This window comes from Sipha flava, unplaced genomic scaffold (genome assembly GCF_003268045.1).
Source record: "Sipha flava isolate LNK unplaced genomic scaffold, YSA_version1 123_pilon_pilon, whole genome shotgun sequence".
NCBI lineage: Eukaryota > Metazoa > Arthropoda > Insecta > Hemiptera > Aphididae > Sipha > Sipha flava.
The window spans coordinates 607,831-752,009 of NW_020271749.1; the positions used below are offsets into that span (position 1 = coordinate 607,831).

At 29.3% G+C, this 144,179-nt stretch overlaps 2 protein-coding genes across 6 annotated transcripts in view; one reads left to right on the forward strand and one right to left on the reverse strand.

The window, feature by feature from the left end:
* Window positions 1-658: 658 nt before the first annotated feature.
* On the reverse strand, window positions 659-59,942 carry LOC112694096 (unconventional myosin-XV). 3 transcript variants are annotated; one of them, XM_025569468.1, is made up of 49 exons: window positions 59,597-59,942; window positions 41,722-41,823; window positions 22,821-22,931; window positions 22,660-22,748; window positions 22,518-22,581; window positions 22,260-22,369; window positions 21,870-22,139; window positions 21,223-21,524; window positions 20,687-20,841; window positions 20,402-20,596; window positions 20,137-20,271; window positions 19,755-20,042; window positions 19,510-19,667; window positions 19,219-19,443; window positions 18,787-19,114; window positions 18,561-18,717; window positions 17,697-17,830; window positions 17,448-17,621; window positions 15,001-15,161; window positions 14,474-14,888; window positions 14,045-14,110; window positions 13,283-13,408; window positions 12,963-13,201; window positions 12,765-12,869; window positions 12,381-12,511; window positions 11,416-11,786; window positions 10,960-11,098; window positions 10,347-10,543; window positions 9,478-9,555; window positions 9,311-9,403; window positions 8,998-9,243; window positions 8,451-8,790; window positions 8,101-8,281; window positions 7,748-8,012; window positions 7,485-7,622; window positions 7,220-7,348; window positions 7,018-7,121; window positions 6,742-6,913; window positions 5,827-5,857; window positions 5,661-5,740; window positions 5,500-5,567; window positions 5,100-5,370; window positions 4,821-5,025; window positions 4,401-4,744; window positions 4,165-4,320; window positions 3,874-4,078; window positions 2,777-2,895; window positions 2,498-2,684; window positions 659-890 (listed from the first exon to the last, which is right to left on the reverse strand). In XM_025569468.1, exons 2-49 carry the CDS (start codon window positions 41,785-41,787, stop codon window positions 871-873), a joined length of 8,343 nt encoding a protein of 2,780 aa, XP_025425253.1. In that variant the 5' UTR covers window positions 41,788-41,823; window positions 59,597-59,942; the 3' UTR covers window positions 659-870. The 3 variants fall into 3 exon arrangements, with proteins under 3 accessions (XP_025425253.1, XP_025425252.1, XP_025425250.1); XM_025569467.1 differs by lacking the exons at window positions 41,722-41,823; window positions 59,597-59,942 and adding an exon at window positions 30,773-33,296 and having other exon boundaries at window positions 13,283-13,405; XM_025569465.1 differs by lacking the exons at window positions 41,722-41,823; window positions 59,597-59,942 and adding an exon at window positions 30,773-33,296.
* A 39,997-nt stretch (window positions 59,943-99,939) lies between these two features.
* Window positions 99,940-144,179, forward strand: part of LOC112694103 (allatostatin-A receptor-like) — a 221,605-nt gene continuing 177,365 nt past the window's right edge. For all 3 annotated transcript variants that reach the window (XR_003149537.1, XR_003149536.1, XM_025569477.1), the window contains exons 1-2: window positions 99,940-100,395; window positions 121,459-121,998. Coding sequence is in view for 1 of the 3 variants with exons in the window: in XM_025569477.1 (XP_025425262.1) it covers window positions 100,225-100,395; window positions 121,459-121,998 (711 nt within the window). In the remaining 2 variants the exon portion in view is untranslated. The remainder of the gene's footprint in view (window positions 100,396-121,458; window positions 121,999-144,179) is intronic.

A 144,179-nucleotide genomic window follows, 5' to 3' on the forward strand; every position in this document is an offset into this window, starting at 1 on the left:
ATGCAATACTGTTAGAGTGCATCTCCTTAGTATTAATTCGAAAAATAGTTGAAAACAATAAATAAAACAAAAATAATTGTATTTGTTGAATCATTCTGGAACATGCTTGTATATTTGTATTATACATAAGAGTATAATATGTATATAATATATATTATAAAGGTGAGTATTTTGTTATTAATAATATATCTATATGATTATGATTGTTATTTATACTTCTCCACCGAGGTTTAGACGTAGAATAATACAGATTTTATTAGGAAACATCTAATTTTAGTACATTGAAATCGTTGTTTTATTTCACTGTTGTACCTGCATTATATTATTAATCATTTTCTAACCACCAAAAAGGCCAATTCGACACATTGATTATATGATAATAGCTGAAAAATATCTTCATGATTTCAGGGTTTGTGTTCTTATAAAATAAAATACACGCAACATTTTTCAAATATACTATTCAAATTTATTATAAATGGTAAAAATTAAAACAACAAAAATTATATAAAATATGTATTCATATAAATTCAATGTAATTTAATATAAACTGATTTATTTCGAAGTAAAAATAATAAATAAATAAATTTAAATTACTAAATATGGTTGTATCATAATATCATAATATATATTTAAAATTATAATCATTCTTATATAAATTCATAATTAAGTCTTAAACTTTTTTATTTGGCCTATTTACTTTAAAAAAACTCATCATAATGATTTATTTTAAGTATCAATAGTCAACAAAGAAATATCTACCTGTGTATTTGTTGAACGATTAAAATCTAGGTTAAACACAACCACACTACCTGTATGATATGTTTGAGCGCAACTTAAAAATGTTTTCCTTCCGTCAAAGTAGCTGTTTTCTCAATGAACACCAACATTATCTAAAAATAACACAAGTGGTTTAAATATTTTTGTGTACATGTACTATGATACGCTAATTCTATGCATAATCAACAGCGATTAAAATCATGTTTCGAGAAAACCTGTTATACGTGTCAATAAAAATGTCTAATTCTACGATTCTTGTGCCTGAAATATTTTTCCTCACCCAAAATTCAATTAACGTTCAATTATATTATTAACTCAAAACCTATCTTACCGAAAAGCAGACCGAGGGATTCGAAACAAAGCAATAGAGTAGTAGCAATAGTAGTACCTCTCGTGTACAAATATTTAAATTTCTTTATTAAGTACGGTATTATGATTATCCAGCGTGATGTAAGTTGGAGGTTAACGCATTTTTGTTATTGCTTTATTACGGTCTTATTTTGCATAAAAAGTTATCTAGTTAGTTTTACGATCATAATCCGACACGCGTGCTTATTATATGCAAATTTTTCAGCAGCAGAACTAATTTTATGTGTTGTGAAGTTTCAAACTATGTTCAATTGAGTAGCAAAACACAAAGACAAACATTTAAAAAATCTATTTTGAAGTCAATTTTGCTTTAAAGCAATGTTTCTTGTTGCCAAGAAGGCATGTTTTGCCATAAAACTTAAAAGTTATTTCATCAATGCTGATATTTATTAATTTAACGAACTAAAAATTAACAAAGTCTTATTATTTTATTATACCTGTATTTACAATTAAATTTAACAACAGCAATATATCATATTTGTAAATATTTTGTTTTATTTTAAGTTTAACTTGATTGCTGTTTTTAAAAAGATCAAGAACTGTTTTTATGACCGGTGCATAAAAAATAAAAATAAAATGGATATTTTAACTTTTGGTAATATATGGGACCACTGTGCATCACTGTCTCGCATATTATATCACCAAATTAGGTTAGTTAACCCCCATCATCACTTCCAAAACAAAATTAATGTTCTAAATTAATTTTTAATATACTTCTCTTTTAAATATTATAACGTTTTATTATCATGTTATAATTCATTTTTTAGAAATCTCAAAATAGTCTATTATTTTTCTGGTTTCATTATTTTAATATGAGAGGGTATAGTATAGTATTTGGTACCTAATGTTTTAATGCTTGAATGTTTGTAGTTTCCTATTAAAACATATCATTTTTTTTTTTAACTATACTATGACCAAGAATGCAATTAATACAATTTTTAGTTTAAATTTATCAACACATAAGTATCAATAAAATCCGAGGAAAATAAACATGGTAGTAACAAATTTATGGAAAAAAAATTACCATAGAAAAAAAAATTGCAGCAGTTTTTGAATTATAACCGTATAGTTTTACACGCGTGGAAAATTGTTATTTAAAGAGTACCTATGGAAAAAAAAAACTAGTGAAGTTATAAACAGCAGAGCAAATAACTGTGTAAACGTATAACTGCACGGAATAGTATACCGCAAGAATATCGAATCGTAACCTATAATATCAAAGATCGTTCAGAGACGAGCAAGACTCGGAGAGATTATAATTAAACACATTTTAGTATAGACTTTAGGTCACGTCTACTCTATAATATGTTATGAAATTAACATAAAACATTATAATATTGAAATAACTCACGGCGATGCATGGTTATATATTGTCTAACGAGCCGGGCGATTTCGTGGGCCTGGTCGGTTTGTAGTCTAGCTACCCGTTGTTGGAACAAGTTGCCGCACTTGAGCTCCAAGTAGAGAGTGGCACCTTCGCCAGCTCTCACTTTCCTAGTCGATATCACTTCACTAAATGGCACTGTCGATAAGGTTTTCTAAAATCACATAAACACGCCCAGCTTAATAATTATTGTTATCGACCTGCGGCCGTTGGACCGAAAAACTAACGACATTAAATTCCACTCACGTGGGTAACAATGTGAAGGAAATGGACGCCGGTTCTGTTCAGAGCTAATATCTGCTGATCTCCGCTACGTTTGACTGCGAAGAAGCTGGATCCGAACAGCGGCCATTTGCTTAATATTTCTGTGGCGTACAAAAAACAAAATACATAAATGACGATATTATTAGTATTGTATGGGATTTCAAATTTTTTTTATAAAAGTGTAACATGATATTCTCGTAGTTCACTATTAATATAACACAGTGTAATAATATGTAAAACACAGTTTTCGTATTCGTTGTATGGGGGCGTTGGAAATCTAATACTCTTGGGTGTACAGTTTAAGGATGTAGTACGGGCTAACTACGGCGGTTAGTTAAGAGATAATTTTACAACGAATGCGCTTTTCATTTTTGAAATTGAATACTAAGTCAAAAGTCAGGGTTTGGGAAAATATATTAGCTGCTTTGTAAAAGGTTGAGTCATAAAATAAAAAAAACTTAGGAGTAAATTCTACAAAGCATAATTTAAATATTTAACACCGTATTTACTGGCCATTGTTAGTGATGACTCATCATTAACAATATAATATAACTGATAAGATGTCATACATAATATATACCTATGTAATATCATTGATGAGATACTACGATATAATATTATATTACGGCTATAATCATAAAAACAATTTTAAACGCCTTCTTTTATTATGTACATAATTATATTTGTTAACACAGTTAACGGATTTACGTACCTTAGAAGAGCAAAGCATAAAATAAAAAATATGCGTTGTACAGAACATGGACATCAATATATTCTAGGGAATTTAGATCAGAAAAATATTGAAAAATTGTATTCAATCAATTAGTACCTGATTTCATGATTAACACTAATAAATCATGACTTAAACACAAATTTACGAATAAGTAATCAGGAAAAACCACTGTATCTCCTCATTCAATGATAAATTATTGATGATAACTCCTAAAATAATCAACACATTTTTTGTGGCTCGATAAAACGTTAACTATGATTTTTCCTTAAAACGACAAAAAGAGTTCAATGTTTGCTTAACGATTCCGATAAATAAAACCGAAAATATTCAAGATATTCATACAAACCTAAGAATTGGGCTTTAGCTTCCACGCTGTGCAGAGGTTCGATTTGAGGCCAATTATTTTGAACCATTTGCACCAATTGCTGAGGATTTACATCGTTTTGCATAAGCGCTGGTTTGGGTAGAAGGAATTTCGTTTCTTTTAATGTCGGGGGCTGAATCATGTCGGCTGCTCGGTGTAGCAGAGCAGCTAATCGGCACACTTCAAACTGTAAATAGACAAGGAGGAAAACAAAAATATCAAAATACGTTTACGTTAACAATTCAATAATAGTGCGTCTGGGGTAAGACTCACCAGCAATTCTTGGGGCAACTGTCCGAAGGGCAAGACCAACAGTAGACCTTCCAAGTAATCAGGTGCGATTTGGTTGAACAACACCTGAACGTAGAGCTGGCTGTCCAATCGCAACGGGAAGTACCACACGGACCGGCAGAATATCAAGTAGAACACCTGGAGGGAAAAAGGGATTAGTCCACTGGAGCAGTATCTGATTCGAGTCTTCGTCCTACAGTAGGAAGCGGTGAATTTACCTGTTGGTTTTTGTGCAGCTCCGTGGTCACATCCAGTATGTATTCATCAGCGGCCAGCGGCATCGTGAACGCATCACCCTCTACGATACAATACAAAGAGAACTCTTCCATTTCCAACGGGTCGTTGACATTGATCAACGAGCACATGCCAGCGATGACGTCAGCCACGACGGTGGTCGACTTGGTGTTCACCACGGTTTCGCTACCCCCGGGCAATCGGTACAGTTGTCGCTTGGAGTTACGACCGGCCGACACGGCTGTAACTTCTTCGACACTGGGTACGTTTTTACGGCCGCCGTAGCGTAACGTCTTGCGCAAGTTCTGCAGGCACACGTTCGCGGTACCTGCAAAAAGTTGTTCACAAAAGAGAGCGTTAGCTTCGCTAGTTGGCATTCATTGCGACGGCAAATCACGACATACCATGGAAAGCTCTCCTCTTGTCATACGCCGCGGTTTCCAAATACTTGAGCAGGAAAGGTCTCAGGTTCTCGGAGCAAGTAAAATACGCCGCGACGATGCTCAGCAAACGCCAACCCCGCTGGCACGTCTCCGTCTTATTGTTGGTTGTCTGTTTCATTAGCTGGCAGTACACCTCGTCCCTCAAGCTTTCGAATTTATGGCAATGCTGCAATACGAATATACAAAACGTTTGGCTAGGTAAGCTAAGGTCGAGCCGAGAGTATGAATATGTCCTGTTACCATGAGAATGGTGTAGACGCATTTGACTTCCGTGAATTCGGGCGTTGTGGGCAAATCGTTCATGTACCTCATGACGCACTCAAAGCATTCCATAGCCAGCGCGTTCAATTCCGGGTCCAGTTTCAACAGTGATTCGGATATCGGGACGTTTGTGTACTTAACCATCTCCAACTGTTCTTTCCAAGTCCAATCATCGCTCTTCTTTTTCGAGTTTTGAATGACCTTCAATGAACCGTTTATCTCACCGTTCGCGGATTTCAACATGTCAAACCTGCATCAAAACGGAAAACGGGTAAATGTTATATGTTTATACAAAGTTAATCGTTTTTTTTTTTCAAAATATAATATTTAACGAAAAGACAAAAAAATAAAATTATTAAAAACAAATAATTTTAATTACTTTTCCGAACTGTGTCTGAAATTGTACATGGCAAATTGAAGTAGCGAATGTTTACCGTCATCTGCAGCCTGTAAGTAAATAATTTAAAATATATTTTTACATAAGTATTGGTTAAAATAATTAGAATATTAAAATGTATTGAGAGTTAAATTTTTTCGTACAAAGTGGGTAGGTGGTGGTGATTCATGTTGCTTATATGGCGAAGTTGGCTTGGAATATTTCGAATTCGTTTGTTGCCACCCTAAAAAAAGAAAAAAGTAACATATACAAATAAATGCACACCTAATATTAGTTTTTACGATTAAAAAAATATAATAATTTATTTACCCTTGTATTCTGGAGCACGATTTTTTTCATCCTGAAACATTTAATACATTTGATTGAAAATTTAAAGTATATATTACGTAAAAATAATTAAAATGTTTAAATAAAGAACAACGGAGTATGTCATAATTGGAAGAAGAAGTAAAGAATACCGACAAGGAGAGGTTTTGGAAATAGAACATCATAAGTTTAAGAGAGCACCGTATTTTAAGTACCTAGGATCCATAATAACACAAGATAGTGACCTTAAGATGGAGATGGACACTAGGATTCAAATGGGAAATAGGTATTATTTTGGTTTATAAAGAATGTTCGGCTCAAAAATCTTATTGACAAAATTAAAAATACAATTTTACATGACCCTGATAAGACCAGTAGTTTTATATGGACCTGAGACGTGGACTCTGAGAAAGGTAGAGGAAACAAGACTTGCGGTGTTTGAGCGAAAAATTCTAAGAAGAATTTATGCACCATGTATCGATTCTGACACTGGGGAATGGAGGATACGTCACAATGATGAACTGAAAAACTTGTTTCAAAAACCAGATATTATAGTAGAAATTACAAGGAGAAGATTAATGTGGGCTGGACATGCTTGGAGGAAGAGAGTTCTTTTATTAAGGCGGTTATTAAAGAAAATCCGATTGGGAAAAGACCGTTAGGAAAACCGCGTTTACGATGGGAGGATCGTATTAAAAGTATGTTAAGGCAGTAGAACCAAATATACAGTGGAGAGAAGTTGCAGAGGATAGGGAAAGATGGCCGCAAATTTGTTTGCAAGGATGGTCTTGAAGGCCGTAACCCACAAAAAGAAGAGAAGAAGAAATAAAGAACATTAGAGTTAGTATTCACGTCAAATATTTTTATCCAATATATTGACGTGTATACTTATGATAGATTCAGGACTGTTTTATTTACCACTTGACGGGGAAGTCTTCCAAGTGGTGCAGCGTCTTTCCAGAAAGAGCTGATCATTGAATGTATTTGTCTGGATCTATTTGAATGGAATGGTATTGTTTCAGCCGACATTATTGTTAGCTGAACAGAGCCACCGGCCTTTCCCATAGATACGTCGGCAATGTCTTCGAACCTGAAGAGCAAAAAAAAAAAAATTTAATTCGAAAATCAATTGATTTCAAACGATAAGAATATATAATTAAAGAGAACACTAAATTGGCTAGGAATTCAACTTACGTTAGGGTTTGCATGATTTGAAATTGGTTGTCTTCTTTGCGTAGTAAATGAAGACCCGCGTGCGTAATGGCTAAATACTCGACATCTCGGTGTTGATAACCGCACTATAGTTATTAAAATGTTTTCAAATCCGATAAAGTCACCACTAAATTAAGTTTATTTGGTTTGTAGAGACAAACACAGTAAGTTAAATTATACGTACGGAAACGGGAAATATTCTTGCGAAATACAGTGGCCATTGGCGAGCCAACTCGACAATGGAACGTTTAGTAGTGGCTTTATGATGACCGGTTTGCATGTTGCTGGCTGTCACTCCAAAACGGTCCAATAACTAAAACGCGTCAAACGATAATATAGTGTGCTGGTTTGTTGTTCAGGACATTTTATATTTTGGAAAAATCTGAACAACAATATTCCAATTGCAACTGCTACCGGAATGAATTGATCAGTTTTAACAGTATATGTACCTCTAACATCTCTTCGCGTTCGTCGGCTGATATCCTCGCGTGTACCGAATGGAATTTGTTGAACATGTCACCGACTATTTGACAGAAAATCAGATGTAACACTAGGGGACTGGACATCGATTCTTTAGGGGTGAACACCTGTGACGGAGAAGAAAACAAATTAAACCAAAACAACCACGTTGATAACACTCAATTTTCCGAGTACACAAGAACACGATGTCGTCACCGTGAACTATGTTAAAATATAATAGCGGGCGACTCACTTCCTTCCGGACGTTCAATTTCCATGGTACGCGGTTGTACGTGAAATACGCGTTGGCCGGCGATTGCAGTAATTTCGTTGTTTGCCCGTCTTCGTTTTGCGACGGCGATTGTATCCTGGGCTCCGGACGAACGTTGAACTCGGGAGCTTTCTCGGTCTCGTGCGGTTCGCTGTAATTGTTCGGGGCCGAGTTCCGGAACACATTTTGGTCGTATTCGCGCGTCACGGGCTGTATGGGAGCTGGAGGACCAGTGCTATTCTTTTTCCTGGCAGAGCGAAACAAAAAATAAATGATTAACCGTTGGAACAAGCACATCCGCTACGATTTATTGCGATTCATATCCGAACACTTACATGTTTTGATTGTAAAAGCTGTTCGATCTGGACGGCGTGATCGGCGGCGGTGGCAATCGCCACCCGGAGCTTTCGATACGTTCCACCTGATTGCGTATTACGTTTGCGGGCTGCACATCGGATGCGTCTTCTTTGACCACGCTTTGCGAATCCACGCTATCCACGCTACCCCATCTTCCGGCTGAAACAACAATTATTATTACCACCGTTCAAACTACAAAGTAAAAAACGCGAGCCAACGATTTTGTTACGATCGGACAACTAGGTATGTTTCTGCCCGTCGAACGGTTTTTTCAAACTAGAAATAAAATCCTAATACACCGCGCAGTTCGACTCGCAATATTTTATACCTAGTTGTTGCTGCAACAACAGTCGTCGGTCCGTATCCAGTTTCCCGGCAGCAGGGGGTGTCGGCATATTGTTCATGGCCTGCGGTCTGGGCTTGCTGGTCGAAGATCGCAGACTGTGATTAGCCGTTACCATTTCTAATTTATGCTTCATTTCGTTACTAATCCTCAGTTTGCCAACGCTCCCGGGACTTGGTCTCGATGCGCCGACTTCCAACGATTTGTATGATGTTTTATGTACTTCCGTTTGATCTTTGGGAGACGGCTGCTTCATTGATTCGGGTTGTTGTATTTCATATTCTTCCCAATCGACTCCATTTAGTTCTCCGTCTTGACTCGAGTCCTGAGTGTACATATTACAGATAATTAATTTTTACACCGAATAAACATCAAACAATAACTTATTGTGACACGTTGAATTAAAAATAATATACCAATATTTGGTAATACGTAATGTAAACTTTCAAAACAATGTAATATATTGCAATTATTATAAACATTTATATTTCAAAATTAAACTTTATCAGTTTATTTGACCACTTCAACTCACTTGTGATTGTTTGTGCCTTTGGCTTTGTTGTTTGGACATTTTGAATTGCAAAAAACTTTGATGTGATGGAAACCCGTTCATTTCACCTGGAACGCCATTGCTAGCACCATCACTAAGCGGTGGCCACCTCCATTTTCCAATTCGTACAGTTTTTGCTCGCCCATATGGATCCATGAACGGCCTAACCTCGCTCGGGTCGCATAAATCAGGTGGCGGTGGCATGGGAGGTGGTGGTGGTACAGAGCTCTATATAATTAAGTAGTTTGTGGTAGCAAAAAACTGAATACGAATAATAAATTGATAAAATAATTACTTTTCCAACATTAGAATCCATCGATGATTTTCTGCTCTTTAATTCGCTTAAAACATTTGTGAACGTGGAATGTGGTGATCCTGAACGAAGTCCCTGTAATGCAACGCGAAGCCAAAAAAAGAGATTAATTAATGGGGTAAAGGTTATATAAATTTGTAAATAATTACTTGAGACTTATTAGTAGGTGTAGATTTATGTTTAGGAGGAGAATTGTTCCATACACCTGATGTATTTTCTGGACCAACCTAAAAATGCGATAAAATTCAAACAATTTTATCAAAAGAAGTTACATACATTTTTAAAATAACTTGAAACGTTAGTTAATCATAAAAATTATACTGTAAGAAAAATTAATTTTATTTTAGGTCGGATTGAAGTATAATCGATAGCTTTTACGATAAGCTAAATGTTTATTTTTTTTTTATCAGAAATGTATTATAGTATTAATTTTCTCAATTGTGTAGGTGTGATTAAATATTTTCATTCATTTATTCATAATAAAAATCATAAAATACAGAATTGTTCGTATGCAAATTTTCAAATAGTAATTCCATGTTCAATTTAAAGATAAAAAAACCGGAAAAACAAATGACATTGTTTTTATAAATTATTAATAACTTTTCATATTTTTATTATGAAATAATAATAATTTCTTATAAACAATAGTTGTCTGTAGATTCGATTTCATTATTCCTTTTCCTTACATTTTTAACAATAGATTTTTTAATATTTATTTGACGTTCAAATGCACAAGTTTAATTGTTTTTAGTTTTACTATAGTGTGAAATAAATTATTTTTACTATAGAAACTAAACTCCTTCGAACAATAGGACTACAAATCCATTGATTATTTTGTGTTTCGCAACCCCGATCTACAGTTTATTATCGTAAACATCACACAAGCTCACGGATATATATTTACTTTGATCCGATTACATAGAAATGGTTGAAAAATCCAACTTCAATCGATTTTCGAGGTGGTATAGAATAGTTAAATTAGGTTAAGTATATATGTGAAACGGAAACGTCGACGTACCGGTGGCAACATCTGTTGCTGCTGAAGCAACTGATGAAGTGCCTGGTTCTGTGCAAGGATTTGCTGCTGGATCTGGATGTTTTGCGCCATGGCGGACTGCAAGAACGCCTGGTGTAGGTTCGCTTGGTACGCAAGCATGCTGTCACTGGACGACCCATTGCCATTGGCGTTTGCCGTGTTCGCTGGCACACTGAGACCTACGGCGGTAAAATCGAAACCCATTAAGACAATATGCGGAAAAAAATAACACTAATAAAATTAATAATAATAACAATGGCGCAAAGCGATGACGACAATAACGGAAAGGAAAACAGTAAAATTATGATATTCAATGTGCGTTGACAGAGCGTTATGCACCGGCTCGTCGAATGTCGGTGGCAGAGCATGGCAGGAAACGGGCCGGAGAAATTAGAACACGCATCACCATGAGAACTCTCTCAGCCATTGTTTTTTTTTTTTTTTTGGTTTTGCTTCTTCTTCTTTTTTAACAACCGTTTTTAATATTATTTTCATAATCAACGCCAACGTTATTATTACAATTATTACGATTATTATAATAAATAATGATATACAAATAACAACAACAATGTGTCGTCGTCGTTATCGAACTCACTGTTCGGAGAGTTGAACATCTGCGAATTCATCGTAGGCATAAGTAATGATGGTGGCGAGAGGATGGGCATGACGGGCGGTGAGCCGATCAGTGGTGACATGCCGCCGAACGATGCGTTTCCGGACTGCCCGGAACCGTTCTGTGAACACGGTGGAAAGAAAACAAATGGTTTAAAAATTAAATTACAAATGCAACAATAAATGTAAATTTATAGTTTCGAATCCAGTGCATAGGCGCAATCCGATGAAGGGATGGCAGAAACGGGCGTATGTATTATATTGAGTATTACATTTTCCATTGATTATTTAATATATGGTGGTTATTGTTTTCCATATAATTATATAATATTTCCATATAATTATCATGTAAAATTTTTACGACTTATAGGGCTCACCAAGGAAAAAAAAACCAGAAATCGCGCCCACGATCATAAAAAATAAATAATCTACAACGTACCTGTTGCTGAGACGCGACACCTCGGCCGCCTCCCTTTATGGTCTTGGCGAACATAGCGATGTCCAATGGCTGCTCATCGTCCGTATCGACGTACTCGGTCTGCGAGGGGCTTTCATTGGACGCGCTTGCGGGATCACAGGTCTTTTCAATCGTATGACGGCCGACACCGCCTTTTATCGTCTTAGCAAAGTTCCGAGAGTCCAAGGACTCGCAGTCGTCCACGGATTTGCTTTTCGATGAGCCGCCTTTGATGGATGCAGCTAACGATCGGGCATCGGAAAGTTGATCCAGAACAGGGTTGAACAGGTCGTCAAGGAACTGGTCAACGTCTGATGCCTGCGACGGCACACGTACGCGTCTAACGTGCGATGCTAATTTGAAGAAAAAAAAAATGAAAAATCGAGACGGTCAGAGAGGTAGAACGAATATTTGTGAGCGAGAGAGAGAACAAAAAAGTAGAAGGGTAACGCGACGGCCAAGAGAAAAACTTGAAGCGTGCAGCTGTCTTTAGAAATAAACTCTTTTCGTAGCGCAGGTACGGCGATGCGTACAGAACATAGTAAGGTCAAGATACCCATGATCCGTTTGCCATTCGAAAAACTGTGGGAATTTTGCGTGTGGCTATCGCATTAGCCAAACAGTATACAAAACGCATTTAAATAACTGGATTCAGAAAGAAAACAGTTGAGTTATGGAAATAATTGTGAACTACTATGCGTACTTCAACTTATAATTTTTTTTATCAAATTACTTAGTTCTAGTTTAATTTGCTTGTTATAATTTTGTGGGTAAGCCGAAATCGACGATGAATATATATTATAAATATAATATTATTATTAATTATATATATAATAATATATATTAGTAATTATCTTTTTCAATACGCATCACATTTTTGTTATACGGACGCATAAAGGATGTGTGCACTATAATCAAAGACTTTTTTTTATTAATCAAACGTTTACCTAAGGATGGAGCTTCGCTTGTATCGGACATAGCGCAGCTTCTGGCCTCAGATTTTTCTGAATTTTTGTTATCCATTTGTGATTTAATAGAATGTGAACCGCGTTTACCTGCGTATTGCGATTTAATGAATCTGTAAAAATAAAAACATACATGCATAATTACATTATACGTTTTTTCTTGTAGGTCATGTGTATACTAATTAGTTTTAGGTTTCTTGAAATTATAGTTCTTAAATTAACGCACATTTAATTATTTAAAATGTTACTGTTGCTGCTGTTTTTACAGTTTTTTTTGACGCAATTTATTAAGTATAGAGTTGGTCGGTTATTGCGAAATAATAATACGTATCGTATTTTACAATTTGTGATTTAGTCTATATTTACCTGGGATGACCTTTGATGTAGGAACCTTTGTCATCTTCATTCCTGCCATTTATATCTGAGTAATCGAAATCGATTTGACTGTGGGACATGACGTCAGACGACGTACTGTAAAATGTTCAACAAATCAGCAGGTTATTCGCAATGAAAACGAGAATGTAATGCCGGAAGAAAAGCTAAAACATCGGTATAGAACTGTACCCGTTATAGTTTCGTGTATCGCCTCTTTGGCTGACCGATTCTAAGTTATCGTCATCCACGGACTTGGCGATATCGTCATCGTCGTCGTCATCATCATCATCATCGTCATCTCGGTTTTCGCTGTCAGTGTCTTTTTCAGTTTCTTGTATACGCTCCATCGACATGTACCGCTCGTTGAGCTTGCTATGAGACAGGCCTAACGTGTCGAGTTTTTTAGGAGCTATCGTAGCTTGTGGTACCTACAGGGTGCGGATAGTGATTCAATATTATTATTATATATGACTATGTTGACGGGCGTCAAAAAAGCGTTCTTCACTCACGGGCGTTATTAAATTGTCCAGGCTTCTAGATCGACTGGCCTTCTCGAAGTATCTATCATTCAAAGCGGATTGCCGAGACAAACCAATTTCGGCGCTGTGATCTCGAGAGACGGATCGAACTTTCTGCTAGACATCAAGAACACGAGTTAAAGAGTTATAAAAAACATAATTATACAATTGTGCAATGTATACAAACAAGTGACGATCGAGCGATAATAGTTATTTAATAAATATCATATACGCGGCGCTTATGGTGATTATCATATTATTTAAGTTGTCTTATAGCATATTATATTCAACGTAAATAATCTATGAACGGTATTGCCTTGAGAAACTGGAACAAGTGCATGCGGTTTTAAATTCGTTGTAATATATAGTAATAATAATAATAACACAAATCGTAGAAGACATTTCTTAAGATGGCCATCTGTTCATCCGTGAAATAGATGTACGCTCGAAGTGTGGAAACGCTAACGAAAAGTACGATTTCAATTAGAGCGGCAATTATTTGTTTTTTTTTTTTACATTTATTGCTTAAATGAACGTCTGGTTAATTACGCGTGAACAATATTTTCTACGCGTTTCTTAGTGATTTGATCATGGCATCGTCTACCGTACATAATAATCGAAATGTCATATACAGCGTTATAATATTATAAGAGTATGTTGAACGATTTGGAAATACTATGTAAATGTCACGAAATGAAATCTAATCGATACCTTATCGTTGTGAACGTCGACAAACAATAAATGGTGACTTACTTGTTTCATCTGCGGTGGCTGAGGTGGTGGCACGGTCGGTCTGCGGTTCACGGCCATGGGTTCGACCTGTTAACAAAGGAACGGTTAATGAAAATTGTGCATTAAGTAGCGCGATCAGTAGGCTATTAGTTCGAGATGGAAGTAACTGACGGACCTAACCCCGAAAGATAATATAATAATAATAATAAGAAATGTTTCGGTAAAAGTCAGTTTTTCGAAAGTAACTTTACAAAGTTGTACGATAAATAATACGTTTAATCTCGTTTAGGGCTTTAGAGTTTAACCAAGGAGGCGGAAGAATGTACGAAAACTTTACAAGCTTAATTCGTGATTCAATTTGAGGCGGTTTTATTTTAAAACGACGGGAAAAAACGATGTTTAGTCCCGGACGTTCTAGATACGGCGTGTTCGAGGTATTAATAAACGCACCTTCGAAACAACGGGTGACATCAGTGTCGTCGGTTGTGGCGAGTGCGGCGGTGCCGTTTTGCCGGGATACCCCGGGGGCATTTCTACTTCGGAAATGGCGTCAAACACATAGTCGAACCCGTTCCTCTGGTCGTTGTCCAGCGCTACGGTCCACCCGTTGCACTCGGCGATTCCTCGGTCAGCCAACAGGGCGGACGCAGCCGTGTGACATCGGGTCCACGACTCCACGCCAACGGTCATGGTTTCACCGTCCGGCATCGTGAACTCCAGTGCCGTGTTGAACCTCTTCCGGTTCGCCCTCCACTCCAACAAACACGGGGCCGAGGACCTGGCCGGTGGCGTGCACGTGTGCCCGGACAACAGTTTTCTCTGACACACGCTTTTGTAACCATCGTAACCGTGGTCGGAAACGTACCTGTGTAAAATACGGGCAACGGAAAAATAAAAAAAATTAAGTCTCCGACGTTGGTACGCATAAATAGCGTATGATGTAATACGACGTGTTCATTTAGTAGTTTTGCAATTACTTCAATAGATATTTGTACAGCGGTCCCGTCGGAGGAAAAGCCGAGAGACAACTCGCCATTAGCAGCCAACCTCTTTCGTTGTTCGCTTCTACGTCGTTGCGCCACGTCTGGTTCACTAGTTGGCATAGGATTTCATCCCGCAACCGTTCATTAGATAAACCCTGAGCAATTTGATATACATTAGTTTTGAAAACAAAAACCACAATCGATGCTCATCGATTTACACGTACACGTGTATGTTTAAGTACGAATATATGCTTAAATGTGTAGGACCTACACTACAGGTATACACGGTACGGTAAGCGGCGACGGCTAACGATGATAATATTTATAGCATAGTTCGTAAACACAGTAAACGGTCGGAGTAATGTACGACGCGTTTGTAGAACGAACGACGATGACGTAAACATAAATTTTCTATGTTCGGAATATATGTCTAAAACATTTTATCCGTCGATTATTATTATGTTATCGTTTCTGTTTCGAAACATTTGTTCCGTGATATGACCGAGTTCCATACAAAAATAATATAGCACGTTTTCCGAATGGAGTTTTGTGATGATCGGAATTTATTGGATATGATCCGACAACCACAGTTATAACTTATAAGTAGGGAACGGATTTATATGTAAATACATATTTTTATTAAAACGAGATATTTAAAATTTGATAAGAAATGTTCATGATTTAAATCATTCCTATTAATATGATGCTACTTTTATTTTACATATTTTTACATATTTTGGTATAATTACATATTTTTACATATTTCACTAATTTGTAAATATTTTTAAACATATTTTATTATTTCATCATTCATACGTCTTCTTCGTACAAAAATACAAAAAATTATTTCAAATTTAGATCCAGAACTTTTATCGCTATTAGAAAAGCTCAAAATATTATGCAAAATGAAACATTGAAAACAAATTTAATTTTCATCTTAGTGAATTTTAGTTTTATTGCACATACAATTACAAAATTAGAAACAAAAATATGTCCTTGAATGAAAGTATGCAAATTGTCGAATCAACGATTGCAAAATGAAAACTCGTAAACGGACCAATAGGAGAAGTAGTAAAAAAGAAAATTCATGTTTTTACAGAAAAAAATTTCAGGCCATATTGATTTTAAATCAATCAATGACATAGAATGGCAGACACCATTCTAAAAATTTGGAATTATCGCCTTCTAATATTATGCCCTTCAAATATGATTAAATCAACCGATGTAGGTTGATGTGGAACGATTATTTAGCCGTTTTAAAAATATTTTCAGATTTAATAGGCGACATTTAATATTTGATAATTTAAAATATATTGTAATAATTCAATGCAACAAATCAGTTTGATAATTTAATAATTATAATTTTTTTTTTTTTTAATTTTTTTCCTACATATTTGGATGGTTTTAGTACATATTTTATAAATTATACTTACATACATATGTACATATTTATGTATTTTTATTACATATAAATCCGTTCCCTACTTATAAGTACATAATAGGAAATAAAATTTAAGGAAAAACGAGTTCGAATTATTATGTTATGTGCAAGAAAAAAAAATTTAAATAATACCAATACTGTCAATACTTCAGTAAGTTGCCTTCTCATTATATTAATTATAAGTAATAACAGGGCCCTCACAAGAAGAGGGCTGATGGAACTACAGTACAGGAATTCGGCTATTTTTAAGGCCCGAGGACCCTTAGAAATGTATTTGTCATTTTTGAAATTTTAGTAGAAATACTTATTTTACGTTAAATAATATTGTAAAATGATATTTTATATATATATATATATATTTAATTATTTCAATAGTTCAAAATGCGGATTAACCAATGATTACCTAGAAATGAATGGATTGGCTTCGACAATCAATTTTGACGATATCATTACCGAGTTCACTGAGCTCAAAGACCGCAAAATAAAATTTTAACTTAAAAAAAATAAATATGAAATATAAATAAAAATACACTTGTTTTTTCTTTTTTAACTTAAATAATATTGTAATAAAAAATAAAATAGATTATTATTAATGTTGTAATGCTTATGAATCTTGAATTTGAATTGGTATAATGACAAAACAAATATTATTCCTAAAATTATAATATATATATATAAATAGTAAATTGTATTTTTGGAAGTCTTATAAAGGGCCCGGACAAACATTTAGTGTAGGGGCCCAAAATTGTATGCGGGGGCCCTGAGTAATAATATACATAATTTGTTATAAAACGAATAGCAAATAATAGTGTAGCTAGAAACTAATGCAATGTCCGGTCGGCTATGGCGATTACCCGGCAAATATTATATTAACATCAATAACCGGTCAATTATGTAAATACTGAATTTAATCATAACGTACACGAATAGTATATATGCCTGAATAGGTACTACGAGTCGTGTAGCTGCATGTCAGCAGATTAACCAAAACTAAACGTACTTTGTGAATGATGTAATCGGCGAGCGCCTGTTCTCTTTTGGGCGATAACGAATCGTCGTTCATAAACCTTAAGATCAATTTGAAAATCGCAATCGAATCCATGTAGTCGGCATCTTTACTCTTGTGGAGAAACGGCGTTTTAATCGGTTCTCTTTTCATTCCCCAGACATGCGACTGAAATATAAACGAACACATTATAACGAAAAATACTCGACGACGTAAACCAGCATTGCACGTGTATATTATTACTTTGAAATAAATATTTGTAAACTTTGAAAACGCATGCTGATCGATATCGTTCGGTAGATTGTATTGTTCTTGGATCTCGACAATGGGACCAACTACTTTAACTAGCTGCCTCTCGTTGTGCAACGGTTGCCATTCTGAAACCAAACAAGTTAAAATGTTCACTTATAGTACAATACAGGATGAGTTTATACATGTAAAAAAAATACTTTAATCAAAGAACTAATTTTTATTTTACGTGACTTTAAGATTTTAAGGTTGGATCTGGATTAATATGAAGTGATTAAAATGCATCTACCCTTTTTAATCAAAAACGAGGTAAGATAAAATAAAACAATTTCGTGGAGTACTGCAGAAATGGACTGGAGAACGAGTAAAAATATAAATATATATCCATGTACGTGTATAATTTTATAATTCGCGTGTACTTATACTACACGAAGATAGCACGCACTGATTGCAATGTTTTTAAAACAATTAAAATTAATTTTGAGATAAACAAACAAAACAAATGAAATATGTATTGAAATACAGACATCCGGATCTCAAACGATTATTTACGAGTATATTTCTTATTCAGTCGTCTAATTAAAATTATAAGAACGAAAAGTGTACATAGAAAAAAAATAAATATTAATTGAAATTAGCTATGCGAATTTAACTGTAACATGATTAACCATACTTAATTAAATCAAGCACTAAGAAATTAAAGTGTAAAAAAACTAATTCATTATGATGTATTTCAATGAGCCATATGGTTAAAATTCGTAGGTACATAAAAAAAAATAAAAAAAATATTGCTGATGAAATAAAAGGAAGCTAACAGAACGCGGTTAATATATACTAAGTATTATTGAGTAATGTTACCATCAATTTTATTAAATATTGTCGCTAGTTCTGCCGGAATATCTAATGCATTAAGATTCGCTGCGGGATGCGGCCTTGCGTTCCTTTCTTGTTCTTCTTTTTGAGCTTTGATTCTCGCCCGTTCCTTTGCCACGTGCGCTTTCCTTTTCATTTCCTCCTGTTCAATCGGACACACGGTTAGGTTAGTATTTACTGATACGAATTAAAACAAACGGTACGCATGTACTTTTAGTTGGTTATATCGTTTTCGCTGTTGCCTGCCTCTAAATGTGGCTTGAGCCTTGACCACGCCTCGTTTCAACGTCTCGTACCGTCTCCGTTGTATCCAGCCACGAGCCGACGCCTGCAACTTAATCGCACTCTGTCTCTTCGCGGTATACCTAGTGCGGGCCAGGAACCCTCGAACATTCCGTTGAAGCGTGATCGCCGCCGTGTTCAGAATAGCCGCTCTTTCTCGTTCCAAATGTCGTTCCAGGTTTTCTCGCAGAAACACCCGACTCGTGCCCAGCTGATATTCGTCAGCGTGTTTTTCCAAAATAGCTTGACATATTTCCCTGTACGCACATGATTCAGATAGTAATTATAATATTAATAATAACAAAAGCAGCGAACTCGGCTACGAAATCGATTCTTAACCGACCATTATGTTAATATATACCTATTGGGCGTCCCTTTCGGTGGAAGTTTTCGTTTTCGCACCAGCACTCGATATCTGTCCACAAACTCGCTAAACTTCATGCGTACCGGGTAGCCCAATTTACGGATCCTTATCGTTTCCAACATTCCCGAGTACCGGAGCTGTTCCAGAACCGTGGGCATATCGAATTTCATTGACACCTTTTCGCAATTAGGTTTAATGCAACGTACAAACCACGGGTGGCATCTATATTGTTAACGAAGACTTCGTTACAGGTGAACTTACACATCGAAGTGCAAATGCTCTACTTACCCAGAAATGGATTCCATAAGTTGCTGTAATGAATCATGAAACCTAGCCGCAACAGTAGGCGTTCTGGGTTTCATGGTAACAAATCTTCCGTTAGCCTTGTTCAAAGTTTTCGATGCTTCGTAATTGTTTCGCAGGGAGCTAAACATTTTGCTCAACATCTGCAAAACAATACGAGTGTGATATAATATAAGCAAAAGACGGACAGTCATAAAAGTAAAAATAACTGTTATTGTAATCATACTTACGGGCAAAGAACTCGAGATTAATAGTTGTACAACGTCGGGTCTCAACGTGTCTCGGTTCTTGTCTAGAAACCCGTCGACGTTGTACCACACCGGTCCGGCATAATGGCGGACTCCGAATTCCGGACCGTTCAACCTGGGCCTAGAGTACAATTCGTTCAAGGCATGGTTGTAATGGCATTTTTCTAAAAATGAAACATCGGTAGCGCGGGGAAAATTTGACTCGTCATCCAAAAGGTGTAATATGCCCACGGGTTTCTTCGACAATAGCTGAATCACTGGCAAATTATCCTGGAAATAGAATGGTCGATTAAATTACGATTTCGTACGGCCGAATTGAGAAATAATTGTGTTTGTTTTTTATTCCGGTATCGTTGTAGTTTACATTATAAGCGATGTTTTGCCATTGGATCTTTTCTTTGGCGTACTCCTGTTGTTCCAGTTTGAATATGTGTTTATTGAAGTATACTTGTAAATTCTCGTTAGCATAATTAATACACAACTGTTCAAAACTATTTTCCTGAAATCAAAACCGATAATCAAATAAATTTTTTGTCCACGCGAAATTCATAATACTATAGTGTGACCAGTATTTATTATTCTATTATTATAATATATTCACTTTTATTTTATTTTTTTACAATAATTACCTTGAAGTCTTCAAATCCGAATATGTCTAAAATCGATATGGCCGTGGTCTTCTTCGTACCCTTATATACGATATGGTTGATCCTGGCTACGAGCCACGTGAAAAGTGAACTGTATAAAGCCTTGGCAAAAGCATCTCGGGCATCCAACGCCTGATCTATATTCAATGCTGTTAGTACACGTTCATTGCGTGCTTCCTGCGAACAGTTTACAAGTCCGATATAAGTAAAATCGACATACTACAATGTAATGTCATGTATAACGGTAGAACAAAACAATTATCTTACGGTCGTTTTGGTTGTGAGGGCTTCTTTGATTCCATCTACGTCTAGCCTGAGCAAATGTCCCGTCCATCTGATTTCCGCGTCCGAGCCGATTTCAACGCCTTCTTGTCCGTGCTTTAACTGTTTACGGTGGAAATAAACATTTCCCAAGTGTAAAACTGTCACAAAAAAATCAAAAATCAAACTTTGTTCACAATTAATTTACAAATCTTGATACGTGTATAATATCATTATAATAACATGTACAAAATCTTGGTTCATGCATTATGCAATGTGTGGGCAGTGTCTTGTATGCGCGTGTTCATTTTATTTACTAATTAATCACACAGAATGGATTCAAACCGATTTTATTATAATTATCCACGTTGTATGTACGGTATACTTTTTAGAATACGGTTTAATGTAATAAATGCATATTTTATAATCGTTTCTACAAAGTAATGAAAACAATGCGAAACGCTTATGCGCTAATCAGCTATTTACTGATTCTTATGATTGACGAAAACATTAACTCAAAACAAAGGCGTTGAATATTTTACCTGAAGCTAATATTCGGAATATAGTGTCCTGTTCCTCTGACGTAAATCCCAGGACTTGCATTGCGGACATGAGCGACTGAAAATCCTCTCCGTCGTATTTACCATCGATTTCACAATTTCCACCTTGATTCAGGTAGAAATATTTGTCAGCTGATAGCAAACCATATTTGAGTTTTTCTTCTTCGGCGAGACCAGCTAATAATTCGTAGAACACGTGATAATTTCTTTCTTCTGGTGCTTGAGTTACAATACGTGATTTTTCCAATAGGTACTCCGTGACCTTGGCACCTAATATGACTCCTCTGAAACGTTCATAACCAAACGCACTTTAATATAATAATCGTGTAGATTACATGAAACGGTTGGAATTGAATTTAACTACATTTTTTAAATATTAAGTTAATCATAAGTGCAAAACTTATAAAAAACAAATCAAATACGAATTATCTTATTTAAACATATACAATAAAATGAGCTCCATTGAACAAACATCGATGGCTCCTATAATAGGTACATGATTTTTTATTTGTTGTAGAGAATTTATGTACAAAATTTGCATAAGAGTCAAAATAAAAACATTTGTTCGAGTGTAATAGTAATTCTCATTATAACACATAATTAATAGTGTATTTAAAACTATTACGTACTGTTTAAAATGGACTTCTAAAAACTTTCCGAATCGAGACGAGTTGTCATTGCGTACAGTTTTGGCATTACCAAAACTTTCTAGTAATGGCGACGCTTCTAATATTTGTTCGGTAATGAGATTGGATGGTGATTTATTAACAGCTGCCAAGTATTGCATAATAAGCTTTGTGGATTCTGTTTTGCCGGAACCTGATTCGCCAGAAATAACAACAACTTGATTTCCTCGAGGGAGCATTCCGTAAGCTGCAGAACCGACAGCGAACAAATGTCTGGAAAAAAAATATTTTCTATTAACGTCAACCAGGTTAAAAATTATTTTCATTTGTTTAATCGAATTAATAATACATTATAACTGTGTACAATAACACATAATATATCGATCAACTCACGGCGGTAATGTTCCTAAAATTTGGCCCTCGTATTTTTTTACCATGTCCAATCCGTACATGTCATACATTTTGTAAGGGTTTACCGCCACTAATATACTTCCGGTATATGTCTGTAAATAAAAGAATTCAAAAAACTTTTAGTCATTCATATATTGGGTTTGAATAATTATTGGATTCAATGGAAGTCACAGTTCGTATTTGAATAGTTATTAACAGCTGATGTGTTACGAACCGCAGCTTACGACTATGTAAACTTACGTATATGAGTTCTTTATCATAACGAATTTTCATATTCCACAACAACGAAGCCTCGTTCAAGTCCCTAAAAATAAAAAATAAATTAAAGTTTCAGGTACATAATGAATATAGATTTTTCGTCGCATTTGTAGGAAAAACTTACGTAAGCTGTATCATATCTTCAATACCGTTCTGGCCAAGATCTTGTCGTCGGTTGACGCCATTGGCACTCGTAAGCGAGAAAATTTGAGTCTATATAAAATTTAATCACGTTTATTATAGACGTACCAGGTATAGGTTAATCATTTAAGGTATAGGACTTACTTTTCCCGCGATAACGGCCTGAACAGTGAGCACTTGTGCTGGCTTGTGGTACTCCAAAACTTCGCCGGGCAAGACATGACCAACACCTGGGTCAAACCACACGAGCTCGCCCTGGAACAAATATAGAAAAATAAAATTCTCGTTGTAGATTATATACGATGTGATTCACTTGGTAATATCTGTAAACATACTTTACTTGTCATTTTTTATTTATTATAATTATAGAAAATTTACTCCGGATAAAATGGTTCAATTTATTTGGGTTATGTTTATTATAAAATACTACAAATGAGATTTTAATATTTAAAACAGTCAACTATACGCAATATTATCTAATAATAATAATGTAAGTATAATAAATTAATTGCAGAGGTTAAAAAGAAAATTGATTTTCTTTTAACGTTTATGGTTAAAATCCGGTGTTTTTTAAGCTATCAGAAAATTACATACACATACACATATGTATATATCATATATATATACAAAACATACATAAATATTTAAATACATTTTGTAAAACAATACTTAAATTAATAAAATACTTATAGAACATAAATGAAATACTTAGTTATAAATAACATAAATTAAAGGTAAAATATGATTTAAATTTAAATTAAAGATTAATGCAAATAAATTATATCTATAAATTTAGTTTTGTAATTCGATTTTCCATTATTATGTAAATATCTACTTCAATATGAAAAATAAAATGGCAACAGTAAATATCATAAGAGCAATGCAATGTTGGATGTTAACGACAGCAATAGAAAACAGAAAAAAATAAGTACGAAAAAAAAACATATATATATATATAAAGCAGTAATATAAGATTAGTTATTAAAATATAGCATCAACAATAATTTATGAGACGTACAATTATATAATATACGTATGTTCGTTGGTTGTAATCACTACTACATAGGGACATAAATCAAAAGTAAAAAATTAACATGTGAAAAAAATTGTAATAAAATGAATTTTAAGTGGTTTATTTTTTGCATTATTGTTAGAGATAATAACGTCTTAAAAAATATACAACAGGGAGTATATTTTCTAAAACATTATTCTTAAAGTAATTTACAATATCTACGATAGAAATTTTACATTTTTTCTTATAATTTTGTTGTCTATTCATGTTTGTTGAGTGCTCTAACAGCATACTATTAATTAATAGAAACGGACATTTAGGTAATATTATACTGATATATAATCAGTAAAACCATTGATTTAACAAAATATAATAATTTTTTTGATAATTAACTATCATATATAACTGTGAAGTGTCAAATAATAATAACACATATATTTTTCAAAACCAAATTCATGTTGAAACGATTGATAGAATGTTGTAGTTGCTTTTTAAAGTTTCTAATGAATCACTGATGATATATAACAGAACATTTGGTAGCATAATATAACGAATAAAAACTTTGTGATCTGGAAAAAATACAAAAATGAAACTTTAAATAATTCTAAATTAATTCGTTGTATTTTATTATTGTATATGCGGATCGAGTATATATAAAGAGTTAAATCGTTAAACATAATCTCTACTTAACCTTACATGAGTACAAATGTAACGTAAATAATAACATGGTACAAAATACGCGTCCACGTATAAGACTTTTGGAGCGTTTCATTTATCGTAAGCATCAGCTACTGTCAGTTGGATTATTTTCACATCTTATTAATAACAGTTAAGAATACTCTTAAATTTCTCTCAAAAAATGATGATGCTGAAGAATCAAAATTAGGTAAATCAATTCGTTTAGCGTATAAATCCTATTCGGAGCACACGAATTGCCTCCTAAATCTGAATAAGTTACTTTTTATCACTGAAATAGCCTCAGGGTATTACGGAGGCAATTTGAGTGCCCCTATGTTACTATACTCAAATTTCCTCCCGTAACAATCTATATAATTGATATCGATTACGATAATTCGATATTTATCGGCATTAGAAATTAGGAGTTATAGTGAATATACTGCGACAAAACTTGTTCTAAATTCTTAACTTGTGATCTGAAACAAGTAAAATGAGTGGGTGTTCGAAAGTATAATAATAATTTAGCAGCCTATATGAATACGATTATACGTATATAAAATTGAGTATAATAAAGATAAAAGTGCCGAATTTTCATTAACATTAGTTTTAACAATTTTCATTAGACAATAGTGGAGTATGATAAAGCAATATAATGTTGCTTTTATTGGTTAGTAATTTATAGATATATGATTTATATATAAAAATAGTAATTGTTGGTTATTAATTTAAAATTACAGATTGAAACCAGGTATTAATATCTGCACTATCGCGTCGGTATAAGATTAAGAAATATCTTAATTAAGCCGTGGGATATTTTTTTATTATAATTTAATAATTTAAAATAATAATATAATTAAATAATTTTTTTGATCAAAATGTCTATAATTTTGAGTGAAAAAGAAAATACTGTTTTAATGGTCGATGGTTACAATTATAGATTCCAAAAACACCTTGCTAATGAAATTAAGAAATGGACGTAAAACAAAAAAAAAAATACTACTTAAGAGCCAATTTTATCAACGAAATTTTTAGTTCGATGTTTCAAACATAATCCATACATGCATGAAAGACTCGGAAAAAAAAATAATAGACAAGTACTAAGGAACTGACAATACTCTGAAACACCATCAACACTTTTTCATGAACATATTTTACAACATAATGTTAGTACAAATGTGATTTATAAAAAGAATAACATACATCACGTTTGGAATTTATAATATCCAAAATTGCTATGAAATTTAAATGAAGTAGCATCTATTGAAGTTAAAAATATCACAAACGATAATATTATACTATATGATAGTATATTTGACACATTACACATTTGTAATTTACCTACATTCAATTTTTATAATAAATGTATGTATATAAATATATACGTATATAATTATGTTATTTAAGTTTTGTGTATATTAGACAATATATGTATGTATTAAGGTCTCTACCTATTTAGCATTATCATCAATTTATAAATGTGTAATTATATAAATTGATGGTTTATATCGATCATATTGATTCGATTAGTGAAATATTGTCAAATAGGAGGCAATTCGAGTAACCTTTTTTTTAAAGAATTACGGGAAACAATTCGAGTTTTCTCATTATAATATATAGTATAGTGATCGTGCAAATGCCTTTACAAAAGATAACCACGATGAATCTCGGGCTTGCATTAAAATAATTATGCCACTTCTAAAAACAATACTCTCACTTTATTCAAAAATTATAATACATACAAATATAGTGTCCCGTGAGGATTTAAACTAGCGAAGTAATATTAATTCCATTATACCGCCATTTTAAATTAGTAAATCCTCGCGAGACACTTTGTTTAAAGAGCCGAAAGTTGTAGATTTATACTAAGTTTTTGAGTTCATGGATGAGTATTTTTTTTCTTAACCATTAACACTAGTTATTTATCTTTTCATAACGAACATAAAGGATAGTTTAAACAATTTTAGATTCATATCATGATTATTTCTTAAAAGTTACATGTACCTAAAGTATGGAAAAGTTAATTTCATTAAACATTTAAATATTAGTTAAATTCTAAGTATAATAAATGATCTAACAACAGTTTTATAACTTTTTGTTTTTTTTTTCAAAGAAAAAATATTTGATGATGTTTTGCATTTTTTCCACAGATATTTATTTTAGATTATGCATATATATGCGTATAAATATAAAAAAATATATACAAAGTGTTATAATAGTATTAAAATGGTATAATTTTCTTAATAAGATAGAAAACCATTTGAAAGAACTAAGCATTGTTAAATATTTTTAAAAGCAAACATTTCAAATAACATATAAATTTTTACAACAATCGTATATTAATTATACTAATAAATTTAGTTTTCGTTAAATATCCTTAAGTTTTAAATTTAGAGTAGTACATTTATAATTAAATTAAAATGAGACTAATTAAATAGAAAGTAATTAGGTTATTTATTTCAGTATTTATAAAGAAACGTCTAACCGAGAAAAATGTTTAACTTATTTATCCTGACTTTCCAGAGAAATCCAAATCTTATTGTTGGAATACGAAACTCGTAAGAATTAATTTTTATTTACTTATTACTTTTTAATGACTTTAAAACGTTTGTAGTTTATTCCAATGTTGTTGGAACATAGTAATTTAAAATTAATAGCTCTTAACAAGATTTCTGATCTAAACTAAATAAAAACAATCTACCCACCTTTTTAAAATTTAAATTAGAATATAAAATCAAAACACTTGATAAGGTATGGATTAAAGTTCATTTTTAATCAGCCAAACATTGGTTAAATATTATAATCTATCAGATATAAGCATATCAAGTAGTGGAATATATATTTATTAGAAAGTAATACTTTTCATACAAGTATTGTCAACTGATTTATTTATTCGAACTGAGTGATATAATCTACTGAATTTTGAATTCTTTTGAAGGCAAGTTCCATTTCTGTGTGAATTATTACTAAAATATGATTTTTTTTTTTTTGATTGTTAGATAAATCGAGTATATGCTATTTGCTTCTAACCAGCCACATGATTTGTAGTCAATAGCTTTAATCGATTTTAGAGTATGATTTATAGCTTTAAATCAAATCATTTGGTAATTAATTAAAATATATATACACACGAATGCTACATATCTTCGCGGGAATCATTTAAATGTGGAAATAGCTTACTATAATTACATAATACCATGTGTTGAGGATTCATTGAAAACTTCATTCAATGACAAAAAATAATATCTGTGTTATACGAATCAATAGTGTTTTATGGTTTTACGTGAGTCGTCTATCTGGCATTGGTTTTTTAGTTGATACGTAACGATGGTACTAAGTAAATTATATACGTTTTACACATACATACATATGGTTATGTTATGAAGAAAGGCAATTGTTATTAACATTATTATATATGTTTAAACATATTTTTTAGATTATAAAAGTACTATTAGATTTGAATAATTTATAAACATACACAAATATATTGCGATCATTTATTAATCCACGACTGTAAATCATGATATATTATTATCTACTGAGCGAAAACAAAAATATTTTAATCGCTTATAAATATTTTTCACTAAAATATGTTAATTACGTTATTTGTTCGCTGTGCAATATTTATTGAGGTTAAGCTCTCTCCCCATTATATAAGTATATACATGATATATATTGGCTCGTAGACGCATGAATGGTTATATTAGTTATGTACAGTTCGTTTGTAGCGCTACTCTGTAAAATATTACAATCTAATATGTGCATTTGTGCTTATTGTTGCCAAATAGGACCATATATATTATTTTAAGTGCGTATAAAATATACGCTCACAGAAACGGACTGTACATTTATAATATAACTATAAAAATAGTTAAACCATCTTTTATTTTTTTTAATGTTAGTAAACATAAAATAATAAAAAAAATTATTGATACATGTGTGTATGAATTAATTCCGAAAATAAAACTTAATATCATTAAATATAAATATGTTATAGTACAATATAATGATTGATTGATAAAATGTAAATAGTAAAGTAATAATATTATATAGCTCAATACGCCAGAAAATATTCAATATTTAAGGTGATTTATGTTATTGTTGTAAATTTGCCCGTGTGTAACCCGAATCTATAACATCAAAATAGCAAAAGAAAAAAAATAAGAAATAAATAAGGAGAAAATAATAAAGGCGATGCATTGCATGTAATAAAATAACGTAATAAAATATTTAAAATGAGAATAATTATAGGAGCATTTATAGGTTTTTGCGAAAAACACTATCGTTAACCAAAAGGAAAATATATAAATATTAAAAGTCCAGAAAGAAAAATTTATTGGTCAGTTAAATTAAAATCACGGGTTGAAGAGAATTGATTAATCAGCAGGTAATTCGAGAATGGGATATAAATGGATTTAGTACTCGGTACGCACGCGAAATAGAAACAAATTATTGAAACGACCGAACCAAATCGACCTTAAAGAGATAACGCAGGAGGTAAAAAATAAAATTCCGTTTTTAAAATAATAGTTAACTACTACTATTCAATTCAGACGTGTTTCCAACCATCGTATAACGTAGGTTTTATCGTCATTACGCATTATGTATTTTACTATATAGATCGCCGATAGGTACGTCTATTGTCATTAGGTATAAAGCAATATTATGTACTATATTCTTTTTCGACCGAATTTAGTTTAGTTTTGATAAGAGGGGGGGGGGTGCGGTGACAACGCGGCTACGGTACATAAAGGTTAAGGATAATTTTTTTCGCATGGGATTAATATAAAATCGATTAAAAACGGCAACATGAAAAAAAAACTTTTAGTTAAACGATCGTTTTAACAGTAAGGTAAAAAAACCGATCTTCCGCGCAAATTATTATTCACGAGTTTCTCGTGGGAAAAACAAAATAACCACGACGTCGAGCACATAACCCTAAAACCTATATAATGAATCTGCTTTAAGATGCGGACAAATCGTAAACAGGAAAAGAAAAAAACACTTAAGCTAGTCTTCCGATCATACAAGTACTGTTTCAAAACAGAGTCCATGGCGTGTGTCAATGCGAGCATGAATCACGGGACACGGACGGTTCAATGAGTTCACCGAAATTTGTAATATTATTGTTTTTTCAATCGTTTTCCGCGCGTTGTTATCATCGTACGTGCACGATACACGACCGTTTAATTATTAAAGAATCAAAAATATCAAGTGGAAGTGAAGGTGATCATAATATCGTAGCTGACTCACGTGCACCCGAGACATCTGGTTAGATATATGGTTTACAATTTTTGGTTCGTAATTACAAAACTTATACGGCTTATATCTGTCATCACGACGGAACATACGCCGGAAAACGTGAAAAGTTGAATTGATCGAGGTGAAACAACTGCAGGGTCGACGATGCGTCACGAAAGAATAAATCGACGAATACGATAGGAATACGATTGAAGTAAAACGAATACAAATAAAAAGTATTCTGCGATTAAAATGTTTGTGGTAAAAAAAAAAAAAAAAATCAATTTTCCAACAAACCAAGTTCGAAGACTCCCCTCAACTTTATCCGTACCACACAATAATAACATATCTATACATAATTTTGCACGTTGCGGCCGAAGAGAAAGGACGAGGAAAACAAAAACGTTTTCATTTACGCAACACATTCCATCCAATCACCAAAGTCATACATATTTTATATCATACAGCGATGATTATATGCTAATATACATTCGTGTTATGCATAAACCGTTTCATTTTGCCATGTGCAATAATAATACCGTAATTATTACTGTAATCGTTGCACACGTGCCGTATTGTTTACGAGCAAATAGTATAATATTATTCACATTATTTTGCATGATTATAATACGTGTATACGTCAAATTCATCACAACGCTACGTTAAAGCGATCGACGTACGATATGTTTCATATGATATCGTCCCAGATTTCAGCTTCGTGTCAAATTTCCGCCAGACCTCTCGTGTTTTTACAATTCTATATAATAAGATTTATATTCTTTGTTATACGTAGATTTTTTATTCAGATATTATTTTATTATCAATTGATGTCAAGTTCACGTCGACCACTATAAAATAGTAACCAGTAGAAATAATTGTATACTTAACACGTTTCGAGCAACATACGTGTTTTGTTATTCCATCTTGGCCGTTCGGTATTACGTGAACACAGTGGGGAAGGGATGATCCCCCCGAGCCCGGCATTTATGGGAGGGCCTGGAAATTAGGGACTACAAATTATTTAAAACTAAACACAATTAATGATAAGAATTGAACGAACACTGCAGAAAAAATTAAGATATACCCTCAGGGGGCCCGGGTTAATCTCTCCACGGCCCTGTCTACAATGAACAGCCTTTATGGTGGACAATACGTCGTTTATACTAACCTCGCGGAACGGAACGGATCCGAACGTTTTGGTTCCATTTGCGGCAGCGGCATAATCGTCGGATCGTTTGATCACGCAAAGCGGCGGCGGTGGTGGCTGCTGAAGTGGTGACAATTGCGATTCTGTGCGGCAGTCAACATCGTCGTCGGGAACATAAGTTTTCTTGTTTTTGTTGTTAAATTTGTTACTGTTGTTATTGTAGCTGAAGTTCGAGGTCCGGCAACCGGAATTTTCACCCACGGAACCCGCGTAACCGTGGTACTCTTGGTCCACCGGTGGTGGTCTCCGGACGCGGTAAGGACGAGGCGCTTCCTGCGGCAGTGTGTCACGGCGCCGACCGGCCAACCGGTACTTGACCCTTCTATCGGTGGTCAACCGGTCGAGTTGCCGGGCGCATTTTTGTAAAAAACTCCTGCCCGTCACGCACGGTTCCGGCGGGTCGCTTTCCGCCCAGAAGTGATCCGACAGCTCCCATTGACTGATCGCGTTCCTTTTCATAGCCCGAACCGACCGCGTTACAACGAAAGCCGCCCGAGGCTAAACTCCGACTCTGCGAAAACCCCGTGGCCGCCGTCGGTATACGAAACACGTGCGGGACGACTAAGGCAATACACCGTGTGCGATATAACTACGTTTTATCCGTATCACACACGACGACGTCCACGTCGATAACAATACTTTATTGTGCACGCGTTTTTTTTTTTTTAATTTATTTCGTCTATTCCTGTGGGAGGGAAGAGAGGAGGTTACCGTTATCGCAAATTTTACACGTTCGATCGGTTAACAAACCGCACTGCACCGTCATTCTGTCATCGATCTCAGTATCGTACGTAACGCGTTAGTGCCCGACTATGACACGAACAAAATGACTATTATATTCGTGCGCGAATATGAGTATAATACATATTATGGGCGAACAGCTCGGTCAGCGCGCAGTAACCGGTGCGTACCGACGGTAACAGTACTTGTACGTTTACGTATAAATTATGAGTTCGCGAACCCTAAACACACGGCCGATTCGAAGGAAGGAAGAATAATAACGAAAAAAAAAAAAACGTTTTAAAACCAAATCAAACGTCCGTGACGCGACACAGCCGTTACACGCGTCTCCTGTGTATACCCAACCGTATATAGGCGTTACGGCAGTTTCGCTTTCACTCGTTGTCCGCAGTAAAAGGCGAAAATTTCAACCCGAAATTAGTTTCTCCGTTCCCCCGATATTGTTCTAATTACAGAGTTGGATGAGGTTCTGACATCAATGAACGATGCTCCAAAACATCAGAGATATATAAGTATGTATATGGTTATAGAACATGAATATTACAAAAGCAAGAAGTTGACATTAATACCTATGTACAAATATTCAAGAAGTGAGTTTAGAAAATGAAAATCGCACAAAAACAAACGTAGAAGAGAACGAATAAAATATAACGACGAATTTAAACGTCCAGAGAATCTATGTATACTTGCCAAAATATTAGGTTTTATGGAAATAGTTATTTTCTGGATCGATCCAAGTATTATTTGGTTTTATAATGAACTACCAATTTCAACGTATGTCATGTTACATTTTTGCTCAGAATATTTCAATTCAGCGGGTAAATATTATTAAAATATTCCTGCCCTACACAATGTGTATTATATTAGTTTCAAATATTTACAAACAACTCGGTTCAATAATTATTTTTCATAGTTATATTTCATAACGAGTTCGTATTCGAACGAATCAAAATATCTACAAAACTGATTGAAAAGTCATCACTATATTAAGTCGTTTAATAAAACGTGTGAAATATTGAAGAAAAAAAACGGAAAGAGACTAAAAGAAAGCGGAATATTACAAATCGATTTTCTCCATCAATGGATTTCGAAAAATTAAGTGCGTCGGAGTTCTTGGTAGGTGACCTTTGTGTATTGTGTTTAAAAAAATAGCAATACCTGCGCGCGGAGAACGAGCGAGTTACCGGGTCAATGTCAATCGAACGGAAAAATTCGTACCTACAGCGAACGCGGTAAGCGGTAAGACGAACGTTACCGTTTGAACTCGCCAACGGGATTTGAACTTTCCAACCAACGGGAACACCTCAGCGCGAGTAAAAATCGTCGAGAGTCATGCGAAAGCAACGGCCTCCTGTATGGATCGAGACTATTCTGTGTATTTCACGGCAGTACCGCGGCGGTCGATTTCGGGTTCAAGACGAGGATACCACGTGTACCAAAAACAGGAATAACGTCAGGGGGGGGGGTCAGCCGGTACTAGGACGAAGCCCGAAAAACGACACCGACACTATACCACGGTCACGTGGGGCTATCGCGTGCGTCGTTGGTGACCACGTGACGAACGGCGGCCGGGGCGCCAGGACCCGGGGTGCCGCGAACCGTCATATCGCCGCGACGGCAGAGTGCTCGGAAAAACGCGCGATTTCCACCGACGGCGACACGAGCGCGCGCGTTTAACACACACTACACGTACGCGTAAAATACTGCGGTACACGTACTCGCGTTCGTGCGGTTTTCGGACGACTACGCGGACGTTCGTGAAGTACGACGAACCGTGCGACGACGATAATAATTACATCGTTATCGTGCGGACGAGGTCTGCGCACACGTTACATCGCGTGTTCCGTCCGACGGCCACGCGTATAAATAGGTATGATACGGGCAACGGGCGTGCACACGTGTGGATGCGCGCACACCTGTTAATGAGGGCGATTATTTGTGGGTTTCGGCCGGGACGCGGCTCCTCGTGGAGGGGGCGTCGGGGGCCGGAAAGGGTAGGTTGACACACGTCGATGCGGCCATATGCTGCTCCTCCTGGCCGAGCTGCACCGAAAACTAATGCAACAGCGTCAGCAACAGCGACCAGCAGCAATCCGAGCAGCGGCGCGTGCGGTGGTAGTCAAGGTACGCCGACCGAGCGTGACGAGGAGAGAAAAGAGGAAAGAGAGAGAGAGAGAGAGAGAGAGAAACAAGTGACTTATGTATAAATGTGTTATATTTTACTTGCACGTAGTCAGCCACGCAGTTAGGTACATGGTTTTTTTTTTTTTTGTACTCCTATACACGTATGCGGTTTTCGAGTGTAAAAAACGTGCGGGCCGAATATACGCGATACAGTGCAATAATTATAATAATGAGTTACAACGTACTGCGGTCTAATAATATATAGCTACGATATGCTGTGCAGTATGCCGCTCGGGTTTGAAGCGAGCGCGAAAACGGAAAAATAGAAGGTGATCCTAGGCGAGTTTTCCATCGGAGTACAAACTTTCAAAAACGTGTTTGAAAAAATCTATCGATTGTATTACGATTCGAGCGTATTAACCCATCGTATACATTTTTTTTTCAATTTTAATAAAGAAATATGTTAATAATTTATATAAGTAAAACAAGAATGATGGTTTAGGTTAAGGTGGTCGACTTTAACAGGAGACTACCGATAGTGTCCATGCGAGACTAATTATTACAATTTATGATTACCTAGAATTGTTTTTTTTTTTTTTTAATTATTGATTTATGTATATAAGAAAATCCCTGGATTAAAATGATTGTTCAAAATGATCCGTTCGGACACTGCAGGGTTTTTGGGAGTTCGATTTTTGCAAAAGCATACACAACCTCATAGGCGAAGAACGAATATATCAAGGCAGTACTCAGTAAATGTTTAATTCATTATCAGAATATATTTTAGTCAGTAATACCATAGATTTCTATGAATTTGATTAAACAATTTTGTTCTTCCAAATATACAAAAAAAAATAGATGCTATAGAGTTTTTTCGTGTTATTGTTCATATTACGTACACTTATTTTTAAAAGCAATATGAAATTATTGCATTCCATAAAAGATTACGATTAAACATCGATTTAATATTGTATACTTGTTGAAGAATCCATAGATAGCATATTCTATAAAAATTACACGTATAGGATTTCTGATCTTATGAGGATTGTGATGTAGATTCATTTTTTTTACCAACAGTTTGATTACAAAATAATAAATATCTTTGTAAATCAATACATTCTCCGAATTTTCTAAAAAAATTATAAATTTCAGTTGTAGAATTTGAACGAAGTATTTGATTTTAAACGATTAGAATTACAATTAAACTGATCGGTTATTGGCAGGAAATTATATTTTATTATTTATTTATTTATCTATGTAATTTTGTACAATAAAGTATTTTTTGATTCAGCTTTTTGACTGATGGTCATTATATTTATACATTAGATCATACTCTAACCATACGTATTATACGAGTACTTCTTACCTTTTATCAATTGTACATTTTAAATAATTAAAAAAAAAACCGTAAGAGTCTATTTTGATTATACATACGAAAAATAACGTTAACCATACATTGCAGAACGTAGTATTTCCGACGAACATGATTCATTCATTTTTAGAAGTTAAATTTTCAGCACCACCGAGCACTAAACGACTCCAAAAACCACGGAACACGTGATGATATAGAAAAATTCCACTGTTAACCGCGTACACGGTTATATTCACTATTCGGTACGCCTTCAGCGAAATGATAACCGTCGGAAACTCGGGAAAGTGTCTTTATAACGAGACAGTGGTATCTCACTCCGATGTTTTATTCGGTTTCAATCAATATACACGTATTATATCATGTATATACTGCGTACACAAGTTTGGATTATTGTAAGATTACATTACGATTTCGCCAAATGTGTGGAATCCTGTAGATCTTCATAACCTTTTACAAATATAAACGATTTCGCATGATTAAAAATGTAGCGGTGCACGATTGTTAAAACCTGAACCGACGTTGTTCATATTTTTGAACTATGCAGTCATATATTTTTGATTTACTAGTGCAATTAGTTTGCACAAACTTGACTTAACGAATTTTTATACGAATAAAACACTACGATTATTTATTTTAATACCAATATTCATTTTTTTACATTTTCTAATTACTATTTTAAATTATTATTTTTATAGTGATTCTGACGAGCTTTTATGTTTTTATTTCTATGGTTAAAATATGTTATTTTAATAAACGAATAAAGTTTAATATATTTCAATACACCGAATTATAATAATTATAATAGTATGATTATAATTTTATAATATAATAATTCAATAAAATAAAATAATTAATAAACATTTTATTTTATTTTTTTAGAAATTATTATTAGGTACCACCAAATATAAATTACTAGTACCTATACGAATCATAACGTACATATACATATACATGTACATATATATCTGTTTGTGTTAACAAGCATTTATAAACGGATGTTACAGCAACGCTGCATTTTAAATCTTGCGGAATCGTTTATGTTTATGAATGGTTATGAAAATGTATACAATTCCGCAAGTTTTGCGGAATAATTCTTCACCGCTACTTAACATATGTCTTGTATAGAAGGATAATATGTATGTACAGCGTATGTTTAGAACAATAACGGACGCGTCATCCGCATAATATTTGCGCAGCAGTTCACCCGCCAAACCCGAAGTATCTGTGATAATGCTATCCGACGGCGTTGCTAATTCAGTCGACTTCCATAGTTTTCCGTCATATCACGATCAAATATCGTTTACACGCTATTAAGTCGCCGTATGCAAACACAGAGTTTCGCGTTCACGTGATGACGGTATCGAATACATCGCTGTTATAACAGTGGGGTTATATTTTCTGACTTTTTGTCGGGTAAAGTTCATAATGAAGCCATCGTAATAGAACCCGAGTGTCTAAAAAGTATCGATTCGTACTCATACTCCGAAAACCTAACAATCGCTAAAATTGAACGCGTACGGTTTGTAACACACTGTCGTTTGATATTATTTATTTACAAATTCGTGCAACGCATAAATAGTTATAAAGTGATTTTCAAAATAACATATGCATTTCACTGAAGAACGTTTCTCGTTATCGAACATAATTATTTGCAATACAACATTTGAAATCAACCTGTTCGAATGGGGTTGTTGATTGGGACAAACTTTCTTCCATCGTAAACAGAACAATTATACACTTTAAATGTACAAGACATAAATTAGATATTTCACACTGTATTCCATTATATTTATTCGTATAAATCTGGTGTATAATAACGTATGATAATCTCTGAACATCGATTGCAGAACAACACTCTTGCTACGAAGTTCACCGAATCCAATGGCATTCACTAAGTATACGGGAGCAGACAGAATTATAAATTTAACGATACAATGTGCATGTCAAATCGTATTTCGTCCAATAAATTTATATTGCTCGCATTCGCATACCACGATGGACTAAATGTTTTCCAAATTACATTAAAACATGTTTGATAAGATGATTTACATATTTACTTTCATCCAGTTGACGTATACCTCATGATATTTACGTGTGTGTGTGCACATACGAATGATAAACGTATTAATTTAATTTTATCAGAAAATAATACTGGAACCACTTAAATGGAACGAGACCTCTTTTGCGTTAATTTCGTTAAGAATAAATCGTATAACTTGATTCCCGGATACGCATTTAAAGTAATATGCACGTGTCCGTTTTAGTCGATATACATTTGTCCACGTTGTAATACTAATTATTAACATGTATTTCGTTCGACAGAGAACTCTTCTTATTTGTTTTGGCTTACTTTGGCATTTTTTGGAGAACACCTATTTGAACTCATGTCAACGGAAATGAGAAATACGTATAGTTATGGTATATTATGTGCGATATTATTGAAATGAGTTCCTTCGAACAACTCGCTACTCTAAAGTCTAAAGGGAATGACACTAAGTTATAATTTTCATTATTTTATAAAACTGTCCAAATACTAGTAATCATTTATCACATATTACATTTACACACATTGATAAAAGCAGAAATTTGCGGTCTCACAAAGTAAAACCTATATTAATCGTAGACTGTTAAGCATAAACAATGAAATTAGTCTGTTGTATTGCCACAACTTATCATTGTAACATCAATAGAGTTCATTTTTGTCGTGAAAGGAACGTTGAATTAATTCCTTCTCAAAATACATTATGAGTATCAGTACCACGTCGAAACGATGTACATACATTGTCGGTTTGATGTTAAAAAATTAATAAAAACTCTAGTTCCAAACCTTTAAAACCATTAATAGCTTGAAAAAAAACAAAAGAAGACATTCAGATCTGTAAAAAAATTATACAATTATAACGTTCAATATTATGATTTTTCATCAAAACAACTCTGAAACTTACTCAAAACAGTTTGTAGGTGCAGAGTGAGCCGTATTAATGATCTGAAATTAATTTTATACTCAACGAAATTTAACAACAATTTAACATAGTTTCAATGATTGGGGGAACAAGAATGTCTAAATAAGTAAAATAAGTTTTCAAGAAATAAACATCATAAAATGTATACACAATGTTGATAAAAATACAAACACGCAACAAAAATCCTTACATTTTTTAAATAAATATAGAAAATGGTTAGATCTTAGTAATAAACAACGATTTAAGGTATTTTCACAGAAAATATAATTAATAAATAGTAATGAGTGAAATTATAAACTAAATTAAATTAATTAAATTATTAACTATTAAAAGTAATAAAAAAAAAAAAAACACTGATTTCGGTGTTAAAAGAGATAAAATAATATTTGTATTGCATTGCTCACCACGGTTAGGATTTAATAATGCAAGAATTATAGTTTAGGTAGGTCACTTGATAAAACGGGTGTGTTGAACCAAATTTTATATAATGAAATATACGAAAGAGATAAATCATCATGTCTTTAAACAATAAAAAACAACAATGATAGAAACCCTAGAAAAGCATAATATAATAGTGTATTCAAATTGAAAAAAAAAACAGCTAACATAGTAATGCACAATATCCTATTGGGGTCTACGCGAAATAATTGTCTTAAACAAATGATTTCTCGGCATTTCAAATTGTAATATATTAACACTCAACCTATTTAACCGATAGAGTTCGATACATATGTAAAATGGCGGTACCCATGTCTGCAAACCAATGTTCATTTACAAGAATATAATCCGATCCCTATTTATACCGTACATTGTTCGGGTTACCGCAGCCTACGCTCAGCCGAAGTCGCGGAAAACAATCGTTAACACATGTACAAGAACAATAATGAGATAAAAAAAATACTTATATTATTATTATTATTATAATTATTATTATTATATTACGATTCGTCACTTAAAATCGAAATTATCATGCATAAGTTGTAAGTAAGGTGTGTTCAAACCATAAACGTTATACTTCATAGTGATTTGGTACGGAAGAACCAATAGCTATTCGTGCTTACATTGTTTTATTTTGTTTACTATGCTAATTCGATTTGACAACATTTCTGTCAGCTTACGCACGGGGGTTACATGCAGCCACCCTTGTATGTATAGGTACAGCAATTAAAACATTTAAATTCGCGGTTGATCGATTAGACGAACCTCATAATATTACATCGTATGGATTAATTTACACCCATTTGTTTTCGTTCACACGTCGGACGGACAATGATCGTTATTGCATCCGACCGGGATGATCACCCTATTCCGAAGGTTTTCCACTGTAATATTATTATCATAAACGTATATTAATAAAATGTTCCTTTATTACGACGGTTAAAATATCATTATTATATGTGTTTTACAAAGGTTGCTTCTATTGTTATTGTCCATAACCAGTGGTTTTGATGGACCAGATATCTGTAGGGATCATGCGCACATTCAAACTTTGACAGTTTATTAAGGATTAAAGAAGCTAAGTCTACATATATAATCAATACTATAATTATTTTTACAACCAACGAATATTTTTAGTACAAGACCAATGACGAGAAAGCCCTAATCGGATAATCTATTTTCAAATGTATAATGATATTAGGAACCATTGAAAAGCTCAACGTATAATTATTATCTATTACACGATCTTATTTTTCAAAATTAAAATATTATCAAATATCGATTTATTAACTACAATAACAGTTCGCTTTTGAAAGTATGAATGCCTAAGATTAATATGATCAAATATCCGAAAAATAAATGAACAAATACTTATAATCAACAAAGATAAACTGAAAATACAATAAAATTATGTTTAGAAATTATTTAATTTTAAAAACCATTAAAATATTAAAATAACAGTAAAAATGTGAAAGTTCAAGAAAAGTTAAATATTAAATAATAGGTCCACTATTTTTTTTTTAAATTAAACCTTATTAAAATAAACCAGTGAAGTTATTTCAATGAAAGTAAATTTCGTCAATTAGATGCGTGATTATGATTTATAATCTTATAATAAACAATGTATTTGATAATTAATGGTTAAAATACGCAGAATATAAATAATTAAAAAATAAGAGATTAACTATAAGTAATTTAACTGATTTCGACATTGAATTTAAGGGAACAAGATATAAGGTGGTTTAAAATATAATTTTATTAAATATTTTAGTTTAAATTTCAACTTTTGGTTATGTAATATTTAGTATCACATAAACATGAAAAATACCAATATATAATATTTTAATTTTAAATATAGTTTTTATTAGGTACATTAAAAATAATGTTCAATACATGAATGGTTAATTTTTTTGTTTTATTGTTTTTTATTAAAATTACCATCTCCACCTTATATTAATGTTAATAAAATAAAATGCAAATAAAACTATTGTATATATTTTACAAACATATATAATGCATCTGTATGTATGTACATTTACTTTTAGTTTGTTTCACAAAAACTATAATCGAAGTTTTTTGTAAACTTTATAGGAAAACGTTAGATTATTCAAGGAAACTTTTAAGGACATTATTCGTTTAAGAAGACACCTCACTAAAGTTTACTGGGCTTAGGAGCTATGTCATAAACAATAGAAAAAAAGTCAACAAACAAACTTATCGTGAATGAAAATTATACACCAAGTGACTTTATAGAAAAACAATAATCAAAACAAAACAATAATAGTGATAACAAATTATCTTAAAATTACTATGCGTATTTTTCTTTCTAAACATTGCTTTGCAAAAATGTAATGTTACAAATTTCTATAATTGCTTTCTCTCTTTATTATCGATAAATTATAATGTATTTGAAGAATCATTGCTGTCGTTCATGTTTGGTGTTTTTTCTCTCTCCCTTAGAATTCACTATCGACTAACATGAGTTAGATTATCGCTAAATCCCTTTGGTGGGATAACGATATGATAACGAATGTTGCCGCACAGGGGCGTGTATATTACTTTTTCCAAGGAGGGGAGAGGGGTTAAAAGGGAATTCAATATTTTTACTACCATGTATTCCAAATGTATTTATTTCACAAGATAGTAATTTTGGTAGTAATTAATTTTATAATACTAGATAGATCGACAATGGATTATATAAATAGCCCTTGTAAATGTTTATGGTATTAAACTTAAATTGTATAAAAATATTAAGCAACACTTTTTTTCTAAATTTTTTTAAAATTTCGGGGAAGGGGTTTGAACAATCAAACCACCCCTAAGCATGCCCCTATTTCTGCATGACGTCTACTTGAACCGGATAAACAAACCATTTAGTTTTTTCCCCTAAAAAATCTTTTTATCTAGCAACTTTTAAGTAAAGCCCGCGGTTTATAATTTATTTTTGAAATAAGAAACACGATCGCCGCAACGCATACGCCATATCACACATCACAACAATAACATATACCTATATATATGCCGTTTACGAATGTGTATAATATGCATTCTGTTTTATAATTATTTCGACAAGTAATAACATCATAACATAACACCACACACGTAATTACACGCATACACATGTCACTCCCGCATTGGTAACCAACAAGTATTATAATATATTCGGTTTCAAAAAGTAACAGAGGCCGAGAGAGAAACGACTGATTGTTTCTGCATAATTGTACGGCGGTGTTAACAGTATACATAATACGAAATAATACAATAAACCGTACCTTTTGGAGTTCACTAAGTATTAGCGTGGGCTGTGCAGTAGACATTGTGACTTGAGCTCCGGTCATACTGTTAACATCTTATGTCTGTCTGTTGACCTGAAACTAAACACAATTTTTCTATTAGCGAAACATAATCAGAGGTAATCTAATTTTACGTACTCAGTGGCGATGCCAGGGTTGGGCCAGGTAGTACCATGGCCCTATTCGAAAATAAATAGCCCCATTTACCAACTAACCCTACCACTGGTCTGCATTTTGACATAATAAAATGGTCATTTTTCAAATGCAAAGTTATTTTTTTAAGTAGTTTTGTCATAGTATTATAATAATTTAAAGTTTTAAAACGTAGTAATCAGTTAATGTTAATAATTATTATTAATTAATTAATTATTTTCTTATTTTTTTGCTGAAATGTCATTTTTTGTGGATCTACCTTATAATTGTTGGCTTCCAATTTACCATACTTAAAAAAAAATCTTACCAACACTAATGTATGTATCTTATTATAGTATAAATGATTGGCGGAAATAAAACTATCAATATAACACGAATAGCTATAACAGCTAACTATCGAAAACATATCGTAGTCGGCACTTCGGGTAACGGAAGAATGGGTGAAAGAAAATACAAAATGTAGACGTAGAGTGTCGAACGCGTACTGATATCGTTAAATACTCAATAACCTACGGAGAGCAAAGCCACGATGCCTCCTGTAAGCTGTCGTATTTGGTTGTTATAGTTTTTTACTTTAATATCTAGAATTTTGAAATTATTGACGTGGTGTCATATTCTTTATTCTGAAATGGCCTCCGAGTTTTTTATTTATCACGCAAATTGTTTAGCAGTTTGGTATTTGAGGCGTATCAATACTGCGCTGCATGTTATTTGCATAGAGCTTTTGTGGCTTACAACGGAAACTATACTTAAGTTAAAACAAAAAGTATATTTTATAACTTCACATTTTTCAAGATGTTCGATACGAAGCGTGCTAATAAGTAAACAGTAGTACTAATATTGTTGCTGAATTAAAACAATAGTCATATAATAATATTAAACCAGTAAAATCGAATACAATTATTTCTAATCACAAACTATGTGGTTGTCACGGATGGGTCAGTCACACAATCAGGTGCGGCGTTTGCTTACTTTTTCCCAGAATTACATATACAATCTTCCTCCAACCTTTCTGCTTTCGTCTCTTCATTCACGGCTGAATGCTGGGCTATCCTAGAAGCTCTCACATGCATAAGTTCTCTCCCCTGCGGAGATTTCCTTATTTTCTCTGATTCTCAAGCTAGTATTTTAGCAATCGTTAGTAACCCCTTCCTTTCGAAGAGCTCCCCCATAATTCTAAAAATCCGCGCATTACTACTATCCCTCAAAATCAGGTCATTCTCCATCTCCTTCCTATGAGCTCCAGGGCATATAGGCATAAATGGTAACGAATACGTTGATTCGTTAGCTGGCTCAACCGCCAACCAGTCTTACTCGGGTCCACTGTGGTGTCCCTATACGGATTTAGTCTCTTTACATCGCAAATTTATAAATTAACAATGGAAGCTGGAATGGAATTCCTTACCAGAATCCTATGCTTTTGGTTATAGGTCATTATTTAAAAATAACCCTAATCAACCATGGTTTCATTCCCTAAAGATGAGCCGTGCAGCCATAGCTAAATTCACTAGATTACGCACGGGCCATAGCCTATTACCACACCACTCGTTTAAATTGGGACTCAACAGTAGTGCATGTTGTTCTTTACCCAACTGTGGTGGAGAATACTGTGATTTCCATCACCTACTCATAAATTGTCAATCTCTATCTATCCAAAGATCTCAGCTAAAGATTCTCTTTTTCATCTCTGGTATTCATTTTTCCCTTATTGATGCTCTTTCAACCAACAATACTAATGTAATCAAACATACGCTAAATTTTATTCTGCAATCAGGTCTCCGAATTTAAGAGTGTGAGCTTTACCAACCTTAATTTATTTCAGATTCATGTACATAATTGTCGAGATATCATAATGTAACGTTAAAATCTCATTAATTAAAAAAAAAAAAAAAAAACTTTGTGGCTGAGTAATGGCAAATTTCTAACAAATGTTTTTTAGGTATAAATCTAGCTATATTTTAAATAAAATCCGAATAATACCTATTGAAATGCTATCAAATATACTAAAATGCTAATGTATTAAAATTAAAATATTTTCGGAATAATATAGATTTTCTTAAAATAGATCGGGATGTATAATATGGTTTTGTAGTATGTCAAAATTACGTCATATAGATTTAATAATAACATATGGTACATATATTTGAACACAATTATTATAACTTGTAGAATAAACTATTTAAAAAATCTGCATTTTGAATTACTACTCGAAATTCAAACGATTATTGTTGTACTATTGGTCAAAATCGAAAAAGTAATTACTATTTAATGGAAACCGATACGTTTGGCAGAGCGTTAATAACGCAATTTAAAATATACGTTACATATTGAAATACATACCGAAATTTAAACTAAATGATGAACAGAATACTAACTATAAATATATTAAAATTATGTGGAAAATAAAATAAATTATACGTTACATTTACATGAAAGTGGATAATATCATGCATAAAATATTGTATCAATAATAGCCGTTTTTGCTAACAATTTTTTTTTTTTTTTTTTGTGCTTTATTTGAGTTAAACAATCTATATTATGTTATTTATAATAAACTTAAATGTTAACAATAATGGTTACTGCCAGAATACATAAAGGAGAAGCCGCCCACTGACGACACTCCTGTCAATGTTAGAAGATTAAATCATAGAAGTAGGTCGTGGCACCACTTTCTTTTTAGTCTTTTGGGAGGGTTGCTTGGCATTGGATATGCAAGATTTTTAGCTAGGCTATTTAGATGGTCGAAGAAAGAGTTGTGATAAAAAGCGTAGCATTTGATAACGGCTTCTAACACAGTGTAATTTTTTAGGTCTGTGTATAGGGTTTGATCGGAAACACAGAAAGGAGCTTTTGTAATTAAACGAAACATTTTATTTTGGTTAATTTGAATTTTATTTATATACGATGTTTTTGCCAAATCTCATATTTGAATGCCACACATTCAAATGAGTTTAAGGAGAGTTTTATACAAGTCAAGTTCAGTATGAGAAATAAGTTCCTTTTGCGCTCAAGAAAAATTTAAGGCCACGGAGACGAGAATTGAGTTTAATCTTGATGTTACGAGTATGATGTGCCCAATTTAGTTTTTTGTCGAAATGTATTCTGAGGTATTTTGTGTTGGACGAGAAAATAATGTGATATTATTGAAAGTAATTTGAGGGAAAATTTGATGTTTAAGGAGAAGCGTAATGTGGCAGTATTTGGTTTAATTTATTTTAACTTTCCAATTTTGACATTAAGTTAGTGAATAATTAAATATACAATAACAATAAATCGTTAATGATTTAAAATGACGAAATGTATAGTTAAAATTACATAAATTTTGTAATAATAGGTATCTACTTGAAAATAAATCATATCTACAAATGGATAATTTATTTTTATGAGATATAGTATTTATACAATATATAAATATATTAATGTTTGTGTATGCAATGTTATAGATGGATTCGTAGAAGATTAATTTTACTATTATAAAAAAAAAAACAGTGTTTGTTTGATCCCAAAAATCTCAAAAATAATTGGACCGACATCAACAATTATTTCACCATTAGAAATTACATTATCCTTGAGTAACATCTACTATATTCATTACTCGAAAAAATCAGGGATCTCCATTAAAACTTCAATAATATAAGTCGAAATTTGTTAAATATGATTATAAACATAATTACAGATCCCAATGTCCCTAACTTTTAGCATTTTAACATTTTATCAACATTTTAATACCTACCTAACATTTTAAAATAAAATAAATCCTAAATACTCAGATCTAAAAACCACACAAGATAATTTCATCACAAGTAAAAATGTTTGACACCCAGCGAAGTTGGATCAGCTTGTTTTATAATAAAATAAAAAACTCGATGAGATTAAAACACTCGTTTTACAATTATATTCAACAATTTTTTATTTTCATATACTCCATAGCCGCAAAAAAGAGAAAACATTAATTTTAATGGAAAAGGGAAACTACCTATAACTACGATGTCTAGTTTAAAAATATGACTTCCGTTCATACTATCGTATATGTATATGTTGTATTTAAAAATATCGATCTGATAAACTGCATTGCAATTATAAACAATCCTGATTGGCGGTCATTAAACAAGAAATATCGGTGAAGGGCAAAAAAATCAATATTTTAAAAAAAATTAATAATAATATTGTTTAAAAATTTATTCACTCTCAAATTATTCGAAATGTTAACCATTTCCGATGATTTGAGAGTTAATTAAAAATGTATAGTAATAAATATAATCTAAAACAATTGTGGAAAAATAGAAGCGGTAGTTAATGTTTGAAAAATGAAATATGAGAAATATGAAAAGAATAAAGTTCTAACGGGCTATAAAAAGTTCTATAAAATAGAATACGATCAAAACAGTAGAATTTCTAATGTTCTCAAAAAATATTTTCTCACCAAACATAAGCGCATACATAATAACTATAATAATAACAAATAATACTGTACTTATATTTTATGACCATATCCATATATGTTAACGTTAAATATATACCATAATTTTACTGATTGTAAAAAATATAAATGTGAAACTGTAAAAACTATTTCTAATTAATTCATTAGAAGTGTATTCTATTTATAAAATGGTTTAAGATATCATTACGACCCGCAGTGATATTTAATTTAAACGCAATATGGTACAAACTTTATCATTGATAAAACGTAATGGAATCAAATATATTGTAGAAGATTAAATAAAATTAGAAGCAAAAAATATCATGTTTGTGAATAAATTTCGAATCAGTCAAAGCACAGAAAACTAGAGGAAAAGAAAATATTTCAAGTTCGATTTGTAATAGAAAACTTTTGAAGATATTTACGGGAAGCATGAGTAGCGATTAAAAACGAAACAAAATAAAATCTATGCTCCCACACAGTTGTGTGCCCTACTGATTTATGTGTTATTGCAAAATTTCAAAGATCGTATAGGTCTTGAACGGAATTTTTCCTATTGCAAAACATGTTTGTCGTTTTATTCTTGTATGTATAAATATATAATATGTATATATATATACGTTATACGTATAAACGTTTATTATCACCTACGGGGCACAGCTTATTGAGGTATGAAATATTACACTCCAAAGTTTCCAAAAATGTAGAGGGAGAAAAAGTGAGATAAGAATCTTTCTTTGTTTATAAATATTTAAAGATGCGCATGCATATGAACCATAGATTAGAATTACTTCCACTACCTGCTGTTATCATAACTATTTTATTGGCAAGAGCAAACATTTTGAATTGGTCATGTTTTCGAACAAGTCACGATTAAAAAATACTTAATTTTTTTCAAATACACTCTTCTGTTAAGAATAAAGTAAAATGTATGTTCCTGGGGAGAAGAGTTGTACAAATATTTAATTGAGTTTAAAATTAAATTGCTTGTTTAAATACAAATAAAATTCGAAATTTCATTAATATAGAGTAACGAAATAATATCAGGAATTGAGTAAAATATTAATCAAATTCCATAAACATAATGTTCAATAATAAGAATACGAATAGAAGTAAATAATAAAATGAAACATTGTTCAATATTGTGATGGTACTATTGTAGTTAATATGAATTTAACAATGATACAACTATTGAAACAAATACAGATTTAGAACTTGAATACTAAAATTTTTTTAAAAATATATAAAATTGTTTATATTAATTCTATATTATTTGGAAAATAGAAATTTAAATAATTAGAAATAGATATTATTGAATATAAAAGTGTGTCGATAAATTATACCATATATATAATATAAGAAAATAAAAATATTAAACAAAATTTATTGGAAATGCATTTTTTTTATTTTAATATCAAAGATATGATAACTACCGTTTAGAAAATGAATGATCACTTTATGACTAAAAACTGAGAGAAAAAATATTATCAATAAGAATTTATGAAAAGTTTTAGATTTTAAGCCTCGGGTATAGAAAGTAAAAGGCGATAAAAGAAAGAAACAGCGTTCGAAAAATGTACAAATGTACTTGAGAACAATTTCTCCCTTTCGATTTCGGAATAATTGCCGGTTTGGCGAGGCTGGCACGGCGTCAACGACTGCGACTGCGCCAACGTGGATACACTCGCACGAACATTAATAAACAAGGTTAGTAGGCTCGGCAGCGACGAGAGAGCAGAGTGTATACTCATGAAACCGGTTATTTTTTTTTTATATACGTATCAATAGCGACATTCCTTTCACGAGGAGTGTAAAATATTAAAAGAATTTCCGACCGCCGACTCAGCTCTTGGGACATCTTGGAAACCGTTACACCTTGATGCCCGTAGCTTCTGCGTGATGCCAAAGCGCTTAATGATTATTAATAAGAACCTATATAATTCCAAACGCAACAAGTACTCAACTGCGATCAGGTAACCATTCGAATTCCCAACGACCGGAAGAATGGCCTTCACCTTGGACAGAAGAAGCATACCCATAGTTATGCGAGTTAGGAAAATAATTATTAGACGTGCTTAATACTCGTATAGTAGGTATTTAGTAGACCAAAATATGATGTTATTGCAAAACATAAATATCGATCATTTCATTACAATAAACATTAACACATAATATGTACATGGATGTATTTACAATATTTCCTCGTGTTATATTTTATTTTCGACCCTAATCAACCGAACAAGAGTTATGTATAATTTTTGTTTATTTTTTTTTTTTATACTCAAGAGGAGGCTAATTTCGGTACAATAAATATGTAATAATAATAATTATTAATTATTATAATCGTAATTTCCCACAGCAGTAGATAAGTTTTTTTTTTATTCAATCGTTTATGCAATTGTAAACATTAGTAGGTATGTATAATAATAAATATACTTTTGTCATTCAAATCATACGATTCATATTTAAATAATGTAATAAAAAAATATATTTTTTATAATTTATTCGACTAGAGAAATGCTGTTAATAATAGTTTTTTTTGTCACATAACATCCAACACATGTAAAAGGCAAATAAACCAATTATAATCCATAAACCAATTAATCTCCAGGTTGTAATGCACTTCATTTTTATTCAGTCACCCATCTTGACCGTCAAAGGCGGTTTTACGTCTAAGGAAAATACTTTTTAAAAGTAATTGACACGCCGCGTCAACCGACAATAATTTATAAGTATACCATCAATGTCAAATTACCATACGAAAATAAATTAACTTTTAGACATTCCAATTTCGTGAAACACGAACACACTATTACATCGATTTAAACCTTTTTTTCATACAATATTTTTGAAACGTTAGGAATTCGGGCAAACACAACATATCAAAGTTGACAAATAATCGACATGAGAAAAATCGGTACCTACTGGTAATTCTCATATAAACCATTTACGCATATTAAACAAAATATTGAACTTATTAAATTGAAATTTATACACCAAAATTTTCGATTTAAGTTTATGTAAATCAATCGTTTTGATTAAAATAAAGTTTCTGTTTAATACGTTAATACTAAAGGTACTTGGTAAAATAATATTAGTAATTATACAGAAAAAAAGAATTGTTCATCTGCTGTCTTATAAAACGGTTTTTGAATAATATCCCGTTTAATTACAAAATAAGTGAATAAAATAAAAACATTTATAGCCAACGCATAGTGGTATAAAATGCAACAAAAGTATTATTTTAAAATACTTTTCAGAATGTTGGAAGTAATATATAATTGTGTATACCTAATTAAACAAAAATATAGAACCTAATGACGTTAAAGAAATCGTATGTGCTATAATCACAATCTGATTACACGAGTAGGTTGATTTTATATCATCTCCTTTTCAAATTTTCAACGTATACCCATTACAAACAATATTTTGTGTCTACAAAATTAAGTCTTTTCACAATTCGGAGTCGACACAAAAGGTAAGTTCAATATAATATGATTAATAGATTTCTCAATTTATTGATATATAAGACAGATTAAATTAAATTGGTAAACTTGAATTTTACTTCATTCAACTTTTTAAGAAGGTCTTTAAAAGTAACTAATAGTAACCATTCACAAGTATATAATATATGTGTTCTATAAGATGATATATATATATATATATATATTATATATCATCTTATAGAATACATTTTCATGCTTTTAAAAGTATAACTGTTATATACAGCCATTTACAGCTGTAGTTTTTGTTTATATTTTTACGGCAAATATTCCCACTTAAAAAATGACGAACTAATTAAATTAACTTTCATTAAAAATATTATCATATATAAACAAATACCTATAATATGAATGGGAAATTATTAATTTTAATCGCCTAAAATTACATTATAGACCTTTTTACAATAATCTTAACTCACTTCTCAGTTAAAATATAATTTTTTACTTTAATTTATTGTCATCTTAACATAATTATGTTATTATGTTATTTATGTTATATAACATAAAGCTAAATTATATATATATATATATATATATATTTACTATATAGATATACAAGATAACTAAATTTATTAAAATAATATATAATACATACTCTGTCAATAGTTGTTGAAAAAAAATGCAAGGAGGCATGGTTATCATTATAGTGTCTCGTATAATTTATGTTGTAATTAAATAAGACAATAAGATAAATAACATTTCATACAAATAGTATTTGTATATTAGAACAAACCAAAACGTTTGCAATATTTAATTTAATTTATTTGACCATAATTTCCGTGTAAACGTTACTGCGCATGTATTGTAGATAACGGTTATTTTGTGTCCAAGTGCATCTACCTACTTAAAATTTATATATTATAGTGGTATTCTATCCAACGGTATCTATGGCCAATAATAATTATAAATTGACAGTGTGTCAAATCGTCTTGAAACATTTTTTATTGACATCAAAATTGTTATTTATGATCGACTATGGAGTAAAATTTAGAATTTTAATTATAACAGTTTTTTGGTTGTATAGTGGTTGACATAATTTTAATTGTATAAGTAATTAATTTAAAATATATACATAAGAATAAATACAAGTGAATTGTAGAATTTTTCTTTTAATATTTACAATCAAATTGAATCTATAATAATTAATCAGAATATTGAAAAAAGAAAATCTCATGCGTGGATCAAAAAAATATTTTATTTATTATATTATAGGTATTGGTATTTGTTGTTTTTACTTCACATACGTAGATAACAAATATGAAGAATTGTATTTAGAGTATCGTTTAAACTAATAGATAGTGTATTTTTATATTTTCTAGAACACTACTATTCAAACAGAATTATACGATTTCATCTCAGAATATTAGAAAGCAAAAAAGACGTAAAAATAATTTACTTTTAAATTAATATGAATGTAATACTATTAAAATACTACATTTATTTTATTTTATTTGGCTCATATATTTACTTTATGATTTAATTAATTCATCATAATTTTATTAAAGAATATGTAATTAATCATTTCTGGTAAGTACGTAAATTATTATATGAAAATTGAATAATTGAATTAAGTTTTTAATTTAACTTTTTATTAATTTTTATACTTTTAATATGCAGTTTAAAAGTGTTTTTTCGTAATTAATAAGTGAATTTAGTTTTACCAAAAATAAAAAGATTAATATTTAAAAAAAAAAAAAAAAAATAATAATAATAATAATAATAATAATAATGAGCCAATAAAACATTGGTTTTTACTTGGTAAAATTGGCTACATTGGCTCGCTATACATATTTTGTTATAATATTATTTTGGAAATTGCAATACCTATATCTTGATAGACGAAGTAGGGTGTTACTAAAATTACTGATATGTATACTAGAGCGATACCCAAAAAGCCAAATGCAAAGAAATGTAATGAATATACTTATATAAAATATATAAAATATTTTTGAAGGTTATTCATACTAGAATTTAAAAAAAAAAAATGAAAAAATATACGAGTCAGGAGAAATTTGGCTTCCACAATAGACTTGGACCTAGATAAGCTTTAATATATAAAACAACTTGTTTAACAATGCTATTATATCAATTAAAAAGTATATTTGTATTTTATCGATTTCAAGAAATTGTTTGACAAGGTAAGACATGAAAAACTTATTTAAGTTATACCAAAAACGGGTATAAATGAAAAAGACCGATAGTTCATAGCAAACTTATATAGGCAAACTTATACAATCTAACATTAGAATAAATAAAACACTCTCTAATAACTTTAGAACTAGGAGAAGAGTTTGACAAGTATGTATCCTCTCACCAGTACTTATCAATCTACATTCAGAAGAAATAATGTCAGAGGATGCGGAGGATGCGGAGGCAAGTGTCGTTATAAATGGAAAAGTTTAATCAGATTACAATCAGATGATATTGTATTGATAGCTGACAGCTTAGAAGATCTACAAAAGATACTAAACAAAATAGTAAAAGTTATTGAAAACATAGAACTAAATTTAAATGCCCGATAATCAAATAAATCTTAATACTAATCGATAAGGAATAAAGTTCGACAAAAGCCCTTAGACTCAATAATACCCCCTTAGAAAAAGTAGAAAAAAAATGACTGATCTTGGGCAGTAAATATTTTGAATAGATAACTGAGATCATTATTATGAAATAAGATGCCACATAAAAAAGGCAAGAGCGGGTTTTGTACAGTCATCAGTTAAGTATGAAGTTCATACTACGAACCTCTGAATCAGAATGATTCGTAGCATTCCCTACTTCTTTATGGAGTAAAAACATGAACTATTTCAACATTTTTTATCAACCCAATTCAAGCATTTGAAATGTGGATATATTGCAGAATATTAAAAATTAGTTGGTGCAATCACTTATCAAATACCAATGTACCAGAATGAATGAATAAAGATCATAAATTACTGAAAACTTCAATATCTGTGACATATTATGTGACATCCAGAAAAATATAGTCTACTACAATTAATAAATAATTCAGGGTAAAATAGTTCATTTAAATAAAAAATAATAAATAAAATAGTTAAATTTCGAATTTCTTGGTAGGACGACCTCAGAAAGTGATTCAACACATGTACAATATCTGTATTCGAAACAGCCATTAATTAATATCAAATTGCTATGTATAACTTGATTGCCAACGTTCGTTAACGAATATGGTATTCGAAAAGAAGATATCAGAGAAAATTTAAGCTTGTAAGGGGAATTTCAACCTATTATTATTCATACAATAAATTTGCCATTAGAATAACGCGAAACATTCATCTTATACATGTGTTAGACAAAATAAAAAATCAATATTTCAATTATAATATTTGGCTTCATAATCATTAAAAATATTCTTTGTTAAAGGTTTAATTTTAAAAAGGTACATATTTAGTATACATCATCATATATATTTATTAGGTAATCAAACTTAACTAAACTTTATAGAACCATAAATGAACTAAAAATTTACTGAAACATAGTTTTTTCTATGTGATATTCTAATTTTAATTAAATTTAGTATCTAGTGAACAATTCCGTAATAGATATTTATATTTCAATTGTTATTAAAAACCAACTCAACATTTTAGCAATAATAATAATTATCATTATAAAATTATAAAATCTGCGTCACTTCTATAACTTGGTAAAAATGACAAGAAATTGTTCAGGCATCAGGCTTGAACATATTTCATAAAAATATAAGTATTCATCATAAAACAAACAAAATTCTCGATCAAACCAAATATTGGAACGTGTAAATAACATACAAATAAAATAGTTTATATTATAAATTTAGTGTATTCGGTAAATGTACACGTATACGTATATGTTTTTAATTAATTTTCAGAGAAATTAATATTATTATTATTAACGCTCGTAAATCGTTAAGTGGAAAAAAATACACGACAAAGCATATGCCATATTTCGAGGATTATTCTGAGAAAGTATGAACAGTTTTACAGGAATAAGAAATTACTATCTAGAGAAAAAATTAGCGGTTATTGTATAAATTTAGCACCTTAATCACACACAAGCTTTTTTTTTTAAAAAAGATCGTTTATTTAAATAAATATTTACAATCTGTACTAGGGGGCACTTTAGGTAAAAAGTTTAGCTTGAAAGTGAAAAAAAAAGCTTTATATTTTTAGAGAAATCGATTCAGAACACAAGTTAAAGTGATATCTATAAACAATGTCATCGATTGTTATATAGAATTTCTTGTGCCTTCAACATACTTGTTCCTTTAACATACGTTGGTATTATTGCAATAATTATTTCTGGATGTTAACGATAATCAAGAAACACAATAAAATCGAACTTACTAAATTGTTTTATGTTATTCAACAATATTTATTACAGGTCTAAGATAAATTAACTATTTTTTTTGACATAAATGCATACATAATTAATATTTATTACGTATATTTTATTATTATACATTAATTTATTTATTTTCATATTAATATTCTTTCCATACTTGTGATTGACTTGTATCCATCACATTTCCCATGGTTTTATATATGTCAATTATTCTTAAGAAATAGTATTAATGATATTTATTTCTAATAACAACAATAGTAATAACAATAATATGCGAATTTTTTAATTTAAATAAGAAGACGATTTTCGATTATATTAATTTGATTTTTAATAAATTGTTATAAAACACAACAATATTCAAATGTATTGTAAATTATTTAAATAAAATACTAACAATTTAAAAAAGAGCATATTATTTTAAACCTTAAGATAACTACTTAGAAAAATCCTCGGAAAAATCTATAATCAATAATTGTTAAAATTATTTTAGAGCGAAACATTTTTATACACTGTAGATAGTTATTTAATTTTTATGTGTTACTTGTTCGAATAAGAAAAATAATACATTTTACAATGTTTAATAAAACGCATTTATTTCGATTTTTTTATAGTACAGTAGCATGTACCATGTATAAATTATTAGGTATCAAGATTTCACCAATTAAACTTCTCCATAATAGTTTAAGTCACCGTAAGTGCATTACGTTAATGAATAATTACATAACATAGGTAATAATTTGTTTAATTTTATATGTAATGAATAATATATGTACTTATGTGTGCAAAACAAGAACATATTCAATACAAATACGACCAACCTACTTATATTCTGACAATATAATCACTGAAAACGAATAATTATAATTAGTGTCTGACACGTGTTGCGCACCTCGTACTTTAATTAAAATATTAAATTTCATATACATGATCGTGTAACTACAGATATGCGTACCTAGGTTATGTAAATCATGTGGACAAAATTCCATGCAAACCATCTGGGGATGGATTCTACGATATTTACCAAGAGAAAGATTCATCTGAACGCAAACAAAGGCCATACCGAGATCATGCTTGAATAGAAATCGTGCGAGACGCTTAGGTAAAAAAAAGAAACGATTTTGCAAGTCGTTCTTATTCGTATCAGATACATATTATCATCGAAATACGTACCTTGTGAAAATTTTAGAATAAAATATTATGTTATAATATAATGTTAGATCATACATACTAGATAAAGCTGTGGAATACAATACAATAGCGAAGCGTAGCGATTGAAACTAATATCATCATAGCGCACGAGCGTTACTTGTTTAAAATTGGCGAGACGGTCATTTCACGATTTTTGCTTTCTACGATTTATGCTTTAAAAAACTTTGAGTCTAAAACGGCCAACTGTTATACTTTACGCACCGAACAGGCGTGATATAGGCTATGGATCGCTTTCCAGTATATATGTTCCAAGTGTTCTGCATTATCCTTATTATTATCGCCCGTGTAAACGCAACCTAGCCGCAGAAATTCAGCCTTGGATTTCTCACGGGGGCTTGAGATTCCGATGGAGAGGGGAAATTCGGGTCAGTGACTATTATATGCGTAATACAATATAATATCGTACCATATCGTATACGTATGTAATATAAATAGACATCTACGGAATCAGTCTGCGTGTGAATTCTGTCCGTCGGTCGTAATCTATAGTAAAACATATTATTCTGTATTAAGTACGTGCAGGCGCGTCGAATGAGCGATAGAAGAGAGGGAAAAAGTCGCGCCTGGCGAAAAGGGTAAAAGAGACGCGTAATCAAAGTTTATCGGAGCGCACTGTATATATACGCGCGTGACTTTTCCCGACGACGGCAACGGAAGCCGATCGATCGCGCGTGCTTATTCGCTCTCATCAGTGTCCGCGGTCAATGCACGTAAATGATTACTATTATTACTGTATCAGTATTGACGACCGACGACGTCCGGCACACATAAAATGCATTTTTACGCACTTGACCTACGTCTACATCGCGATGGCATACGCCTGTGCATACACAATAAACGACGTGTTCGCCGTCACCTTCCGGCTAGGTTCCAACCGGCCGTCGGCACAGTAGAACAACGGAATACGGTATAATACGATATTACAATACTCGCGGCGCGTACGTGTACCCCGTGCCTAATGATAATGATGATAACAATATGGTAATTGTCATGCGGGACCGCACGAGCATTGCGGGATCGCGTGAGCCTATTGTGTACGCGTCACCGAATACAAGCATGTACAAAAGGAGCGTATCCTTCGCTAAAGGGAAACAAACAGCCACGTATAGCTCGTGTTGCAAGGACCTATATACGAGTATATAGGATATAAAACATGTTGGATGTATACGGAGCACAGGGCTCCGCGGGCGATTGTTGTAATTACATCGGAGTCACAGAGTGTTTTTCGGTTTACGCGTAGCGGCGATGAACCCGAATCAATATAATAACAGCCGGAATATATTGTCGAATATAATAATACAGCATAAACTCTTCACCAAATCTATTTTGAGTTGTTTATAGTTCTGAGTTATCAGAAGTACTGAAAAATGCGGTTTTGGAAACAACAAGCTGCTTTCGACGTTATCATCACCGTGGATTACAATTTTTCTCAACTATAATACTAGAAACCTTAATATTATGTGATGTTAGGTTGTTTTGTAAACAGTATGACATAATATTATCAATATACAACAGATATTTAAAATGCGGAACTAACGTGTTTTTTCGTGGCAAAAACTGTATTTCTTTTTGACAATACTTTTAACGGATTTTTTTTTTTTTTTTTTAGAAGAACTGCCAAATTCGTTAAAACAAGATTCGATTGTAGCATGTTTATAATTCAACCAGAGTGTACGGACTGCGGCCTGCAAGTAGGTGCATGTTTCCCTCCGTCAGAACCGATAGCAGCAGCGGACGTAAACAATGTTCGAAATACACATCGCATACCGGCGCACATTGCTCACGGGCTCACGGCCAATAATGTAATATTAGTCATACGAACTTAACCTATCTATGAGTGCGACGGCGGCACTCGATCGAAAACGCGAAACTGCAGTAGTCGTTGATCGTAGACCGTTACAATAAATTATGGTGATTCGATTTCACACACGTTCGGCGATATTATCGGCACGAATTTCGTTTCCACGCGTTTCCATAAAACAAACATTTTTTCATTTTTTTTTTTTTTTTCAATCCACACCATCACGTAATGCTGTTTCTAACAATACAGAAAGTCCGTGTTGCACAGCTGTTTTGTTGCAAAAACAACAAAACGTTATCCACCGTAGTCTATAATAATATCGCAATGTTTGTAATGTTTTCCGGGGCACAATAACTGAGACCAAAGCGTAATTAGAGACCGATTGCACCGCACAGGCATTATAAATTATCGTAATAATAATACACACAATATTCGGTAAGCGCACTGTTACAGTTCTGTTGTTTCTAAACATTTTGCGTACGGTTTTTGATATAGTCCAATATGGTAATGAGCTGAAGATATTATTATAACGTAACGATATTCATGCAATATAATAATTTATCAGCAGTAACGGCAGTAATTCGTCACTGTTCTTTACAGTTATATGCAGAGAGGAAGCAGTAGCTAACAAATTAGCAGAGCAGTTCCAACGAAACTGCATCCGTATTAAATGTAGGAATATATTACCCATCGAGATGGTACATGGAAAATAAATTAATTATTGTTACTACAACAACTGCTCAGTCAATTAGAAAAATGTTTTTCATGTATTATACATAAACTAGAATTTTACTTGGCGAGAAGTTCAAACCTTATGTCAATATTATATGTGCTTCGTAATGAAAATTATACTTCTCGGGCTATGTAGCAGTATAAAAGTTATTTCATCGAAAACGCCATCATTTAACAAAAATTTTTACAGAGATAATTTGTTTGTTTTTGGTACGTTATTAATGTTCATTCAAATGCATGCATATCTCACATACATTGTTAAATAGGTATGTGTTAATCGTAATTTATCAACAATAATATTCAATGCTTTACGAATAGATATGCGTTTATAAAAATGTCTAGAACAAAATTATTTTTTTATAGATGTTATTAGTCACACAAATAAAAATTCAACTTTACGAACAAATAGATTTAAAATCAATAATTTTGTACACATAGCTTTTGTTATATTTCAAAGATTTTTCAGTTGCACATGATTAAACTCATGATTGAACATTGAAGCGGAAAAAGCGTCTTATATATAAACTCGGTTAGAATAAATGTTGTGGGAACCATTGGTGCAATTATTCAAAATATTCTTAAATTGTAGATCCGTTCATTTCCCACGCATATATTTCTCATAAAATATTCTTATATTAATTGTTGATTATCTCCATAAACAATATGAATAAGAAATACTAATGTATGACATTTAAAAATTTCTCATTCATATTTTCTTTTAGTATTATATTTAAATATAAGTTAATGTACAGTTAATTGTTTTACATTTTTTAAACGGTCGATAAATGGGTCATTATTATCAATCACATGTACATCATGACGTTACTTTATAGTTGAATTATAAAATCACCTGGATTTAATTAAAAAATTAAGGAAAAAAATAAATATTTTTCACTGATTATCTTACATATAGAAAAAACCAGAAAATTAGCATACTTAATAATATTTTATGCGGAATAAATAAAAATAAATTCGAATTCCATTCAATGACTTGCAACGAATATTATTCGTTGAAAAAATTAAAAATACTGATATTTTACACATTAAATGTAGAAAACGAAGGATTGTTTGAACTGAAAAATGCAGTTGAAATTGTTCAATCGATGCGAAACAAAAGAAAAACAACGTTCATCGAAAAAGCAAATGGAAAAATAATCGGTACCCTTGGCGAAAGAGAATAATTCTCAGTTGAGCAAAAACAATTTAAAACAATATGCGTAAAGAAAACAGTGGAATTATTGTTAAAAATTCTCAACGTCATACACATATATTTCTCATCAGTATCAACGACGACGAAATGTAAGAACCGCGGGTGTGCACGATGTTCGTGCTCGCGCATTAAAATCTTTTCACTTAACTATGCGCGTTAGCTGCTCTAGGATCGAGTTTTTTTTTTTTATATATACACGCGGCGGTGTATAATTAATATCGTACAGAAATTACGTAACAGTGCGTTTTCAGCGGTCGCGTTCGATTCATTTTCGTTACCGAGCAAATACAAAAAAAAAAAAAAAAATCGTGTTGTAAACAAAATTCGAAGCTACGGTTCACAGAAAAAAAAAAAAAAAGCTCTCGGAAAAACGTTAGCGTTTCGTGGGTGTGTGCGCGCGGCGCGAACAAAAAAATCGTCAACGTCCGTGCGGCAGCTGTGCTTGTAAATCGCGAGGAAAACCGACGGCTATTGTCAAGACTCACCTGTTTAACCCGTGTCACCTGCTGCGGCTCTCGGCGACAACGTTCATGATCACCGTCACTGCTTTGTCGTACTGCACGGTCCACCGGCCGACGACGGCGTAGGTAACACACGCAACATGTACGAAGAACGCGACGGCTACGAAATCGAAAACGAAAACTGCAAAACGAACGGAAAACGGTCCGCGGAACGAACAAAAAAAAAAAAAAATTAATGATATTACGTATTTCGACGGCGTTCCCGAACGAGCGCACCCGCGTATTAGCCGCAAGAATCGCCTTATGCCTGACTGGGCAGTGTTATTGTTTTGGACCTGGTGTAGCGTGGCAGTATCACGTTGATAGCTCTCCGTACCTGTTTGGTCGTACCTGTCCGACCGGAGTGAGATCGTCGCCGCGCAGCCGTCACAGTGCTGCCAACAGCTCGCGCACAGACTATTCTCGTTGATAAAAGTACAACGACGGTGTTGTTATTTTTTTTTCGGGAACCAAACGCTTTTTTTTTCCAACCATCAACCCTCCACGGTCCGACGCAAGCCATCGCTTTTTCGTAGACGATATTAACACTGCGATCGAACCCGTATAACTTATTTTCGTAGTCAACTACATTCGGTCGTTACAGCATTGGCGCTCTTATATTACTATGTATTCGGTTTATACGTGAGTCATCTCCAAAGAATGAAACCAAATTCGACTACGGAATTTATTAAACGTCCAATCCATCTGATTCATTAAGAAATCGTTTTCAAAGTAATTTCATATTTCTATGACTTACGTTTTCGTAGGATAGAGTTTAGTGGTATATTACATTTAAAAATGTTTTATTATTTAAAATATAAATTTTTATAAGATATTAAAAAAATACGAATTCTGATACTTTAATCATGTGTTCTTTTAAATCATATCGGTTCCTTACATAACTTTATTATAATTATAATTTTTTATATTTCAGACATTTATCTATGAATTGGATTAAATATGTGGTGCGATAACTAAGACTTAACTGTCGAAAAATATTCATTTACAAAAATGAAATATTTTATTACATATTATGTTTGAAAATTAATTATACAAATTAAGTTTCGAGAACGGTAAGAATTATATTCAATGTTTTTTTTTCTGTTCTGTTTCGTGTAAAAAATAAACTATTTAGTTTAGTCACATAAAGCAACTAAATTGTTTATATTTTATAGGTAACAGTTGTTAAGCAATTTGTTATTATTTTTACTTCACTACTTCACGATGTTCCTAAGTGGCGGTTGTATAGGGAATTAAAAACACAATTGTATTCTCGTATTGAGACGAGACACTTAGTATCAATTAAATAATACAATACATTTCATATGTGATTTATTAACAACGGTTCCTATCGTTCAAGTCTCTATAATAATTTATTAAAATATTATTCATAATGTATAATCTCGGTTATGAATTTTTGATTGTAACCGATACGTCTGCATTGTAATGTTCAAAACTCATAACAAATTATAAAATTATAATACTTAAATATCGTATCTAGATACACGTATATATTACACGTAGTTAAGTGATACAAATGAACTGTAGTACAAATACAAATACTTTTAATATAATATTATTAGGTTGATCTAATATTGAAAAGCATATGTATGTTATATTTATATTAAATTTGATTAGTTTCAATTTAAAGCGATTTTTATTACAATTCCTGTTTTCGCAACGTTTATTTCGACGCAATTCGTTCAATTGATTATTGTTATAACTTCAAAAAGGGCACTTCGAGTTTTATAATATTCAGTTAAAAACGAAAAATAGCGATGAAACGTATAATACTTACAGCACACATTATCAATTACTGGTGGTAGTTTGAAAATATGTGGTTCGAACCAAAAAATTGGTAATAATTCCATTTAAATCTTCAGAAAAAATGACAGTGTGACTTTTTGATATATTTATTTCGTTTAGATCTGGGAAAAGATAATATTATATTCACAATGTGGGTAGTGTAAAAAGTTAACTATAAAAATCTATACTTTTTTAGATTTTATTAAAAATGTAATATACATTTACACTAATTAAATTTTATAGCCACTCTACTTGTACATCTTAAATTCGAATCTTCGAAATTCAATCTTTAAATCACACAGACATTTCGAGAAGCTTTTTTTGGAAATAATATTAGCCAATGAATTTAAGTAATGTTTACAATCAAATGGTATGTTGAATAATTGAAAATTTCATAATTAATTCGAAACAATTTTTATAAGTATTTTACAATCTTGTTCAAATAGACAAAACTTATTATTTGTAAGCTTATTAAGTTCTTAAAATAAATGCTTTAAACATTTTATGGAAAGGGTATTTCAATAAGGACTTTCAATGGTAGTTTTTTTTTTTTTTTTTTAATTTTTTTTTATCATATTACAGCAAAAATGGTAATTGTTTTATCCAATGTTTAAACAGCTAAAATAATTATTTATTTTTTCAGTAATTCTTTTAATAAATACATTATCCATGTTCAATATTAAATAGTGATATAATACACTTTAATAATTATATATTAAAGTGCATAGTATTTATGTTGTAAAAATACTCATTATTGCAAATCATTATTTGAAAATTGTATGAATACACTTGTTAAGATATTTTTTTCGAATCGTTATAATACAATTTAAAATGAAAAGTGGAATTATCTTTATTATATCACTTTATCATTAATTAGTATTTATTGAAGATAATTACAAGGTGTAAAATATAATGTTTGTTTTTTTCGTGTATGTTCTCTATTAATAATACCTCTTAAGTACCACCAATGGATGGTCTCGTAATATAAAAAATTTTCAACAGTGATTTTCTACTTCGTTACTTACACTTATGGTAAACATTGTTTTGTAAATTATATAATAAAAACATTAATAATGGTATCTAATAATTTTATGATAAAATAACGATTATTTTTATCGCATATTATACCTAGTATTGGTAGTTAAGGATATGACATTTTATTAAAGCCTTTTAAGACATTATAAAATATAAATTTTCATGATACCTAACTTGTATTATAATTTAAAATTTTTTATGTGTGGTAAAGTTTAAGAAATAAAGTAAAACTATAGAATAACTGTGGATTAAATAAATTGCGTAATTTAATTTTAATATTTGAATAAAAATATAATACTTTTAAATTAAGGACTGAAATATTCAAACCAATAACAAGTACTCCAAGATTTTCTTGGAAAAGTTTTTATGGTTTTGTTATAAAACTTTATTTTTGTTTTAAACAAAACAACACCATATTTTTAAAATATGCAATCGAGTATTTGAGTGATACACAGGAAAATATGAAAGTAAAGAGGTTTAACGAAATTATTTTACAAATTTGTAAGTATATATTATAGTTGCATAAATTGAAAAACTTATTTTTAATATTTGAAACTGCAGTTGTGCCGTTTTCACTATGAAAATATTGCATATTCACTAAAGATTTAAATATATAAAAAAAAAAAACATACTGAATTTAATTCATAAAAATTGTTTTAATTTAAACCAATTATTTACCAATAAATAAATATTTTTTTCTTTTAGAATATGAATTAGTAAAAGTATAGTATTTTAAGTGCCTACACAACAGTTTTGTTTTTCCTTTATAGATTTTATTTTTTTCAGAAAAATATTCAGTTTTATTTTAATAGTCAAGTATTTTTAATTTTTTTTTATAAATGCATACATTCGTTCTGTAAGTTAATCTGACTATATTAATACAAAAAACTAAATAAAATAAGTGGATTACTTGAATCAAAAACAACAAAGTATTGCATTAAACTGATTTCTATTCTGAATTGTTTTTCTAGCCTAATAATTTATTTTCGAATGTATAATTATAATAACAATAATACACTTATTATCTTGCGTCACTACGCATTACTGTAGCGAGTAAAGAAAGCAAGAAAATTGCCCAACACTGTCTACTATAATATTTTAACATTAATTATACTTACTAAAAATCATCCATCAAAAATTTTGATTCTCAAGTTAATATCTATTTTGGAATAGTTTTGCTTTTGTAGATTTAATGTGGTTAGATTTGGATAATTGAAAATTTATTTTATGAGTTATGACACGAAATAAAAATAAGTGTTTCTAGTTAATTTTTTGATTTTATTAGAGCCGATGATACTTTTTTTTTCTTTTGTCTACTGATTAATACCTATTTAGGTATTTTAGATTAAAACATTTTAGAAAAGGAAATGTTGTCGAAATTGGATGTTTAAACTAATTTGGATTATAAGATATTAGTTATTTGGTTGTTTTTCTATAAAAATTAACTGTAGTAACCGTAATCCTTTACTGTTTATTTGTATAAGCATTTTAAAGACATTTCGTGATTTTTGAAATTTAAATGAATTTGTATTGTCTATAGGCACTTGAACATTTCGATTTTACCCACAATTTAACTGGTTTAAGTTGGATATCACAAGGAATATAATAACATTTTAATGTGATCATTTAACTATCTATTTTCATGCGTTTTTTTTTTTTTTTTTTTATAAAAGTAAGAACGTAAAAATTTCCATCTTCCTTCCCTAACTCGCAACAAAAAAATATTTAAAATAGTTTAATATTATTTTTTTAGTATTAGCTATACCCTAATTTCTATGCTCCTACATACATATTCTATGATTTCAACAATAACTTATAAATATTTAAAACACTTAATTAAAAAAAACATGTTTTAAACATTGTTCATGATGTTTCAAACAGTATTAAATATTTTGATTAAAATATTTTTTTCTAAACATAAAAACTCTGAAAATAATAATTTAATGGAAGAAAATTAGTTGTGTTTTGATAGTCGGGTTTTACCGATTTTAAATTTTTTTAAACAAGTTATGATTTTTTTTTTCAATTGTTATATTTTACATATTCATAACTTGATTGAAAATTAAAGTATCGGATAAAACCGATTAATAAAACATAGCTAATGTTCTTCTCTTAAAGTTTGATTATAAATCAGTTCACTCTAATATTAAAGCTTACATTACTACATTTAATCAATTGAACGCAAATTTGTTGTTGTACGTTTGTCAGACGGAGACAGCACATATGAGTATGACGTCCTCTGAAGTTAACATTTTTAAATGGTTTTTAAAAAATATCGTTCACATTATATATAATGATAGTGAAAAATATTTTGATTTCATGCAAATATTGTAATAAATACAATCGATAAATGTTATCAATATAGATTATTTTACAATACCAAAAACATTAGGAAATACATTTTACTCTTATTATACATTGCCATAATTAATCCTCATACAGTATATTGTATATTTATGTATGATTAATGTATAATATGATGTAATAACACACATATATACAACGTAAGAACATAATTATTATTATCATTTTATGTATTCATAGTATGTATCAATGAATATGTGTCAGTATATGATAGCTTAATGATCTTTTCAATAGTTCTTAGATTTCGGATGAGTTTTAAAGTTTCCTTTAAACGTTATAAATGATTTATTGATGTTATAGCTCTCCAATATTTATTCTGCGTATACACAGGGCTCTATTATCGAATCGAAGTTTCGACTTTACGGTCAACTATTTAAGATAATATTTAATATAATTTTTGAATAATTTTACTTAATTTACACTAATCGCGTAACTTGATTCATAGTTATATAGCTTGAAACACATTTATAGTTTCTGTCAATTACTATTTGAACAAAAGTTGCACTAAATAATCTATATTTATAATTTATAATTCATATTTCAGTACTCTTCAGAAATGTTTGTACATATAGTTGATGTTTAACAGAAAAATGTTACACTGTATGCAATATGAGCACACATATATTTCTAGTTTATCATAACGAAATGGTAATAAGCTGAATTTCTTATATATTAGAGCTATATATAAGAGAATATTCACGAAAAAGAAAACAGGACTATAATTTTTTGTACATGAATACCGATGCATTTTATTTATAAATCATTAATCTTATAAACATTTCATGTTCTAAATGAATATTTTTATTTGTTTATGTATAATAAACGGGTAATGATTCTTTTGGGAGAATAGCAAGCATGAGTCATACTATTTATGTAATTTATAGTTAAAATAATAAACGTCAAATTTCAGACATTAAATAATGAAAATAACCGATACATAAATAGTATAATAAGTCAACATTTAAATAATAATAGTAATAAATATGAGATCATAATAAATCAATAATAACATTATATTAGTAATTATACTTAATTTGCAATTGTGTTTAAAATTAATTATATATTTCAATTAAAAACAATACGTGACATAATGAAGAAATCAACATGATCCATAGTAAGACTTTCTAATGATCTTTTTAATGATCTAGGAAAGAAAATAGTGGAAATATAATTATTTTTATAAAACGGAACATGAGACAATTTTTATTTCCTTAAACAGTGATTAGTTGAAATATAATAGTTAAATATACATTGGTTTCAAATCCACTCCTGGATTTGTTATAACTCTTAAGTGCACAGTAGTATCGACAATATTACAATACGTTACAACGTCCATTAGTTAAGATAGTTGATTAAATCTACAATTTGATCAATTGTCAATGTTCCGGCCAATACAGGTAACCGTATCGAACTCAATACTTGAAATTCGAGTTCAAAAGATAAATGTATTGTAACTGAGAATAGATACACGTTTAAAAATAGTCAGTAAGCATAAGCAGTGCATACAAATCGATCAAGTCGCAACTTCGGGGTGGCGACTAATCGGTTAACAATATTGTTGGGTTACGAGTTGTTGCTAAGGTAATGAATAATTTGAGTAATGAGTTATTTATATATTATATAGCTCAAGGTTTAAGGCGAGGCTAATTCGACCGCCACTCCGATTCAAAGTTGTTTTAGGACGTCTGTAGAAGATTAGAGTCACTTATTTACTATTTACAGTTTAAGCAAATAGCATTATACCTTTTAGATTAACTTTCACACTGTATGACATGCGGCACAAATCGATCAATTCCCGCTTGATATATTTAAATTTGAAGCAATTTAAATAAAAGGAGTGGCAAGGGTATAGAGTTTTCCCTGGAAAACATATAGGGTTGAATAGTAAATGAAAAAGGTAATTTACAGTAAAATCTAAAACATTGTTTAAGATTTGTCTAGTATGGATGAAACCCAATAAATGGTACAGTAGTTTGCTAATTCACTATCCTTCACTGAGTTGTTAAAAGTTGGTTAAGTCTTTGGTTTATACATATGAAGATGTAAACTTCAAATAAAATAATATTATTAACACGTGATTTTATATTCAAATTTTAGATATAAAAAATTAATTTACCGAAAAACCGAATTATAAAAGCGTGCAATAAATATTGGATATTTTTAACTGACTATAGATCTATAATAACTATTTATTTATTTATGCTACTAGAATAAATACATTTTTTAAATAGTTAACTTGATAACTCAAATGTCACCTAGTGAAAATATTTTGTCGTCTAGTTCAGCAGTATGTAACATTTTTGATCCACGACCTTCAAATTAATTTATCTCGGTGAGGAGACGAGTGGGAAGATAGAAGATGAATTATGAAATATAATTTTGGTAGAAAAGAGGGCCTTTCTACCAAAATAATATTTCTTTCATTTAATTAATCCAAAGCTTTATAAAATATATAATCTAAATACAAAGTTATATAAAATAATATTCATAATATGTAACTTTTTCATTTAGAGTTAAATTATTGGTAATCCCGTAATAACATTTGCCTACCCTTTAGGGATCACGACTAACAGATTACGCACCATTGATCTAGGTCACCATGACCACCTTGGTCCAACCTATTGTAGTTGATGGTCCAATTTATACTTTCATAAAAACACTAAGGACCGCAAAAAAAAAAAAATGATATTATTATCCAGTAAAATATGCTGTTAATAATTCCCACCTAGTAATGACTACAATAATAATAATAACTTTCATGATTTCCCACCACCAGAAATTGGTTTCGCTATGAATACTAAACAAACACGATTCCTACAGTACATAGTGAGCTAAATTTAATTATGATTTAAACGTTACCCTTTGCACGTATACTTACGTTTTATAGTAAAAAAAAAAAAAAAAGTATACAGTCATATTACTGTTTTCTTATAATATAATGGTTAATTTTTTAAAGACTTTTTATGTAAGTCTTCTATGGAGGAAGGCAAAAAAAAAAAGTCTTCAAGGACTGCATGTTGCCCGCGAGCCGTGGGTTGGACCAGGGTGGTTAGATTATTCTAGGTGATAGTATTTTGAAAGACTGGGTACAATTATGCTGAATGAACGTGTAATACTACCCCTACCTTCATATAGTATTACATTGGCTATTCTGAAAAAAAATAATTGTTCGTCACCTAATTCAAATTCATTAAATAATGCACTGAGTAGCATTATAGTTTGTTTATTTCATAGTATTCCATAGTACGTCACAGTTAGTAAGTCATTCGTAACAGACTGTAAAGTGTAAATATGATTTTCACTTTCAGACATATTGAATAGTTTCATAAAACTATTACATCCTTATCTAGAAACAATCTCATACCTTTATACATAAGTTACTACAGTATATATACTATACAATACTTGAAGGTAAATAGAACAATTATATTTACTAATGACTTTCAAGATTATACAATGTTTAAAATTTAAATAAAAATTTAAATGTGTGGAAATACTTAAATTTGATCAAATTAGATTATTATCCTATTTTTTTTTTTTTTTTTTAATTTAATCATTCAAAGAACCATATTGATTATATATTAATAAATACTATATGCGTTGGCATAAATTGCATTCCAACGTATATCAACTTTCATGTTTAACCCGGAATTGAATTTCAAGGACGTGATTTTATACTAATAAATATAATTATAAATTATTTGATTTATACTTTTATGATAAAAAACTATTCAAAAATTTTAATTATTTTACGTAGAAATACTTAAAATTACTCCACTTACAAATTGTTTCATACTTATTCATAAAAATTCTAAAATCAATAAAATTGTAATATTATTTTTCAAAAATACATCTTTATTTACTTGAATAAACGTAAAAATATAATGTTTTTCTTTTTTTATTATGGTCAATACTCAAGTAAATCTTATTATTGTTTCTATAATGTAACAATAAATAAAACCAAGGGAAAAAACAATACGAGTTCATATTTTCTATACTGCAATAATATTCTTAAAATGTATTTGATGTAATATATAATTGACGTATTTCATTGTACTTTTATAGGTCATTCAACGCACAAAAAAAAAATGAAAATCTTTAAACCCATATAGTTGATTCAATAATGTATCAAACAGAAAATTGAATTTAATTTAAAAAAAATTACTGATACATATGATATCGAGAGGATCAATGAAATGGTGCGGATGTGTTTAACTTTCAAAGTCATTTTAAATTATTGCTATCTGAAGAAGACTTTGAGTATGGCATTTGTTTAATATGATTTCAATTGGCCAACTATATATTGTACTTTATTTGTAAGCAGAAGAAATAAAGTTGTATAACTACACATTTTACGAAATGAAAAATAAAACAATTTATCGACAATACCTCGTATTGCACACAATATTTCTTTGTAGTTTAAACCATTTACGGTAACGGTTCCCAAACTGTGAGGCACACCTCCCTTGGGAGGCGAAAGACAAATATTTATATTGTATATTATAACACTACCATATATTTATTTTTGGATCGAAAATAATTTACTTATATTTAAATGATAAAAAATGTTGTTTTATTGTGAGGCACAATTTTTATTTTAGGGATGCGTGACCCAAAAAAGTTTGTGAACCGCTGACCTATGGTTATAAAAAATATACACATCACGCATACTATTATTGTTATCGATATTAGTTATTACTGTTACGAAAACCAATAATATCCAATCTTTATTATTTTTCGGTCTAAATATGTTATTATAGATACCTGAAGTAATGTTTTCTATTTTCATTCCATTAATATTACTATCATGGTCATCAGTATGAACTACCTAAGCAGCACAACAGACGAAGTGGTCATCATTTATATTTTATATTAACGTTAATTATTCAAACGTTTCCAATCAGTTATTAAAATACCGTGAATAAATTATGTTAAATACATCACTTATATCTATATAATATTTGTTTTGCTAATTTTGCTAATTTTGCTCTACAGATGAGACGATACGGAACGTATGACATAGGTAATTACATCGGTGCGGGTTTCTTTTCTTTGAAGTTCATTATGAATTACGATGTTCGGACGCGTTTTGGAGTATTTTCAATGTCGAGTAAAAACGTTTAAATGAAATATCTGTACTTTAGATGGAATAACAATCGCACACTCAAACTGTGCATTATTTTACGTAGTTCAATGTCGGCAACGTTTATATACGAAATTTTGATGGAAAGTTCGTACGATACAGTACAGTATGCAAGGTAGGTCATATATAACGGTAATGAAAAAATAATATTATATCAGTGAATAGTATTCACGGGTTATAGATTACGTATTTTTAATAATAATTATCGTAATAAATTATGAAAAATATCTAAGCCAACCATTTACAATACTTTGGGTATTTTTGGTTTTGTAATAATGTACTAATAATATAATATTAATGGAACGTTTTAAAACCATTCTAGAGAAATCCGTACGAAACGATGAGTACGTGAACAGCATAACCGTTGTTTCTTTTGAGTTTTAACTTTGCTATTACAGCCGATAGCCATATTATTATAGTATGTACCTATTCAACTTAATGAATGTCAATATTCGTCTAAATTTATTTTTAATAGAATAATACATATCGGAAATTCATTATTAATTCTTCTAATAAAAGTATATATATATATATATATATATATATATATATATATATTTTTTTTTAATTCATCCAATATTTTATACGATCATTAAGTCATGTATTTAATTGTTTGAAAATACCTCATAGGAATTATTATTTCCTTTAATTTTAATTATATACGAGATAGTTTTATTTTTATAAAGATATTTATAACATATTTTCAATTAATTCAAACGTATAAATTTAACTAAATGTAAAGCTTGACATTCATTAGTATCCGCTCCCCATAATGTAATCATATCATCTTCATGATTTTATAATTTCTCGTTGTAATGGGTTCGTAATATGTATTGGTTTAAAGCTTTCCAGTAATCTTGACCCTGATATTCATATTGAGATGGTTTGTTCTTAAGCTCTAAGAGTTTTGGACATTATAATGAGGCTGTCTTAGGATCTTAAGCTAATTAACTAATTCCATTTTTTTTATTGTTCATTAGTCCGGTCAATTCTTGAGTACAGTGCCATAGTATGGAACCCCCATACCGCGGACAATGCTTGACGGGTTGAAAGGGCACAGCGTAGGTTTTTAAGATTCACCTGCTACTTATTGGGCATTAATTTTGCACCTCATGACCACACTCCAGTCGCCAAGTATTTTGGTTTATCTTCCTTAGTAGAGCACAGGCACATTATGGATGCTAACTTCTTAAAAATATTTTTACCCAGCAGAGAAGATTTCCCGTCCTTCCTTTTTTTTTATACATTGTAGTGTTCCACAACATATCTCCCGTTAATGAATATGCTACCTGGTGGCAGATTTTAAAATACCACCATTTATAAACCTATTGTATTGTGGTACCATTAAAAAAAACAGTGTTAAAATTGTTAAATTTATCTATATTTTATTTTTATTTATTATATATAAAATGTATCAGAACATTATATACTATTACAATTACAATGAATTAGTTTATTTTTACATTTATATAATAATAATGAATTATGTATTGTTCATTTTCTGATGAAAGTTCCTCAGTGTTCGTTAAGAGACAGTCGAGGTCACGGTCGTCTGTTTCGGGTTTTTCTTCTTATTTGATAATGGTGGGCTCCCACTGATACTTAAAGCTTGGCATGGAAATTTTTAAATAAGGTTTTAATCTAGGTATTTAATAGGAGTATTTCAGTGTCACTGCAGATCTGGCGTTTTTCATAAACCATGGTGCTGTTAGGCATATCCTAAGGAATTTATTTTTGAGAGTTTAGATTTTTTTTGAGACTGCTGCCCAAACAGGGTAGGCGTACGTTATTAGTGGTTTGATTATTGAGGTATATAGAAGGAGTGATTTTATTTTATTTGAATTTTTGATTTATAGTTGATTACATGGTAGAGAATTCTCATTCTTGTAGAGTCCTGTACAAGTTTTTTGTTTATATGAATGTTCCAAGTGAATTTTTCGTCTAAATAAACACCTAAGTATTTGACTGAGTTATCTTTTTTGTTCCATTGGATAACCTGGTTGTTTATGTGAATGTTTGTCAGGTTGACATATCATTTTAGGGTAAATATTTTAATCTAATTTTTAATTAGGTTTAAATTAATTTTCTATTTATTGAATCAGGTTTTATTTAATTTAATGAGGATTGTAGTTTTTGCATTGATAAATTTAAAAAGTTTTCTTATGTGAGAATTGTCGTGTCGTCCGCAAACATTGGTAAGTTGGGAGGAATAGGAATGCCATAACAGTAAATATTAAATAGAGTTGGTCCCTAGACTGATCCTTGGAGGAATCCAGTTTTGACACGGTGGAGAAGTTCGTTTTAACTTTAACTTTGAATGATCTGTTGGATATGAAGGATGTGATAGTTCTAAGTTGATATGCAGAGAGATTGAGTATTTTTAGATATTGTTTAAGCTCATGATGACCTTGTTGAAGATTTGCGTTACGTTAGTTATATTAGTAAATTTTTTTCGAAACCATGTTAAATTATTTCGGATATGTGCTGGATTTGGTGGCATGTGGAGTGTTGTGTTTTGAATACAAATTGATGTTTTGGAATAACATGAAGAAAGAGTTTTAACTAAATTATTTTTGGATTATTTTCAGTTGATTGTGATTGAATAACGTCGTTGTTTGAATTTTCACTTATAACTTCAGCCTGTGTTGTTTTTGTATTTGAAGGAGTTTCATTTGTAATTATTTCCTTTGATTTGAGAAGTGAGTAACGATTTGGTGGCAAGAAAAATTTATTTTTATTTGGTAAGTTTTGTTCTTTAGTATTATTAGTAAAACATTCAGCACTACTTAACTTTATGCTTCTTCCACTCATATTAATTGAAAAAAAACCACTGTTAGGAAATATTAAGTCCATTTTTTTTTCAATCAATATGACTTGACAGTTAACGAGACTACGACTATGGTATAATACGGGACTCGAAAGACAAATAGACGATAGAATAATAAAAAAATTGCTTGGTAGTGTACAAATAACGATCCCCTTCCCCCTTTAACTCAGCACTGATTACAACCTTCCATATCAATGTGTATACCATAAATAACTTGTCGAATGAGCCTATAAGATTTATAACTAATGACAATACGGATCACACTATTCTAAATTAACTACCTCTATTTCATAAGTCAGCATTTTGTTATATTTTTTTTTTTTTCATACCGTTGCATTTGTCTTTATATAATACTATATTTTTATTTATCTAACTTTATATCTTCGTTCTAATCTGTTACTTTTACTAGTTAACTGTACTAAAAGGGTTCAGTCCATATATATTCTAAAATAAAATAACAAAGGATCGTTGCAAGCCTTCACGGTCATAATTATCTTTTGATTTTTTTGTTATTATAACTTCATTTAGACTAAAGTACACGGATTTAATAATGACATTTTGATCTCAGTTACGCAGAAAATAGGACATAGTATACATACGAGTAACGTATGTTACAGCGTAATGTGATACATCCTATAATTATAACCAATTCTTTGCTGCTAAATTTTTATGAATAACCTAAATATTTAAACTGAATAATAATTAATTTGGCCAGTAGGTGCCTACATCTTAGGCCATAATTTTTGTTCCTTAAAATATGCAATTTATGCAATTGACACAGAAGTATAGTTGTTGCCTTTATACAGGTAAATCATAAATATTATGAAAGTATTTTTCACTTAGCAGTTCGTATCACAACTACTCATATGATACAACTAATTAGACATTGTTGCAATATTGTATAGTTCTAAACAAATTTGGAAATAATGTAACAACCAACCCTAAATTTGGAACATAATATTTTATTATTATACTGAAAAAAAAAAACAAATATTTGCAAGTATGAACTTAGGAGGGATTAGTAGTTTAACCTCCCAAATATCAGAAAATTTTTTATGAAAAATTAAACAAATTTTTATATGTTTTTAAAATTGCCCGAAACTTATTCCTGCTCTTGATGTGATGTAAAGTTATTCCTTTTCTGGATTTTTTCAGTGATGGCCTAGAAATATTTATTATTTAAAACGTATCTGATAATAATAGAGGTATTATGCATATTTGTTTGAACAAAACATCTCGTACAAATTCAAAATATTTTAATTTGAAATAAGTATATATTTTAATTATTTTTATTTTATGTCTAGACAAGTAAAATATCATTAATATTTTAATTTATAACTCGTAAATATTATAATAGTATAAACGTATTTTAAAATCTATTACGGCAGTTATTGATTCTCAAAGATAAAAAAAAAAAACTTAAAAATCATACGCTATAGTTGAACTATATTTTTCACCTTCATAAATATTATTTAAGTTCAATAGAGAGTCGCGCATTAATATTAATATATAAAATATACGAAATAACGGCTATTCTAAAAAAACTGTTTATTTTTAATAAATATAGTTTATTAGTCATATCTTTATTATTATTATGATTGTTATTATGGTGAGGTAAAACGAAAGTTTTAAAAAAAAGATAAAAATAAAAAATTAACCCAATTAAAATGTATATTATATTATAGTGGTTAACGTATATTGGTTGAAGTGGCGAGATACGAGGGGATGGCATACCTCCACTTACTGTAATTTATATTTATCATCCCTTTACTTATTTGTCCAAAAAAATACATTTGCCATAGTTTTATAACTATAAACATAGAACATCGATTTATATTGGTATTTTTCATAAAATTTTTATTTTTTTTTTTACGATAATTTTTTAATTAGTGTAACAAGAATACAATGTAGTTTTTATTTTTATATATAATAAATATTTTTATCTTATTTATATTAGACTACTTAACAAACTAATCGAGAAATTAAATTTAGATTTATTAGATCAAATTTAAAAAATCTAAACTTAATTTCTTATAATTTTATTTTGATAAGAAAATAACATATTAAATCAATCAATAATAATACTAGTACAAAATTAGTTAGTGATAGTAGTACAAATAATTTATACAATTGTAATACCAGTTATGATTTTATTAAAAATATTTCTAATTTGGATTTGATAAGTGTTGGGTGGAAGTAATGCGAAAGCGGTTCCCACCCCGGTCTTGATTTAAAAGAAAAAAAAAAGATATTTAATATATATCCATAATTAGTTGCAAAAAATAAAAATTATGCTCTGGTGTATGCAAAAAATGTTCAAAACTTACCTATTTGTAAAAAACATGGAATTAGATTAGCTTCTGAATAGATATAATGTGTTGTAAATACTTATGGAGTGACTGATAGAGATAGAAAAAATAAATAAATAAATAAATAAAAATGTTAAAGAAAAAAAAATGCACAAACATAAAAATAATGAATGACATAAAAGATGTAAACAGATTGTTAAAATACAAGAGTAAAATATTTTTTTTAAAGAGCTTTGATATAAAAGGGCGTTTCTTTTGAGCTTGAGAGCACAATAAGATTATTTAATACGGTATATAAAATTATTAAAAATAGTAGAAAATTTACTAACTTACTATATGGTGTTCTTCAACAATTAAACGGTTTAAATATAGGTCGTATATTACACAATAATCATTCCTGTGCCAATATTTCTAGTCACATTGCTAATAAAATTAAAGCAAAAGTTTCAGATTTTAATTTTCATAGTAATTCTTAAATATCTATATTGATTGATAAAGCTACTTCAGTGTCAAAAAAAATATTGTATTTGAGCTTCCATAGATATTAATTTTTTTTTTTTAATTCAATTAATATATTAATATAAACGCCGCAGGGCTCAAGTATAGTGTAAATAAAGATATAACAATAAATATAATAATGTAAAAATTTATGAATAACAATAGTTACTTAATTTTTCTGGAGTTATATTGGGGTACATGGAAAGGAATATGCTCTAATAAATGGAAACAGGTTATTGAACCATTTATTAGAAATAAAGGAAAGGAAATGTCTTCATTTTTTCTACGTGTACTTAGTGAATCGAGATTTAGACTGTTTGAGATTTCATTTAAGGTATATAATATTCTGCCGTTAGAGTTTTTAATTTTATAACCAATATATTGTAAAAACCATCTCTGCACTCTTCCTAATTTTTAATGTGACAAATAGAATAAGGACTTCATATACGAGTTGTATTATCGTAGTTGATCCATATTCTAATAACGGACGAACAAGGCACAATAGAGAATTTTTAGGCACCGTACGTTATTAAAGGTTGAAGTGGATTTAATTAAAAATCATAAGTTTTTATAGATTTTAAACTGATTTGATCAATGTGATTAAAAAACGTGAGGTCGGATTTGAAGTTTATATCAAGATCAAGTACCTGCTCAGCGCTAGGTAGTGGAAAATTATCAATAATATAATTAAAGTTTATTTTATATTTAGTTCGATAGTAAGAAAACGTTAAACATTTGGAAACATTAAGATTTAATTTGTTAGCCCTCACACCATTTCATTAAATTGTTTAAATTATTTTGAAGAAGAAGACAATCAGTTTCGTTTCGATTTGCAATTTATTTCAATTGGTCATATTTTAAATACTTGCTTATTTTTAGCTTATAAATACTGCGTAGCTTCAAATTTAAGATTCGTTAAAGCAGTTTGGAGAAACTATAAAGCATTTAATTTACATTATGATGAATGCTGCATGGATGTCACAAGAACAATTTTAGAAAGGCAACTTTTTTATGTTAAAATTAAAATTAATACAAACTGATTTGATTTTGTAATTGAGTCCCTAATTTATGCTCCAACTGAATTCTCTGATATTTCATTAGAACTACAAAAAATATTTTTTAAACTACCGAAAACACAAAATAATAAAAAAAAATATTATTAATATTAATATTAATATTAATATTATTATTATTATTTTTAATATTTTTATTATTTCCTATTATAATTATTTTATAATAATTATACATTTTAATAAGAAAACAAATTTTAATTGTTTAATATATGTTTTAAAATTATTATATTGAATCTTATGAAGAACCAAAGAATTTGAATGTATTTTGACTTATAAAAATGTTGAACTTCATAAAAATAATAAAAAAAAAAAACTCAATTTCAATGAAGTTTTGCTGAAAGTTCGAAATCTAAAATGTTATATATTGTTTCATGATAATAATTTTATGCATTTATACAATTTCTAGAAGTTAATATGATATTCTATGTCCAAAAAGGGCTTATAGAAAATCATTATTATATGGCAAAGGATAAATTTAAAATGTGCCAATAAAATATATTTAAAATAAATGAAAGATGTTCGTCTGAGGTTTTCGTGAGTACATGGATGTATAATTTATAATATTAAACAATTTAAAGTCGCTTACCTTAGTTATAAATATATTTTGGTAGTATTAACAGCTGAATATGAAATAATTTTTAGTGCAATATACGAGTAAATGATTCACATATTTTTTCTTCCATAGATGAAAATTAATGAGATTTAATTTCAAGTTAATTTGTAAAGAAATAAGTTAAGAAAATAAGTTAAATTAACATAAATTTTAACTTAACTTTTAACTTATTAACTCGTTAATGCCCAGGTTTGCTTATATTACAAATTATAATTTAGATATATTAATAAAATGTTCAAAAGAAATCAAATCGCCCAATTTTTACGCAATATCTCAGTGTTCGAAGACCCGAACTCGGATTGCCGTCGTTGCCGCTACGATAAATATACAAACCAATACTTGAAACCTTTTTTTTTATCTTTCCGTATACTGAGTTGCTTGATTTATTTTGTCTCCGGAGTACGGATGCATTTTTGGCAAATGTAACTAACTGTACACACACATGTTATATACTCAAGCTGTTATACATTTTACGGTACACTTGACGTGCTTTTCACACCATACGATTAGGTAGGTATGTGGTACATAATTCATTGTTGATGCTTATTTGATATTATATAGATGTATGTGTAAAGTAATTTATGACATTTATTTGTACACTCATAATTTATGTGAGGCATGGGCATACTTTAGAGGTGTGGTGAAAGAGCGATCACTCCCCCCTGAATCTGCATTTAAGGAATTGATTATATGTGAGTACACATTTCAAATTTTTTAATATGGATCTTTTTATAACAAAATCAAATTACACATGTCTGGGAATACTGAATTGAGCTTTTTGTAGGGTTTATACTAAGTGAAAAATCAAATAAAATACAAGCGTAACTATCAAAATACAGACAGGTGTTAAATAAGAACTACACAAAAGTTGATTCCAAGTGAATCCAGCATTAGATTAAAAAAAAAAAATCACAAATATTAAGGATTCACCTAATTTAAATACTACTAAAAATTTTACTTGTATATTTTGAGTTGCCCCCTCCTAGAAGTAAGTCTAAATACGCCCCTGATGTGAGAATGGGGAGAAATAACAATAATGCACAAATAATTTGTGGGCTCTTGCACTAAACGGTTTGTAGAACTAATTAGAACATGTTTAGAAAAAATCGTTTAATTTTTTACTCAACTCAATGTGAAGGACGTATTTGTGGGAGGGGAGCGAAGGAGGAATTCGCCCTCCCCATATCTTGTATTCTTTTTGAATATAATATATTGATTTATTTAAAAATTTAATGTATAAATAATTTAAAATATAAATTACTAGTCTATCATTATAATATGATAATAATTTTAATAATGTCAATTTGATCACAAGTATCAATTTTTGTTCACCTTCATATATCATAACATTTTTGGTTGTGGAACGAATAGTGGTATTATCTTCCTCAGATATTTCTTCGGCTATAGAAATTTACAACCATAACTGAGGTGTTTATCAGATAATATAAAATAATTTAAAGTAACACTTTTTTTACCACATATTTACTAGTTGACCATTTTTTGGTGCATTTATGCATATTATATATTTTTGTATTTATTAGAGCTATATAAGTCATTCATAATTTTACTCGCCTATTTTTTTTTTTTACAACATAATATCTAGTACTTTTTGTTGTGCATAGGTATTTAGTCATTTTTTTGTGCACAAATGCATGCATATCTGTGTATTTTATAGAGCTAGAAGCCCCTAACACAAATAATAATCATAATAACTAACAATATTTGTTTCCATATTTTTTATCTTGCAAATATTGGCCAAAAATATATTTTTGTAAATTCAAAACGGGTAAGATCAAGAATAAGCCAGCATAGACTTACAGGTTTAGCTTTACTGTATGTACATAAAAATATTAATGTACCTATTGATGAAATAATCAACGAATTTTCCAAAATGAAATTTGGAATTTTTCATTTGACTGCTTACCAACCTTATGTTTTCTACTTAGATATTTTTTAAATTAAGTTAGCTATCTTAATTATTTTTTAAAGTTTTTAAAAAATAATTAATAGGTACTATTACTACTATGATTATTTGTTGTTTTTTTTATTCAGGATTCAGACTGAAGGTACAATTTTAATATTAGAAATATTTGTGTTGTTATTATCAATACTTATTTTGTATGCAGTAGGTTTTAAACATATTTATTAAATAAATATTAAATTAAATTTGGTTGAAGTGTAGCCAGAGGCTTCCCCAGGTATTTTTTAGGGGAGGGGGTTCAACATTTTAATTTTATCTGTTCTCTAATTATAATTATAGTTTAATTCAATATCAACAAATTACTATTGATAACTGTAGTAATAGTCACAATAGTTATACACATCACACATATTCTGCAAAATTGTTTACTATAATAGGTAGGTACTATAATTTGAAATAAATTTTTATTTGGTAGTAAAATGTTAAAAAAAAATACATTATTTAATTATCAATAATAAATAATATTAAAAAAGCAGTATAAATTAAACATGGCTTATACATTATAGGTATATTATATAATCTATAAACTTTGTATTTTGAAAATATGGGAAATTGGGAATTTAAAATACATTATATACTATTTACTATTAAACCATTGAGTATGTAGAAATTTTAATGAGGGATCCGGACCCAAAAATCTCCCTTGGTTACGTTCCTGTAATGAACTGTAAATTATTTTGAAGTTTGTATTGAAAAAAAATTATTTTCGCCCCCTTCCTCCCATACTCCCTTGCTTAATGCAGTCTCATCACTAACTCAATTTAAATATGTAATACAATAATATTAATATAAAATACATATAAATTATAAAAGTTATACGAACCAAAAATATATTCGAATGAACATCGTAGAAAATAATAAATACATCATATTATATACCACACAAGTACATGCATAATTTTCGATCATATAGTAAACTTTTTCCAGATCCAAACCTTTCGTAATATATCCAACAAATTGCGTTAGTGAATATTGATTAAGTATCGAAAACTGCTCAATTTGTACACTTTTAAAGGACAATAGTCATTAATGGTAAATCAAATTTATTTATATGCTTATTGTATTAAAAATAAACCATTCGTCCATATAATTTCGGAATTTGTTAAACATACATTTAAATTTAAACGAATATAAAAACTTTTAATGAAGTTTTTTTTATTAGATAAACTTATTAATTTGTACAATTTTTTGCTATAGAAATTATTTTATAGACCTTAAAATTAGATGTACATATTATATTTAATGTATTTTAGATTCAAACTACAATTTATTATCAATAAAGTTAGTTATACTTAGTTTTCTTTATGAATATACGTGAACTTGAAAATCAAATCAATTCCATTTTTAAATGTTATAGTATTTCAAAATAATAAAATATACATACCTACTAGTTTAGACTTCTATAAATCAATCTAAATTTTACAATAGTTAAATCATTAATATTTTTAATTCTTTTCAACTCATATCAAGGGTAATTAATATACTATTGTCTGTTTCCTATTAGATACTGGTATTAATAAATTTGGTATAGAAGTTAAGATATCACTAGAGTAGTAAGTGATTTATATTTTGCGATAGTACAACATGGATGATTTGATTTTCAACTCAAAATTTGATATGGAATGCAAACAATTTTTCAATTGAAGTATATGACAGTGATAAAAATATATTTCACTGAATTAACAAAACAATGTGATTTTAGATTTATTAAACTATATTAAACAATCAAATTAACAATCCTGAGGTTAAAGGTGCTCGGAAGTATAAATTCGGGAGAGAGAAAATCAAGGGCCAACGCATTTATTCGCACAAATATATAATAGTATAAAAACACATATTTCATACACATAAATGTTTTTTATATTACTCTAAACCTCGAGAGAAATAACTTTTTTCTTCTTATCTCTGTATATAATAGTCTATACCTGTGACCCTGTTACAATAATGTAATATAAATCAATAATCAGCAATCAAAATCAAAATCATAATGATGTAAAATTATTATTTACATAATATGTAAATTTTTTTAGGTTATATGTGATTTAGCAATTATAAGCAAACTCATCGTACATAATATGATTGTTTTTGTGTTTTTATTAGTGTCGGTCTGTGTAGTAATAATAAGCGATGATTATTTTATATTCACATCCCTTGTTGAAAATACGATGTTTGAATAATTGAAATAATCAAGAGTTTGATTGCAGTTGATTTTGATTATTTACAATGGCATACACTATAGCTAAAAGCAAAATATCCAAATATTTTATATTGCAGTAGTCAATACAGCAAAATTTTGGCAAATGCTAAATAAATAATATTATTGTAATTATATCATCTTTATTTGTGCGGAACAACATTCGCGTGTCTGTTGTTCCGTAAAAATAAAAATGATATGTGAAATTTCACAAGATGTCCAGTAACTTATTTCATATAAATTTAATTTTAATTTTTGAAATAAAACAATTTGTTATATTAGTTAATAATTATAAGTTTATTTAAAATGCTATATATTTCTGCCACAGACCAAAACTGTAGTATTACAATTCCAGTCCAGCAAAAACGTCAGCATAGTAGCAGAAATTCTTATGATGAGCTTTTGTGAAATTATTTATTATTTAATAGATTTGTTATTTTAAATGCTATTGTTGTTGCTGTATTTTTTTATCCACAATTAAATGATTAAATAACTAACCATATATCTACTTTGTAAAAGTTCACTAAGTGAACAGAGCAAATAGAGAGAAGTTTACAAAATCGGTTTGTATAATTATTCAACTATATTGTCAAAATATAATCGCAAAACATAGTCGAAAACACATACAATGTTATTTCGTTTAAAATCGAGTTCAATATAAAAATAATTTTAAAGTGAATAAATAATGTTGTCTTCTTTTCCCTTTAATCAAATTATTACTCTAATACATTTCAGTAACAACTATATTTACGAAACCGTATTGATAATGCTTTTTCTACTAAACGATTATTGCTTATATATCGAAGAATATTAAATTCTTTGTTACATTTCAATGCATATTCCAGTTTTCAGTCATAATAATGATAAGTATTATGATTATGTAGTACTATTGTTTTGCTTCGGTACTTCAATAACAAAACTAAACCAGAAGTTTTCGTCGAGAACGGATGTCAGATATTTACAGATTGAAAGTTGAAAACATATTCTTTGTATAATGCGTGTTTGATAATTTCGTGGCGATGAATATTTCCGTGCGAAATGGTACTTTGTGTTTTACTTTACTTACCGGTGATCAGAAACTAATCAGTATGAAACTCATTTAATTTAACGTCGCCTAACACTAAATCTACAACGGTACGATTTCCAAATCGTACGAAACAAAGATTTCTGATAAAGAACCGTGTCCGGTATTCCTGTGGGTTCTGGCTCCTGGTATGGTTCACACATTTCTATGACCTCTTATTTGGAATGAGAAGTCCAAATGAACTACGTGCTGGTCAGTATAGAACGGATGTTTGAGTATAATCGATTTATTATACATGTATGTATTTTCATTATACTCAACAACTCAATTATTAAGCTCTACGTATATACGAATATTTTATTTCATTATTAAAAAATTCGCATTGTCCGCCAAGAATCTGGTATTCTCTAGACATTTTCCACACATTTTATTAAAATTCCAAACCGATTTTGAAATGTTTATGTTATGCAATATCTTGAGAATAATTAACGTTTTGTATAATATAAATTAAAACTTAAATGTATCACACATTGGAATCGATATGATTATGAATTAAGATCACGAGTCATAAAAAGTTAAAATACAATATCAGAAATCTAAATACCCATTTGATTTAAATTGTGTTTGATAAAAATAATTTTTTTTCAGGGAATTAGAATTAATGAACTTTGATACTTTTTTTTAAAACTCCTTAATTTTGTAAAAACTTGTATTACTTGGATCGTGAACAGGATATCGTTTTGGGAGGAATTATAATTTTAGACTTTAACAGTAATCATAAAAAGAGTATAGAAAAAAAAACTCTTGATTATCGGAAGGGTTTGAACCTGCAAAACTAATTTCTCAGACCTTTCACGTCCCTAAGAATTACATTTTTTTAACGTTGAAAGATTAGTAAACTGTTCATGTTATGTATGTTTTAACTATCATAAATAGGGTAGTCCTATTTTAAAACTAACATAAAATTATTGTAATGACAATTTTTTAAATCATTTATTTTATCTTCAAGTCATTGATTTTGTAAGTTCAATACAGGATTTCATAAAAATATCAACTATCTTTGAAAGCGATTAACTTTGTCATAGGTACTTAGTATTAATTATTAACCAGGAACTGGAATCGTACCTAAAAAAACTGATTTTGGAACTGGAACCTTACCGAAACAACCCTAATTTAAATTAGTTTTAAAATCGGAACCTCACCGGAACCTTTATTTGTATTTATTTAAAAACTGGAACCTCGCCGGAACCGATGATTTTTTGTAAAGGTCTTTTACGGTTAATTTCGGTATTGTTATAATTGCATTATTTTTATTTTTATTTACATATATTTCAAAACATTAAACATTAATATAAATATTACAATTTTAATATAACTTAACTAATAATTTGTACAATGTTTATACTTAATCCCAGTAAGAAGTGCTTGTGGCGGGATTAGGGAATCTTAAATAATATTAATAAGTTGAAGCTAATAACATGATTATGATAAATACATAAAGTAAAAAATATTATTTATATCTGTCGTTAATAGGTAATAAGAGCTAAGCAAAAACGTAGATATATTACTATTACTATCGGTATTAATAATACTCAAAAATAATCGTGCAAGTACTTACAGTTTAGACATGTGATTAAATTATTAAAGTATACAATAGTTCTATGTAAAGGTACGCATTGCACTTATTGGTAGGTTAGGATGAAACGGATCAAATTATGGTAGTGCGTCTACTGTATCGGTAGCAATCGTATTGTCGATGCGACGGTCGGTTTTTTTTAGTAACATTTGCATTATCATAGTGAAATCCGTATGACGTCATCCGCACCGACCGGAAAAGTTGCCTCCCTCCGATTAATTTCGTCGGCATTACCGACGGACCGATGCATGTGATCCGTCCGCTTCCGGTCGGTAGACGCACATGTATTAACTTTTTATACAAATAATTCTAAAATCCGTTTCATACGATTCGTCCGATACGTACGATACGTACCTATGGACTCGTACCTTAACAACTGATAATGTAATACTGTAATAGGAATTGCAACAAAATTAGTCATTATTTACTGCATGGTAATATATATATGGGTTTTCTAGTTCCCATATTAACGAGAAATTCTAAAATGATGTCTACAAATAACTTTTTGTAGTCATGTTAAGATTGTGACAATCGTAATTTGATGTACAGCACGCCTGAGCGGTAAAAAATAAACACCTTTAATTGTTATTTATTATGATGTATAATTTATGATTAGGTAGATATCAACAAATATTTAAAGGTCATTTTATAAGTACCAATATTAAAATAATTTATCAAGGTATTACATTAAATCCTTATATTTCAAACGTTTTCTTATCTTAAATATTATTATTTTTAACATTTTTATTTTATGGATAAATTAATGTTAACATTATTACTAATTAGATTAATTACCCGACTTCGCACGGAACATCCTTAGTATAGAATTAATGGATTATTATTTTACTCTATTTAAAGCCAAGGTTGGTGTAACTGTTGGTGGTTATAAAACAAATTAAACAAAAGTTCAAATGAATCAGTATAGTCATTTTTAGAGATGGAATTTCAACTCATTCTGCTGAACTGAATCTTTCAACTCAGTTCAGTGTAATGATTTGAATCAAAGAGTCGATTCTCAACTCTTCAACTCTTAGATTGAATCAGATTACACAGATACACTACTCTAATCAACTCTTCAAGTCTCGACTCTTGATTCGACTCACAAACTTATTATGACTATAAGTGTACAACGTTACAAATTGTTCTCAGAAAGTCAAACATTTTGTTTGAAGAACAATAGAAATATTAATAACCAAATCCAAGGGGAACTATTGTTTAAGTTGGTATTACATTTTCCGTTTGGATTCGCAAACCATTATTAAGGGAGTCGAGATTCGTGTATCTACTGTAGTGCAGTTGTGAGTTCTGAGTTTAACTGAGTCACTGAGTCGTCAACTCTTGTAAAACTGATTCGACTCGTCCAGTTCGTTTTTAAGAATCGACTCACTGAGTTTCTGGTGACTCTATTGAATATTTTCTCGATTTTTTTTTTGTTAAGTTGTTCCGAATATAGTCTTTCAAATATCTCCAGACCATCTTCAATTTTTGTCTCTGTAGAGTGTAACGAATTCATTGTATTTAGATGTATTTTCATATTTTTCAATATTTTTTTTATATATTTTGGAATTTTTTGACTTATATTTTATTTTTTGTTTATCAAATAAATAATGACAATAGGATATACATACACATATTTCTGTCGCATACTAGTTGTCTCTCGTAAAGTTATAAATAGTTAATAAGTAATTAATAATTAATTTATAAGCTTTTGCTAAAAATATACCAAGTAAATAGATACACACTTATAGTTATAAAGATACATTTTAATAATTTAATTGTAAAGTTGATACTTTTAACGTGACAAAATGTCATACCAATCAAATATTCGCTAATGTTTCCAATCATACCTTACGAGGATGGCCTAATTATTAATTAAATTGGCGATGTATTTGAACAATATATGTATTCCGGCTATCTGTATAGCGCATACGAGTATTCATTTGTGTCGCTACATCGTGAACTTGGTCGACGGACGGCGTTCGTGTGTGCACTTACCCCGCCATCCCTTTTGTCTCTTGCACGCCGGATAGCACTGCACATCATATTGTCGAATTATAAATATTTTATTAGAGGTTTTTTTTTTTGTTATTCTTGTATTTTCAATAATACTGGTGAGGCTCTGCGTGATACGAGAACGTCGCCAATTGAAGCGACACTTCGTTTTTGTTGTCGGTTGGGTGCGGAGCAACCGCAGTTTTTTTTTACTATATATTATATATCAGTGAAAATGTGATTTTTTTTTTTATGGCATCGGCCAAACCGGGCCGCAGCTTCTATAGCCCTCCGGGGCTGGTAATGTATTCTTGTTTTAATTATTATGTATGAGCCGAGTTTATTATTATTATTATTTATTGAAATCTACAGCGGTGACGGATGTGTACCAGACCATCCACCCGTTTCATATTATTGTTATAATGGTTATGTAATGGTAATTGTAACCTTACAGAAAAAATTAACTTAAAATACTCTCTTAAATAAAATCTCATGTAATTAATTTTTAACAATTTGTCTTTTTCTTGTGTGCTCCGTCTTCAACGGAATAACGAAATTTTTAATTATATCCTATAAAAAATCTTTAGTTTAATAAGGTACGGACAACGGTTTCCTCAACGACCATCCCGCATGGTATTTGATTAAATGTCACGAGATATTGAAGCAACAAAACAATTAATTACGTATACTAAATTTTAATTATTTCAAAAAATACCAAGTTGACTTCATTGATTAACACGGTATTTTTCTAAAAAATCCTATTGTAGTCCGACCTCATGGTCTCGCCCAGTAGGTAGGCGACCCTATTTTTTTTATATATCATTATGAAACGCCATGTAAGTTACAACCAGGTCCATTGCGTCTGGTTATATTTATATTTATTACTCTGATAGTTGTAAACTTACATACTCTTAAAATACAATCAATGTATTACCTATTAACAAGATTAACCTCTTGATAAGATACTGTGGAAAGAACTATTCTATACTTTAGAAGGAATTGGAGCTAACTATAAAGATATAAGGATATTAAATTATTTTTACAAAGATCAATTAGGTAAAATAAAAGTAACGGACAAAAAGGGACAGTGATAATTAGGAAGGGTTTAAGACAAGGTTGTCCTACTCTCGCCAATTCTATTTAATATCTATATTGAACAGTCTACTAAGAAATAAGAAAAACACTGCACAGAAATAATATAGGCATAAAAGGGGACGGTGAAATAATATCCTTCTTGAGATTCACTGACTATATTTCGCTACTAACAAATAATGAGCATGATTTGGAAAAGTACTATAAAAAATGACGAGATGCTTCCAAAAAGAAGAACGAATCCGTAAAATAAATATTCAAACAAGGAACAAGCTACTTGAACAAGTAGAACATTATAAATATATAGGCAGTATAATTAACCCAAGATGGAAGATGCATCATCGAAATATGATCCAAAATCCCATAGGCAAAGTTAACTTTCACGAAAAAGAAAAAAATTGTTATGCTCCAATAACATGAGTAATAAGATGATAAAACGTTTCATAAAAGTGTATGTATAGAATGTGACACTCTATGGTTACGAAAAATTATTATTAAATAAGGTAGAACAATGGACTCTCGGAAGCTTTGGTGTTGGAGATGGATGCTGAGAGTGAGTTGGATAGAACATCGAACCAACGAAAACATACTCAGTGAAATAGATGAACGAAGAGAGATATTCAAATCCATCAGAACAAGACGATAGAATATGATGGGTCATATATAGAGACGCGGAAATAAACTTACCCTTAGAATAATAAAGGGATAATTGAAGGTAAAAAGGACCGAGGACTTCCGAGAACTTCATTTGTCAAATACATGATCTCGAGACTGAACTAAGAAGTTACACCGAACTGAAAAGGCTAGCTTTAAAGGTTGAATACTAATAAAAAGACTTATTAAATATTAAAATATTAAAAAATATCAATATTAATAAAATATAAAATAGGTATTTCGCAGATCTTTTTCATAATACAATATTAGCAACTCATTTTATTTGAAGGAGTTATTGATTTCTTGATTTTTGAGCACTTGTTCAGCTAAAGGTTCACATCATGATTAAGAATCAACTTACTTCTTTTGAATATTATTTATCATTTTCGGGAGGTAATACTTATATAAATTATGGACCTAGTATGCGCCTTAATAACATATTCTTCTTTTACTGCTGTGATATACGTACCAACTACTCGTACGCGTGTACATATCTAATTTAATGAACTGGTTTTTTTTTTTTTTTAGTAGTTTGTTTGAGCGTATACGTGTGATGAAAAATCGAAAAAAAATCCGAATAAATTTAATTTGTGAAAATGTTTGTGCAAATAAATTACCTGCGAAATGTCTGTTCAAATGGATGAATTTAAAACAAATATTACTTAAGTAATTAATTAATGGATGTATTAAATAAACCGTTGATGCATTAGTGTGTATGTAGGTACGTGCAATAAAATGTAAATATGTTAACTTTATTTTAAAAAGAAGATGACTGAAGTATTTTATTTAACTTATTTTGTAGGAATATTAGTATAAAAAAGTTGTCGTAATTATTATGTATGTGCTTAGGTAGAAACACAAACATATTATTTATATGTCATTGCACATGTAATAACCCACAAGTTAGTTTAACTAGTTAAAGTATACGTATATATATATATATTACATTTAGGTATAGTTTATATTTAAATATATAGTTTGGTTAAAAATAAAATTATTTAGAATAACACTTTAAAATACATACATTTATTAATTTTTTTAAATTATTAAAAAAAATTTTCATTTGGTTTTTAATGGAAAAATTACGAATTTAGAATTTTAATTCGTATTTGTTTGATATATTTGTTTTCAAAGCACTTTGTAATTTTATTTGTATAAATAAATAACAAACTCATTTTAAACCTTTAAAATCAATAATTACAAGTAACAAGTATTCCATTTTATGTTATATTTAACATTTTAAGTACTGTTCACTTTGAAGAATTAAAAATATGTATAATTTTGACTATTACACTTCTCTACTTCTTTCCAGAATAAATCATTTATAGTATCAAATACAAAAAATGAATAAAACAATGATAAAATATAGTACAACAATTATTATGAGAATACTATAATGTGTCACAATATGCAATTGTTTTAAATTATCGTTTATTAAAGGGTTGGGTAAATGAAAATTTTTAAATAGTTTAACAGTTGATATATTGGATATAAATTGATTATTTTATTTTGTTTTTTGAAAAATATTCATCATTAGAAAATAAATTACTAGATGCAGAAATTACAAGAGTACCAATTCATGTAGAAGGTTTGTAATATATACCATAGTCCACAGTTGTTTTGATTCTGAGCAAAACGAAATTTTAACAATGTTTTTTGTTTTCGATATGAAACATCTTTTGACTTGCTCAGCCGGTAATATTATCCGTAGTTGCGAAGAAGGCAAGATGTAAGACGGCAAACGTCAAAATGAGAGCACACTCGTACTTTGTTCTCGACATTAATAACAAGAAGAATAAAAATTAATAAGAATTTAAATACCTCTATACCTATACACCATCAACGGCAGCGGTAGTATAGGATTATTGTCGTCGATCAAAAGGGGGTTGACGATGGTTGTGGATGCGTCCTTCGTGTGCATTTTTCATGTCCAAAAAATTCAATTTTCAAGCTATCTTCAGTTAAAATAAATATAAATACGTTTCAATGTTTTTTCGTTGCATTTAAATCCTTGAAACATCGTAAATCAATCGGAAACCAAACTCAACAACGACAAATTCATTAATAGTGCTTGATTATAAATCATAATACTTATGTTTAAACCATAGAATTATTGAAACTACCGTGTATATTCTATCGTTTTTGTATCGAGGTGTATACGTCGCGTGTCGTATGCATATACCATCTACACGTATTTATGATATATCATATGCATGCTAATGTATGTTGCAGGCTGATATGAATGATGGAAATTTAGTTTTAATCAGTGTTTCATTAAACCTTACGAAAACGCGGTAAAAAATGTACTGGTTATTGCGAACATTTTCTGCCGGTCTGAATTTATTGAAAGTATTGTCGCCAGAGTCCAATATGACCACGCCATATTATTATTATTTGCATGTGATATTATTGGACCATAGAAATAAAATAAAAAACATAAGTGAAAATAGGGTACAATTACGATAAAGGTAATAAAGATATTAATAAACTATAAGATAATATTACAAACAAACTAATACTATGATTATATAAGATTTTGGTTAGAAGTTTATACATGACTAGACGGGCAGATTTGGTAACTTTTGAATTATCAGCTTACAGTCTTACAGTCTTAATTCCAGATCCTCCATCCATTTCACTGCATTCGAAAACTGCATTCAAATCTCTGATTTTTGTAGTTTCTTCAGGCCTCTGACAAAATATGTTTGTGGACAATTATCGGCGATATGACGTATCGTTTGATACATTCCACATTCACATAGGAGGATTTTGCCTTTCCCTATTTGTTCATTAGGTGGTTACGTTTTTCTTGTTCCGTTCTTACTCTGTTTAGTGTTGTCCATAGTGCAGCTCAAAGCCCGGGACTTTCAGTTCTGGATTAACTATCAGAAGAAGGTTCCGTAAACCACAGTTTTCTATTGTTTTTCCAGATTTCCGCCATTGTATCCATTGTTGATTTATCTTTTATCACGCCGTATAAAGCCGAAAAAGTTTCTAGATACGTGAAACCACGCCAGAACGACGATGTATTGTGGAACAATGCTCGACGGTGAAAAAGACACCGGTAGCTGGAACGACCCCGGTAGCCGAAAAGGCATCGATGACTAGAACGACCCCGATGGCCAAAAAGACTATGGCGGTTAGATAGTGAAAATGTGGTGGTAGTGGCCTTAACGATCATTCTGGTGGACACGAGGCCACATAAGCAAGTTGTGGATCCAGGAGCGAGAAATTGGTATCCGGTGATGGTTAAGATTGAAGTTTTACGATTACGGCGACGGTCAGGCGTAGTATTCGTGTGCACAGCCGGATTGGACAATTTCAGTCCACCGAGTTTTCTGTAGGTTACTGGCCTACAAACTGGCGGCCCTCAGCCAAATTTGTCCCTCGATCGTTCGACTTCAAACCCGTGACCGGATATGCTGTTCGTAACACGCGGGTCTTAGTTACGACGATATTTTGTTCGTGCTTCTGTACTTTGTAACTAAACATTTTACGACCCAATACAGTAATGCACGTAGTTGTCATTTTACCCTCTGCTTTCTTTGAACGTTCGATATTTTAATCGATTTCATAACACAACATTAGGATCCCATACAATCACGTTAACGTACGTATTGCTGCGGCAAATGACATTCTTCTATGATAAGGTTTTTTATGCAATTACTTTAATTATCATCAGAAGTTATATCATGTTTTAAAAAAATTAATAATGTACATATAAATTGAACTTTCATTTTAGTATTATAAAAAGTTTTCAATTAGCATCTAGAAATACATCATTTGGAACGTTTTTCCAGTAGAAAAAAAAAATCAAAGTAATATATTTCATACTTCACTCAAAATCTTAAAAAAATCCAATTTACAAATTTTCAGATTATACAGTAGGCAAATAATTTTCCAGAAATTGAAGCAAATATTAAATTGTGTTAATAATATATTTTGTATATGAATATTACTATGTTAATTATTATATCGAAAATGAATAACATCATACATCAAATTAAAGAGGTATTTAAATATTCGTATGGTGTATTTTTTTTTTTTTTTTTTTTGAAGGTTTACAATCTGAAAATATATATTTTTTTAATCATCACACATGTAGTGAGTATTTAAGGACAGTATAAGATAAAATGTTTTTCAGAATATACGTATGTATAAATAATATATAATATAAAATAGACGTAGATTTCTCTAGGGGGCACTCTTATCTCTTTCTCTATCTTAATAAATGGTTATGATTTAACGCTTCAGTAAAATAACGATATGAGTCGATTTTTTTTAATAGTTTTTTAAAATAAATATAAGAAAAAGAGTTAATGATATTTTATGTAACGAAATTTGTCAAACGCGTAAGAGGAATGATTTTAAAAGTTTAACATTGGGTATATTTTACATAGGTAATAAAATTAAATTCCATCATAAAATAAAAATCTTGTAGTGTTAAAATAAATCCAAGCGAAAAATGTGAGTCGGATATTCGGGTGATAATATCTAATAATGTAGTCAAAGGTCGACCTTTTAAATTTAAATTAAATTATATAATGAATCAAAGGTAGAAGTTAAACAATTGGAACGCATTATGTTTTTCGAATAAAACTTAAATATTTAACAATCAGGACTGTTTTATGGAATAAACACTATTGTTCGTTGTTTTTTCGAAATTCTTTTTTAATTTATTAGGTATTTATGTACATCATTATGTCACTTCATACTTCAATCTCTATTGAAATAAATTACTCCATTAATTTACGTTGACATTTCAACTTTTTTAAGTCGTTAATGTTACGTTACATTTTAGTGGTTCCGATTTTTTTACTATTCATATCTGTTTTAAATATTTGTAACGTTTAGTTTTGTCCACGGGTTTTATTTGAAATACGTCATGAAATTACTGTCAAGTGGTTTAATCGGCTATATGAAGTATCTACACATAAAGTTCTGCTGATCTTCAGTGGTTTTAACGGCAACCGTGATCTGTGTTCACTGACGTGATGTATGGATGTACTCATATCATCGGGATACGAAACTACTTACGACAGCTGCAACATACGCGTTAACAACGTAACCGTACGCCGTGGATGGACAATCATAGATAAATATTGTTATCGTTTTCACAAAATAAGTTGAATTGAATTTTCGAATACTTTTTCTATTTCGTGGAACTGCCAATGTTACCTAACCCAACTAACGAACCTGTACCGCTGTCATTAGTTCACCTTTGTCGGTCGCGCTTTCGGTGCCCCGCGTGTAACCACTACCGTGCGCGCGGCATCGCGTCGTTGTTAATTAACGATATTTATCAAAGTGCGCTGACAATCGCATGTTTTTTTTGTTTTTATATTGTGCATTGGCTGATATAAAAATTATTAAAGTACGGTGTTCGCCATTGTGTTTTTTTTTTATTTTTATGCGTCCCGTCACTTAATGTCGTCGTGTGTGCGCCATCGTTCGCCACTGCCATTTCATCCATCGTGTGTGCGACCCTCGTCGCCACCGATACTTCAACCTGTCGCCGTTCGTGTGGTTCAGTCGTGTGTGCGCCTATTGCCGCCATCGATACCTTGGTTTCATCACCGACGAAAACGTTTACCAGCGCGAAATCAGCTCAGGTAATATTAATTTGTAATATTTTTAGTATTTAAGGTTTTTAAATTTGTAATTTTGATTTTTATCTAGATATAAGGGCACCATTGTTCCGATATAGGTTTTAGTTTTCTTATAATTGCTTATCATTCAGTCAACAAATTAACTTATGTTATTCTTCTGTTATTTTTCGATGCCATTTTAATTTTTTGATCTTTTATCCACGTCCCGATAACTCTCCGTCGGACGTACACACGGAGACTTCGAGTGTAGGTACAAGAACGGTTGTTCAAAATAAATTATGATCTAGGTTGTTTAATTTATGTAAAATTCACGTTTAATTGCTCGTTACATCGTACGATCGTGGTATTTTGTATTGTAGATAGTTTTACGGAAATATTTTGACCGGTCACCGTAACACTTGATGACATTTTGTTTAGTATAACGTCTCGTTCACAGACATTAATCACGATCGAGTAAAAAACGCATTTCAACGGTCGAATCACTTTGATACTGTTAGTCAATGACCAGAATTTTTTTCCAAGCTCCAAGTAGATACAAGTATTTACAAAAAAATAATCTCTTGCTATTATTATCTACTATTCTACAAGAGTTTTCACTGCCATCACAACTTCACGCCGATTTTCTACGATCCTGAATTACATTTCTAGTTTTGACGACATTGTTTTTTTCTGGAAGAAATTTTCCATTCCAGCTACCGCTTTGAAACATTAAAAATAATACTAGGTATTGTATTCTATAGAAAATAATTACAGGAAAATTAAATTTACGAAACTTTTATTTCTCAATTTATGTATTTTTTTTTTTTTTAAATATTAATTAAAATCTGAAATTCCAATTGTGTTTAAACGCAATTAATGTGATAAAGGTACGAAATAACTGTATTATGATAACAATTGTGTATGACCCTTCTTTTAAAAACGAACCTATTACGTTGTACCGAAAAATGTTATCCTCATTAAGTTACGGGAGTTCATGAATCGTGTACATGATCTGTCTGGTGTTTTTTAATAACTGGAAAGCATTATAAAAGCTTTGAACATTATTTTTTCTACGTTTAGGATTTGTCATTAAATGCTTTTTTCTATAGTATTATAGATGTACAAATAATTGAATTGAGTTCTATGATACTTTCACCGCTCCCTCCTGTTATTTGTTACTCACATTTTTGTGGTACATCAATACCGTCTTGGCATACGATGAACAGTTTTTATAACATCTAATGTAAACCGAAATGAAATTCTTTGCAGAACGCGATCATTTCGATATTTTATAACGAACATTGTGCGGTTTGCGAGTTTTCATAATAATTCGGTGCAACCAAAAGCAACGCATTGTTATTTATCAGAAGTTTCAATTGGCGGTGCTCGGAGCAGTGCGAAAGTGATTTGATCCATAAACTTCAAGTGTAATGGTCATAATTTAGTGAAACTTTTTGTCACTCCGTGTCAAAGTTTACTTATCAGAACGGAACGTACACATATTGTGTCGTTGAAACGTCAAAACGTGCTTGTACATTTTATCGCATTAGCCGTTGGCGCACATATAGTTTATGTTATTCAAGGTAGTCCGGTAAGAAACATTTTTCACGCGTCACCTGTACAACACCCGTCATTAATATACCGTCCGCGCGTAATGCACATTCCCGTGACGAGCGGGCGTGCGCGCGTACAATTGTACACCGCACAACGGTCGATTTATCGGTTATACACACGTCGGTGTTCGATGACCGCACCGCGGTTTATTCTAAGGATTGTTCTTAATTGTTTCCGTCTTTCTGAAACCGAGGCGGTGTTAACGCAATAATAAAGGTACGTCTTTTTTTTTCTCACAACCGTAGCTCGATGTACTGTACCGGGAGGGGGGGGAATGTACCTTCTCGATCGTTGGTGTGAATTTATACACGGGTGTTCAACGAGCAGTAGCATAGCAAAGGTATGGCAAACAGTACCTACACCAGGGACACGCATTGTTAAGGGGCGCAAAACTGTGCAAAAGTCGCATTTTTATCCTACAAAAAATTGACATTTTTAAGTTATACTTCTTGAAATACGTAGATGCTGTTTATTTGTATATACTACGTGTCAGTTTAATGATGTTCAAAATATCACAAGGGCATTTAAATAAAAAATTTCATATAAAAGAATAAATTCAAAAAGCGAGAAAAGCAAATTTTCAAAGATTAAAATTAACACCGTAAAAATAACTTAAAACCAATTATAACTAATTATAACTTAATTTATCATATAAATTCTATACTTAAAAAAAAATAGTAAAATTAAAGGTTAAAAAAAATATCATAATATCAATTTTTAATTGGTTAAAAAGTGCTTTTTTCTAAATCTGCCCTGGGTGCTAGCTAGTCTTCCTACATTACTGTCAAAAAGTCGCGTTCTGCATTCGCGAGATTGTTACGACCACAGTCGAACGTGTTAGTACTAATATTTAAACAAGGTAATTGTAACGGATTTAGAAAATTTCCAATGTTACTGATTTGATCTGGCTTGGAGCTTTTACGTTTGATGTTCGTTCGTATTATCGATTTCATAGAATGAAATCCCACGACTAAAATAACTGACTCTCTTCGCTTATTTTCATTATCTTTGGGCTTGATGCCACAAGATATCATCAAATAAAATAAAACAAAACTCTTTATGCGAGCTTACCCATGATCATATGCCAACTGATTTATGTTTATATTACCATGACACCATAATTAACGTGCAATATTCATATAAAGAGAGCGAGAGAGAGAGAAATGATAAAAATAGCTATATAGAACCATTATTTATTATTTTATCATTTGAGCACTAACGTATTGTAAATACGACTCTGCAATCGCTAGCAGTGTTAATTAAAGCTGATATATTTATTTACTACTTGGTAGAATATCGTGGTTTATTTTATTCATATATTATTTAAAGCAGCTTGTAGTTATTATAATTGGTTATATTTGTGTACATCGGCTCGCGTCAATTAATTGAACGAACTAAAGTAATTGACGATTAGAATGTAAGAAATATTGATCTGTTTGCGTTAAAAGTACTTACATTGTTTATATTTACTGATTGATTTAATAATGATATGAATATTTAATAAAAAATTTAATTCACTATGAAATTAACAAAATATTAATTTTAACCACATTTTTAATTATTTTCATTCATATGTTATCCTAATTTGTTTTTCTCTTATATATAAATATATTTAACCATACAACTATAGTATATATGTATCATTTTTTTTTATAGTATATGTGTAACACAGTATATATCAATAAAACAAATCGATAATATACAAAAATATTCATAAAAAGTAGATGATTCATTTAAATTAAACGAAACCGAATTCATAAACAAACTCAACAATTTATTTGATATTGCTCATGCTAGTGTTTTAAGTATGATAAAAATTGAATTGATAATAGTTTTCAATTAATCAAAGACTTACGGTCGAATTAGTTTTCTTGTTGGTACAAAAAAAAAAAAAGTTACAAGAAAAAGAAACGTTAATTTAGTGAAATAGAAAAACTGAAAAATAGATAACTTCAATTATCGGGTTCATCTTCATTAAATTAAAATCATACTGTAATTCAAAATTAATTATCAGATACCTATGACTCAAAGTTCTTCATCTTCATCGACAGATTCTCAGTACAAAAAATGCAGTCGTATACTAATACCACTGTTAGAAAAAAAAAAGGGGTCATACACATTTTGTTTTGCCTAAGTTTGTTGCTGCATTAGATCATTGTAAATTAAGTGTACGGAAATCAATTTATTTAATTTAAGTAATAGCTGAAGTTTTAAGTCACACTGTTTACAATTTAGTTATAAATAAATCATCTATACATCGATGTCGTGATGCTGTACGAGTTAAACGCATCAATAAAATCAACACCAAGTTTCAAAGTTCTACTCTTACTCGTATTTATGTAATTGTATACTGGGATGGAAAAATACTACCGACGTTAAATGTTAGAGATATTTTCATGGAAGTTTAATCAAATTTGATGAGCTAATACATAATAAGTTACATAATAAGTCTGAGCTACTCTTTTACTGAGTCCATGAACACCAAAAACTATACCCTGACTGTAAAAAGGAAACTTTGAAAAAATAATTTTTATGAATATATTATACAATTTTAAGAAAATAATACTTTTATACTTTATAGTAAATATATCTTGTAAATTATAAAAAATAAGATTTCAGATCATAATGCATAGACAATTTTATTTTATTTAAAATATATCACGTAAATATTAAAAATTCAATCAGAATCAGGCTTAAAAGAAAATTCAATAAAGAAAAATATAATTAATGTTCAATGAAAAGATACCATGGATAAATGAAATGTTTTGGACAATTTTGACAATTGACATTTGACAATTTAAAATAAATCGGCACAACATTTTATAAAAATAAATTAGTTTAATTAACAACGAAGAAGCAATTACATTAAAATTAATAAAATACTAATATACTAAATGTGTGGCATAATTGAGTTGTATTTTTGAGCGTAAACAACTTCTCGTTCGTAGGTTTGTAAACAGATGCTTTATTGTCATAGATATATACTATACTTTGTAGTTAAGGCCCGATTGTTTGTCATATTGGTTGATCATTAAATTTTGATCAATATAAATTCATTCAACAACAAATGTATAGTAAAATGATTCATTGATACTGGTATAATAATTAGCACCAGGATGTTCATGACTATTGCAATTCTACTTGGGACTTTTATAACGTATAAAAAGACACTAACTGTACACAATTATATGCATTTTTATTTAGTATGTTTTACTTTATTAAATATTTTCTGATATTTTAAAATTAATATCAAATATTATACTACTTGGAGAAAAAAGTACATTAATAAAAATGATTTTTCAATTTCAATTTTCAAGTAAATTATTTTTAAGTTTCATAGTTAATTTGATATATTAATTTTTAATTAAAAAAAAAAGTGAGAATTTTAGGGATGGATGGGACACTACGGTCGAGTAAAGTACAAGTATAGGTGAATGTATTGTTGTATTGGTCTTTTTAACTTGAAATTAATGAATGACTGTTCTCGAAATAATAACTGACTATCGCTAAAAAAAAAATAATTTTGAAAAATCTAAAATTAAAAAAGTCTAAAAGAGCAAAATATTTTTGAAAATATTTTAAAACTAAAAAATATCTTTTATTCCATAATTAATGTCGCTTAATGGATATTCGTTGAAATACCTGATTTCGTAAAATTTTCAATTGCTCTTACTTATAAAACTTTTTATTGACTTTCCGCAAAGAAAATTTTTTTTTGACAACATAGAAAATATTTTGAAAAAATTTCTATAAGACTTTTAAACCCAAAGTATAAATGAAACTTTTATGAATTTTTATTATAACAGAGAGGATTTACGTGATTTTTGCAAAAAATGTAATATTTAAACTTACGTACATTTATTTTTTGAAATCAAGCTCAAATTTTTGTCTTTTAATCAGTAATATATATATATATATATATATGAGAAATTTTTTATGAAATTTTTAAAATATTTTGTTAAATAAAAATAAATTTTTCAACCTTTATAGAAAAATGTTATGAAAACCTGAGCTTTTCAGTTTTCTGTAATGAGCAAAAAAAAAAAAAAATTTTGATAATTATATGATACACAGTAAACTATATATATATATAAGTATTCTGTGATATGGATAATTCCATACCGTTATAATGAATATTTATTGAGTTACTATGGAAAAAAATATTAGATCTTGTTAAAAAATAATACTCCGTAAATGTTGCCATATTTTTATAATTTTTCAATGTTTTTCGTAATTATTAAGATAGTTGTTGGGAACCTTGTGAAATGGTTCTCTTCGAAGTACCAACTAGAAAATATTTCCTATATTTCACATAATAATTGATCGGATCAATTCTTCTGGGAGATACCCTGTGTACATACAAAAGAAAAATACACACAATACGATAAAACAAATAAATTCCTCATTTCATTCAGAATCTACAGATAATTAGATTGTTTTCAGATTTTTAGATACATTTTGTTTTACGGCCGTACGTACGGGTGTTGGGCATATAACGTCAGGCACGTAAACAGAAGCTTAATTTTTGGGGTGGATTAGTGATTAACGTTCTTCAGAAATGATCGGGCCCCGAACAACGTACAGTAAAGCGATATTCGCTCGTACGTAACATGCCCGTTAAATTACGTGTTCTGCATGGCGTGCGACCCGAAAACGTGTCATCGGACGACGCTGGTCGGCCGACGGATGCTTAGGTATATCGGATCGCGACGGGCAATCGTGCGGGAGCACGCGCGGACGGCGGGACTGTCGCGCACGGGTTGAAGGGTCGCTTTGCCGACGGGGTACGCGGCCGGGCGGAGGCACGCGTGTTCCGTCGACGGGGCGTGCGCGAGGTGTTCGTCGCGGTCGCCGCCACCGCGTTTTATTACCGCGCGCGATGCGTGTCCGTAGTGCCGAGCCGCGGCAGTTGGTCGCCGCGCACCGTCGAACGTGTACACGCCGAGCCGCGTCGCTCGCAAGCGTCGTCCACCGCTGCCGTAGCCGCCGTCGCCCCGACCGAACACCGCGCCGTGCCGACGACAGCCGCTCGACCACAGCTCCCTCCCCGCACTCGCGCGCCCACCGTCACCCCGCCGATGACTTGTTGAACCTTGCCGCGTGTCTCTAGCCCGCCAACTCTACTCCCCCCCCCCCGCCCCCCCCGCCAATTTGCCTCGCTGCCGCCGCCATGGACTCGACGGCCGACGGCGTGTCCGCCACGTTCGAAGACGCCGTCGTGCTCTACCGGTACGAGATGTGCCACAACCTGACGGCCGAGGCGGCCATCAACGTGCCGCTGTGCACCAACAGCACCGAGTTCCCCGAGGACTACAACAACACCGACGACGAGATCCTGCAGGTACGACGTCCATGGCGATCGCGCGTGTGACTCGGATTGTTCCAAACAACCGTGGGCAGCACCTGAGAAACCTCAGGATACTCAGTGACTTGATTTGTGTCCACTTGTGGCGGCGACTTGTGTTGTATTTCTATTTCGTTTTTTGGTTTTTTTTTCCGCCCTCGGTCGGGATACGGTGACGCTCCATTGCCTCCGAAAAAAAAAACTACGATACGCATCCTGCCGCGACAGTAGGACCCGTGAGACGAACTCAAGTCGTTCGTCTTGGAGCCGGCAGAATTTTGTTAAGCACGGTGTGTGCGAAAATTGCTCTGTCAAACTATTTCACGTATTTCGTGAATTTCTCGAAAACAATCGGAAATCGTCTCCAATTATACCAACTCGTTTATTAAAATGTTTGTCCGATTTCTCATACATTCGTTTTCGGTTTACGTGACACTTTTGGAGCTTTTCTAAACCTACATACAAAAATATATATTTTATATTTATACTATCCATAAAAGTGTTTTTTGACGGAAAATAAAACATATATCGTGAAATCACTCAAAATCTAATAACAAAAACGTTAAAAGTTAACATAATTTTTGAATCGTTAGTTTAAAATTTGAACGCATTAACGTTTCAGAGTATATTTTTTTTCCATGAACGTTTTTGGTTTCTAAAAATATAAACGTGTTTATTTGACTGTTTACAACCTCTACTATAACCAATTATTACAAGCGTATTGATAAATAAGTATGTATAATTGTACAAGATATAAGTTCATGTTCATTGTATTTTTATTTAATAATTATTCGTATCAAACCTAAACTTCAATAAATTGTACATGTAATTTCGAAACTACGTCTATCCTTTATAGGTTTTATATTTTTCAAAGCCATAGATAGTGAAAGCATTGAAAAAAAAAACGATTGACGAGTAAATTAAATGAAAATAGTAGAACCAACAGTTATTCAAATTACTAAAACTTTTGAAGTTCATTCAAATTCCTCAGAGTAACCGTTGTCATTCGCAATATTCGTTCATCAGTTAAAGGGAACGTCGGAGGGGTTCACATGTTCACAAATATGAACGCAAATGCGTTCGTTCGTAAAAACTAAAACGCTCGTTTTCTCTAACGCCGAGTTAACGTTGCACTTTACGTACCAAATGGATATAACGTGTTTTTGCATGTTTTGCTTAGCGTAGAATACAACCCATTGAGAATTAATTCAATTAAAAATACCGTCAAGCATATGATTTTGGGTTGGAAAATATATTAGGTACTTCGTAAACTACGAAAACACCGTAGTCAGGATTTCAAAGGGGGTAGGCAGGGTAGTACAAATATTTTGTCAAACATTACTTTATAATTTTTCTATTAAAATAAAATATTACCCCAGGTTATGTACCATATTATTATTTCATGGATAAAATAAATAAATTCTATTATATGTTAATTTAGACATTCAGATAACCTACCAAGCAACCAACATTGAAATAATGAATATAATTTTTTTTTTTTTGGTGTATAATTAGTAGACTGATAGACTTTAATAAAAAAATCATAAGCCCAATAATGAAAAAAAAAATAATATTATGGATTTTTATATTTTTTTTTTATTATTATTTATTAAGTAAATATTAGTAAATAAATAAAAAAAGTTCACACATAGAGAGGCGTGTCCATGTAGTCATACGTATAAGTATCCGCAATACAGGTTATTTGTTTAAACGTGATCGACTATATCCAGTATTTGGACTTGTCTAGACGAATTATCTAGTTACTTATTTAATCATAATTATTCTTTTCTAGATAAATAGTTACAAGTTATCTAAACATTTATCATGGTTGAATATTTTACTAATATCTAAATTAAATCGTCTAGAAACATTTTGATTACCAGTATTTTGCAAAGAAAATATTTGCATGTTTATTAAAATCCTCAAACAAAATTTATACGTTATAGAACAGAAATAATACAATTTATAAAAATGGATGAATAATGATAATGTTTTTATTCCCATTGTATACCCGTATGTATAATGTTCACTGTTTAAAAATGAAAATTGAAAATGTTCTATTTTGAGAATGGATACTTGTAGTTATCGGCATATTAATTATTAAAAATATTTACCTTATGATTTATAGATATTTGTACGAATGAATTGAATATAACACAGTAAATATTGATTTATATTTTAATCAAATCTAATAATAGTTATGGATATATAATCTGCGTTTAAGTTATAATGCTGTAAGAAAAATGCAAATAAAATAATAATAAAAAGCTATAATATTAGATTTGCATTAATTTAAAAATTGTATTTTTTTAATCTAGATAAGCAAGTGTTTATTTTTATTTATATCTAGATACATATGAGTTGCATTATGTTTATCCATATAAATAACTACTCATCGAAGTCGATCACCGACTATACTTAGAAAAAAAAAAAATAATTGTCATGTTATTTTTTTGTTTTGATACATATTTTTTCGTACATGAAATTTTTTTATTTTCTAATTTATGTCAATATGCTACTTACTTTTTATATTTAAATATCTGAAAATAGTAAACTAGTAACAGAAGAAATGGAAAAATAAAAAAATATTGTTTTTAGAAAATCATGAAATTATATCTAAATAAACATAAAACTCAAGCAATAAGTATTTTCTCTTTTCCTCTTACTTAGAGCGTTGTTAAAACAATTGACATTTATATGAAAAAGTCTATGATGCACTTTTACGTATTAATATAATATATTATTATTATATTATATATATATATTATTTGTCTGAGTGGAATTTCATAAAAACGGTACACGAAAATCGGCCATTTTTTAGAACAAAAATGTATCTTTATGTCATCAAAACCGTAGTTTTATTTTCGCGTATATAATGTTTTCATCATATTTACCATAATTCTGGTACTATGTTCAGCATTCATCATTTCCACTTCATTCGTATTGCGTATCACAAATCACAATAATACAATGCATTAAACAAAAAAAAAAAAATAATAATAATAATAATAATAATAAAAATAAACAAAACATACAAGTGAATAGCGACTTAAGTTAAGTAACTAATTAGTTCAATTATTTGTAATCACGTATACTCTATCGTATTTTCAGCATTAAATAATGTTATAAAATTAAATACAGCGCAACAATAATAATAATTATAACTTGCACGTTCTAACGATCCTTTTTCCAAAACGGTATTGCTGTCACATTATTTTCGTACGTTTCCTTATAAAAATACTTCTCAGCAGCACGCAAAGTCATTGAAATCGGTGACGACGATCTAACCACAGCGACATTTTCCACACGCACCAGTCATACATCCGCTGTGACCGCGTTTCTCGTTTCCCTCATTCGGTAAAATATTATTTTTATTATTCATTATTGTTATTGTCTTCGTGCCCATTATATAAACGGTTTTTCGATAAAATAATGCCATTTCGTACATGTCACGTAACGCGGACGTATAATAAAAACATTTACACGCGTTCGTATGACTGCACGTTCATTACTTACGCATATTATTAGGTATTTACAGATTTATCAACTCGTTCGGACTCGCAGCCACTGCCTACAGCGCAGATTCAGTGTTCAATTAGGGCATCGCGGCACTTGATGTGCGGGAATCGTGTCGTAGAATCGGAAAACAAAATCAACACAACACACAGATGTAATATTTAAATTAATGTGATTACGGAAACGATATGATGAATTATGTATTTGTTATTTGGTTGTGCATTTTTTCATACGAAACGAATTAAATCATTTATTCGTACATGAGACCGTTTTTTTGTTTTTTTGTCATTTATAATTTGGCAACTCACAGAATATTGCGATGAAAAAAAGAGCCGTGGGTCGAAAAACTTCGAACGCCTCAGCTATAATGTGTTGAATAATCCGATTCCATGTCTATATTATCGGTTTACGCGTTCGGATTTTACCTTTTACTTTTTTTTTTTTTCGTATGTGCTTTAAAATATAAAAACATTTAAAATCATTTACACTTTTAAAACAAAACTTCGGGAAAACCGTTACACCCTATTTTATGTACATGTATATGTGGTTATTGTATACTCGTATATACGCCCTTCGTATTATGTTAAAATATTTTACTGTAATCGAGTTGCAAGAACTTGAATTACATTATACAGATCAGTTCGATATGTTTTTAAATTAATTTATTTTTATCACTAGAATATTTTCACTTTCCATGAAGTTACAATGTATGGAAACTAGACTATTATAAAAGTATTTAAATTTTCGTTTTTGATATTTAGATTTGTGTTAAATAAATATTCAAAATCTTCCCGAAGAAGTACTAGATTTTGATTTCTGGATTAATCCTTTGTGAATCAATGGGATGAGTTTAATAATTTTGGATTGGGTGAGAGAGTTGTGCTAAATTTAACAAAGCCTTTTTGGAATATAGGTATGAAAGTATTTTTCGATAATTATTTTACATCGATACATCTTTTAGAAAAATTAAAATTAGAAAATACTTTGCATGTGGGACAATAAGGTTGAACAGAAAAAATACCCCTTTTTTAGCTGACAAATCGTTAGAAAGATACATGTATGACTGCAAAACATCTCAAACGGGCATCACAATTTATAAATGGAAAGACAATAGAGTAGTTCATTTTTCTTCTAATGTTCACGGTGTTGAAGAAAGTACAGTACTCCGTACTAAACAAGACGGTTCTAAAAAAGTCATTAAGTGTCCTCTTGTAACAAAAGATTATAATACATTTATGGGCGGAGTGGATAAGGCAGATCAGTTGAGAGCTCTGTACAATGTTGATAGAAATTCTAAAAAATGGTGGTATAGATTATTCTGGGGCATTCTTGATATTGTTTTTGTCAATTATTTTATGATAAACAATAATCTAAACGATACAAACTTATGTGTTAAAGAATTTCGTCGAATACTATCTCAAGGGTTAATAGTTTTTAATAAATCTGGCCTAAAAAGAACTTATGATATATCTCCAAGTAACAATAAAAATAGCTTACAATCTAGAAGGGGCAAACAATTATATTCTACACTTTCAGATGTAAGACTAGGTAACTTGGAAGCACACCGGATATAATACTCTATAACAAGAGGTAGATGTGAGGTGTGTAGTAAAAAAAAAATTGAATCCAAACCATTTAGTAAATATACTACATGCAAAGTTTTTTTATGCAAAAATTAACAGAAACTTTGTTTCAATGAGTATCATACAAAGTAATTAATAATATATCTGAATTCTTTAATTGTAATTACAATAATAATATTGTTAATACAAATAAAAAGAAATATCAATTATGTATTTTGAGTGTTAATCTTATTTTGGTGTTTTCCTCTCAAATAAATTATACATGTAAATTTATTTTTGTATAATATAAAGTACAACAAAAAAAAAGTATTTCTTTACCATTAGAGTATAGCCAATAGGTACTACTTATATACTCGTATAAGAATATGTTACTTCATAAGAAAATTGTATAAATTTCAATGTCATTAAAAAAAAAAAATTGACTATTTATATTTTAGATCTATCATTTTTTTAATTTAAATAAAATATTAATAATTAAATTTGAAATTGTCATTATTTTTAAATTAATATAAGAATAAAAAAATAACTAATTTCAATTAATATTTTCATTGAAATTAATCAAATTAATTTGCCGTAAAAGACCAATGGGACTTTTAAGTCAAACGCCCAGAAGACCAATGAGAATTATTTGTCCTTGTACTTAAAAACTATAAATAAAATAAAAAATTAAAAATTTTTTAGTTTTAAAATTCATTAAAAAAATAAATAATCAGTATAGTGCAAAAAAAAAAAATACATTTTTATCATCATTTGTACTTGGTCTGGAAAGGGTTAAAAATTCTATGTTTTAACTAAATTTAGTCGAAAGTTTGTAAAAATGCGTGAGCGGTTTTTTAATTCTGTAGTAATGTTGCAGCACTCTCAGACGACAATACTGCTAATGCAATTTTTCCTTACATTCTAAATGTAGTAAGCAAATGATTGTTCAAGAACGTTTTTCCAGTCCCGCTAGGTGCATCAAGAAAGAACAGCATCACGTTGATTATTATAGTGTTATATGCAATTCGCTGGTCTATGGTTATTTTTTTTCATTTTTCTGAACGAAAATTGAAAGATGGTTGGCATCATACGTTTTTTCTTCAAGTTAATCTCTGTCTTAGAGAAATTATTATGTTTATCAATCCGTAATGGAGATTCTATTTTAAAGTCTAATAACATTTTTCCTGATATTTTTAGAAGTTAATCTTCAACCAATATTAATATCTTATTCAAAATTTGTGGTACTATTGCTGATTCCTGGGTAGTGTTCAAAGTATGCCTGTATTGTTGCAGTATATCAGATGCCATATTTTCTTAGTGTTTATTCCTTAATTCATTTAAATTTGATATATGATTACAAAAAGATAATTTTTATTTTATAATTCCATGCCATACAATAGGTACATAGGTATTATACAATTTACTCATTTATGTTAATTAATAATTAATTATTTACAAATTTTAGCGGACTAAATTTATGCATTAAACCTTCTCCGTGATGTTCTCTTTAATTAAAAAAAAAACTCCATAACGATTGAATTAGTAGTTTCGAAACCAATCGCTAAGAAAGATTTCCACTTTTGCTTGTTTATAAGTTTATACGTATAGACTTAGCTAAATTCGGTTTTACTACCATTAGTACTATCATTGTTCATGATTGAGTATATATCATTATATGTCAAGATACATATAAAATGTAATGTTTGCTTTGGATTTATTTTAACCTAGATTGTGAAAAATTATTTCTATGAAATAGACTAAGTCTAGAATTTTAAAAATAGAAGATGATACTTGTTTTCAAAATAATTCCACGCATAAAGTATGTTAGAATGTTCTGACATTAAAAAGTATCTTGTAAAACTTTATTAGTTTTAATCTAACTGTTAGCTTATCTTAACTATTTATAATGTGGACAAAAATGTTTTAAAATTGTTATAACTTATAATGAAATTACACCACAATATGTGATCAGATTATATATTTTTTATAATTGATGATAAGATACTTCATATTATAAGTACCAAAAATAAACAAATAAGTTGATACTTACAGGACAATAAATCACAGAGCAATAGGTAAAATATCATTTACGTATTACACACTTAATATGGTTAATAAATAAGATAATTTAGTTAATAAATCTAGTGATATACTTATTCTAATAAAAGTAAGTTGATTCAAATGAAATCATATAATCAATCTTTTATAATTTTAGTTTCTACATTAGTTAAGAAATATAAGAAACATTTCAAAAGATTTAATAAAATCAGAATTAAGTATAAAAAAATCATGTAGCATAAAGTAATAAAATATATTTATAAAGTATTTTGTGAATTTTAATGAATAACAACAAATAAAAGTTTGTCTTATGAAGATACAGTAAAAAGTTTGATACAAGTCAATAGAAATAGAAATTAATTGATCAAGTTCCACGTTGATCATGATTGCAAAGCTATTTATGCAATGAAGAGCTTATGTAAAAAAATTTACTCGAAAGTTAATTAATATAAATAGTAGACAATTTATGGTTATTATTCGTTTTTTCTTATTTTTGACCAAATTTAATATTATTACGTTCATTCATTAAACGATAATGTTAGAAATTATACTTAAGGATAAACAAAAGTATACCTTTATATGATAAATACAAACGAATGGCATTTTATAAAAGAAACTAAAATTATAATAATTTTAAACACGATATTTTTTATATTCAATTGTATAAATATTTGTTCAAATTTAACTTTGAGACACTATTGATAGTTATTGTACTATTGCTATTACATAGTACAACAAGACTTTGATAATACATAAATATTTTTTAAAATTATGGGTCGTATGTTTTTATCTTACAATGAAATGTATCTGACATTATTTAATATCAATTCTTATTTTTTTGTTAACTGTCAAGACTACTTTGAAAATAAAGATAAAACTACTTCCATGGCACAAAAAAAGAATAAAAAAAAAGAACACCAACGTAATCTATTACAGGTATTCTTCTGGCATAAAATATATAATAAATCAAAGTAGTCTTACGCCACATAAATATATTTAATATCAGAGATTTCAGTGATACTTGACTTTCCATATAAGCTATTCTTAACTTAAGGTTTAATAATTGCTAAGTAAAACGAAATCAACATTTTTAGAAATGATTAGAAATTTAGTTGAAAAAGAATCTAAGAATCTAGTAGGTATTTTACGCCCTGGGTCAAATTTGTATTATACCATAATACTATATTTATATGCATATTCCTCCAAAATAATTTATTTATTTATTTATTTTTTTTTTAAATTCTTTTTTTAATAATTTGTTAATTATGCAGATTAAGAATAATAATTAAGAACTTTTAATAGTTATTTATAATTTAATATTTATAATATTTACTAATGCAACCAGGTTACAGCCCTAAATGGATCGAAAAATTTGACTGCTCGGGGCAAATGTCCCTATTCCCCTCTTCTCTTAAGTGCGGCCCTGGTGGTACTAAGGTCTTGTTGATTTATTCCACAAATTGTCCAGTGTGGTTTTGTTAAACTGTCAACATTCGCGTATTATAATATATTTTATTGCAAGAGCTTGTTTTCACAGCTGCTGGTCTTTTTGATTTTTAGTTATTTGCCTTCGGTTAGACGCTAGTGCGTATACACACGTTTCTGATTCACGGCCGATACGGAATCACAGATATTTTTGTTTTATCGAAGCCAGTGATGTTTTTCTAATCGTCCACGTAAGTTACGTTTTGTGTAAATTGATTGGATATTTCTAAATTGTTGTGCTCTATATGTCCTATACATAATTTGTTGTTAATAGTTTTACGTTCTTATTTATTTATTTGTTTATCTTCACCCTTGAAATGCAATAAAATTATTTCCTTTTTGTTCAGCTTCTGTGTTTTTATTTTCTATTATTCCGGCTTGTGGCGTGGAATCTTCCATAGTTAGTTCAAATAAATGTATTCACAAATTCGAAACGAATAAAAATATACGTATGGAAAAGTATAGTTTAAAAATAAGAAAAACAAATTAAATTCGAAGTATAATTTATATTATTGAGTATATTATATTTATCACATTTAAACCAAAAATGGAAAAATTTGTAGATTGAACGATACGTTGACGGTTGATATTGGAATTATGTTATTAAGTGGCATTATAATAATATTGTTTTATATAATGCTTTTAATTTAAATGGTGACATGAATATATATATTAAGTTTGTTTCTTAATATTTTACAAATACTCGTAAAATCGTCTTATTTTTTTTTAATTTTGTTTTTTTTTCTTTAGTTAATTATTAATTTTTGAATGATAATCTTTATAGACATTGAATTCGTTTGGATAAAATATTTAAATTAAAACATAATTTTCATAACATTATACAAATCTGTTCACGACCCCCTAAAGATATGTTTCTGTTGGCTAACAATTTGGTGAACAACTGTGAGTTACTAAAACTTTCTTAACTTTATGGATAATTAATTTATAGGCTCAAATCATCACGCATATGTTATAGATTTGGTATCTGTGACCAACTATTGTATATTAGTATTCTATATCATTTAATACTGATTTAACATACAATTATCTTTTATGTCCTACAATATTTTATGTATTAATAGTTTATGTACTTCGTTCGACGTGATTGCCTATAATTTAGTCATTTGACTTGCTAATTGTGCTCTATTGATTATTTGATTTGTTCTATTTTAAAGCACATATTTGTGATTTTTCTCAATATTTACTACCTATTTTAAATTTGATGAGTAAATCTAAGGTGATATAAGTTCGTATAACTGAATAATACAATATGACCTAACTTAACCTGAAACTTAAGAAGGTCTTAAAATCATATTAGTTATTCTCGGAATATAATTTTTGTACAAATTTTTATATGTTAATAAACATTGTTATTTATTTTTAAGATACAAAATATAATTAACGAAAATATATTATAACAATTTACTACATTTTAATAAAGATATAAAAACTTTAATACCTCACATCATCATTTGCATTGCAATTATATGTTTTGTTTTGCTTTTAATTCTATTTTTAGATTAATAATTATTTTTTTAAACCTATAATTTGAGTTGGATGTAAGATTATTTTGAGAATTTTCATAATACTATTATCCTAAGTAAACCATTCCTTTTAAAGTATAATTATAAACTTTATTAGAGCTCTATAGTTTTAAGTACAATTATTAACTAAATTTTTCAAAAGAAAATTGTGAATCAAATTACAGAAATTATTAGGTTATTGAATACTTTTTGTTAATGTTACAACGTTGAAAATCGTAATAGCACAAGGCTTAATGTTTTAACAAATTATATGGTAAACTTGTTGTAATTGTGGTCTTTATGTTATCAAGTTTATTTTTAAATGTCCACTTTCTTGAGGTTGGGCGTTAAATGAGTGAAAAAAAAAATATTTATTTGTTGGAAATACATACATAAAAGCTTATGTACTTGTATATAATTTGCATATTTGATATGGATATTTAATGGTTTTTTTTTAAATTTTTACGATGATTAGTGAATATATTTTCTCCAAGTACAATAATGTGGCAGACAATCTTAGAAGCCAATTTGTTTAATTTACATAATAAATGTATTTATAATTATAACAATTTATACGTATTGTATCAGAAAACACTCTCTATAAATACATAATAATTAGTGACTGAAGTTATCAATAAGCTCTACAAATTTTTATGTGAAATAAACATCAAATCCACAAGACTGATTTTTCATTTAATTTTGAGATTAAATCTATGTTTCATATTTTTATCTGGAGTAACACTTTATAAACAAGATGCTTATGGCAAAAAAAAAAAAAACATTTCTCCAGATTGATGCGACTTAATGCAGTGTATACAAATATATCTGTGAATTTTCTTACCTATGTATGTCTTGTAGATTATGTATAGGTAGTGTTGACCCATGTCTATGTGTTGATACGTTTACAATATCTGACGAGATTAACTTTCGGACGGTAATGTATAATTTTATCGATCCGAAAAGTACAGAAATCGGCGATATCATTTAAACGTCCTGATGCACCACTGCACGAGGGGTGCAGTGAATTTCGCAACGACAAACTATCTCGTCGATTTACATTCCGCTTATGTCGTACTGATATTTGTAACGCAACCGTAATAGAATCTACCGTAAACCGTATTATGATATCTACGGTATTGTTTGCGAGTAATCGATTTTTGCGGAATTCTTCTATCGTAACGGTGTCGAAACGTTATCCAATATGGGTTTGGCAAACAAAGCATTTACGAAACACGTTGCGCGCAAGCATACTAATGTCTGATGTGCGCAGAGAGGGAAGCTACGGAATTGGAATGTACATGGATGCTTTGCGGAAATGTCATTTGGGTAAAACTGTATCGCATTAACAGTGTCAGCGCATATTGCAAGTGCTAATTTAAAACAAGGGAAGGTCGGTGGACATTTTATGTTGAGACAGAGAGAGATAGAGAGTGAGAGAGGGGAGGGATGACGGACGTTATGTAGAGTCAAACCAACATTAGTGATGAAACGATCTGATCATAATACGTTGTACAATAATTACCGTAACGGTTTAAGCTCAGTATTTTCGACGTTCAATTTTTTTTACGCTCAATTCCGAATCCGATACAATATACATTCTCGTGTAGGTAAATCGTTACAATATTATATTTATGTTTACGATAAACACCCAGATACGGTTTAACGTTTGTTCTCACTGAATCGTATTCAGGAGTGGCGAAATATAGGTTGTGCAGGTTTTGCGAAAAACGGTTCCAAAAGTCAAGCGATTTCGTTTGAAAAGCTTACGCTCGTAAATCGTATTCCAAAACAAAAAAAAAAAATTACATAGTTTTAGTGCATTTAATATATATATATATATATGTGTGTGTATGTGTGTGTGTATGTGTATAAATGTATTATTTTTTTATCATATTGCAATTGATGTTTTTTCGCGTGTAAAACGAGAATGGTTTTAAATTTGATTATTGTCGTGTAATAAATTGTACGGTTTCATAACGAATAACGGTTGGTGGTATAGAGTACGTGTAAATGTGCAATAAATTTCATAATCCGACAGTTGAAAATGACTTATCATTTTCAATGAGTTCGAAAAATATTCATGTTTCGCGAACACTTCCTCCCTTCCCATTTTCGCATATAGGTCATAAGGTAGGTAAGTGTCCATAAAAATTCGTAACAATAATAGTACACCACAATTTTTTTTTTAGAAATTTAATTATATTGACGATAAAACCATTTATATATATATATATATATATATATTATACAACAAAAACATTATTGCTGTAAAGTAAATATTTACCGATTTGAGTTCATTGGGTAGAGAATAAACGTTAAAGAAATAACGTATAGTCAAAATTAAATAAAAAAGAAAAACACTAACTTTGTGAAACTTTTAAGCATACATAATTTCCAATCAATAACAATAAAAATTAATTAAAAAAAAAAAAAAATAGAAAATATTTCGATGATTCAGACTGAAAAGCTATAAATCTTAAACACATTTTAAATATTGCTATTAACATCGATTATAAATAGTACTATACATAAATACTATATATCATATACATGATAATACTGTAATAATTTTAATTGTGGAAAAAAATAGTTTATTGAATTTCTAATTAGGTTGTAAAATAATTTAAATTATTTTTGAGATATGTTCATATGAGTTATATGTTTATGTGTAAAATAAAATTTTAAATATATATATATATATATATATATATATATATATACACAAATATTACAAAAAATGAAAAAAAGTAGTGTTTTGTATATTATATATTGTATTATTGTTATTTATTATTATATTACTTTTCAATTCAATAATACATTATAACTAGAAAAAGTTAGATTGTTATACATATACGTAAATTATACTACTTAGATGAGAGGAGCTTTTTATTTTAAATAAAATATTTGTGAAAGTAGAAGATTTTATAAATAACAAAAAAAATTATATTTCATAGTTGATGACATATTTTTTTAGTTCAGTTTAATATATTTATGTTTATTAGCAAATAATTTGAGAATAACATCTTCAACTAATTTTTTAGCTTAACTTTTTTCTATATAGAAAAAAATTATTAAATCTATCTTGTAACATGGGCGTATGTAACCGTTTGTTCAAATTTTCAATCATACGATTCAATATAGGATACTGATATAAATATGATGTGACACCCGAAGTATATGTGCTTAAATTGTTTGGTGGTTTCTCAGGTATAGTATATTTTGCACTTGTAGTAATAATTTAAACAAAATCTTGTGGACAATTTGGTTCTAACGTTTTTAATTATTTTCTATGTATTAATGTACTATCGAATAGTTGTATATTATTTAATATATTATATGCTTAAGTATTTTTAAATAACTGTACTTTTTATAGTATTTTAATTTTAAACTAATGGTCATCGCAAATTTATAAAAGTTCAAATATCTTTTTTCTTAAGAACCCATACGAATTTCTTAAATTTTCAGATTTAATGATTTAATAATACTTTTTATTACATATGCATTCCTAGCAGTTTATGCTAACCTCTTATATATAAATATAAAAAGTCTATTAATTCCCGTTTTAGTATTAAAATATGAAAAATTTTATAGTTGGATGTTTGTTGAATGCGTTGGGATTTTTTAAGAGTCTATGAAAATTATTCTAGGTGCTGTTTCATTGTATTGTAAAGTGGTTTTGGTTTGAATGTATGTAATATACATATATAGTGTATGTGTACGTATTTTCAAAATAACAGTATGTATAGATTTTATTTATTTTAATTCTTAAAATTGCTTAACTATTTTAAAATGTATTTATTTTAAATTAAAAATGTATCAATATGATATGTATTTTTTCATTATTTTATTTCATAATGAACACATTTTGTAACTATTGCATGTTTCACTTTTGTTAAAAAATGTTTTGGTTTTAAAAGTTAGTTTATTTTCTATAACCAAATTAATTAATAATTATTTATTAATCTTCCGTTGTTATTCGTATTTTACATTGTTAGACCTCAGTTCGAATGTATCTGAGATATAATCATATATATTGCCTTCATTGTTATATACTGTTATAAATACATATTTAAATTTAATAATTATTTGTAAACTATGAACTAATTTAGTACAAGTTTCTGTCGTGGAACTCCAAAGCAGATTAATAATTAAATTCTTTATGTAAAATTTTTCAAAAATGTTAAAAGGAATACGATATCTCCTTATGATTTCCAATTCCATTTATTATATTCTATATAAAGTAACATGTGACAGTAAGTCCATGTTTAAATTTTCAAATATTTTATCTAATATATTATTTTGTACTTACAATTTATGAATACCTCAAAAAAAAAAAATAAATAAATAAATAAATAAAAATATCAAAAAAACATTTTAAATATTTACTTATATTTAATAAAGACTATTTTACTTCTTTGTCTTAATTCACAAAAAATGGTTAAGGGTTCAGCATTATAGCATTATACTATATAAAACTAAGGTTATGACAAATTGTGTTTCTTTTTTTTTTCAAGCAAAATTTCATGAATATACGAGTTTTTTGGATATCTTTATCTAAAATAATTTCAGATTTATACAACATCTTTTTTTTTTCAATAATATTTTCTACGTAATAAAAATGAAAAAGCGAATAAAAGCAACGGGGCGGATGATGTTCGTGGGTTGCTAGTTAGCCACCCTTGTTCTAAGTCATAGTAAATTACCAAAGGGAATTTCATAGTACTAATTATTTAATAACATGGTTTGATGTATCCTGTGTATAGTCTGTATACTAATGGTTCAACGGGATATTTTTAGAGCCATGTTTACAACTATAACTGTTGTCCATGAATAAAAACTAATTATTTTTTTATTGATTATTAAAAACAGTTTTTATTTTTAAGTAGATGAACAACATTTTTATATCTAATGCTATATTATATCACCCGTACATATGGTCATCTGTTGAGTTTTACTATAACTATAGTGAAATCATTGTTAAAAATATATTCAATATTCTAGAAAATATATTAATTTTTGATGGAAAATTGATACATTTTTTATAAAGCTACATGATAAATGTTTGAGTAAATACGTGTTAAATTATAATGACAAATGCAAATAAAACGATAACGTAGTAAAAATAAAAAAACCAACAATAAATACTATTGTTTTATTTTGACTAGTATAATTTGTAAGCATTATATTCTTGAAGTGCCGTAGGTATCTATTAAACAGTTTATTCCTCAAGCAATTCACGTTGTTTTTTTGAAATAAAATATTTTTATATATATCTAATTTACTTATTGTTTTAAATAACAGATTTTAAATGTATATTAATAATAATAAAAAAAGTATTTAATTAAAAATGTTCACTGATTTTTAATTTAGCTTAATTTCTTTTTAAGTTTTAAACTTACTGTACCTATTAATACAACATAAAACACTGTCATTATATCCAATAAACCGTAAAAACTAAAAATACTTGCACAAAAACAGTAAAGACATTATCGAATGTTTCAATTTATTTTATATTAGATTTCGAAAGAAAAAGTCTCTTAATATTTTTCTCAATTTTTAAAGAAAAAATAATTTTTATTCAATTAGTTTTTAATGATCCGATCTGATTATATTTATATGTAATTAGTTAAAAACTAGTTGTGATATGACTTAAATAATATGTGTGCATACCATTGTTAAACCTTGATTAATTATACTAGTCAATATAATTTTGGTAAATTTATTCCTTAATGGATGATCCTTGTTTTAAAAAAAATTAACAATGAAAGTAATGTAAAAAAATAAAAACGTATTTTATTTATAATTACGTATTTAATAGATTTGAATTATTTTATTTTTAAATCTTAATAAATATTTTAATAAATAACTTTTAATGTGAGGTATATTTTTAAAAAATAAAACAAGAAAACCAATCAATATAAGATATAATTTTCAATATCAATAATTTTTTTAAATTTTGTAGTTCTTAAATTATACTAATAGTGTAATTTTAAACAATTTATTTTTATAGTGATGATTATAAATTTGTTATTTATTCATAATTTACTGATACAGATTGATTATTTTGTTTTGCGAAATTTCAAATTTTAAACTATTTGGCTATTTATGGTTTGAATAAAAAATAAAGACTTTTTTTTCAATTTAAAACATCAATGTTTTATAATAATATGTATCAAAATTGGTCAATCGTTTAATTTATATAACTTTAACTAAAAATACTAAAACGCTGATCAACATTCTTCGTTTGAGTTCCAAGAAAAGTTTTAAATAATATTTTTTACTTTTTATTCGACAAGATTAAATTAAAAACAGTTATTGCACGCATAATCAAACTATTTATTTATCCTAATCTAAAAAGTTCATCCATCCTAATACTATAGTTACAATTTTGGTTTGCAAAAAATCGTAGAAACCTAGTAGTTACCTATTGTGTATCTAAAATTTAGATTAGTAAAGTAAACAGTATTTTTTTGTTGATGCATGTATTTCATTTATTTGAATGTGCTTATACAGGTACTTTATTATTAGTTATAAACGTAACCAACTTAATAATGATAGCAATGATAGCGTACAAAATCCGTAGTAATAGATAAAAAAAAAGCTTTAGTTGATGGAATAGCAGAATGGTTAATATGTAGCAGATTACCAGGTTTAGTTTCAGCCCATCTTTCGAACTCTGTTGTTGATTTTTAAAATTAGAACGTAATGTGTCTTTGTTAACAAATGAATAGCGTATCCATTGTTTCTGGTATCAGTCACATGAACATTTTCTCGAATTGTATCAAATTTTTATGAAATTAGATTATGTGGTTATGCGTATATAATGCTTCAAACCGAATAAAGAAACGGCATATAAACAAATTATATCATATTTTACACATGCGACTACCCATAGGTTTGATTACAACGGAGGGACGGTGATACTAACTCAATCCCATTTCACCATTTCACACAATACGGATACATGTATAAGTTTACATTTTATCGATTATCGTACGGTTTAAATATTTCAAAGTGTTTGAAGTTTTTCTCGTTAATCCGCATAATACGTTTCCGAAATTGACTTATCTAATGATAAAGAACCGTCGACATGTTTTTAATAAGGGATATAAATAGTGCCGTTTGATTAATTTCATGTTCTACTCGAAAATTCGAGATACGTAGGTATTTACTCGTTATGTATTTATAATAGTTCGCATGTTATGTATATGTATATTTCTACAAGGAATTGATTTTGTAAACACTGTAAAATAAGAAAAACACGTAGAAATCGTTTGTGTAGTCCACAGGACAAAATATCTGCACTTCTCTAAGCGGTGGTAAATACAATCGATGTAACCGTATACCAATTTTTAAGAGGTACTCTCAAATTTTGATCTCTATTGAAGGTGGGAGGTATTGTTGACGACCCCCTCGAAGAATATTTAAAGCCTTGAAAGATGAGACAGATACGTGCTTGTTTATATTTTTGGGTAAAAATTGTATTCTGACTCTTCTCCTCCCATCCCACACGAACCATTAACCTAATACGAGTATCCTATATACTGATGATGGGGGTGTCCTTGCAAGTTTAACAAAGCTTCGTCGGTAAAAATTATTCACAACACCATAACTGTTTTACGATCCACGAGTTATCTAAAGGGCATCCAAACACTAACTTTTTTTTTTGTAAGTCTAATAACTTAATATTGTGTATTCAAAATATTGAAACACGTTAAATGAAAATTCGATGTTCAAAAAAATAATAAAATGATTATTTAACGATATAATGAGAGTTGAAATATGTCGCATGATATCATAGAGTCGATTAGCCGCTTATGTTATACGTGTAAAAGTTACTTGATTTAAATAATAAACGATGGTACTTAAAAATATTTTCTTGACTTCAATGATCAGGTTTATTTATGAATTTAAAGCAATAGTGTAATTGTAATAAATATTTTTAACAAACACTTAAAATAAATAATATAATAACATAACAATTTTGTAAAATTTTGTTCGTGCCACCGATGTTATACGATGCATCATGAAAACGAACCAAATTTTATATAGTTTTTTCAAATAATTTTAAGAACACCGTGAAAAAACTAGGAAACATATAGAAATTATAATCACATCTCTGTGTCACGAACACACAAATACACTAAGAATTGCACGGAAAAAAACTAGTATATTATTATCCTTAGCGGTTGAAATTACGTGTGTTTACGCGTGAAACACGCGAGGCCTGAACGGCTTCGGCTGAATGACAAGTCAAACAGATATTTTTAAACGCTTGCGTATCGTTAAAGACTTATCGATATCGAAGCACGCCTTCGCGAATTGGGACAATAGACTACCAAAAGCAGCATTAAATCATTTATGAATTGATTTCTTTTAATAATACTTCTGTGTACAATTATTCTAAGATTTGAATAATTTTTTTTTTATATTTTTACAATTCTTAGTATTTTAAATGTGTATTTAACTATAAGTAAGCTTGAGATGACTGGATCAAAACTCAATAAAAAAAGTTAAATATATACGTGTTAGTTTTTTCTACATTTTCTGGAATTATTTTTATTGTTTTTTTTTTTTTTTTTTAAAGAAAAACCTTTCTTTCTATCTTAATGTGCTTTTTCTGTTAAGTTTTTAATCGACAATAATGAAAATTCTATTATTTCTGTCCCACGAATAAAATATTTATGCAATTATGTAATGTAGGAGATATATGATTTCAATAATAGTTCTCTACTAAATATCTGACAGTATTATATGAAAATTCTCTAAACTTTTTAACGTGGATGTCCAATAGATATAACACTCAATATTATATGCATTTTTTTTTATTAAGTTCTATATTTATTAGGGTTATATATTCAGAGATTTCTGTATCTCCATTATTGAAATGTTCAAATATATATTTTGGTTTATCTGCGATCAAACCTATTTTTTCTATAAATTCGTTTTGTATCAGTTTTTTATTTTCTCCGATATTATTTTAATCATCTTCTCGAACTTATTATTATTTTTTTTTTTGTGTTAATTTATAAGTATATTAAGCACTAAAAAAACGAAATTTCAAACTTTTATATTTTACTGTTTGTTTATTGATATAAAAACCATTACGCATTATTTATATATAAAAAACAGTTATGAAAAAATTGCGAATATGTTAAAAAAATATTGTATTTCTTCTACAATGGATAAGAATAGAAAAGAAATATATAGATAACAAGTACAAGTTCAAAAACTACGTGAACATTTAAAATAACAAACGTAAAAGTTGATAATAATATCTGATGACAAACGAAGTGCTCTCTGTTTCAGATGAGTGGAATTTAGATTCTGAATCTATCGAATCGTATAGATGAATCTATAGAAAACGTACAAAAATGTTGGTAACAAAGATTAACATAACTTTTTTTTAATTTTATGTCACCTTTGATAGTCTATTGCCCCTATAGTGTGTTGTATTGCGCTCAGATCGTAGGACGTAGATGGGGTCTAAGGGTGCATCTTCGTAGCACGCAAACATGAAATAAAAAGCACGAAAATATGTTGAATACCCGAAAAACAAAGATACTGTGGACGTGTTTGCAAACAGTACACGCATATTTCATGATTGCGATCAGTGATGTAGAGAACTATAAACATTTAGAAGTGAACAATTTATTAATTATCCCTCCCTCCACCAATCGATTCAGTATTAGCGTTCACTCTACACCTTAAATTTTAAGTTTCATACAAATTTGACTGCTATTTTCCAATATACCTAATCATTTACCAATAAGTTACCAAGTTACATTCCACTACCCATCTAATCTAAATTCCAGAAGCAACAGCTTCTGAAAATCATGGTTCGTGACACCACTGATTGCGATAATAGCGGTACATTAGATTTGTTTATGACGGCTGTTGGACGGGGTTTTGCGCGTTTGCGCTGTTTATGCTCGATGGTGATATTTAAATAATGAAAACGTGGAGTCTTTCGTTCGTCGATATAGCTTTTCTGATTTTTCTAACCTTTAGCGATTTTAGGTCAAATTGAACTGAGCAGAATTTTAAATTCGCTATTGTTCATTCGACAGAATTTTGAAAAACGAACAGCTTCGTTCTCAAATCGTTCAACGAATCCGTCACGCGATTTTTAAAAATATCACCGACTTAAAAAACCGGAGACTGTTTTTTTTCCAACTTTTTTTTTTATAATACTCGTCATAATAATGTCATTACAGCACTGGCGATAATAATATCGTCGTCAGTATCGATTATTTCGAATAAAAAAACTGGGCATAAACACCGACGTTGTACCGCGAGTTCACACGATCTCCATTTCTGTGTCTATGGATCGAAATCAAAAGAACACCGAACGCGTACGTAAGCGTATGGTGCGCGCATAATGTGTGCGTGCATGTGGTGTTTGCGCAAACAACTCGTTCTGTCCAGGGCTGTTCCAAGATTTTTCAGGGCCAGGGGCAAATTAGTTTGGGGGCCCTTCGACCATAATAATAATATATGATAAACACAATACTCACTGAGAATAACGAAATTCTTGCAAACGTATTTTTCCAAACCTTAACCAATCAAACTCATTTAAATGCATGTATTGCGTTATATACTTATATAATATAATTGAATATTATTCATATTATTTATGATTTAATCGCTTAATGCAATCGGACAAGTCGCTATATGTTCACACGCGCGCGACTTTAATCGCCCACACGCAGCGTGTAAAATTGCTCAGTTTAATCCAGGCCTTATTATCGATTACTATACATCAAACGGTCCCGTTCCTCTCAACGGCCCTGGTTCTGTCACGACGCCCGGTACGACAGACGGTAGGATTAAAAAAAAAAAAAAAAATCGATGAATCGAGATCATTTAACGTGTGTGACATGTGACATGTGTTTAACATGTGTGCGTGCGTGCAGGTGGAGCGGATCGTGTCGCTGGCCGTGCCCATACTGTTCGGCATCATCGTGGTGGTCGGGCTGCTGGGCAACCTGCTGGTGGTGATCGTGGTGATGGCCAACCAGCAGATGCGCAGCACCACCAACCTGTTGATCATCAACTTGGCGCTGGCCGACCTGCTGTTCATCGTGTTCTGCGTGCCGTTCACCGCGGTCGACTACATGCTGCCGTACTGGCCGTTCGGCGACGTCTGGTGCAAGATGGTCCAGTACCTGATCGTGGTCACCGCGTACGCGAGCGTCTACACGCTGGTGCTCATGTCGCTCGACCGGTTCCTGGCCGTCGTACACCCGATCGCGTCCATCTACGTGCGCACCGAGCGCAACGCGTCGTCCGCCATCATCGTCACGTGGGTGCTGATCGTGCTGCTCGCGCTGCCCGTGCTCGCCAGGCACGGCGAGGTTACGTACACGTTCTCCAGCACCGAGCACACGGCGTGCATATTCCTCGACATGGACCCGAAGACCCGGCCGGACGGTTACAACAAGCCCGCGTACCAGGTTAGTAAGCACCTTACCGCGGTACCGTTCTCGTCGAGTTTCACCGAGACGGCCGGCAAAACGATGACCGTGTCGTCGTGCGGTCGGCGTGCTTTTAAAACGGGAAAATAAGAAAAAACCAACGTTTTCGACCCGAGTTCTATTGACGCGTAAATGTTTACAGTTCCCGAAACAATTTCACTCGCCAGTAGAAAGCTTCTAGACATCACCACTTAAAAATCTTTTGACGTTCGTTGTTGTTGTTGTTGTTGTTTTCTTCTTTTTTTTTCGATTACAACCCGCTGGGGGATCAATAATATGACATATTTTGCTGCGATATGCACGTACGGTATTTTCAACTGTTCTACTGTAAGCGAGATCGTTTTTTCAATTTTTCACCATGGTTCATCTTCTTTTGGAAGTTTAAAAAAATAAATCTGGTGACTGTATAACAATAAATCAATCTTTTTTAGCAATTAACACTGGAACAGAAGTTTTATATTGATTATTTTATTACAGTTAACGTCACGAGAGATAAATAGTAAATAGTTAAAATCAGTTGGTAACAGTCAATAATAGTCAATTGTTTTGTGCAGAATGTTCATATCGTGGTGAATCAGTTATCATTGGTTAAGAAATTTGACAGTAGACGATAAAAATTTTATCATAAACAGTTATCAAAAAAAAAAACAAATCATTGATATTGATATAACATTAAGAACTCATTAAGTCGTGTACAAATTTGTTTTTTTCGTTTTACATACGTAGATATACTAGGATAAAATAAATAAAAATATAAGTCCAGTAGGATTTTTTTTTAATCATAATTATTATTAACTATACAACATTTGCTATTTTAATTAATTTAATTAGCAAAAAATATATCGAATGGCTTTATGGTAATACTACAGATTATTTAGTCGCAACAAAAATTTGGTCATAATAGCGTTTTTATACAATAAATTTAGTTGAGTTAAATATTTTGTTCATTTAAACACATACAATTTTATAAAATTTCAAAAACGTAGAAAATTGCAAAAAATCACATTATAAAATTAAATAGGTATAACACATTTCAAGTACATATGGACTGTACATTTTATCAGATTTGATGTTGCAATATCAATTAAATCTGGCTTTAATTAAGATATTACTTCCCTTTATATTCCATTAACCTTTTCACAATGAGGTAAGACTGTAGATTCTGAGTAGAGCTCGAGGGAGCTATTGGCTTTAAGAAGAATTGTTTTTTTTTCTCTAAGGAAACACTTTTTAGAAGTAAATCCTATAGTTTGAAAGCTCAAAAAATTACGAAAGTAGCAAAATGAGTTAGATAAAAAAACATCCTTTTTCAACAAAATCTTAACCTTGTTTTGCTAACCACAGTTACTAAAGTAAACTCTAGAGAGCAAGATTTTTTTGAGATGATGATAATAATAATAATAATTATACTCGTCTTGTATAGTCTTAATATTTAAGGTATTATTATGAAAATTATGACCTATAATTGCTATCAACAAACGCTTTGTTTGCATTTAATAGATAATTAACAATTTAATATTATTTTTATACAATTAATTTAATTCAAATTTCTGATTGATAAATAACCCAATATGATATCATCACAAGAAAAATAATCACATGCAAAATATTATATTAGCAACAAACGATATACTATACAAATTTAATAATTATAATTGAATATATTTATTTTTTTTTTGATAAAATATTATGTTTATATTTTTTATTTTTATTTTTTGCTCTAAAAATTATTTATTTTTAAATATTTAATGTTTAAAGATACTGTTTAACTGGTGATTATTTTTAATTTTTTATTATTATGATATTGACTTTTTCATTGAATCATTCCCGGAAGTATTAATTTACTTACTTAAATCATAGAAATTAAAGATAATAATTTCAGAGGCAAAATAATTAACCCAAAGATTTTAAATTTTAAATTTGAGATTCTGTATTTAAGATTTAAGTACAGAAGTTTATATAAATGATAATATATATAAATTAAAAATAAAAATGAATGAATAGATTTGATATTCTATGAAAGATCTGTTGTACGATAATATTGTGTTACGGTCGCAATATTATATGTGATATATATATTTTTTGTGCAAGCACTGCGTTGTAATTTAAACATGAAATCATTTTATTTTATAAATACAGCAATCATAAAAACCACTTATCAACATCACGGACAGATATTCACTATATTCACTATTATAGTTTCTGTGAGCAATAAATGAGGTTTTTATTTTTTAATTGAATATTATAAAATTTAAAGTGTAGTTCATGTATATAAATATGTATATATGTATATAACTTTTAAGTATAAATATGGTTCATTTTTGTAAACACTAGTGAAGTTACGCGTCAAGCGCAAATTTCTATTGGACGAGAAAGAACGGATGGACGATATTTCTAAAACAACCAAAACAGTTTGGTTTTCAATGTATTATAAATTCTAAGGTATAAAAATAATTTATTTAATTTGATTTATAAAACTATTAGTTACCATATTCTAATGTATGTAAAATTAATTGCAATAACATTTATCGCATAGAATAAATTCTGATAAATGCACGAATACAAAAAAAAAAATTTAAATATCTTTAAAAATTATGTCTTTGCAATTCCATATTAAAAAATTCTATAGAATTATATTTTGAATTGAAATAAAGAAGCTCATTCTCAGTAGGTAACTACTGTTAATTTAATTTATTCTCACCGATAATTCTTATGTTATTTCGCAGTATTTCTTTAAATCTTAAGATACATTCTTTTTATTTATACAATCTAGTTTAATAACCATTTGGAACTTATATTTAATACAATATTATTAAAAATATATAGTAAGAGAAACGACAAGTGATATTATTCGTATAACTTATACAAAACTTTAAATGTATAAAATACTTTTATACAAAAACCAACAATAGATATAAATGTTTTTTTTTTAAAAAGATGAATAAATTAATTTGAGTTTAAATGTTTGCATTTTAAATTATATTTCAATATATAGATGGCTACAGTGTTTTTAAAATTTTACACTTTAATTTTAATTTATTTTTATATTCCATCCAATAAAATAAGAATTAATTTAAATTAACTTGTCACATCAATACGATTTGATCTAAAAAGTATTAATCTAAAATATAATTTAATTTTTATATTAAAGTTCGTCCAATAAGAAATCAAGTGCTTTCAATATTTTTTAATAAGAATATTTAAATTTTCTGATGTCTCAACAAAACACTATAGTGGCTGACGGAATATATTAATAATAATAATAATACTACTTTCGGTAGCCTTGGGAGAGAGAACGTTTAGAAAAAAATAAAAAATAATTTGCATTTAACCACAGGAAAAGTAAGACTAATTAAATAGTTTGTTAATTATATCAATTGAAAACCAAATTGCAAGATCTATCGATTATGAAACTATAATTGATGATTTTGCTGAAGAAAAACAGTAAAAGTAATTTTATAAGTTCCTAATCATTATTATCTTATACCTATTACATATCTCATTAAAATTTACAAGATTATTAATAAACTGTACTTTTTCAAAAGATATTAAATATATGTATTACGATGTTTATAATACTCGTACAATACAATATCGGGTGACTTGTATAATTTTTCATTATTTATGGAAATCCAACTTAAATGACAGTGTAATAACTTTAAGAACTACTAGCACGTTTTTGTGGAAATTATGTAGATTTAATATCTTAACATAAAATGTATTTATATACATATATAAAGGGTCACTAACTCGATTCTGCCCCGGGCCACAAAATATTTCTGAACGGGCTTGAGAGTGGTGATTTATAGTTAGATCAAAGCATGATTGAACTTAAAACATTATTATTCTAAAACACAAGTAGACCACTTTTGTTTCTTTGTATTTAAGTTAATATTATATACCTATTCTTCCGTATAACGTTTAAATTCGATAAATGTTTAGATATAATTTATTTTTATACGAACGAGTTGATGTACGATGGCTATACCTGTAACTCAAAGCAAACATATTCGTAGGTATCATAACAATTGCCTTAAATAGCTGAATTCCGTTATAACGTAAAGCATATACTTAGAATAAACAAACAATATACTGAGCTAACAAAAATCGGTGAGCGTCAATGTTTGTGATGTAAATTACCACCGGTATACGGAAATCGCCTATACAGAGAACCATCACACAATCGATCGAACACATACTATATTTTTATCTAATCATAACTTTTCCTCGAATCGTATTTTAAACTTATGAAAATTAAAAAAATCACTCGAAATTCTCAAATAAATAAGTATTTTATTCGTCAGTAAATGTGCGAACAATCCTCGCCTACTATCGACATTAATTGGCTACAGATTCAGTAAAAACTATTTACATTGTGGTAAACTCATAACAATCATTATTTCAATCATAATCTAAAAGTAATTTTTCATTAATATTCTTAGCTTTTATTTTTTAGTAAATATTAATATCAATTAAAATTAAAATGTCATTAACTTATCCAGAAGCAGTTAAAAAGGATGATTTGAAATTATAATTGATCTAAAGATACTATGGTAAATTCAAATTTAATAAATTTAAACATTTATATCCTAATAAATTTCGAGAAAAAAAAATATCATATTATTTTTACGAGTTTGTATTTTTCTAAAAAACTACAGAGTTTTAAGAATTGTACTATTGGTATAGTACAAACAGAATTCTTTTTTTAACGATTAGGGTCTCTGCATAACATATTCAGGGTACTTATCCTCTAGAAACGTATTAAGAAACTATATATATATCACTGCAAATAAACCCAATGCATTCATCGATTTGATATAGACCAGATTAGATTTGTACAGTATTGAAATATGGATTTTCGATTTAATTTAATTTTTATACCATACACCATTTGTTATGGGACTTCCACAAACTGTATGAATTATTCGAAAAAAAATTAAAAATAATGTGAACGCGTGTGTTTTTCGTGAAGTAGCCGATTATCGTAAAATAAAGGGTGTTTTTTACAATAAATAACACGATCCGATACATGATAATCAACTATTTTGAAAAGATTCGTTAACTTTTTATTTTCCGCCAAATGTTAATATTACAACTAATGATATAGTGTGGGTTGAATATGTCAATGTGTAAAATACGGCCTAATACGATAAGTCGTATTGGTTAATGCTAAGATTAATGTTGTTAGATTGAAATTTCTTTGGACATAGTTTTTACTTCAAACTCATTATCTTTTGAGTTATATCTAAGTTTGAAAAATAGTTCAAGTTTTATCATTAATAAGGTTTGAGAAATATAAATTTTGATTATCTTTTTTGCTTCTTCCGTTATTTATTTATAAAAAATCTACGGGATGTTCAAATAAAAATATTGAACTTGTACAGCTTTGTACAATATTTTTCTATGCTTTCACGCTTATTTATATCATAATAAATACTTAAATTAATGATATTAATATTATTATTTTATTTATAATACTTTTTTGTTTTATTCTGTGTAAATGTTTTAAATGTATAAAATAATTATAAAAATTAAGGAATTGTGAAGTCATTTTTATATTTTAAGTTCTTCTAACTACTATTACTATAGCCAAGGCGGTAACGTAGTGAATATTTTGTACTTCATAGAATAAAAATACCGTGTCAATTCTCCATTTCCTTAAAAACTTTAAACTTTTATAAAGTTAAGTAAGGGGTTAAATACTTGTTTAACATTAAAATTACAAAAATAGTTCTATTTTTTTTTTAAAAAAAGTAATTTAACAAATTAGAAGTTATTTTAAATGTGTAAACTAGTAAGTACTTTTAATGTATGACATTTGATTACGACTGAATTTAATTATGAACTTTAAATCGACATAGTCACATATTTTGACTATTATCATATTAAAAATGTAGTAATATTTTCGAATGCAAGTTATAGAAATTCGTGTTTTTGAGTGGATATTTTATTATTTTCCTGATGTATCATTGATTGTATACTTTCAAGATACTTTATGAACTACGTAATATGATATTATGTAAATATCAAATTATAGTGTCTCAAATATATTGGTTGTTGGCTGAAGTGAATTTCATTATAAAAAAGTTCACAAGATCTGAGAACAAAAATAAAATATACCTTCCAAAATTAAATCGAATAACAATTTTTACACATTGTACTAGTGGTTTTCCTTAATAACATATTTACCTTTATTTGATTAAAAAGTTCTTTGTTTTTTGCGTCAAAAAAGAACATACTTTTGGCTTAATTTATTAATGCCATAAAAATTTTATTTTTATTTTATTATGAGTACCTATAAAGTAAAATTTTAAAGTTCAACTATTTAATCAATTTATTTTTCTGTTTTATTATTTTGTTTATATCCCCTGAATATTTTACATGAGTAGATATACAATTTGAATTTTCTATAGTTTTACATTTTATGCGTGTTGCTAAATAAACCATTTTTTGGTGCATAAATGCATAGTAAACATTAAATAACTCTATTGGTTTCCAATATAAATTAGTAGAGTTTTTTTGTTCCAAACATAAACTATTTATTTAGTTGTTTTTGAGTTATAACAGTTTTGAAATTTGTATATTTGTTTAAAATGTAAAATTTTATGAAAGCAAGTTGAACACTATATCACTTGTATTCGGTCGACCAATTAGAAAAAGTGTTTTCTAGTATTATATATTACTTCAGATATTATTTCACTACATAATAAATCTTCACACCACGGTATTTCCCAGTAAAATAAAAATTGTTTTATATTTTTTTCAATGTTGCTGAGAAAAAAATATGCTTATGGTAAAAAAACAATTCCCTAATCTTGTGTGTGTTTTGAAATATCGTTTCTTAAACGCATTACCTATATTGTGAACTTATGAAAATATATTTGATCGATTTTAAAAATCTTTTATTTTATAAACTTACATTATGTTTGCACTAATTGTAGTTTTAGAAAATAACTATATTTTCTTAGTCCTATGAATATTCTGTTTCATTTTCATTTATTTATCGTTTTAGTTTCCGAGTTTAAATTATTATAATACATTTTATATCGATCTAATAATACTATTGATTATGTGTAAAACATTATTAAATATTTACTCCTACTTTTTTCATAATAATATTTTGTCAACAGTTTTTGTTGAAATATCATGTTTGATTCGTTTAACTTTTCTTGGATTTAATCATATTTTTTTTCTCTAACATCTTTTATTTTAAGACTATTTCACTATAGAATATTTATAAATTTGTAAGCTATGTAAAAAGTTCCATTTTAGGAACACCAAGCGTTTTTATTTTATAGAATATATTAATTTTATATCTTAATATAATATTCGTGTTCTTTCAATTTATTGCAATTAAATATGATTTATACTTGTTATTTACTAAAAATCAAAAAAACTAATAAATAATAAGTCAAACAAAAGTGCACATAAATATTGTAGTATTTGGAGTATTATATGAAATACTAAGTACAAAATTATAATAATATAAAACTTAGATAAATAAATATTTTATAATAAAAAGATTATCTAAGGTATGCATTTGCTATTATTTCATTACTTAATATTCTTAAACTTAAATTACAACTTGGTTTCATATTTTGAATGAAGTTATACAGTATACGTGCAATGATTTCTCCGATGTGTTTATTTTCGTCATACAAAAATTTTCAAACGGAAATCAAGCCAAAAGTCCTATGCAAAATCTTATTAGATCGGAAATATGACTTTGATGTTATATTAGAGAATTGATTAGTATTCTTAGACTGAATGAATAATCAGAAAAAAATCTTTGAAAAATTTCGAATATCTTCCAATAAACATTAAAATAGTACGTGTAATGCATACATTTTTTTTCTTATAAGATGAACAAGCTTGTTCAAAACTTGGAAATTTCACAAACTATAATATCAGTTTTAAAAAAGAAATGTATAATATTCTTCGTAATCAATTTTTAAACTCCCTCAACATAGCATACATATACTAAACTAATTAATTGTATTTAATAATCTAAGTTATAAAAAAAAAAAAAAAAAATATCAGCATAATAGCTTAAATATTATACTTTCATTCTTTCAAAGCAAACCCATACATCTTACGCTGATATTTGCGTAGATGCCTCCAAAAACATCAAAGTATCCGAAATAACGCAATAATATCTAAAGTTATCCGATTTGCTTTTAAACTTCCTAACTGTAACAGTATTTATACTGCAAACTTTGTATTACTGTTAAAATAAACTTGAATCACTTCTGACGTGAAAAAACAATCTATAGTTATAATATATACATTCTGGCAATTTATGTGCATTACCTAATTGACACAATTATAATGAGAAAAACTTCATTAGGGTTACTATTCACAAAATATGACGAACGGTAAACACTTATTTAATTTCATTCTCATGGGTTCCTTGTGAAATTCATAGTAATGAAAAATCTAACTTGTGAGACACTATTTGTACATTTCGCATTTAGAAATTTGAATCATGACAAATTCACAACTTTCTTCAATACATCAAATATAAACTATGTACGTTAATACAAAATCATTAATCTTCAGCGTAACACCATACAGAATAACTCAAGAGAAAATAATTGTTTGTCTTCTCCATGGCGACTTGGCATCACGAATTTAGATGTAGGTACACAATCAATCTACGGGACAAAATCGCAGCCACTCTGCGACTCGTACTTTACTTCTGTCATAAACATGTTTTAACCGATTCATATAAGACAATGAGGAATCAAAAGTAACTTATACTGTATAAACACTAACCATTTTTGTTCACATCAAATTTTTCAATATATCTGAACTATATATTATAAGCGATCACTTACTTTACTTTTATCCGTTTTTTTATTTCATAGTTTGAGTTACTTTGTTGCGTAATTAAGCCACAAATAGACAACACTCATGGGAATGACGTTCATGAAAATATAGTGTACAAATTAATTAAACAAACTTAAAAATATAAATAAGTATTATTTAAATTGAAAAATTAGTGCTAGATTATATTGTCATTATATAATGATTTGTGACATAGGAAAGGATTAGGATTGGATTTGTGTGATCAAAAATAAAGGAGTACAACTATAAAAATCAGTTTTCCTGCAAGGAATTTGTTTAAACATTTTTCTTTTTTATAATACTTTAATACTCTATAATTATACGTGACATATGTTATGTCATGTTAGGATCCTTAATTTAGGTCATTATATTATGTAATGAAAGAAAATATTATTTCTGATTTTTAAGTCTTGAAATGTTATAATGTGATAAAAGTGTGAAAATAAATCAATACAGTTACGTTTTTGCTGACATAAAATTACTATTTTCAATTTCTTTATTAATTGAAACGTTTATTGTTATTCCGAGCTTTTGACTAAGGACTAGTTTTTACTCTGATTTATACTGAACAAATATTTTGTCATTAATTTATCACACTTTCCAGGATTTTTATTGTATGCCTTTTGTTTGTATTTATAATTTACAAAGAAACGTCAAAAACTTTAGATTTTTATCCTATTATGCATACAAACATATAACTCGATTTACCCTTATGGATGGCAAAAAGTGTTATTTTAATTTTTTTTCGACTTCAACTTTGATTCCAAATTCCGACATTATAATCACATTTTTAAATTTCTTTTAAACAAAAATCAATGTAGTACAGTTTACTTTGTTGTTTTTAAGTTAATTTTTGTTAAATTTAAAAGGAATCCATTTGATCATTTTTATCTATGTTTAAGCACGAGGAGTCATACAATTTATTTTAATTGCTGTCGATTTACTCAATTTTCTAGTAGTTTCTTTAATTTAAAACGATTTTACATTATTATTCCTCAAAATTGAAACAATTTTAAAGTATCGAAATTTAAGAGATCGAATTTGTATTTAGATTCACTGAACGTATTAGACCTTTGTAACGAGTGATTGGGGATAATGCAATCGAAAAATTATAAATGTATAGTGGTTGGTAGAAAGCAAACTCAACATTCGAAACAGACCCTCACGTGAATATATTGATAAATCCGTAGAGTATTGGAATAAATTATGAAGTGGTATAAAAATAATGAGTTCCTTTTCTACCGGATAGATAGTTGAAAAACAGAAGGTAATGGACATTTTGTCATAAAAATTTAAAATGTATTTTCTCGATAACTTCATGGAACAAGGGGCTACAATTTTTTTTGTTCTAAAAGTGGGACCAACTATTTTTGATAACTTCTCGTAAGTAGAACGTATCTATATTTAATTTAAAATGTTAATGTAATTTATAATAATAATAATAATAATAATAAACCATTTATTAAAATATTTATCACTAAAATTGTATAATATTTATTTGATCCACGTATTCGTGTCGAGTACCGAATTAATGTTTTAAAATCCATACAGACGTTCGTATGTTTTCCTAGCCATATTGTGTCATTATGATGTAGATGTATCTAATAATTTCATTTTTAATGAAAGGAATGTACAGCGTCCGGGGTTTTTTAGATCTCTTACCTCGAAAATACCAATTACCATGTTTAATAGTTTGCATACAAATCGTTTATAATTGCAGATGTTCCATTGATTGTTCCGTACGAACAATGATCGGGTTTAACTACACACTCGGCCGTACATAATATTGCTTATTATATAATTATTGTTATTCTTTTTATACTCTGTTACGTAATTGCATTTAGAATGCTTGAAACTAACCTAACCTCGTACTGCAGTGCTGTCGTTTCATCTAAGATATCTGTTGGTAAACCCACGATTGTTTCTGAGTTATCTTTGAATGTTTAGGTAAATCGACTGGCTCGATGAAGTTATTATATAAATTATCAATTCTAATCCGTATCGTGTATAGTGAAAATAAATAAACTTCAGGCAGCAGTTTAATTTTCAAGGATAAAACTAAATACACTGTATTTAAAAATAGTGTAATTAATTTAATGCATGGTCCATAATATCTTAATAATAATTTCTTATTCAACACATGTATCACATTTTATCAAGTATACTTCCTTATGTATACATTAAAACGTAGAAAATACGAATATTTTTAATAGTTATTATTTTTTTTTTTTTTGATTTTTCACGATTGATGAGATATCTATAATTTTTTTAATCATAACCTTCAAAGACCGTTATAAACAGTAAGAAATTAATATTATTATTATTATTGTTTTTAAAGGTCTTAGAGTCTTATTATAAGTATTTAAAAAAACAAAAAGGTCTTTGTAAATATGTTTGACAATTGTAAATATTTTATCTGCTAGATATTAATATGTACTTTACAAATTTATGAAGTTACTTTTCCAATAAAATCTGATCCTGGCAAAGATATCAATTGACTTTTGCAAGCTAGTATTTTTTTAACTTAATCCGAAAAAACATATATTAACAGTTTGATATTAATATAATTATTAAATGTATATATTTCATCTTAATTTCAATCACATATTTTAACTATAAATCTTAGTTGATTTCTTAATTTTTTTACACACACTAGAGTAACTATAAAATTAAATTAAGAACATTATAATATCTAAGTATAATCAAATATATCATTTTTGAAACTTTTGAAGCAACCTTTTTTCAAAGGGTTAAATTTTTCTTCGGTATCTTGTCATTCTCATATTGTATCGAACAGGTAATGATTCCTTGTAAAACTAATAGAAAATTCAAAACTGATACTTCTGAAACCATTAATTACAAATATTATAGCTTTGAATCACCATATGACATTTTTAGAGCACTTACGTCGTCAAAATTTATGTTATTATTAGTGATTACTGCTTTTTAAAAAAACGGATTAATGATTCATTACTTTTTATCCAAGCTAATGTATACTAATATATCTTCTAATAAATCCGTATGAAGTATAAAAATAAAATAAAATAAAACAACGGTGTTTTTTCCTGATCTGAAATAAAATACTTATTAATGTTTATGAATAAATTTTATACTTAATTTAATATAGATATTAAAAAATATATATAATGTGATTTATCTAACTAAAACGTGTTTACTATTTTCAATAATGTGAATATATTTAAGGTATTAAACCATTTGTACATGAAATTAATACTAGTTTTAATAATAATTATCAATATATTGCATTACGATGATGTCAAACAAGAGGATCACAACAGCAATGTGAGCTAGTTTTTTGGAGCAGTTATCGTAGTTAAAATTATTGATAGTTTCATTATTATCCTATGTTTGTTATCACTAATATATAATATAAAATAAGTAAATAATATTTCTATATTATTACATTATTATATTATATTATAATATAGTATATATAATAATATTATATTATATTATATAACTGGTTTTTTCTATATACGACACTGAACTTAATGTTCTGGTCTTATATTACAATAAAAAAATTGTGTTCAAAAAGAATTATAACTATTACAGCATAAAAACTGTGCCGCAACTATAAGTGGGACTGAGGGTGATCAGCACTGTCTAGGGGCCTCAGCTTAAAAAAATTGAGGACTCAAAATGCATAGAATTTATTGTAATGTATTTTTTTGAGAAAATATCAATATAGTGGCACAGGAACTATTTTTCATTATTTTCCAAATTATAATTTTGTCCCCTTTATATCTAAGAGGTTAATTTCCCCCTTCCCCTTATCTGATGACACTGCAAAGACATAAGGTAAATTGAAAAATAACGAATATTCTAATTCATTGTAAATATTAAAAGAGCTAATAACGTCAGAGTTTAAATTGTTTATCATATTTATAGATTTTATATTATATTTAATGTTAAAAAACACAGGATGATAATGACACTATCGTTAATTTCAGTCATGATAACTGCTCTGAAAAACTAGCTTACGTTGCTGTTGCGATCCTCTCGTGGTGTCAAACGATCGAAAGAAATAACCAAGAAAGCAGAATTTATTTTTATTCTTTTTTTCCGAATAAATTGAGATATCGATAGTTAATATATTCATTTTCATTATAATTTTAAGTATTTTTTTTTTTTGTGAGGTAATAAAATACTTTATATATTTTTATTAGATAATTAATGTAATATTCAATTCTAACATCATCTTATAACTTATATTTTTGGTTTTTGTTTAAACATTATAGTTTTATTATTTCAGTTAGTTGATTTTTATTCGTATATTCATGATCAAACTTATTTATAATTTTTTATTTTTTTTTAATAATTATACAATAGGTAATTATTAATTATATTATATTATATTAATTAATATTATTATTAATTATAATTATAATTATATTATAAATGTTTTATTAGCAATTTTGCTTCTCGTCGATTAAAATACGAAAAATATTTGCGACTGTATACTAAAATTTTCTCCGTAGTGATTGAAAATTAAACTAAATTAACTCAAAAATATATTATTTACATTAATTCTAAAGGTAACAGAAACACATTCATTCATTTTAACACCTATATCTCTTGAGAACATACAAATAGCTGCTATCAATTATAGCATTCTCACCATGTAAGAGACTAAAATATTTGTAAATTAATATATATTATTATAAATTAGTTTCATAGTATAGCTAATGCATGGAAAACCGAGCAAACATGATGGTATATATGGTACAAAAATAAGAGATATACTGTATATTCATTCATTGATAAGTTAGTCACCATAACTCATGATCTAATAAAAATATTTGAGAAGAGCTTTTTTATTAGAGTATTTGATTAATAATTAATACTTTACATAGACTAAAAAAAAGTTTAATAAAAAATATTTTAATTTTTTTCGAACATTTTATCGATGAAGAAAATTTTGATACAGAAGAAGAACCAAATTTCTTAGCAAGTTTGGTTGACCTTTTAATTTTCTATATTTGGTAAGAAAAATAAGCTTCTACAATTTCGGACAATTTAAATTTCAAGTACTTATGAACTCTAACTGCATTAAAATAATTCAAACATGAAAAGTTTAATTATTAATAACATTTTATGGAAATTATTGAAATATCTATCTCCTTATTTTTTTTTTTTTTTATTTAATCTTGCTTATAAATAATTTTTGTAGTTTTTCAGTTTTTTTTTTAACAAAAAAAAATATTGTGAAATATTTTGTATACAATTTTTTACTTTCAAGTATAAAAATTGAAAGGTTTATTGATTATAGTGATTTTCATCTGATTATATAAAATATTCAAACGTTCGCTATTTTTTTTTTTTTTTTTTATATTAGTACATTTTTTTCTTATATATTTAATTATTTTTATTTATATGTTTCTATAAAAAATTTTACATTTAATATTCAAGACTTTCTGTTAAACTAAAATTGTTTTATCAAAAAATCTTAAAAAAATATGAACATTTCAATTATCATCATATTCAAAAAAAAAAATATTTTGAAAATTATATAGTCTATAGAAGAAGATTTTTTTATTAAGAATTTAATAAAAATTTCATAACTCAACAAACATTAATTTTTGAGTTACTATAGAAACAAAAATTATATTTTTTCTAAAATCAAAATTCTATAAATTATGTCATGTTTGTATAACTTTTCGTCAGTTTTTTGCAATTATAAAGAAAGCTATTGAGAAATTCGTAAAATAATTTCAAAGCATTGAATACTTATTTCTTATGCAAAATATCGTATATGTTGATCGAAAAACTCTTTCTGTTTGAAATCATGCACACATATCCACACAAAAAAAAAACATATGGTAAAACCGATACATTCACTTAGAATAAAAAAAGACAGTCTAGATTTTATACTAATGCATTTTTATATTTTGTGAGAATACTATAATAATATTGTATATTCTTATATATTTCAAGAATATTGTGAAGTTATTATAACCCACGTGAGGTATTCCAAATTACCCTTTTATTTCGTTAGAAATATCCTCCTTATAAAATTAGGTCCTGGTACTTATCCTGTATTATAAAATTAAATTGTATACAAAATTATAATTTTAAACAATTATAAATTAAATATCAACGAAAAATTAGTTTGTTTATGCATTAAAAGTGTGAAAAATATAAAATTTTAAAATTGTTTTTTTTCTTAATACCTACTATACTGTTATTCCCAGAAAATGGATTCAATTTTTTTTTTTAAATATCGTAATTACTCAACTTTAGTACATGTCTGGTATCTTGGCATTTGAAAAAAAAAATAATTTTTTTAACATTTTTTGTTCATTTTAAAAATAAGCAATTTCTCAAATATATCATTAAAAAAAAAAAAATCCATTCGAAGATTCGCTATACATTGTGAGTGGCGATGACTGACTTTCCAATTAATTAACATATCGTAAGCACTTAAACAAAAATTCAAATGAAGTAAAATGTCCATAATTAATATTTGACCTATTTTATGTTATATAAATGTATTTTTAAAATATAACTCCTAAGTTATTACAGCAGACAATGTCACCCGAAATTCACCTTATTATTCATTGTCACTCATTTAAGTTCCTTATAACTATTGATTCGACAGTCAATTTATTTTTTTGCACACATTTTTCCTAGTTTAAAGAACTTCGAATTTTGTAAAATCAATTATGTTCGATAACTGACCGAGAAAAATATACGTACCTTGCGATCAATTAATCAGTTGGTTTATGAACATATTAAGTGCCCACTTAGATGAACACAGAGACTAATGTTTGTAGGTGTGTGCGTTTTATATATTATTCTACGCCGACTATACCGCGGCATTGTGTATGCTTCACTACAATCCTAGTAGGTTTATTTTTCTTTCGTGGTTGGTAGATTTCTTCGAGGCGTTTGTTCTTTCATTGTTCGTACACGCGTGTATTTCTCAAAGTCCAATGCACCTCCGACTGTCAGAAATCACTAACCATGCGGTTCGATAAATATACTACGAGTAGCATTTTATACTCGTGTATACTTCTGGTACCAACAATATGACGGAAAAATGCGTTCGCAAACACTAGCATAGATGCTCGCACATTATTTTATTATTTTGATAAAATTCTTGGATTTCTAATTTTATTTAGTTTCTATACCCTAAGATATGTTTATCGTCGTTTTCGTACGTATTTTGATCACGGTTTACTCGTTGACGGGCCTTGATCGATTAAACGGATATCTTAAGATTAAACAATAATTATTTTACGACTTCATCTGGAGTAGGTACGTATTCCTACAATTCCCTGCATCATAGAATTTAAATTAACACGGTATGTTCTGCATTGTAATATCTACATTTGTATGATTGTTTCAAATCAATTCTATGCGTACTTATTTACATCGTTTTAGGTGAATAAATTATACTCCGAATTCATTCCGACAAGAATTACAAATATCGTTGATTGCATTTATACGATAAATACATTTGTAGAACAAATTTTGCATATATATGAAATAATTTACTCATGTACAAAGACCGTATTTAAGTTAAGTGGTCATCAACCTTGAAAACAAAGTAAGAATAACTAATATCACATAGAAGATACTTTAATACTTGTACTTGCGCACACCGCTGATATTATTTCTAAAACAATTCTAATACAAATGTGTAACACTTTTATTTGTTTATTTTCAAAGTGACGAATAAATTGAAATACATTGTAATTACTGTTTGTTTATAGTAATTTTTTGTATTTATACTTAATTTCGCCTCCTCAAACTATTGTGATTACCAACTCCAATTGACGTCTTTACCAGTATTTAAACTCAAAATGCACACAACAAAAAACATGTTTATTATTCTTGGAATTGTAAAATATTAATTTATATATGTACATTTGAAATCTCGACGGTTTTCCGATTGTTTCAGCTTTTATTTCGAATGCTTTGCAAGTTGTCGTTTCTTAATTAGTCTGACGAAATAATCATCATAGTGAAGGTAAACGATCGTCATAGTTTTGTTTTTAAAATTCAAGCACCCAATGACAATTTAAAAATATCTAACATCTGATTTTGTGTTTTAAATATATTTTAACAACGATTATTGTTATGATCTATAAAAATGATCCAATGCCATTATGTATACAACCAATCAATATCTCAATGAACGAAAAAAAAATTTTCATAGTTCGCCGAAAATTTTCTTTTATGAACTATTCCGTTGTTTTTCTATAAAAATATTATTTGTAATCCGATTTTCAGTTTAAAAACTTGTGAATATTCGTGATTGAAATTGTATTTTGACACCTGTGCACAACACGAAATCATGTCATTTTTGATATATTGGGCTTATGCAAAACAAAGTTTCTCAAATACAGAAGAGTCAAAAGAAGTAACGAGAAATACTTGTGTACAGTGTACGTAACGATCGATTGTGTATATGATTCTACATGATATTTCAATTAATTTTCAGCTAGTGCCTGTTTGCATCACCTGCGAAAGATAAATTAATATAAACAAAGTTCATTTTCAATAGCGGTGAATTGGGGAAACATTCGTTCGGAGTAATTCAATAATCTGAAATACAAGTTTTTAACATACTCGAACCATAATTATATGGTTTTTGAATTATTCACTGTTCACGTTCCTCGTACTTTTCTTTTAAATAATTATATAATAAACCGTGCGTATATAAGATAGTTTTATCTAACGCTAAAATAATTTGATTTTTTTACACTTACTGACTGATTCCAAACAGGTTTTATCAATCCCATAGCATTCATCACTTCTCTTCCAAAAGTAATGCAGTCATGTTCATATAAACAGATTACACAAGACTACAACTGAAGAATAAATGCATTATTTTTATTTGATATTCAATTTCCATAAGTATACAAAATCGAATTAAACTAATGCGCAAGCTGGATCAATTTAATTTTCAAATAATATTGCATACAAAACGGTTATTTGTTTTCACACTTTCAGAATGTATGAAAAAAACCTCGTATTTTTTTCCTTGGTTTTAGATAGCTATCATAAAATAAATCATTCATCATATTTTTCGTTATATAATATATATTAAGAATAACAGCTATATTACTCGAAGTTCAAAGTATTAAACAGAAGTTACTGATTTTTGAGAATTTTTACGTACTTGTTTTTTTTACGTGAACTTGATTCCTAAGTAATTACAAAAGTTGTGGTAAGAATAATATTAGTTCTTTCTTATGCATGCAGATGACCGAAAATATATTTATTCTAAATGGCTCTTACACAATATTACGATAACTTTGTAACTTTTAATATTTATTTATTTTTTTGCTGTTTTTGAGAACTGTAGTTTAATCTTACTTAATTGCCTAATGCTATAATTAAATGTTAAATGATAATTAAGTATGTGAGTTGACTCGTTCGTTTATGGAATGAAATAATTAACCGAGATGTTTATTTTATAATTATATAGAGGTTATACGTATGGAAAATAATTGTCTTCGCTATATTATAGAATAATTAATATAAGATTGGTCTTTTAGAAAACAGCAATTTTCACATGGAAAATTATTTATTAATATTTTTCATTTTATTTAAGTGTGATATAAACTATAATTAAAGAATACTTTCAACGTTATCTGTTAGTTTTAATTTTCTAATTACTTGAAAATCAATAAATTCCAATATTAATTTACTTTATTGAGTACATTTAAGTTACGTGCGTATGTCAAGAATTATTTTAGGTTTATTTATTATTCTACGAAATTATAAATAAATTGTTTTATAAAAAGTGCAAGATTTATATTAGAGCTTATACGAAATAATACATCGAAAATTTATAGTTAGGCTAAGTCCACATCCTCAATATACTTGATTACTCAACGACTATGAGCTTCATATATATCCTTGAAAAAGATCTGACTACACAAAGAATGATTAAGAACTGCCGTATGATCTGGACAAAAACAAATTTGAATCAAAAACATTTTTATCATGTTCCATTCAGAAAACATAATCAGCCTTGTGCAAAATATAGCGGTAATATGGATCGCTGTATTATATATTCTTTTTAAACTTCTAAATAAATACACTAGTAATGGTTCAAATAAAAAAAAAAAAAAATGTGTAATTATTGTTTATGTGATATTGTGATATATTTATGCTTACTAGGTTTTATTTTCATTTTCATGGTTTTCATTTAAAAATCATAACATCAGAAATAAAGTACCTATTGATAATTGAATTCGGACAATAGTTAATTAAATATTTCAATCCCTACGGCAATACGATAATTGATTGAAAAGTAATTAACGATAAAGTCGAAGAAGATAATTATGAAACGCAAGCATATATAATATATTATATATATAGTGAATACAAATAAAATGTTCATTATATAAAGTATTTAAGAATTTTTTTTTAATTTTTTCTTTTAATTCCGTTGCATGTATTTATAATATATGAAAAACAAATCGTTTATTTATCTATTTGAGATGCTGATTGAAATTAGTTAGCCTATTTTATTTCACATCACATATGGTTATATATCAAACTTAATATTCAGATCTAAAACAAAGGTGAAGATTTCAATTTTTTTTTATTTCTGTTCATTAATGAAACATCAGACACTCTAAAAGATGATAAATGAAATAGATCATGTCTGGAAATACGTCATTCTGACACAAATATATAAAAAAATTATCACTATAGCTGCTATCTAAGTCGAGTACGAATGAAGCCACATATCGGCTACATCATTAATCAAAATCAGAATGGAAAAAAGGAAAAGTTGCCAGAAAAATGTCGTATTAATAAGTAATATTGGACAATTATTGATTTCGTCAGCACACATTATTATCGAACAATGTATTTTTTAAAAGGAATACCTATACTTTAAAATTTTAAAGTATCAAATTATTCAATTATTTGTTAAACACTATTATGGCAAACACGAATATGTTACAAGCATAGAATTTATTTCTTGGTCTATTGGTACACGCTATACATACGAGTATAAGAAGTTATTTTATGTTAGCGTTCAATTTTGAACCTAATAAAATATATATAATTCATAATAGAGCGTTTCTTTTTAAAACAAAATATCCTATTTAGTTCTTATGTAACAGGTGTTAGTTAAAATTGAATAGGATTAAATTAATTCATGTCCGTAATCTGTGCGTCTATAGGAAGATAAATCCTTCATAACTCTATGTATAATGAATATAGTAAATGTTGAATTGAAGTCCACTAAGTGTACTTAAATTCAAACAAAAAATTTAATTTTTGTTACAGAACATATTTTACACTTTGTTTTTAATATCTCATAGGAGTTCAAAATTACCAAAAGAAAAAAAAAATAATTTTTTTGGTGACGACCGAAGTAAGTTTTTTGAGTTCTGTGTAATGAACCTTGAATCTGCAGCATTAATATTACTGCTATAGAATGTTTATCAAATAATTGGATAACCGCTTAAAAAAATATGAAATTGTACGTCGATATCAATATTTTTAACGTATTCCATTAAAACTCAAATTTATTTAAAAGCTTATGTTGAGTATAATTTGACTATGTACAAAATAAAAGAAAAAAACATATATTAATACATGTACGAATATGTCTTGAAATCAAAAATATTTTATCAAATATTATTATTTTTTTGTCAATTGTAATAGTAACAATTACTTTATTTTTATTTTTTGTTACAAAGAGAACCGAAATAATATAGAATAACAAGTAGTTTGACAAAAACATATTTTAAACTTTAATATGAGAGATGCAATTTAATATTTATAAATAATTAAATATTAAATGCAATTACGTGTGTGGATTTTACTGGACAGTTCAATTAATATTAGATTCTAGTAAATTTTTGAGGGTTACATTTTCGATGTCATGTGAAAGTCGGTGTACATTTTTTGTTCGTTTCTAATTTCATCATAAGGAAAATAAAACAAAGTTTGCCCATTTTACAAATTCATCAATTTATTTTAGCTTAAACAGTAATACATCATTAATTACTTTAATAAATGTTAAATTGTATTTGCTTATATATTTACTAACCATCAGTAAGTACAGTTGTCAGTACATATTGTGCATTTGAACTGATTTATAAAACAGTGTGTATCGCTTAAATATTTTTTTAAGTATTACTTTTATAAGAACTTATTAGTTAAAGGTTAAACTATTAGGTTATCTATTCAGTGCATACATTTATTTCATTATCTATTAGACTGAAAACCAATATTAAGTTTTCTCCAAACAATTGATCGGATAATAAACAGTTTACTTATCGCATGCAATAAAAGCACATAAATTTGAATGCAAATAACTTGAATGTAATAATATTTCATTAAAAATTTCTCCAATTTAAGAAATTTTTATTCTGGAATACACCGATACTTAAGAACCAAGTTAGACTAATGTGCATCGAATATCTTCAGTACTACGCAATTATATTTATACTTGCAGTATATTTTTTTTATCATAAATTGTTATGTGTTTTATAATCTGAAAATCGAAACACCTCATCCTATTTCGATACGTATTATAAAAATTATTAAATCCTTATAAACTTCAGAAGTTACCTTGACATTTTTTATTCAAGGATTATTTAGAACTTGTATCTAATTGTATTTAATTTTTAAATTATTGAACTTCTGGAATATCCAGTTTAGCATGTGATTAAAGTGTTGTAAAAGTCATCATTTTTTTATTGCTTAATTGTATCAAAAATGTTTCCAAAAAAGTATATTACAAATTACATACAAAAATGAATAACAATAAAAGTACACATCTCGTATACATATTGATAAATGTATGTATTTCTTTTTCAAATAAATTCAATAGCAATAAATATATGCTATTATAATTTATAAATGTTTTCCTGTTAAATTATGTTCAATAATAAAAAAATAAATTCGATATTTCAATAATTATATTATTTTTCAATTCCTGCTTAAGACGCTCTAATGAGGTAGTCTCTTAAAGAGCGTCTTCGGCAAACTTTACTGTATTACTATATTTGTAACTCTAACCTAACCTAATTCGAAACTTAACCTACGAATTATTTTTAATAAAAAGTAAATAAAACTATTTTATGATTGTAAGACGACTTAACTCATGAGTACTTTTTAAGTTTTTCGATCAGAAAATTTAATGAAAATTTGTTTCGTTTATGTTCAACGCACTATAACACATAAATAAATATATTTACAATTTTAGTCAATGTGAACACATAATGTATTGAATAACTTTAACACTTTCTATGCTTATGGTATATACTAGAAATTATTGAAGAAGATTAATCTCAATCAGTTTGTTGTTCATT

Bases quoted from the DNA above. Each gene is read 5' to 3' on its own strand.
- LOC112694096 (XM_025569465.1), bottom strand. From the start codon at position 31,270: ATGAAAAGGAACGCGATCAGTCAATGGGAGCTGTCGGATCACTTCTGG. The intron at 19,115-19,218 runs GTATATATTAAC...ATGTGCGTACAG, and splicing joins CCGAAAGGGACGCCCAATAG to GGAAATATGTCAAGCTATTT. The intron at 13,202-13,282 runs GTGAGTGAAGAA...CGCACCCTGTAG, and splicing joins TGGACAATTTAATAACGCCC to GTACCACAAGCTACGATAGC.